The following is a 102380-nucleotide window of genomic DNA, read 5'->3' on the forward strand; positions in this document are numbered from 1 at the left end:
GAAGTTTCAGACGAAGCATGGTCCTGCTGACGCCTGAATTCAGGGCTTCCAGCCTCCAGGGCTGTGGGATAATAAGCTTGTGTTCTTCTGTGGTTGTTTGTTACAGCAGCCCTGGGAGACTAATACTGGTGCTGCCCACTTGTGTGAGCACAGTGACTGAAAGGAAAGCTCTTTCAGAAGTTCCCATCAACCACACGCTCTCCCTGAGCGGCCGTTTCTGCCTCTGTAAAAGGAGGCGAGTGCTTCCAACCCTGATGAGATGATGGCTGGAAAAGGGCCTTGTCAGCAGGGCAGTTCTGATGGGGTGGGGGAGGAGCTGTTAGATCCCCACGGCTGGGTGAGTCCTGGCACCTCTCCTGGCCTCAGTTTTCTCAAAGTGGAGCCGGAAGCCCTGCCCTCATGATGCCATTGCAGGAGAGATGAGAGGCGGGAGGGCTCTGATGGGTTAAGTTAGGGCTGCGTGCAAGATAGCTGAGAACGCACAGCGCCCTGAGGACTGCCGTTAAGTGGAGGTGAGAGTTTCTTTTGCACTGTTTTTTTTTTTAATGGTTTTATTTATTTTTAAACGGAGTATAGTTGCTTTACAATATGGTGTCCATTTCTGCTGTACAACAACATGAATCAGCTATATGTATACATATACCCCCTCCCTCTTGGGTCCCCCTCCCACCCCTGCCAATTCCACCCATCTATGTCACAACAGAGCACCCAGCTTAGCTCCCTGTGCTATAGAGCAGCTTCCCACCAGCTGTCTATTTTATACATGGTATCATATATATGTGGAGAAGGAAATGGCAACCCACTCCAGTGTTCTTGCCTGGAGAATCCCAGGGAGGGCAGAGCCTGGTGGGCTGCCATCCATGGGGTCGCACAGAATTGGACACGACTGAAGCGACTTAGCAGCAGCAGCAGCATATATATGTCATCCGACCCTCTCCCTCCCCTGCTGCGCCCACAAGTCTGTTTTCTACATCTGCATCTCTATTCCTGCCCTACAAATAGGTTCATCTGTACCATTTTGCTAGATTCCATATATGTGCGTTAATATATGATATTTGTTTTTCTCTTTCTGACTTCACTCTCTATGACAGAGTCTAGGTCCACCCCCGTCACTACCAAATGACCTCTTCTGCACTCTTCAGTCATTGGACAGCCTTTTGAACAAAGAAGGTGGTCTGGGCCCACCCAGGAGGAGCTCGCTGGCCCCCAGAGGAATAGGCATCTATTGGGAAAAGTAAGTTCCTACACCTGCACCCTAAAAGTGCAGGTGCCAGGGAGGGACAGAGGGAAAGAAGGAAGACTCCAGGTCGCATGGATGGGGCGTGGCTAGGTTCCCAAAAAGGATGATTTGAGTTATGGTTTACAAGGTGTCTGAACGAGAAGTGACATTTATGACTGTCGTCTCCTTTCTTCCTGGTCTCCCTTTTATCCACCTGTTGCCACAGAGAGGCATGCTGAGCCAAATCCAACATGGGCAATTCCACAAATGGAGGCACGTGAAACAACAAAACCCAAAACATCACGTTCAGAATACATTCTGAAGGTTACAGACCACTTCCAAATGCACTTGTGGTCACCACAATACCCAAAAAGGAAAGAGGTTATGATCCTGGCTCTGTAGATAAAAAAACAAGAGTCAGAAAAGTGAAGGAACTGCTCGGGGCCACTTGACTCTGGGTGCTCTTTTTCTCTTTTTTGTCCAGGAGGTGGGAGGTCAAGCCACATGGCTTGTGGGACCTTTCCCTGACTGGTTGGTGAAAGCAGAGTCTCAACCACTGGACTGTCAGGGAATTCCCTGCTTTGCTCTTCCCAGGATTCCTCATGCCTTCCTCCTGCCTCACTGGGTAACTGGGGGCCTGTGTATCTCCGGGAACACCCCACGGCTCACATCGCCCAACAGATGTGCTCTCAAAATCCTCCAAGGGCTCCAGGTGTCAGCCGGGTTGTCCAGCCCCTCCCCTCCACTTGTACCCACCTCGGCACCTGGGTGCAGCTTCTCTTCCTGCCTAGAATGCTTGTCCTAGGCACTAGTGCACACCCCTGTCCTTTCCAGGCTTTCCATTTCCTTGGGAGGCCCAAACCCAGTACAGAGTCCCAAGGTCCTGGTTCAAGTTCCAGCTCTGCTAACTCATTGCTGTGTGACACTGGGCAGGTCACTTCCCCTCTCTGGGCCTCCATTTCCTCACTTATGAAACAGGGGAGTTGAACCCAGTATTTCCTAAGTTCTTCATATGGTCTAAGTCTAAGCCTTCTGGCCCCTCTCCCCCTGCTCTGCTCTCCCTGAGTCTCACCATCCCCAAGAGCTTCTCATTCCTCCACATCCTTCTCCAAAGCGCTCCCATTTAATCATTCAGCTTAACGTTAATCTCCTTAAGAGCAGAGGTGGGTATTTGTGGCACGTGCTGACCAGGTGTTCTGCCAAGACATTCTGATTGATTAATCAGTAATCCACTGACCATGTCTCTTTACCTTAGTAAACTCTTTATCATTAATCTTCCCTCTTTAGTTTCCCAAGCTGCAAACCCAGAGGCCTGCAGTGACTGGGAGTCTGGTGGGTTACTGCCTCTCTATTCACCCTTCCTGCTGTCTGTGTATGACTGTGGGGTGGGTGCCTGTGCCTGCCGCAGTGTCTACAGGGTGGGGATGAGGCCAGCTGTAGGCTTCAAATGCCTCATAACCCATTCTGTCTCTGAAGCCCATCACTGCCATGGCCATCAAAAAAAAAAAAAAGACAGCACACACCCTTTGCCTTCCCCCCTTCAAAGAACTTCATATCTCATCTGGTCCCTTAATACCCTTTGTAAGGCAAAGCCAGGATTGTTTCCAAGGGACCTGTACGAGGCCACTCTGAATTCAGCAAAAGCTAGGACAGGCTCTTTTTTTTCATGTTTAAATTTTAAAAAAATTTTTTCCATTTATTTTTATTAGTTGGAGGTTAATTACTTTACAATATTGTAGTGGTTTTTGCTGTACATTGACATGGATCAGCCATGGATGTACATGTGTTCCCCATCCTGATCCCCCCTCCCGCCCAGGACTGACTCTTTGTCAAGCTCCGGTTTGCACAGGATGACTGCCTGCCTGGTTGTGCAGCCACATCACTTTCCCTTCAAGAACTTAAGTCTGAGAGGCCAGGTTAGTACACACACACACCCCCACTCACCCATCCCCTTACAAGGTATGTAGCTACAGGAAAAGCTAATAAGCCAGATGATCAATAGTGTGGTTGAGGATCCATAAAAAGGCCTTGGGCTTCCCGGGTAGTTCAGTTGGCAAAGTATCCACCTGCAGGAGACCTCAGTTCCATTCCTGGGTCAGGAAGTTCCCCTGAAGAAGGAAAAGACTACCCACTCCAGTATTCTTGGGCTTCCCTGGCGGTTCAGATGGTGAAGAATCTGCCTGCAGTACCAGAGACTTAGGTTCTATCCCTGGGTTGGAAGATCCCCTGGAGGAGGGCATGGCAACCCAGTCCAGTATTCTTTCCTGGAGAATCCCCAAGGACAGAGGAGCCTGGTGGGCTATAGCCCATGGGGTCGCAAAGAGTCCGACATGACCGAGCGACGAAGCACAAAAAAGGCCTTAGAGATCAACTGCAACCCACTCACCGTAAACTGAGACTCAGAAAGGACAGGATTTGCCCCAAGTTACAGAACTAAATGGAGGCTAGAGCCCAGGTCTCTGGACTCCAGGTCCAGTGCTCTTGCCGCTGCTTGCACAGCTAGCAAACATGGCAAAGAAGGGAGCAGAAGGAGCTCAGAGAGCGGGGGCCACAGGTGGGATGCTCCTCCACATTAGTCCGGGAGTTCAGAGTTCCTCTGGGAGGAGGAGGGCTGAGGCCGCAAGGGGCGGCAACCTCGGAGTAGCCAGGGAGTCTGGGTGGTGAAGGCGGTCATGGGGGTGGCCGGGGTGCGTGTTGTTTTTCTTTGCTCTATGTGTCCCTTTGACTATCACCGTGTCTGCTGAGTGGCAGAGGTCCAGGTGGAGCACCTTCCAGACCTGAGAAATGGGGGCCTGTGGAAAGGGTGAGGGTGGCAACGCCCCTCTCGCTGGGGCACTCCTCAGACAGCTGGGTGGAGCTGACCACCGGGTCCGCCAGCGGCCCAGAGCCCCTCCCACGGGGGAGAGGACACTGGTGGGGCGGGGCTGCGGGTGCCCGGGGGTTTTCTCCCTGTGCTCCACCCCATGCATTCTTCTGAAGGGCAGGCTCAGTGGCTCTGCCCTCCAGGAGGCCTCGGAGCTCTCAGGCCTCTGTTCCTAGAAGTGGAGGTGGGCGTGGAAGCTGCAGGGGAGAGGGGCCCATGGACCCCTCCAACTCCACCTGGGCGCCGGGCTTGGCTCGCACCTCAGGCTGGCGAGGGGCGGGGCGACCCCTGGGAGGTCGCGGAGTCGGACGTGGGTGGCTCGCTCTTAGGTGCAGGCCGGGAGATGCGAGCGGTGCCCCGCCTCGGCTCCGCCCCCGCCCGCCCGGCCCCGCCCCGCGCGGGCGGGGTGGGCGGGGCCCGCGGGGAGGCGCGCCGAGCGCCCGGCCAGGTGCAGCGAGCCGGCGTTCCAGCGGCACACGCGCCCGGGAGGAGTCCAGGTCTCCTCCTGCGAGTGCTGCGTCCCTGCGCCCTTTCTGCCGGATGCCCGGGACCCTCGGAGCCCAGGTAACCGAGGGCAGGACTGCCCCATGACGCGCGTCCTTCCGCCTCCCCGTCCACGCGCACCCCACTTCGGCCGCCGCCCCCTCGGGCTCCCTGGAGCCCGGCGGCGGCTCCCCAGGCGGCTCTTGGAAAGTTTACCCCGGGACGGCCCTGCACCCGGCGGCCGTGAAATGCAGCCTGTTTTGCCCCCACTGCTCCGCCCAGGAGCCCATGTGAAGGTGGGACGGCCGCTGCCCTGGCACAGGGTCCCGGCTAAGATCCGAGTGAAGTTTGCCTTCTAGCTTTTCCCGTCTCTGGCTCTTCTGAGCGTTTGCGTCCCGCCCCCTTGTTCCTCGATTCCTTAAGAAAAATATATATCCTTAGATGGGGAAGGCAGAGTTGGCGATTTCTTAAGGGATGTTTACGTTTGTGCTTCCCGCCTCCCCCGGCCAAGATGTATGATAGGAGACTCGGCTGAGCCCGACCGGGTGCGGGTGAGGGGGCAGCCCTCTGCCCTGTTGGGGTGGGGGTGGGGGTCACCGTCAGGGCCCTGAATAACCGAGTGCCCAGCCACGAGGAGTTCCGGGCTTCTATCTTGCCTCCCTCAGGCCACAGCCCTGCTGGGCATCCTCCACAGCCCCCCTCCCTCCGCTTCCCTCTCCACTCCCCTCCTCCCTCCCCGACTCCTCAAGATGATCAGTAAGGAGAGAGGGTGGGCAGAGGCAGGGATTAGAGCGAGCTCTATAACCCTTGACCATTTGAACAGAATGGGCTTCCTCTTGCTGAGGCTGCGAGGAGCGCTCAGCTGTGTTCGAGGAAGAGGGTAAAAGATGGTCCTAACTACGCAGAGGCAGAGAGAACAGGTGGAGGAGGTCAGAGGATCAGAGAGGAGCTAACAGCACTCACATGGGCACTTCCCTGAATTCACCCACCACCACCACCCCCGCCCCATTAACCAGTGAGGAAGTAGGTCTTTTTCCATTGTCAGATAGGCAAAAACGGAGGCTCCAAGAGGTTAAATAATTTGCTGGAGAAAAGTGGTGGACTTGGACCACAAACCACAGTCACATTGTTGGTTCTCTATTTTGCTGGGCCCCTGATCATCAAGGGTTCATTTCTTCTCTCCCTCTCTTGAGGTTCTTCCCCTGAAAGGGGTAGGAGCACACCTCCAAGAAGAATTAAAATCTTGTCGGGAAGCTCTTCCAAGAGAGGGCAAGCTCCTTGCTAAGCTACAAGGTCTGCAGGAGGCAGAGACCTGCTTTGTTCACAGCTGTAGCCCTGGTGGCGCTAGTGGTAAAGAACCCACCTGCCAGTGCAGGAGACAAGAAAGCGGGTTGGATCCCTGGATCGGGAAGATCCCCTGGAGGGGGGCATGGCAACCCACCGCAGTATTCTTGCCTGGAGAATCCCATGGACAGAGGAGTCTGGCAGGCTACAGTCCATGGGGTCACAAAGAGTCAGACACGACTAAAGTGACTTAGCATACACACATAGCCATAATACCTGGTGGTGCCCTACAAGAATGGAATGAATTAACCTGAAATAGCAAAGACTCTTTTCCAGCTGACGGATCTTCGCCCTTGTGGAACAGAAAGGGCATTCTGATAAGTCAGACCAGAAAGGTGTCCAATGCCATTCCTGAAGGCCCTTGAAATCTTTACCCAACTTGTTTTTTTTTTTTTTTTTTTTAAGCCAGTGAGCATGTCCTTAATCCCATCTGTCTTTCCAGACAGCTGGCCTTTCACTTTACCCTCCATCCACTTCTGGTTAGGCTAGGAGAAACAGCAGGTAGTCGGTTACATGTCCACCATGGCCTTGCTCTAGGTAGGAGGCAGAGGGCCTTTGGCCCATCTATACCAAAGTCTTACCCATTTCTCCAGGAAATCTTATTTGGAAATGCTAGTCTTCATTCCCTTCTTCCTCTCCTTACCATTCCATGGGACCACCATGGATTTAGGGAAAAGGACTCAATTTCTTCATCTGCAAAATGGGAACAATAGACTCTGCATGGTTTCATGCAAGAGTATGTAGTCCAAATGGCTCTGTAAGCTGCAAAGCAAACTGAGTGGTATTTCCTCATATGTTTGTCTGTTGGCCTGACCTCCTGAGGTGGGCTGTAAATTCCTTCCAGGAAGTGATCACACAACTTGATGTCCCTCTAAGAGCACTCCTCATAATGAGCACACAGTAGGTTCACATGAAGTACCTGTCAATCAAAAATAATCTCTAGAGGAAGAGAAATGACTAAAAATTGGTGAAAAATCACCCCTCTCTAGCCATGTAAGGAGAAGGGATACTCTACAACACAGGGGAGATTCTAGGAGGGACGGGAGGGGTCTGAGATCCAAGGCTGGCATCGAGTGGAAAGGCAGGGTGTAGCAGATTTTCTATGGCAGTGCCCTGAAGACATCTGAAGCTCTGCCAGGAACCCTATAACCTTGGATTCCTTAGCAGATGTGGTGTCTGCTTTGGCCTGAGAACAGACCAGAATACCCTGAGCTGGCCAGTTCTGCTGCTTGGGGAAGGCCACTGAGAGCATAGCTGGGATTCAAGGCCCTGCACTTTGCCTCCACCATCACCCTCACCCTTCACACACACACACACACCAGTGGTTCCTGCACTCATAGGCCCTGCCCGGCTTCCTACTGCCATTCCTGACTCTTAATGAGAACTCAGTGGAGTAAAAGCTTTAGACCCAGAATATCTCAGCTGGCATAAGCCTTAGATTTTACAGTCTTACACCTCTTCTGTGCTCTCCTTTCCACAGCACTATCACCATCTAATATCCTGTATGTTGTTTGTTGTTGTTCAGTCGCTAAGTCGTGTCTGACTCTTTGCGACCCCATGAACTGCAGCACCCCAGGCTTCCCTGTGCTTCACTATCTCCTGGAGTTTGCTAAAACTCATGTCCATTGAGTCAGTGCTGCCATCCCACCATCCCATCCTCTGTCACCCCCTTCTCCTCCTGCCCTCAGTCTTGCCCAACATCAGGGTCTTTTCCAAAGAGTCAGCTCTTTGTATTAGGTAGCCAAAGTATTGAAACTTCAGCACCTGTCCTTCCAGTGAATGTTCAGGTTTGATTTCCGTTAGGATTGACTGATTTGATATCCTGTATATTTCACCTTAAAAATCTTATCAGCTGTCTTCCCTGTTAGATTCCATGAGGGCAGGGCTTTCAGGCTATTTTATTCACTACTCTCCTTCAGGAGCGAGAGCAGTGCCTCATGTGCAGTAGGTGCTTATTTCACGTATGTTGAATAAATGAACACATCCAGGCCGCCCTTCCTCATTGTACAGCTGGGGAGACTGAGGCCCGGAGATGAGGAGTGACCTCTATTTCTTTTTAATTTTTTTTTATTGGAGTATAGTTGCTTTACACTGTTGTGTTTATTTCTACCATACAGCAAAGTGAATCAGTTATAGTCTTATATACATCCCCTCTTTTTTGGATTTCCTTCCCATTTAGGTCACCATGGAGCAGAGATCCCTGTACTATACAGTAGGTTTCTCAGTACTTATCTATTTTATACCAGTGTGTGTGCTAAGTCACTTCAGTCATGTCTGACTCTTTGTGACCCCATGGACTGTAGCCGGCCAGGCTCCTCTGTCCATGGGATTCTCCAGGCAAGAATACTGCAGTGGGTTGCCGTGCCCTCCTCCAGGAGATCTTCCCCACCCAGGCATCGAATCCCCATGTCTCCTGCATTGGCAGGCAGGTTCTTTACCACTAGTACCACCTGGAAAGCACATTTTATACATGTGGTATTTGTTTTTCTGACTTCACTCTGTATGATAGTCTCTAGGTTCATCCACATCTCTGCAGATGGCACAGTTGTGTTCCTTTTTATGGCTGAGTAGTGCTCCATTTTGCATATGTACCACATCTTCTTTATCCATTCCTCTGTTGATGGACAAGGAGTGACATCTTGAAGGCAGAGGTGGAGCTTTTCTTGGTTGGATTCGAGTCAGTTCTAAGCTGGGTCTCTGTCCCAGGCACCAGGTTGCTAGGGGTGCTTAGGAGCTGCCTCAGCAAGAACCTTCAGGCCAACTGCCTCCAGTTATTCAGGGGGGAGCTCCTAGCTGAATATATCACCATCCACATAGAGTGATTTGAGAGAGCCAGATGGGGAGCGCTCCCCATCAGACCCCCATTCCCAAAGAAACTGCTGCTCTCCAGAGATGGGCTATGCCTCTGTTAGTGGTGAAAACAGTGCCCTCTCCAGGCAACCTTTTCAAATCCCCCAGGGCCCTAGAGAACCCAAGAGGACCAAAGTCAAGTCCCCTGATGGCCCTGGGGAAAGAGATGAATCTTCCGATCTGCTGGGGGAAGGATCACAGACCAGTCTGAGAAGGTGCAACGAGACATGTGGGCCTGGAAGAGTAAGGACATTGTTCTGCTCAGGGCGCCTGGCTCCAAGGCCTCCCTTAGGAATCCCACGAGTGGTTTACTGGAGGCTCCAGGAGCTTGAATTTCCAGGATGCTGTGTCGGGACAAGCGGGTTGGAGAAGCCTGGGTGTGTGTGGGTGGGGGTGGGTAGAGTAGAAGCTGGAACTTTCTATGGGATAGAAAATATGGGAGATACATCCACACATTCACCAGCACTGAGCAATTTAAACCTCCCTTGCCCCGCATCATTCTTCCAGCCACTGTTGTTTCTGCAAAGGACTTTTGTCTGTGTTCTAAGGGAAAACTCAAGGCCATGTGGTGTTTATTGGAGGAAAAGACACTGATGGCAAGAAACCCTCCCAAAGAGGTTATTGCTGGAACAGGAGATGAGGTCCCTACCAGTGTCTCTCCTCTTCACACTCACTGGAAATGTAGACCCTGCCTTTTCTAACTGCAGGGCTGCATTTTTAGTCATAGTAATCAGCACTCATTGAATGCTAATTGGGTGCCAGACACAGTTCTAAGTGCTTGTCCTAGGGAATCCTTACAACAGCCATGAGGTTGAAACTGTATCATCTCCATTTTATAGATGAGGAAACAGCCTCAGCAAGGTGATATAACTTTGGCCAAGACGACAGTTGCAGGGAGAGGGGTAGCAGAGTTAGTCTGGCTCCAGACCCTGAAGGAGAAGGCAATGGCACCCCACTCCAGTACTCCTGCCTGGAAAATCCCATGGATGGAGGAGCCTGGTAGGCTGCAGTCCATGGGGTCGCGAAGAGTCGGACACGACTGAGTAACTTCACTTTCACTTTTCACTTTCATGCATTGGAGAAGGAAGTGGCAACCCACTCCAGTGTTCTTGCCTGGAGAATCCCAGGGACGGCGGAGCCTGGTGGGCTGCCATCTATGGGGTTGCACAGAGTCGGACACGACTGAAGCGCCTTAGCAGCAGCAGCAGACCCTGAAGCCCCAGCCTCCGTGCCATGCTATTGCAGTCAGCCACATAGGCCACACAGGCAGGACAGAGGGCTTGGAGGCCAGGATGGTGTGCGCGCACATGGAGACAAGGGGAGCAGATCCTGCACAGGCGCCCACGTTAGATCCATAGGGAATTTTAGCCTTTCCCCTGCTGTTGACCTCCAAGTCTTCTCCCATTAGCACTGTGATTTGCCAAATTAAGAGTTAGAGTTGATGTTGGGAGAGGGACTCCAGAAGTTGGGCCTTGAGGAATGTATGGGGGTTTACCAGCACACTGGGGAAACTGGGGAGGACTAGGGCAGGGCAGGCGGAGGGAACACTGCTGAAACTCTGTGAAGAAATGAGTCTGTAGTGGGGACCTCTCCTTCTGAGGCCACTCTAGTTCCCTCCCGCCATTCTTGTCCCTCAGCCACTCCTCATGGGCTCCCTGCCTGTGAGGAGGGCAGACCCTGACGTGAGACATAGCGCAGACACTCATGTTCCTTGCCTCCTCCTTATCACCACCGTCACTACAAGTCTGGTGACTTTCAGCAACAGTGGATGGAAAAGTTTGCCTGCTGTGACATGATGTGAGTCAGTCTTTCATGAATAACGGGGGTTTCATCATCAGTGCTGTTGGCTGGACCTACACCCTAGTGTCTGGTCTGTGGTGGGAGACACAGTATTGGCTTCTGGGGTAAAAGGACAAGGGTGACTCCAGGTGTTATTCTGCAGTGGCATCGAGGAGCTCACAGGTGTGAGAGAGATAATCATTTTTGGCAGCCAGAGAAAAAGCGTTCCCCCAAAGCAGCGATTCCAGGCGTGTTTTCCACCGTGCCCTGTCCTTTTACCCAGAGTTTATCTTACAGAGTTGCTCCCTCTTCCGGCCTTGACCCCAGGCCAGGACCACCCCAGAGAGCTCTGTGAGGACTTACACGGTAACTTTTACCTAAGCCTCACATGAGCATTTTGCCTGGGCATATTGTAGCCCCTGAAGACATTATTCCCCTTTGGTTTTGTGGGAGTCCTGTGGTCAGACCGGCCCTGGTGTGAGGCAGTGGAGCCTGCCGGAGGCACAGAGCCTGCCATCAAGAGTTGTCTAGATCTCAGGGTCCTGAGTCCCTACCTGGCCAGCTGGCCACCAGTCTTTGAGTCAGTCGCAGGACTCTTGGGAGCTGAAGGCTGGAGTGGCTGGTGGGGAACCCTGGAGATTCTAATTCTGACTTGATCTGACTCACAGTATGGTTTTGGCCCTGTCCCTCCCTGGGTCCCAGTTTCCTCATCTGTAGAAGAGACAGCTTGGCTGGGATCGGGGACTGTTGACACTGTGGACCAGATACTTCTGTGCTGCCAGGCTGTCCCGTGCTTTGACGGCAGCCGCTACCTTCTGGATGCTGGGGACCACCTCTCTCCCCTTTCTTGGTGAACACAAATGTCTCCAGATGTTGCCAATTGACCCCTGGCAGCAGAATCACCTCTAATTGAGAACCATGGGGTTAGATGATCTCTGAAGATCCTCCCAATGACCACCCTCAGGACCAGGAAGACACCTTTCTCTTTCAGCCCCGTTTTGGAAGTGAGAACTATGTGTGTGTGAGGAGCCCGTCTGTGGGGTCTCCAAGGGCTTATGGGGGCCGTGTGAGCTCTGAGAACAGGAAAGGCGCTGGGCCCGCTGGTCCTCTTGCTGGGTCTCTTTGCCTCCCAGACTTTGGGTTGCATAAGAAGGCGGGGGGGCGGGAGAAGCAGGCCTGTGGCCGGCCCAGGGACTAAGGTCAGCAGCCTTCCAGCCAGTGACTAATCATCTCTACATGCCCTGAGGAGTTGGCTCCTCCATGGTCCGCTTTCCTGCTGCCCTGGAAGGGGTCCCAGGAAGTGAATCAGCGGCCACCCGCCATGCAGAGGAGGGAAAGGCAGAACACGGGGTGTCAGACCCGAGGGCCACGTACTCTTACCCCAGCCCAGCCCTGGCTTTATTGTGTTTATTCCTCCTGAATTAGTTGTTTATTAACCGTCCATGGAAGCCCCTTCTGACCTTTTTGCTTCATGGAAGGGTGAAGATTTATCTTCTCTAGGAATGGGAGGAGTTTGTCAGTGAGTCTTAGTAGTAAATCACTGTTCTGAGGGCAACAGGCTGTGAAATTTGGGGTGGTGTGAACCCAGAATTATTGGTTTGGGTTATTCATTCTTCTGATTCTCACTGAAGGATGAGAGACTGCTCTGGATGCTGCAGAAGGAGCAGGGAGTCAGACACAGCCCTCTCCAGCAGAAGCCTTCGGTCTGGGAGGGCAAAGGTCAGTTGGTAATTGCAGTGCCCAGAGGAGGGTCTGGTCAGCTCCACCCAGGGGGTGAGGTAGGGAATCGGGGATGGTGGGTGGGGGGTGTGCCTGGGTTTGGGGAGGTAATGGTGGCGTGCAGGGGATTTCAACAGAAGAGCTTGGGGGTGTGAGTTTTGGTTTTTGCCTTTTTTGTGGGTGGTAAAATGTACACAACATACAACTTAATTTACCATTTTAATCATTTCAAAGCATGCAGTTCAGTGTCATTAAGGACATTCACATTGTTGTATAATCCTCCTCCTCATCCAACTCCAGAACTCTTTTCACTTTACAAAACCAAAACTCTGTGCCCGGGAAGCACTAGCCACCCTTTCCCCCCTCCCCTCTGCCTCTGGTAACCACCATGCTGCTTTCTGGGTACCTCATATAAATAGTCTTTTTTTTCTTTTTAGCAGAATCTTATAAGGGTTTCTGTGTCTGGCTTCTTTCACTTAGTATTGTGTTTTAAGGTTTATTAGTGTGGTATACATCAGATTTTCTTTACTTTTGAAAGTAGAATGAGATTCCAGGGTTCAATATACCACATTTTGTTTATCAAAGGGCATGGGTCGCTTCCACCTTTAGGCCCTTGTCAATACAGCTGCCATAAACATGTGTAGACAAATATCTCTTTGGGCCCCTGCTTTTAGTTCTTTGAGGTATGTCCCCAGAAGTGGAACTGCTGGATTCAACGGAAGTGGTACATTTCATTTTTTGAGGAACCACCATACCATTGAAGAAAAAGAGTTGGAACTAGATCTTAAGGATGAACATGGGCTCTTCAGGCATCTAAGGAGAGGAAGAGGAAGGGAGGGGGACGGGAAAGGGAAGACGGAGGGGCGGGGGGAGGGCCTGGACTGCGGCAGGAGACAAGAGGCACAGAGGTGTTTGTGCTTGGGGCTGGAGGCGGACTGCGGAGGGTGAAGGGTCTTGGACCAGGCAAGAAACTTGGGCTCCACGCTGTGGGCCGTGAGAAGCCCTGAAGGAGGTTTTAATCAGGAAATGATACAAGCCTGTTGTCATCTGAGATGGGCAGAGCTGAAAGTGATGTCATGCAGGGCCTGGCAGGGGGAGAGGCTTAAGGCAAGCACTGGATCCTGGTGTCTGAGTTGGGTGGAAGGAACGGGTGGGTGTGGGTGGGCTGCACAGGGCACCCAGTCTGTGCTGGGTGAGTAGTGGTGAGGCTGCCAGATGAACTTCACAGGAGGAGCGACCAGTTTGACAAGATGATGAGGGCATATTCGTTTGCTTGAAGGGGCCTGTGGAACCACCTGGGTGGAGACAGGATTTGAGGGGTGTGCAAAGCTACGCAGAGCTAGGTGCTGCCGCAAAGTGGCAGAAGCTGATCAGGGCAGGGAAAGGACTGCCATCAGGTGGCACAGAGGATCCCCTGAAGTTGGAGGCCAAGACACGTGGAGCGTGCCCTGCTCAGTACCGCCCATCCCTGCCCTGAGTATTTCGTATCTCTCCATATGTTTTCACTACCAAACTCAAGGCTCTGAGTTTGAGGCTGGGCATGGGAATTGGAGATATAGAGATAAACCCAAGCCAGTGACTTTAATTTATTTACTCATCTCATAAGGCTTAGAAGATGAAACTTGGCCAATACCTTTGCACAGGTAAATATTGACACGATTGTGATAGGTGCTCTTCAAGAGAAATGGAGCATGCTATGAAAATATGTCATGGGACGTGATTTAACCTGGGGCTGGGGCTCGCACATCTCCACTCCCAACATTCTGGATCAGATAACTCTTTGTTGTGGGGACCGTCTGGAGTGTTGTAGGATGTTTAGTAGCATCCCTGGCCTCTCCCCATATACCCCAACCCCAGTTGTGATCACCAAAAACATCTCTAGACCTTACCAAATGTACCCTGGAGAAAATCACCGTCACTTGAGAGTCGTTGGCCCAGGGACTAGGAAAGGTCTCTTGAGGAAGTGGTGTTAATCTGAGTTCTAGAAGATAGATAAGAATCAAGATAAAGCAGGGATGAGGAGTGGAGGAGAATATTCAAGGCAGAGGTAACTGGAATGCAGAGGCCCTGAGCTGGGAAGGCTTCCATTAGATGGACGGTAGTGGAGGAGGAGAAGAGTGGCCGGGTTCGAGGGATATACAGGCAAGGAAGCCATCCAGGTGTGGAGGATGAAACTGGCTGGAAGCTGATGAGTTACATTTGGGGCCTGTTGTGTGGGAAATCCCAGGGAGTCATCCAAATAGGGCCCTGAGCTCAGAAGAGAGGTCCAGCCAGAGATGCTTGTTTGGGAATGACATGCATGTAGATGACAAACTTAGACCTGGTAGACCAGGTACCCCAGGGGGATTGTGGACCGCAAAGAGCAGAGCAGAGAGGAGGGCCTAGAGGTGAGCTCCAGGGGTGCTGGCATTCAGAGACTGGGCCTGGGTGAGCTCCAGGGGTGCTGGCATTCAGAGACTGGGCCTGGGGAGGCAGCCCAGAGACTGAGCAGGGAACTGGGGAGTGGGGTGCTGGGGGAGCCCGAGGATGATGAAGGAGGGGGGACCTGGCCTGCAGTGAGTCACTGGAGCCTTCAGGGAAGGTGAGGGCTGGGACATGGCCACTGGATTTAGAGACCAGTGACTTGGTCAATCTGGGGTCACGGAGGAAGGGCCAGGAGGGGATGGGGACAGCTGGCAGACAGCCTTTTCCAAACGTGTCAGTAGAAGGTGAGGAGAGAGCATAGAAACCAGAAGGAAAGTGCAATAGGGAGGGTTTTGTTTGTTTATTGCATCTTGCGTGTTTTGCCCCCACACCCACCTTTTTTTTTTTTTTAGAAGAAAAATATACATGGTTCAAAATTCAAAAAGTGTAAAGATTTCACAGTGAAAAAGTCTCCACACCCATCTCTTTTGGCCTCCAGCGCCCTCTGCTCCTCAGAGACAACTCTACCAGCTTCTTACATATTCTTCCAGAGACATTTCATGCGCAGATCAGTAAGTGCATGTATGATCTTACCCCCAAAAGGTAGCAACACTGTATGCATTCTTCTGTCCCTTATTTGGTCTTTTTCCACTTAGCTTGCTCTCTGTTTTTTAAAAAACTTATTTCTTATTTATTTCTTATTTTTGGCTGCACTGGGTCTTTGATGCAGCGCATGAGCTTTCTCTAGTTGCAGTGAGTGGAGGCTCCTCATCGTTGTGGTGCATGGGCTTCTCATTGCGGTGGCTTCTCTTATTGTAAAGCACAGGCTTGAGGAGCTTGGGCTCAGTAGTTGTAGCTTGCAGGTTTAGTTATCCCCCAGCCTGAGGGACCTTCCTGGACCAGGGATTGAACCCGAGTTGGCAGGCAGATTCTTAGCCAGTACCACTATGGAAATCCTCCACTTAGCTCTTTTGAGAAGCTTCCAGATAAGTTCATGGAGAGCTTCTTCATTCTCCTTTACAGCTTCGTAATGTTCCATGACATGGATGGCATGTAGTTTAGTTAACAAATCTCCTGTTTGGGGACATCACAAACAATGTCCCTCTAAATATCCTTGTGCCTTAGTCATTTGCAGTGTTAGTGGATGCATGTGGGAAAAAGTCTCAGAAGTGGCATTGATGAGTCAGAAGCTTTGTGGTTTGTGTTTTGAAAGTTATCAGCAGATTGCTCTCCATAGAATTTATAAGAATGTTCGCTCTTATCGGTAGAACACAAGGATGCTCATTTTTCTATACCCTCCAACATAGTGTTACCAGCTTACTGATATTTGCCAATCTGGAAGACAAAGATAGTTTCTTGACGTCGTTTTAATTTGCATTTTTCTTGCTCTGAATAAGGCTGAACATGTTTTCATAGACGAGAGCCATGTGCATTTCCATTTCTAGGAGCTGTCTATTTGCATGTTTTACCCATTTTCTGTGAGGTTATTGGTCCTCTTCTCACTGAATTAGAGGTGATCTTTGTGTATTGGAGAAACTAGTCTTTTGTCCGGAATAAAAATGCAGGCATTCTGCCCCATTCTACACCCCCCTCCCCCCGCCCCCCCCCACACACACAGTTGATCAGGGCAGTTTTTTTGTTTTTGCTGCTATGTTTTCAGAATTATGATGTTCACTGGGGTGGGGGGCGGTCCCTGGCTCAGGGGTCCCTGAGGAAGTGCTGGAGTAGGTTCCACATTAGGACCAGGACCGGAAACACCTCTGCTGTGTAACAGGCAGAAGGGCAGGTGGGATGAGGGTGCTGGTGCCAGGAACTTGGTGGCAGCAAGTTTTGAGAGAGAAGGCAGGTATTTGAGTCCACTGAGGCATGGGATTGTGTTAACAAGGTGTCAGAAAGTTAAAGAACAGAACTACAGTATTAGCAAAGAGTGGATGAACAAATGCTGGAAACAGCTAGATGAGGGAAAGTGAGGGGATGGGTATTCTGTGTTCCCTTAGATAGTGTATTTTTCTGTTTGGCATGTGCTAATCAGTGGGCCGAGCTGATGGCCAACATGGTTATGTTTCCCCTGTGATCATACTCCATACTCTGAATCCCCTACTTATCTCACTCTCACACGCGCCATGTATTTCCCCTGCCCTAAACCAGCCCAGTGCCAGGTCCCAGGCAACTAGAGACAGCCCCGATGCCCCCACGTCTGCTGGAACTATTCAAACCAGCCAATCCTGAGCGGCTCTGCCTGCCTTTCCCATGGAAACCCGAGTAGAGGCTCTGGCGTTAGGCCTACCCCTCGCTCCTGCTTCTACCTCTTGACCAAAGCCTGGTGGTCCTGTGTGCTGTGCTGTGCCCCCATTCTCTTGGGAAATGTAAGTAAGGCATTCTTTCAGTGTCATTAGCCTCCCTATGTGCCATGCAGACACCTTCATAAATTAAAATCCTGTGGGTGCGGTTAAGACAAGAGGGACCCTTGGACAGGACAGAGCGTGAGGGCGAGTAAACTGCAGGTTCCAGTGAACCTGTAGAGCTGTCAGTGTGCGTGCTTAAATAAACAGGCTCTTGGTGTGGACTTCCTAGAGGAGGTGTCTCAAGATGAGGATAGCGTTTGTGGAAGGGCAGGAACCCAGACAGGGAGTCACAGGGAACCGTGTAGGTGCAGGTGGTTGGGGGGTGATCAGAACCGGGAGGCTGGAGGAAATGTACAGAGAAGGTGAACCTGACTGCATATGGGGAAGGAGGGAGCGATGGGGTCAAAGATACAGGCTGGGTCCTGTGGGTGCTTCTTGGAAGATGGTTTTTAAATTCCCAGGAGCAATCTGACTTTACGTTGATTCCCTCTGTGAGTCCAGGGTAGGGCTCTGGAGCTGATGAGGAAAGACCTGGAAATGACATGAGTCCAGCTCTGGCCTTTAGTGTCGGGTTAACAAGCACCTGTCCCTGGATGAAGTCAACTATCCGCCTTCGCTCCTGAGCCTTGCTACCACCACCTCCTGACACCGGCACCATCCTCCCGCCCTTCTGCCTGTTCCCCTGCAGAGGTGTACCCTCCTGTCCCTAGTCCCCCTGCCCTCTTGGTGCTTTCTGCCTCCCCCATGAAAGCCCCCTCATCCTTGCCAGAGCCTCCCTCCCCTGGGATCAGAAGCCCATCCGGTTCTTCCAGTGGCATTGGATTTGAGAGGAGAATTCTTGAAGACCAGAAAGGCTTTACAACATGGAGAAGAGAGAAATAATGGTAGAAGGATTAGCAATAGCACTGCTGTATTGGGGCTGGGGGCTGTAGTCCACAGTGTCTCAGATCACACAGTGTGTGTGTGTGTGCGTGTGCCCCGGGGGAGGATTTGCCTATTTCAGTCATGCTGGTCCACCTCCCAGACCTGTGCTATAAGTCAGTAAATCCACTGGAAGTTCACAGACACATGCTCACACTTGGCCATCACTCTAGCTACCTGGCGATTTTTCTCTTATTGTTGCCTCGAGAGTTATTGACCTTTTGAGAGTGGAATGTGTGGGGAAATAACCTCACATTCAGCTCGTGTTTACCTTGCTCCCTGAACTCTAACCTGGGCTGGGTGTCAGAGGTCCTACAAGTCTGTTGCATTTGTTCTGCTTCCCCAGCAAAGACACCATGTCCCCCTTCTCCAGAAGGCTCGATCGCCCCAGATACCAGTGCAGAGAATGAAGGGAAGCCAGCTGGGGTGTGGTTGGCAGAGACGACTTCTAGAAGCAGGAAGAGCTCAAGCAGACCATGGGTCTCCTCAAGGGGGAAGGAAGGGGCGGGAGCCCCACAAGACCAGCTGTCCCAGGGGAGCTTGTGCATCAGGCCCCCTGGGGTGCAGGAAGATGGTGATGGCTGCTTTGGGGGTGACAGGTGAGCTGTTGGCAAGGGATGGGGCAGGAGACAGGGAGCCCCTGTGGGTTCTATCAACAGTGTTTCAGCCTCTTTGACAGGCAGGGGAGCCTTGGGGGGCTGCTAGCTGGATGAACTGTGGCTTTGCACTTCTGTGAGGGATGATGAGGCTTTGAAAATGCTTCCAATTGGGCAGTTGTTGTCCCTTGAGTATCCTTCAGTGGCCCTCGGGGCAGAAAACAAGTGTTTGTTTCCCCAGATCAGGGCCCAGTAATGCTTCTCACTGGGGCCCTTTCTTATGACGGGCATTGCTGGGGAGCAGTGGCTCTGAGAAGGGCCCCAAGAAGGGAGGGCATCTGTTTCTGAAATATGGGGCATCAGCCGTTGAGTTCTTTGACGGTTTTGGTACGCATCCTCTCTAGAACCCGAGAGGTTTTCAATGATTTGAAACCATTTTTTTGAATGGTTTGGGGAAAAAAAAGTTGTAAATAATTTTTGAAAAAGGAAATTGTGTGAAGGAGGATGAAACATTTGGCTTAAACGTGAGGCTGGGGGAGGACTTGGGAGGAAGGGAAATTGGCTGTTGTCTTTGTCCCTCCTCCCTCTAGGACTGGTTTGCTTTAATCGTCACTGTCCTCCCAGAGACAGTTCTCTGAGTCCAGCAGATGCCCAATTGCTGGAATCTTGCTTCTAGGTTGTCCGTTAGCAAGACTGGAGGCTTCTGGGCTTGCCCTAAGACCAGCCTGCTGGATGACCTTGAGCAGGCCTCCTGACATCTCTGGGTCCTGGTTTTATACCTTGTTCTCTTCTGGAAGTATTAGTTTTGTCCTTTGGGGGTGTGTGTGTGTGTCCGCGTGTGCACTTGCTAAGTTGCCTCAGTCATAGCCAACTCTATGTGACCCCATGGACTATAGCTGGCCAGGCTCCTCTGTCCATGGGATTCTCCAGGCAAGAATACTGGAGTGGGTTGCCATGCCCTCCTTCAGAGGATCTTCCAGACCCTGGGATTGAACCTGTGTCTCTTACATCTCCATCTCTTACGCCTGCATTGGCAGGTGGGTTCTTTACCACTAATGCCTCTCTGGAAGCCCCTTGGGTACTTTATGGTCTCCTGTTAATGATCAAGTCTTTGCTTATCCCCCTCCAGATTTCCTTCAGGGCCTGAAAAGAACAGAAGGGGAGTCTGAAGAAGTGAAGTCCAGAGGTCAAGCTCTCAGGGGCCGCGAGCCGGGCGGCGGAGGGGGTGGGGGGGCGGTCAGGGGACATAGTCCCTGCGGTTCCTGGGCCTCCACCCTGCCAGCCTGGGTGTGCTGGGTGTGAACACCCTTCCTTGTGCAGAGGCCTCCGATTTGACTTTCAAAGAGAAAACACCCGTCCTGATAAAGCAGGCCTTGTTCCATTCAAGTTGGCGTTGTTCAGGCTCCTGGGCTCAGCTCCTGTGTCCTGCTGGTGTGGGGAGGACAGAGGCTGGGCAGGGTCTCTGGGGGGTTGATCAGAGCAGATGATCCCTGCTTTGGGAGGGCCCACGTGTTTTGCACACCTGGTGGGGTCCAGCGTGTGTTCGCGCTGGTCTCTGAGCGCCTCCTGGTGCCAGCGAGCCTCACCTCCTCAGCGTTCTCACTCTAGGATGTGGAGACTGAGGTGCAGATGGTTACATAGCTCGTGGGGTCACCTGGGCCTCCCAGGGCCACTCAGTCAGCTGTGACCAGGCCCCCTGACTCCTTGCCCAGTGCTCTCTCCCCACAAAGACAGGCCTTTGTTTATGATGGGCCTTTGTTTATGACGGGCCTAAACAGAGCTGGGTTCTCTGCCCGTGCTCCACCCCGCCTGCTCAGATGTCTCCCCCAGCTGACACACGTTACTGTGGAAATGAATTCTGTCTGTGCTGAAAGGAAGACTGGGACTTGGCATGAAAAGTTAGAGGGAAAAAAAATTCTTCCGATGATTCTGCTACTCCCGTGACACCTCTTCTCTCCCCCAAAGTATCAGCATGTTCCTTAGGGCCTGCTTTAAAGACTCAAAGAAGTGAATCTCTCATGGTGAGCTCTCTAGCCTCGCAGTGTGGAGGGCAGCCCCGACTGACACTGCACAGGTGACCGCCTTCTTACACAGATGCCAGCCCTGTGTGACGTTTCTAGGCCAAGAAATAGGAGCCCCATCTCCAGGCATGTTTCCGCCTCGATGATCCTTCCTGCTTCCCAGCACTCTGTGGGACACTGTGGGGACACGTGATGGGAAGAGGCATGTTAACCCTGGACATGATTTTTCCTTTCTCACTTTTCATTCAGTCTGCCTGAAGTGCAGGAGACCTGGGTTCAATCCCTGGGTCAGGAAGATCCCCTGGAGAAGGGAATGGCTACTCACTCCAGTATTCTTGCTTAGAGAATTCCATGGACAGAGGAACCTGGTGGGCTACAGTCCATGGGGTCGCAGAGAGTCAGACATGACTGGGTGACTTTCGCTTGCCCAGCTTTCCACCTCTGGGCAGAGTGCATCACTGTCCTCAATAACCAGAGGCTGTCGGGACTTTGGGGGCAGGTAGGGATGGCTGGGGTTGGCTGCAGCCAGAATCCACACCCACTGTCGCCGGCCCGGCCGGCTGATCCAGCACTACTTGCCTCTGGCAGGTCCTGCGGGTTCTAGGCCGGCCTCCAGACAGGGTGCAGGCCAGCCTGCAGCCTCGGGGGCCTCTGGCAACAGAGGTCAGGCAGGGCAAGGCTTAACTATTTACACCTTCCCAGCTCTGGCTGCACCTTCTTGGGGGCTGATTTGAAGGCACCTATTATTATTCTCTTTCTTTCTGGTATTTTGAATAATTCATTTTTCTCAGTCCTTAAAAAAAGAAACAACCCTGTGCTTAATAATACTAGAATAATGACCTTGTGTCACATTTTGCCACTGGGGCTCTTAATCTACTGCTGCATTCAAATATTGTGAAATGTGTTGCTTTTGACATTGGGATAGCAGGAAAAATAGTGTCCTTGTGAGGAGGAAGGAGGATCTGTTTTGTGGTTTCCCTTGTAGCCTGCGACAGCCCAGCCAGGAACATCGTCCATCATAATAATGTCATACAGGCAGGCGACTTTATGGACACTTACTGTGCATCTTGGCCTTAACGCCGGCTCTTGTTAATGCTTGAAACAGGCCAATGACATAGTCACTCTGAGAATTATAAAGGGCCTATGCAATGTAGGAGAGCCAAGTTTGATTGCTGGATCAGGAAGATCCTCTGGAGAAGGAATTCCCTAGGGGACTTTCTGATCCCTGCTTTAGTCTTCTTGCCTGGAAAATTCCACAGATAGAGGAGCCTGGTGGTTTACAGTCCATGGGGCCTGTAAGAGTTGGATACAACTGAGTGACTAACACACACACACACCTGGAGGCCGATTGTGAAAATTCTGTGGAGTGTAAAATGCCCATAAAGGTCTTGGAATAGACCAAGTGCTCAGTAAGTAGAATTTCAGATCAACATTGTCATCCCCATTTACAGAGGAGGAAAGTGGGGCCTAGAGAGACCTCAGGACTCCCCCTGACCCCAGGGCCCAGACTCTCTCATCACGGATGGGAATAATTGTGTATTACAGAGGTTTCTGCCATCTGAGCTTCTCACTGTCTGTGGGGCCACTTGTAAAGTCATGTGGGCCCTGAATGTTCTTCCCCTCCCCGCTGGGCCCCACGTCCTTCTCTGATACCCGATGTCCTCTAGTCTCCGTTGAAGGTCTGGGCACATGCCAGGCCCCTGCCGGGTGCATGTGTGACTTCCTCCTGCCAGTTATACCTCCCTGGCTGCCCATGACCATTTCACCCTTGACTGTGGGCTGTGTTCCCTGGGTAATAATTACATGAAATGGCTCACTTGCCAGTTCGATCAGTAAATAATTCCCCCCCAGTCCCAATGGGTGAAGCTCAGAGTTAATGATTGCCAAGGGAAGCTGCTCAGAATGCAAATCGTCTGAGGAGGGAGGCAGGAGGGAATGCTGAGCTCCATGACCCGGAGGAGGGGTGCACCCGGGGCTCCCTGTGCCCTGCCCCGCCCCCAGCTGTCCTCCCATCTCTTGTCTCTGAGTTCAGCAGCAGCAAGCCTCCCTGCTGTGGCCAGCCGGTTTCCCCACTCTGGGCCTTTGCTCGCAAGCTCCTCTCCTTTCCTCCCACTCTGCCAAAGCAAGTGCTCCCCCTCATTTGCGGTCCACCTCCAGTGCTGCCTCCCCCTGGGAGCCTTCTCTGACTGCTCCCGCATCCTTGCTCTGGGCTCGTTCTCAGGACTCCTTGGGCCACAGCACAGGTCTTTGCTGAGTGCTCCCCAACATGTCAGATGCAGTGCTTGGTTCTGGACACCCATCATGGAGCAAGGCGGGGTCAGACGCACTCCCGGAGCACCCATGCAGCTTGAAGTGCAGCAGGGAGGCCCAGAGGACCCAGGAACAGAGGGCAGGTCAGGGGCACTGGAGCCTGATGGAGTGGGGCTCGGGCGGACACTGAAGGCTGCAGTGGAATTTTCCAGGCAGACATACAGTGAGGGCAGAGGCGTCTCAGAGCAGAGGGACCAGTGTGTACAAAGTACAGAGTTATGATTTGGTAGTTGGATGATGTCTTAGTAGTGGAGGGGAGTCACCTAGGAATCACCCAGGTGGGTATGTCCAGGAGGCAGGCGGCCACTCGGAGAAGTCTGCCTCCCGCCCTCCGGGGCTCCCTCACAGTTTCAATACTGGGCATGTCTGGCTCTTCAGAAAGAAGGGGTTCTTCTCTGTGAGGGTGGCCATGCTTTCCTGCACCACCTGCTCACCGAGCGATGTGGATTCCAACCTAAACTCCTGCACTGTGCGGTGGATTCTGGGCCATGTGAAGGTGACCGATCTCAGAAGCTCAAGGCAGTTGCTTCCCCGCTGGGGCTTGATACTGGGAATGCCTCCCAGGTTCCCCTACTGGGCCATCTGATTGAAAAAGTGTGAGATGGACTGACCCAGTAGGTTCATGTGTTCACAGCCCCTGGGTTATTTGAGTGCACGGGTGAGTTTGGGACTCACCACTAGAGTGCTTATCCAGGCTCCTGCCTCTAACTTCACCCCCTCTCCAGAGTGAGCACCCCAGGCCCCACCTGGACATTTTCCCGTGGGGAGCTCAATGTGCATGGAATGGCCCTCCCTCGCTGGAGAACAGTGCCTCTGTGGCTTCAGCTGACACCTGCCTCCCAGAACCTACATCTCAGGGGGTAGGGGAGGGTGCCTTGGTTCTGCCCTCAGGGGCTGCATGCCCTCTTACAGGTTTCCAGGGCTGTCCCCTCCTCACCCCGAGTCCTCCCTGGGTCTCCCTGTTTTCCTTCCTCCTGTGATCTGGGCTCCGTCTCACAGGCTGACAGCCTTATCTCAGACTTCAAGTTTCTGATCAGATTAGCAGCCTAGAAGGAGAGTGCAGATAGGATCGTGCTGTACCCAGAAGCCTGACATTTCCTGTTGGGGTGAGGGGAGCCCCAGCAGTCAGGGCCTGGTTCACCTGCCATCAAGCCGGCAGGGACTCACCCTATTCCACCCTTGGAGGACAGACCTGCCTGCTGCACCCACCCTGGAAGCCAACAAGCTGTGTAGACCAGGCACCCCGGTCCTGATCCTCCAGGGCACGGTGGTGGACCAGCTTAGCTGTCACCTCGGCCTGGAATCAGCATTCTCACCCTGGCCGTGCTGTAGGGTCAGCTGGGCTCCTCCTCCTCTCCCTGGCCTTCGGAGGCTTGCTTAAGTGAGCAGTGGGTCCAGGCATCACTGTGTGATCAAACTCCCTGGGTAGTTTTAGGGCTTCTCAGCTGGCTCAGTTGTGAAGAATCTACCTGCCAATGCAGGAGACCTGGGTTTGTTCCCTGAGTCGGGAAGATCCCCTGGAGAAGGAGATGGCAACCCACTCCAGTATTCTTGCTTGGAGAATCCTATGAACAGAGGAGCCTGCAGTTCATGGGGTCGCAGAGTCAGACACGACTGAGCACGCATGCACACTCAGGTGGTTTTAAGATGTATCCAGAGCTGAGAACCGCTGGGCTAGATGCCTGACACCACCTGTCCAGCTCGACAGTGTGTGGAGATAGTTATACTTGAGTAAAACAGCTGAGGCCGTCTTAGTGTGCATATCACCTAATACTCAAGTATATCTTTGTATTTTATAAGAAGGTATTTAAAAATTTAAATCAGTAAAAGAAAATAATAATTTTAAAGACAAGAAATGTGTAATATTTTGGAACCTCAAGTAAATGTAAACATAAAAACAGACCCTGTCAGGTAACGAAAATGACATATTCAAAACATTGAAATCTGTATGCTTTAAAAACACAAAATCTAATCATGAGAAAATGGAAGATGAGCTATTACTTTATTCCTTTTAGAGCAGAATCTTAACATCAAAGTTGGCAGGCTCATTAGGTCACAAGTACCTTTTTCTGTAAAATTTTCTAGAACAAGTTTTCCTGACTCTCCCCTAGTTGAGGAATGGTAAGAAGATATATTTGTGAGATATCATCGAATATTTTCCGCTGACAAGGCCTTTTGGCTTTGTTTTCTGGGACTTTTCTTTATAAGGAGCCAGAGTTTTTGTTTCCAAAGCGTTTCCGGTTTATCCTTAAGTTCTTTAGTTTTATCTTGTTCAGATGGCAATTCTGACGCAACACTTCCTGTATCAGTTTCAAAACTGTCATGTTGATATTCCACATGTTAGGAAAGTCTGTGAACAGGGTAATAATTATTCTTGCAACAGCATTTTGCTTTGTCTGCTGCCATGCAACGTCTGAGTAGGACTCAAGATGTGTTTCACATTTCAGCAGGTTTTTTAAAAAATGTTGTAATTGTCTCCTTTTAAAAACATATAGATTTTGAGAGACTGATGTAAAGAACTTCCATGCCTGGCCTCAACAATGATCAACTCATGGCCAATCTTGTTTCACTTGCGCCCACACCCATCCACCCTGCTCCTGCCAGCTTCTCTTGAAACCAATTCAGACATCATCTCATCTCTCTGATTACTTCAGTGTATATCTCTAAGTTAAAGGGGCCCTGTAAAAAAATGTAACCGTCATACTATTATTACATCTTAATAATTGATAATTTCTTGTTATCATGAATTTCTTTTATCAGCATTCAGATTTCCCTAATTGTCACATGTATTTTTTTTTTTACAGTTGGTTTGAGATTTCAGATCTTAAAAATATTGAAATAAAAATTTTAGACCAAGTAAAATAGACCCTTTGGGCTTGGAAGGGCAGGATTCATGAAGAGAGCATACAACCACTGGGTGAAAGTTTCTAGGCAAATGGACCAGACCCTACTTCTAGGTTTCAGAGTGTGGTAGATGGGAGAGTTGTTCAGTTGTTCGGTAAACGTGTTCATTCCACAGGGACACTGTGCCCAGTTCTGGGCAGGAGACCTCAGACATGGTAGTGAACAAGCCAGGCTTGACCAGTCTTGACTCAGGGGAGCCAGAGCATTTCAGTGTGAGGTTTACAAAGGGATTGATACAACCCTTGCAGGTGATACTGGGGGTAGCCTGGAGTTATTGCTGGATTTCATCAAAAAGAAAGTGGAGGAAGGGGTGTCTCTCCCTGAGTAAACAGCAAGTGCAAAAACATGGGCGTGTGAAAGTCCAGCGCGTTCAAGGACAGGGATGGGTGGTGGGGCATCGGGGGTGTGTCAAGTCTGGTGAGAGGTGAGGCTGCTGCTGGCATGAGGATGTGTCTTATAAGTAGCGGGGTCCTCTGGGACCTTCCACAAGGGACCCCACAGTTTTGTTGTAGCAGCATAAAGTGTGGACTGTGAGTCAGGGAGCCTTGCACGAACTCTGTGGAGTTATTTGGATTTCCCGGCCCTTCCTGGGTTCCTGCCTCCGCTAGACTGGAGTCCCACTGGGACAGGCCTGTATCAACCTGGAACTCTATATACCTCCAGCAGTCAGCACACAGAGGAGATTCACTCTGTGTCTACTGCCCATGACCTTACTGTGCTCCCAGTGCAGGACACCCCTGCCCCCACCCTCTTCACCGCACCTGGAACAGAGGGAGCCCCCTTAGGCCTTCAACTTGGGGAAAGGCAGTGGCGTCTCCAAAATGTATGGTTTTGGAAACTGAACCCCAGTGCTGTGAATGGGGGGACACAAGGCGAGTGTTGCCCTGGGCCAGCAGGCAGGCTGATACTAGAGCTTCATATAAGAGCTTCTCAGCTGGGTAAGGAAATGCCAATGTGCACAACCCATGGGCTGGCCCACACAGCTAATTCCTCCAAGACTGGCCAACAGTTGGAGGATTCTTCATTTATTTCCTAATAGTATTATTGCTTTGGTTTTAAAAAAATGAATGAATGAATACGTAAATAGTAATACACATGCTCTAGTGTAATACACAAGCTCTAGTGTTATGGAAAAGTAGAAAGAAGAGAATAAAGCAGATCTCAAGAGGTAAACCCTACCGTCTAGAGAGAACCCCTGTGAACACTTTGAGGAACAGCCTTTCAAACACTTTTCTGTCCATAAATACAAGCAGTTAAATGGAACACAGTTTTATATAGATGCTGTTACAAGATTTATGCTGTTCCATAACCTGCTTTTTTCATTTAACAGCATGTCATGACACCGTTTCCTGTCCATAACTGTAGATCTGTAACAGTTTTATAGCCCACGGTACAATTTTACATGGATGTACCGTAACTTATGTAGACAGTTTTCTATTGCCAGAAATTTGGATTGTTTCCAATTTTTCTCTACAGAAATGCTAAAGAGTATCATTCAGCCCTTTTTTTTTTTAGATGTACAATAATTGCCTAGTGGTAAATATCTAGAATAGCTGGAACAAAGGAAAGGTTCCTTTCCCTGAGTCCTAAAGCCAAGCAGGGAGATCACCATGGCAACCCTGCCTCACTTGTGGCATGCCCATTAGCCTCAGCTCCAGCCAGGGAGGTGGGTCAGAGCTAAGCGGAAACCATCTGTTTTCAAGCAAAATTATAAACCAAGATGGAAGAAGCATGCAAGAACATTAATGCAAAATTGAGATGGTTTAGGATGCACTTGAATTCTTTAGTAGATGCCAGAGCTTTCATTCTCACAAGTCATCGATACTTTTCTTATCCTCGTTTAGCTGGTGTGTGTGCGCAGTTTCTCAGTTGTGTCATACTCTTGGAGACCCCGTGGTCACCAGGCTCCTCTGTCCATGGGATTTCCCAGGCAAGAATACCCCGGAGTGGGTTGCCATTTCCTTCTCCAGGGGATCTTCTCAACCCAGGGATCGAACCCCTATCTCTTGCATTGGCAGGCACATTCTTTACTGCTGAGCCACAAGGGAAGCCCTCATTTAGCTGATAAGAAAGTTCAAATTGAACAGATTAAGTAATCTCCCCAAGAACAGACATCAGATGATGAAGCCAGGGTTTGAAATTGGTCTGCATCCACTCCTCGTGATTCTCCTTGCCCGACCTAGGGTCACCAGCCACCCTGTCTCCTACCACCATCCCTGAGACTTCCAGTCCTGACTCCCAGCTCTCTGGTGCATCCACTCCCACCGCGTCAGACGGGGCCCACACTGAGTCTTCATCTGTTTCCAGGCTCCACCCCGGCCGCCTGCCACGGCACACCCTTGGCCACCTCCACACTGAGCTAGGGGGGCTCTCCCTCCCTCCCTGCCTCGGCTCCCAGTGTACCCTCAGCCTAGAGTGCCCGCTCCTCCGTGGCTAATGGGCTTCTTCAAGGCTGAGCTCAAGCTTTGTTTTTTCCAGAAGTCTTTCCTGCCTGCCCGGTGTGACGTGTCCTCTGTGTCCCTCTGGAAGCATCTGGCTCTCACTGCCATTTGGCCATCAGATGTGCTTTCTGTCGGTTCTCAGTGCCGGGCTCCTAATACCTGAGCTCATTGTCTCTCTCCATCGCCATATCCTCCCATAGCCTTGGACACAGAGTGGGTGTTCAGTAAGTGTGTGCTGAGGGAGCGAACAAGTGGCAAGGCATCTTCCTCTTCACTCTCCGTTTCTGCTCCCAGCCCCAGGGACGACTCTAACCCAAGCGGATTGTATGAGCACCCTGCCCACCAGGACTGCGCTCTGGCTCCCTGCCTCTCAACAGTTCCCCACCGCCGCCCCACAGCACCTGCTGCTAACCTCCGTCCTCCTTAAGCCCCAGTCACCTCTTTTCCTTCCCCTGCTTTGCCAGGGGAGCTGAGGTCCCTGGAGAATCATTTCCATCACCGCACCTGGCCCACCTCCCTCCACATCCCAACTTGGTCAGTTTTGCCCCATTAGTCCTAGGAACCCTTTTCTCATTCCTTGGGCTCCCCAGTCTGTGCTCCTCTCCCTTGAGAAACTTCAGGGACTTTGAAAGTCACCTCTCTCTGTCTCCTAAATTGACCTCTAGGCTTGACTTCTCCTCCAAAATGTGGTCACACTTTTAAATTACAATCTGTGCAAATCCAACTTGACCAAAAACAGCCCAGGTCTTCCTCTCTCTCTTCATGGGTGTCACCATTTCCCAGCCCTTGGGAGATGATGCTTTGAGACCCCTGTGATCAGAAACCTAACCTTTATCACCAGGTCCCCAAATGCAGAGCTCCTGACCAGGCCTGACTGGAACAAGGGGGTGTGACCCTCAGAGGCTTCCCTCGTTTTCCCCATGGAGAGGGGCAAGCAGCGGCTGCCGTGGGTGAATTTGGCCTAGGTCTGTAGATATTCAGATTTGTCAAGAGAAGCTGGAGTCCAGGTTTTTATGGGAGGTCCCTTGATCCTTTTTTTGGCTGCATCACATGGCATGTGGGATTTTAGTTCCCAGACCAGGGGTGGAACCAGTGCCCCCTGCAGTGGAAGCACAGACGAAGTCCCCAGAGAAGTCCCCCAGTTTTAGGTTTTTAGGGGAAAGTGTGCAGAAAGTAGAGTGTTCCCATTGCCCCTTCCCTCCCCTCACAGTTTCCCCTGTGATTAATATCTTGCATCAGTGTGGTACATCTGTTAGAACTGATGAACTACATTCACACATGATTAAACAACTGATGAACCATGTTCACACATGAGTAACGTCATTAATGTTAGGGTTCACTCTTTGTGTCGTATATTCTACCGGCCTTAAATAAGAACACACTGTCGTGTACTCATCACAGCAGTGTCAGGCTACTTAAGTCTGTTCTCCACGCTCTCCTCCCACCGCACCCCTCTGCACTGCCTCCACCTCACCCTGTGTGCCTGTTTTCTCACGTCTCTGGACTCATCGGCGCTCCCTGTCTCTGGTCATGGACAGTTTCCTGTCCCTCTCACCTCTCCGCCAGACTGTCAGCTCCTCGAGGCCCTCCGAGAAGGCTCAGACGTCTAAGGGGCTCCCAGCACCTGGGCAGGGGCTTGAATGCTTTGGGGACTCACTGAAGCCTGTGTCAGTGCTTGCTTATGGACCAGGTCTTGGGCTTCCACGAAAGATGCTTTGGGGGTAGTTAACAACAGGGAGATGGCAGGTGGCAAGGGGACAGAGACAAGGCAAATCTCAAGTTTCAGTGGCTTTGAGGAGTGGAGGAGAAGGGGTGTCCCAGTAAGTCTGAATGTATGTATTCGTCTTAAAATATTTCTTTCTTCATTTGGTGGCATTGGGTCTTCGTTGCGGCACTTGGGATCTTTGCTGCATCATGCAGGATCTTTCATTTCGCTATGGAAGCTCTCTAGTTATGGTGCTCAGGCTTCATTGCCCTGCAGCGTATGGGATCTTGGTTCCCCGACCAGGGATCAAACTTGTGTCCCCTGCGTGGCAAGGCGATTTCTTAACCGCTGGACCACGGGGGAGTCCCAGTCCAGTTTTAGAGAAGGGAGCGATGAGAACAGACCCGGCTCTGGGTGGTGTGATGCCTGACTCCTTAGCAGGAGTGAGTGGAGGTCTCCAGAGCCCTGGGTCACAGCCACCCCCTGAGGATGCCCCCTGCTACCCACGTCTTCCCTTCCCCTCTCGCCCAAGCATCTGCTTTCTGTGGGAAAGTGGATGAGCGAGCAAGTGTGGGGAAAAAGTTAGGAACACCTCCCTAGTGGGGCTGACCTTCCTCCTGATCCCCAGTCCCCGTGGTAGTCCGGGGCTCCCTCCTCCTGACACACCCAAGTCTGCCCTTAGTTAGGCAGAAGAGGACACTCACCTCACACTCTGCTGAAGGAGCCCAGAGCGGTGACTTCCTGTAACGTGCCTCTGGGCCTTTGCATGTGCTGTTCCTTCTCCTAGCCATGCCCTCTCTTCTGCAACGAATACGTGTCACCTTCTCTGCAAAGCTGACCGTAACTTTCCCCGCAAACCTGAGGGCACGCCCTTCCCGCAGATGCCACCATAGAACTGTTTCTGCCATCCACACAGTATCTAGCGCACTGGGTCCCCGGTTTGTGCGACCCCCTAGTTCTGTATAGTCCAAGCTATGGTTTTTCCCTGATGCTGGGAAAGATTGAGGGCAGAAGGAGAAGGGGGCAACAGAGGATGAGGTGCTTGGATGGCCTGTCAACTCAATGGTCATGAGTTTGAGCAGACTCAGAGAGACAGGGAAGGACAGGGAAGCCTGGCGTGCCGCCTCCATGGGGCCACGGAGGGCCGGACACGACCGAGCGGCAGAGTAACAACAGTTTGCTCTGCTTGTGGCTCCCCCAAGGCACAGCTTGTGGACCCCTTGTGTCCGGCTCTCTGGAGTGCCAGCCCCCCGCAGCCTCCCTCTGCGGGTAGTGGGTAGACACGTGAATGAGCGGACCACCTCTGAGCAGGACAGTCAGCGTTCTTTAATTGAGTCTCTTATATACAAACAGATCCAGGGCCTGTCTTCAAGGAATCTAATGGCGGCTGCCGAAACAACCACACCTAAAAGAATCAGAGAACGGTATAACCAAACTAGGTATAGTAATTGCCATTTACTGAGGCGCCTGCTTGATGTAAAGAGCCCATGCACATCGCTCTGCTTACTCCTCCCACCCCTCTTGAGCGAGGAATGGGACCGGCGCTGAGGTCAGGGGATATGACCCTGGGGTACTAACTAGTGAGCAGAGGGGCTGAGACTGCAGCCCAGGCCTGTCTGACTCCAAAGTCCATGATCCTCACCTGCTCACTGCGTCTGGAGGTGCTTAGGGAAGGGAGCGAGGGGCGGAGGGCGTACCTGGGGAGGACTTCTTCCTGGAGGAGGACTGCTGAGCGTGAAGATACTAGGGGGATACTCGGGGCGTGGAGAGACTCCGGGAGGGGCAAGGCCTGGGGCTGGGGCGGCCACCACTCCTGCCTGGGGCATTCCGGGTGTCCCACAGAGATAGCTGTTTCCGGCTGGGCCCCTGTAGCCCTCCCCCTGCCCCGGAGAGCTGCTGAGTCTGCCTGAGAACCGCACTTGCCACCTCTGTGGGGTGGGGCTGTGGGTGTGGACGGTCGCGGCCGGAGACTGCAGAGCCGGCTCCTCCGGAGGGGCCGCCCCACCCGGCCTGTGGGACCAGTTTCCAGGGGCAGGGACGGGTTTCTGAAAAGTACACTGCCCGCCTTCCCCTGACTGGTGGACGCACCCAGAGGACCCCGAGGGTCCCGCTGCTTCCCCCAGCTGGGAGTCCGCCCCTGGCCTGCCACTGCGGGGTGGCGGGGGGGCAGTGTCCTCTGGGCTCCATGTTCCCTGGGGGTCTGGCTTCACCCCAGGGGCTGGTGGCTCTGAACCTTCTTGGCTCACTGAAATTCTGTGGAAAGCCTTGGAATCCCTATCCCCAGCGCTTTACATACACACGTGTTCCTGTACACGCACACACACGCACTTTTACCTGTAAGTTTGTGAACTTCCTAAGGCCGGGGGATGTTCTTGGATCTCAGGTTAAACAGCACCATCCAGGAGCAGTTGCAGCTGATGGTCGTGCTCTCCTGAATGTGTGATATTTATAGTTAATAGCAGCAGCCTGGTGCTACTAATAGTGATAACATCACTAATCTTTACTTATAATTTGTAGTTAGGAAGTGTGTTCACACCCATGATCTCATTTTAGCTTCCCATAGCCCTGGCCTGGTGGGAATTAACAAGAGAGAGTCGGGGGAATTACTCAGTCCAGCCAAGGTCATGCCTCGGAAATGGCCAAGGGGAGTCTTGACCTCAGGGAGCTTCTCTAGTGGCTCAGATGCTAAAGAATCCGCCTGCAATGAGGGAGACCCGGGTTCAATCCCTGGGCTGGGAAGATCCCCTGGAGAAGCACCTGGCAACCCCCTCCAGTGTTCTTGCCCGAAGAATTCCATGAACAGAAGAGCCTGGTGGGGTCTGTGGAGTCGCAGAGTCAGAGACAGCAGAGCAATTAGCATGCAGGTACAGAGAATCGTCAAGTTCTACACCTTGAATATATGTAATTTTTAACTGCTAATTATGCCTCACTAAAACTAGAAACATAATTTTAAAAAGAAGATACCTTTTATGTTGTGGCCAAGTACACACATATGGTCATATGTAGCAAAACAAATATACATAACGCACATAACAAGTATCACAAAACAATACTTATCTGGATTCTATGCAATACACTGGTATTTTCTGTTCTGTTCTTTTGCAAACTATTCAGTTTTTAAATGCTAGTCATGACCCACCAAATTGACTTTGTGATCTGCTGACAGATTGTGAACTGCAGTTTGGAAAACACTGCATTAACAGACACAGTAATCGTGGTTTTAATTACTAGTGAGCTATCTGGAAATTATGTGTATTTTGCTGAGGTAGGTGTTTGACCCTGGCCTTGGACAGGCTGGAGTTCAGGCGCAAGTCATTCAGCTAAGGAGAGACCTACTCAGTCCTCTGGGTTCTTCTCTCCCTGTAAGGTTAAGGACTGGCAGTGGGACTGCTGGTCTTCCAGTCCTGTTGCCCATCTATTCATATATTCCCACTGTTCATTGCAGATCTCATTTCATCCTGACTGTGTCAAGCCACCACTAAGTGACCTCAGACAAGTCACTTCCTATGTGAGGTCTTCATCTATAGAATAGGAATAGGGGTGGGTTGAACTAGTCTTGCTTCTCAAAGAAAGAGGGATTTTGCAGCAGTAAGTGGTATGTGATTTATGTGTATATGTGTATATATGCGTGCTATCATCTGAATGTTTGCATCCCCTGCCCCAGAATTCATATGTTGACATCCTGTTGCCAGTCAGTGCCTTGGTATTAGGAGGTGGGCATTTGGGAGGTAATCAGGCAGAGCCTTCATGAATGGGATTAGTGCCCTTGTATAGCAGAGGCCCGGGAGACCCCCCTGGCCCTTCCTGCCATGTGAGGGCCCAGCAGGGAGTTGGCAGCCTGCAGCCCAAAAGAGAGCCTCCCCCAGGGTCCAGCCATACGGGTGCCTAGTCTTGAACTTCCAGCCTCTAGAACCTTTAGGAATAAATGTTTGTTGTTTATAAGCTACCCAATTTATGATGTTTTGTTATAGCAACCTGTAGGGGCTAAGACAGTGTATATCTATTTATGATTTATACTTTTTCTGGAAGATTTGGAGAAAATAGAATTTTATATTAATACAAGCATAGCTAACTTATGGCGCAAACTGTAAAACTCAGCAATGCCTTTTTAATATATACTTCTTTTTGTTGTGGTAAAATATATACTACATAAAATGTAGCATTTTAACGATGGTTAAGTGTATGATTCAGTAACATGCAGTGCATTCACAGTGTTGTTCAGTCATCATCGCTATCCATTTCTAGAACTCTTTCATCATCCCAAACAGAACTCTGTACCCAGTAAACAGAACTCCCCATCTCTTCCTCCCCCTAACCTCTGGCAACCACCATTCTACTTTCTCTCTGTATAGATGTGAGTTTGTACCTGATATAAGTGAAATCAACAACATTTGTCCTTTGGTGTCTGACTTACTTCCCTTAGCGTGCTCTCAAGGTTCAGCCACGTTGTTGTATGTGTCAGAATTTCATTCTTTTTTGAGGCTGAATAATATTCCATTGTATGTATATTCCATGTTTTGTTTACCCGTTCATCTGTTGATGGACAGTTGGATCATCTCCACCTTTTGGCTGTTGTGACAAACAATGTTATAAACATAGGTGTACATGCCTCTGTTAACTCCCTGCTTTCAATTCTTTTGGGTATATATATGAGGATTTTTCATACCATTCATGGGGTTCTCAAGGCAAGAATACTGAAGTGGTTTGCTGTTCCCTTTTCCAGTGGACCACGTTTTGTCCCTATTGCAAAATTCAGAGTTAAATTGAAGAAAGTAGGGAAAACCACTAGACCATTCAGGTATGACTTAAATCAAATCCCTTACGATTATACAGTGAAAGTGACAAATAGATTCAAGGGATTAGATCTGATAGAGTGCCTGAAGAACTATGGACAGAGGTTTGTGACTGTACAGGAGGCAGTGATCAAGACCATCCCCAAGAAAAAGAAATGCAAAAAGGCAAAATGGTTGTTGGAGGAGGCCTTACAAATAGCTGAGAAAAGAGGAGAAGCTGAAGGCAAAGGAGAAAAGGAAAGATATACCCATCTGAATGCAGAGTTCCAAAGAATAGCAAGGAGAGAGAAAAAAGCCTTCCTCAGTGATCAGTGCAAAGAAATAGAGGAAAACAATAGAATGAAGAAGACTAGAGATCTCTTCAAGAAAATCAGAGATACCAAGGGAACATTTTTGCAAAGATGGGCACAATAAAAGACAGAAACAGTATGGACCTAACAAAAGCTGAAGATATTAAGAAGAGGTTGCAAGAATACACAGAAGAGCTATACAAAAAAGATCTTAATGACCCAGATAACCACGATGCTGTTATCACTCACCTGAAGCCAAACATCCTGGAGTCCTAAGTCAAGTGGGCCTTAGGAAGCATCACTACAAACAAAGCTAGTGGAGGTGATGGAATTCCAGCTGAACTATTTCAAGTCCTAAAAGATGATGTTGTTAAAGTGCTACACTCAATATGCCAGCAAATTTGGAAAACTCAGCAGTGACCACAGGACTGGAAAAGGTCAGCTTTCATTCCAATCCTAAAGAAAGGCAATGCCAAAGAATGTTCAAGTACCGCACAATTGCACTCATCTCACATGCTAGCAAAGTAACGCTCAAAATTCTCCAAGCGAGGCTTCAACTGAACTGAGAACTTCCAGACGTTCAAGCTGGTTTTAGAAAAGGCAGAGGAACCAGAGATCAAATTGCCAACATCCGTTGGACCATAGAAAAAGCAAGAGAATTCCAGATAAGCATCTACTTCTGCTTGATTGATTATGCCAAAACCTTTGACTGTGTGGATCACAATAAACTGTGGACAATTCTGAAAGAGGTGGGAATACCAGACCACCTTACCTGCCTCCTGAGAAATCTGTGTGCAGGTCAAGAAGCAACAGTTAGAACCAGACATGGAACAAGAGACTGGTTCCAAGATGAAGCTCCAATACTTTGGCCACCTGATGCGAAGAGGTGACTCATTGGAAAAGACCCTGATGCTGGGAAAGATTAATGGCAGGAGGAGAAGGGGACGACAGATGATGAGATGGTTGGATGGCATCACAGACTCGATGGACACGAGTCTGAGCAAGCTACAGGAGTTGGTGATGGACAGGGAAGTCTGGCATGCTGCAGTCCATGGGGTCAAAGAGTCAGACACGACTGAGCCACTGAACTGAACTGAATCTCTTATCACTCATATTTTTTGCAAATATTTTTCTCTCATTCTGTGGGCTATCATTACTTTCTTGATAGTGTCCTTTGATGCTCAAAAGATTTTAATTTTCACGTCTGAAGGTGTCGTGGGGCTGCGCCTAGACTGCCTCGCATCCCCTTCCCCAAGTGCAAATTCAATCCTCTGTGGTAGTGAGCACCTTTGGTGATCCTCTGGCACAGTGATGGGATGCAAACGCTGGGCTCTTTTCTCTTTACCATGAAGGAAGTCTAGACAAGAGCCCTGGAGCAGGCACAGGATCAGAAGGGTGACTCAGACACTGCTCTTCTGTCCTCAGCCAGCTCAGGCCCCAAGCCTCACCAGCAGCTGGCCCTTAGCCAGCAGCTTCCTGCCATGACCATGAATGTGGGGCCTTACCTGGACCAACCTGTGTTCAGACACCTCAGAGGCCCGCCCAGCCTAGGACAGGCTGATGAGTGGGGAAAAGGTGACTCTGGTTCCCTCTCCAGGTACTCTGGACTGGTTTCCTCATGGTAACTGAACTCCTGCTATCAACCTCGCTTCTTTTGATCAATGAATGTGATCATGCATCCCGTGGTACTTTGGACAGATGACCTCTCTGAGCTTTCTGATCTCATTTTTCCAGTTTTTCTAAAAGCAAGCTATGGAGAAATCCCTACCAAATAGTGTTCTTTGCCTTTGCTCTGTATGCCCAATGAGAGAGTTTATGTTTTCCAACATGATATTTTTCAGAAAGGAGAGAATTTGGCCCATCCAGAGTTCTTCCTATTCGGAGTCCCTCTGTGCCTTTATTTTGAGCAGTGGATGGGCTGTTTGGGGGAAGACATGCTCACCTGAACCTTTCCCCAGCGGTGTTTGTTTGGGATCCTTTCAGAAGGCAGCTGACATACACGATCAATTTAAAAAAAGAGAGGGACAAAAAATGTAATGCAGATTGAGATTTATTCCCAGAAATCTGGTCTCCCATTTACAAGTACTAGTTTTGTTGTGAAGGAGCTTTTAATGGTCCCTGTAAAGCAGTAGTGGGTCTGGGGAGAGTAGCCGTGCAAAGTGACTAGGAGCGCCAATCACTTGTTTACCATCAATGTGTTCCATCAATTACTATGTGTACTTTAAAAAAAAATCCCATTAAAACAGCTCTGAAATCAGGATTCATTTCCAATCAGCTCTGTCTCATGATTATAGTTGGTGATTTTTGTGTGTGTGTTCTCTTAGTGGTATGCAAAATAGTGGTGTGGCTTCCAGCTGAGCACATCTGAAGTTCCTGGAAATACTGTCTCAGGCCCTCAGGAAATAGAGTCCTTTCGGGTCCTTGAGGGCTAGAGGGCCCCCAATCTCACCACCAGGTGGCGCAGCAGAGTAAGTGTGGCAGGCTGAGCCCTGTGTCCGCTCCGCGCCCACCCCTCACCCCTATACAGCTTCCAGCAAGCAGATTCATTACTGACTGGGCCACCACGGAAGCCCGCGAAACCATTAAGATGACCCATTTTATTAGCAGGTGAAGTCTCTGCAACTTCCCCACCGGGGGACTCTTATGCACCTTTCTTGACAGTTCGTGTGAGGCTGATGTGACAGTTGTCTGCTGCTCCGCGTCAGCTGAACTCATGGGTTCAAGCCCAGAATCCTCCTGAAAGGGCTCCTTTGGGCTCATTCAGAGGCGCAGCCACTCTGGGGCACCCTCTGCTCAGGCAGGAGGGGAGGTGCCGATGCAGCATTTCTCATCGGTGTACACATCTCTAATTCCACTCATTTTTCCAGTGAGACAGCATCCATCCGGCTAATTAGGAAACCCTCTGGTGTTGATCAAAAGTAACCCCAACTGAACCAAAGTTGTGGCCTCTGGAGTGTGAGCTTGTGGTTTGTCTTTCAAATGCTAATGAACCACAACGAGGGATATGGGGTAAAACTAACATTTTCACATCACACTGTGTGAAATGTTTGAAAGCAGTTTGTCATAGAGTATCATAATAGTCGATAAATACTTGTGACTTGGGGTACATTTTTAGCAAGAGCATTAAACACAACTTCAAAAAATATAGCTTTCTTCCTTTCTTTTCTTTTTTTAAAATTTTCAGCTGCATCCTGTGGAATGTGGGACTTTAGTTCCCCGACCAGGGATCAAACCCACACCCCATGTATTGGAAGGCAGAGTCTTAACCACTGGACTGCTAGGGAAGCCCCCAAAAATGTAGCTTTCAAATAACTTAGAGGGAAATGAGAATATTTTTCACTTTAACTGTGTTAGGTGACTCCAAAAAGTGTAAAATGAAGATCCTTTTGTCAAAGATGCATATGGAGATTATGAATACACTTATTTCTATGAACTAGAAGTGGAAAAACAATATTTTAAAATTAATGCTATGTTGGATATGGTAAGGGATTCTAAATAGGTATGTCTAACTAAATAAATTAATGTAATAAAGAGAGTGTGTACTCATTATCAGAGAAATGCAAATCAAAACCTCAATGAGGTACCATCTCACGCCAGTCAGAATGGCTGCTATCAAAAAGTCTACAAACAATAAATGCTGGAGAGGGTGAGGAGAAAAAGGAACCCGCTTACACTGTTGGTGGGAATGCAAACTAGTACAGCCACTATGGAGAACAGTGTGGAGATTCCTTAAAAAACTGGAAGATAGAACTGCCATACAACCCAGCAATCCCACTGCTGGGCATACACACCGAGGAAACCAGAATTGAAAGAGACACGTGTACCCCAGTGTTCATCGCAGCGCTGTTTACAATAGCCAGGACATGGAAGCAACCTAGATGTCCACTGACGGATGAATGGGTAAGAAAGCTGTGGTACATATACACAATGGAATATTGCTCAGCTATTAAAAAGAATGCATTTGAATCAGTTCTAATGAGGTGGATGAAATAAGTCAGAAAGAAAATCACCAATACAGTATATTAACGCATATATATGGAATTTAGAAAGATGGTGATGATGACTCTATATACAAGACAGCAAAAGAGACACAGATGTAAAGAACAGTCTTTTGAACTCTGTGGGAGAAGGCAAGGGTGGGATGATTTGAGAGAATAGCATTGGAACATGTATATTATCATATGAGAAATAGATCGCCAGTCCAGGTTCAATGCATAAGGCAGGGCGCTCAGGACTGGTGCACTGGGATGACCCTGAGGGGTGGGATGGGGAGGGAGGTGGGAGGGGGGCTCAGGATGGGGGACATGTGTACACCCATGGCTGATTCATGTCAATGTATGGCAAATCCAACACAATATTGTAATTAGCCTCCAATTAAAATAAATAAGAAAAGAAAACAAAACAAAGAATGGCAAAGAAAAAAATAAAATAAAGAGAGTGAGTACTAATTCATTTGCATCCCTAGAAGTTATCAGGCTTCCCTGGTGGCTCAGGTAGTAAAGAATCTGCCTGCAATATGGGAGACCCGGGGACCTGAGTCTGCCTGCAATATGGGAGACCCGGGGACCTGAGTCTGACTGCAATATGGGAGACCCGGGGACCTGAGTCTGCCTGCAATATGGGAGACCCGGGGACCTGAGTCTGCCTGCAATATGGGAGACCCAGGATTCAGTCCCTGGGTTGGATAGATCCCCTGGAGAAGGGAATGGCAACCCACTTCATTATTCTTGCCTGAAGAATTCCATGGACAGAGGAACCTGGTGGACTTTTTTTTTTTTTGGACTCTCATATGGGAAATAGGCCATCTGTTTATATTCAGCTACCTAATATGTAAACATATTCGGGAGGTGATGTTTTGCTGGCCATGTCCTTTCAGGCCTGGGATACGGTGCGTAGGCTAATGTTTACTGGCTGGGGGGCAGTGAGGGAGCGGGAGTGGGGAGACCAGGGATATGGATGGAGCACTAGCCTGAGACAGATAGTTAAACTGTTAGTTGCTCAGTGGCATCTGACTCTTTGCAACCCCATGGACTGTAGGCTGCCAGGCTCCTCTGTCCATGGAATTCTCCAGGCAAGAATACTGGAGTGGGTTGCCATTCCCTTCTCCAGGGGATCATTCTCTTCTCCAGGATCAAACCCCAGTCTCCTGCATTGCAGGCAGATTCTTTACTGTCTGAGCCACCAGGAAGCCCAAACTTGACTCTATTTAATCAAAATAAATTCTGTCTCTCTTTTTTATTTTATTTTTTGAAGGGCTTAGTTGACCCACAGCGTGAGGGACCTTAGTTTCCCAACCAGGGATCAAACCTGTGTTCCCTGCCTTGGAAGGCAGATTCTTAACCACTGGACCACAGTTGAGAGTCCCTCAGTTCTCCTTTTAAAAGGAAACTTATGCCTCTTAATGTTTTCTTCTCAAAGAGAGGACTTATGTTTCCACTATAATTTAGAAAAATTTCAGCTAAGACATCTTCTGGTTAAAATAGGGGAGAAGTCACTTCCTTGTTCTCCTAGTTACTGGTACAACCCCTAACCCAAAAAAAGTGGTCCCTAAAGTTCAAATTAGGGGCCCACAAAGTGCCGTTTCAAAGCCTCCAATTTCTATGCAGCCTGTAGCCTTCTCAGATCAAAGAACACAACTCCAGGAGCATCACCATCCCCACCCCAACCCTCCTCTATGTCCATCCTCACAAACCAGAAATCAAATGATAGCTCTATCTACTATCTGTGAGATCTTCTGCAAGCCCCCTCACTTTTCAACACCTTGGTTTTCCTGCCTGTAAAATAGAAAATTAATTTTCGTATCTGAAAATTAGTAACAGGAACAGGTGCTTATTGGACCTTTCCCTGAGGGCGGGCCCTTTGCATGGGTTCTCTCATTTAATCATAACCACCACACTAGGAAGAAAGTACCACTATTATTTCCATTTGACAGATGGGGAAGCCAAGGCACAAGGAGTTCTGTTGCTTGCCTGGAATTGCACAGGAAATGGCGAACTGGTCTTGGAAACGATGTGGCTTTAATCTAGTCCGGAGGCCCTGAACTGTTCTGCCTGGTGATATGAGACGGGGTGGTGAGGGTGAAAGAGACCAGATGGGTGGGCAAGGTGGCCAGCACAGGCCTGACGCAGAGTGGGTGGGAGGTCCTTCCTTCAAGGGTGACTTGTCCTGGTTAGTTGAGTGCGTATCTGTCTTATCTTTTTCTTTATGCATTTCTTGGAGACGAGGACAGTCTTTTCATCTTTATTTTTTCTGTACAATATAGGGATAGAATGGTATGGCGGATATCTATTTTCCTCCATGCTGTGTGTCACAAACCCATGCAATTTTTATTTCAGCTAAATTCTCATGTTTTCCCTCCAGCTACTGCAGCTTGCAGGGTGTAATCATCTTTACATTGAGCCCTTACTCTTATTCATTATGTGATTAAAATGCCAGACACCTTGGCTGAATGAAGAAGAGGATGAATCATATGCTACTTTGTATTGCCCTCCTATTGTATGTTTCGTTGGGCCAGTCTTCCTGGATGGTGTGTGCTGTGAGGGTGGGGACCATTTCTTTCCTTTTTCTTGCTCATGACATTGAAATTCAGGGAGAACCAGGAGACCAAGGTAGGCAGGTCCATGGAAACCCAGCCTGGGTCCCATGATTGCTGCGGGTTTTTGTGATATTCCCCTGGAAACTCAAGGTGAGACTGTGACCTCTCATCCTGCTGCCAGATGAATTAGTGGTGCATCTGGGAGTGAAAGTGACTTGGTAATTTAGATTGGAAATCCAGGAGAACCAAGACATGCCAGGTCCACTTACACAGGTGTTGCTCATTTGTTTGCAAAGTGTCAACTTTTCTTTTTTAACCTGGGCAAAATGTACCCAGGTAAAATGTAATGATTAAAAAAAAATTATTTTCTCTGTTATTTTGTCATTCAGAAATGTTCTGTAACTACTTTTTTAATGTGGTAAAATATACGAAACATAAAATTTATCACTTTTAAGTGCATTTTACATTTATAGTATTGAGCAACCATCACCACTACCCCTTTTTAGAACTTTTAATCCTCCCAAACAGAAACTCGGTACCCCCTTAAACAACAGCTCCGATTCCTCCCTCCCCACCAACCCCTTTTCTGTCTCTGTAAATTCACCTATGCCAGGTCCCTCATATAACTGGAATCATACAATATTTGGCCTTTTGAGACTGGCTTATTTCACCTAGTGTAATTTTTTCAAGTTTCATCCATTCATTAGAACTTCATTCCTTTTTAAAACTGAGTAATATTCTATTGCATGTTTAAATTGCATCTTGTTTATTTGCTAGTTTATCTATCCACGAGCTGATGGGTGCTTGGGTTGTTTCTGAAGCCACACTCCTTGGATGGGACTTGAACCCATGATCACTGATTTAGGAGGGGACTCAAACCCACTCTTTTAATTGAAACCACTTGCCTGGTGTCGGGGCTTATCAAGCTGAGGTTCTTTTGTCTCATTGCAAAAAGAATTCAGCATGAGGCAAAGCCGTAGGCAAAGAGTGACTTTATTAGTATAGGATGCTTGTAAGAGATACAAGTGGGCAGGCAAGGGAGCTCAGCCCCTAGAACAAAGAGAGCTATATCTTATAATCAGAGAGAAAGGAGGGGAGAAGACCACCTCCTTCCTCATTCTTGGGCAGACATCAAGGCTGACATCATTAATTCCTCCTTTGACCCTGTGTGGTCTAACCAGGACTGTGATGGCCCTATTAAATCGTATGTATATTAGCAGAAGGATGCTAGCATATACTAAAATATGGTAATTCATCTCAGGTTTTGGTGTAATGTCCCTTTCACCTAGTTTCTTTCCCCTTTCACATATTTTCCTCTCTTGACTACACTCAGAGGTTCTGCTCTTCAAGGACCATTAGCTCCCTGACTTCACATAGCAAGACTCAAACCCCGTATTGTCCTATATTTTAACTGTCAGGGTTTGTGGCTTGAGTGTGCCTGGATGCACTTGGATGCACCTGGTCTTCTTTCAAAGTAGTGTAGATTGTTGCTAGGTTACTGGATTCTTTTCTTGAGTGGTCATTAGCTTACAACAGTTTCCCAAACAGCCTTAAAATTCCCTCCTTGTCTTTAATCCCGTAGTGAGATTTCTAAACCAACTATTTAATTATTCTTCTCTATCCCTATCATTGCCCCCTTTTGACTGTGGTGAATAATTACTTACCCCAGTGTTTTGAATAAAAGCATATTTATGATGAAACATAACTACATTATATTTTGCTACATAGTTTCAGATAATAACACATAGAACATAAAGAACTATAATAAGGAGCAAAATTATAAACAAAGCCCAAAAGCAAAAGCACACCTTAGGCTCAAAGGGTGAACGACTTTGCATCATTAAAAAAGCATTTGCTGAAGGTCCAGGATGGGTCAAGCACACACCTGAGATTCCAGCCAGCCCGGGATCATCCTCCCCGGTTGGTAGGGGCTGGGTGAGTGCAGGGAAGACAAGGCCTCGGCAGGTAGCTCCACCTGCAGTCAGATGTGGCTGGTGCTACGAGAGAGGTAAGCCAGGTCTCCAGGCCTTTTGGAGCCAGGGACAGAACCCCTTGGGAGCTCTAAAGAGGTGGCAGATTTTGGCCCAATGATTATGGGAGTAGATGAGGCATTGACTATGGTAAATTCCTAGCTCTGCCCTTTCTTTTGCTGAACCCAGCTACTAATAGTACTTTTCAGTTTCTTGGGCCTTTTCCCTGGCTTTGCGTTCCTCTAGTTTACATTACTCACAGCTGTTAATCCTGCATGTAAACAGGCCTGTTGCTCTGATTCCAAGTGCCTTGGATTTGCCTGGCCTGGTCCTTTTGTGTGTCTCAGGGCAGCCCTGCTCCCATGAACCTTCTGGAAAAGCTGCCTCTCTTTGGAGGGCAGCGCTTGGTGGGTCAGACCTGGATCACACTGTCTGTCCGGGGTAGCACCTGAAGCAGGGAGAGTGAGCGGCCCCAAGCTCTCCCTAAGCTGTGTGGCCTTGGGGAGCTTGCGCTACGCCTCTGACCCTCTTGTATAACAGGAGGGCACTGGGTGACCTCCGTAGCCCTTTCCAGTGCTATAATTTTATGATTGCCCTATTGTGATTTAATTACCTTCCTCCATCACTCTCAGAGTGAATGACTCAGCAGTCTGTTTCTCTGTTGTTTTTAAGGAAGCCTGGTTATTTTGCCATCACAAGCACAGGTCTGTTCTGTAGTTAGACAGTCTTGACCCAGCTGGTGTTAGGCTGACACTCACTGGAGTTCTTCCCGCTGTCCTTTTGCAGTGAAGCAGCTCAGACCCGGCTGGCCAGAGGCGCCCGGAGCCATGTCAGAACTTTGAGCAAGTCCTGGTGACGGGGACCGGCTGTCACCCGCCGGTCTTCCAGCCCGGCTTCAAGATGCTGAGCCTGAAGCTGCCCAGGCTGCTCAACATGGAGCAGGTGCCCCAGGTATGTGCTCTCGCGCCGGTGGTTGAGGTCCAGGCGGAGACTGGGGCTTGGCCCATGCAGCCTGGCGACTGCTGTCTTCACCCACTCTTCTCTGTGTAGACCCGCCCTCTGCGAGGAGTCCCTCACGGATTCCCTTGGGGGATTCAAGCTTCCTGTTTCCCTCACCTGCACCAAACCTGAAAACGGAAGTGATCCTGAAATCTTCTTAAGTTGTAGCCCTTGCCTGTGACATCCTGTATTTTATCCTGAAACAGGGCCATCATTGAGACCACAGAGTCAGGCTGCAGAGATGAAGCCAGCAGCTCCCGGCCGAGGGGCAGCTTTTTAAGTATCCTCTCTCGTGGGTGCTTGGAAGCAGGCGAGGGGCAGAGTCACCTGAGTGTGGCTTTGCTCTGCTCAGTCTTGCAGGAGGCCTGAGCCAGGTGTGAGTTGAGGCAACAAGGGAGAGTCATTCACCTCTTTTGCCTGAGTGCGCAAGAGCAGCTACCCTGAAACTCCTGGGATGCAGCGATCGTCTGTGTGTTTAGTGAGACTTAGGTGAGGCCGTGAAGCCTGTGAGCTGTGGCCCGTGGGGCACCTCCTGCTGCCCTTGCAAAGTAATGTCATCTCACTACACCCTTGTTTTGGTGTCATATTTTCTTCCTTTAAAAAGAAATTTTTTTTTTTTTTTTTTGGCCATGAGGCATGTGGGATCTTAGTTCCCAAAACAGGGATTGAACCTGTGTCCCCTGCACAGAGTCTTAACCACTGGACCACCAGGGAAGTGTCCATATTTCTTTCCTTTTTGACTGAAAAAGAATGACTGTTGTTTCATGGTGAGACGTTTCACCTGAAAGATGTCACAGGGAAGGTGGGTGAGAGCTCCTTTCCACCCAGCTGACTTCTCAGCCCTTATGACTACCCCCCCCCAAAAAAAATCCCAAATAATCTTGGCACCATGAGTGGAAGGTTAAGAGGAGACAGACCATTAGACCTTCTCCCTAAAAGCCTGCAAAGCTAGGTGATGCCAGCAGGCACTGGGGTGAAATCAAAAGGATGTGGAGCTGTTGGAGGGTAGCATTGAGGATGCAGCAGGTAACAGACATGCTGGAAATGAGGCCGGGTCCCCACAGTGTGTCGAGCAGGGGTCCTGCCTCCGTTCTCACGAGGCTGTAGGCGTCTTCCTGGTGCGTTTCCCTGGCTGGTTCTACCCGCAGAGAACTAGTGGCTCTGATGAGTGGGGACAGAGTGATCCTTTGATTCATGCACTCGACATTGTTTTTGACTGCCTATTTACTATGTGCAAGGTGTTACTGTGTGTGGAGCCCGGAGAAGAACCACACGCAAAGCCTGCCCTTAAGGGACTCTGTGTTGTTGGGAAGATTTAAACTGTGCAGGAACACTTCCATGGCCAAGTGGGTTAGGGCGTATGCTCAGGGAGGGGCAGGTTTGTTCAGAGGAGGCGTTGCTCGCTTGCCGGAGGAGGGCATCAGGGAAGACTCCTTGAAAGGGATGAGCTGAAAGATGCATTTTGAGGATGGGTAGAATTTGGGAGGTGGGGAGCGCACTCCAGGTAGATGGAATGGTATGAGTGAAGACCTGGAGCTGGGAGACCGCGGGGCAGCTGTGGGGTTCTTGGGGCCGAGGTTATAGGTATCTTCTTGGATGTCTTCCTGGGAGTTTTGGTCAAGGCTGGGTTCAAGACTGTGCCCAGGAAAGAAATGCCAGAGAGAAAGTGTTCTCACTGGGAATCTTGGGTCACCTGCTGGGGGTTCTGAGGATAAGGACTCAGATGGCCCCTGAGGCTGAAGATGATGTGTCTTCTTTCCAGTTTTCCATAAATGATGGAGGTGACAGTTTTCTTTTTAGTACAGTGGCACTAGTCAGAGGCAGAGACCTATATCACGTCTCACATCTGTTTCCTTCAGAACTTTCCTTTGGCTCCCGCATCCACTACTGGGCTTCCTAGCATCATGTGCAAGGTTCATGCGGCCCCAGGGGAAGCACAGTGGCTCTGCCTGTCTGGAGGGTGGTTTTATTTGAGGATTTAGTTGGGGAGGAGGAGTGACATCTTAAACATATTCAGATGCAAGCATATTAAGGAGAAAATGCTTAATTTGCATGAATATTTAAAATAGGAGACTTCATAGAAATGTTAAGCTTACTTTTGGTGGGCTCTTTGGGTTTCAATACTTGGTCCGCAGAGTGACCTTAATCTTCCGACCTCAGTTTCTGCATCTGTAAAATGGGGTGGTGCTAGAATCTGCTTCCTAGGGTAGTGGTGAAGATTAAGTGAGGTAACCTCTGGGAAGTACCCAGCATGTGATAGGTCAGTAATGTTGGCTGTTACTATCAACTGTCCTGTGCCCTCTGCATTTGGAGGGGTGGAGTGTGTTGGGAGGAGGCACTGAGCCGCCTCTCCCATAGACTCCCTCCCCAGCTCCCTGCCTGGCATTCCCTGCCTGCCCCCTGTCCTCCTCCTCCACTGTTTTCCATCCACAAACCCGCTTCTCCAGCCACATTGGTGCTCTCTGTAGTCTCCCCACCGGATTGGGCTTTCACTTTCCTTGATCTCTGTCTGAAGAAGGGTTACTGCATCTCCTCCCCTCCATTTCATCCATCCTCCTTTCTGACTCCTCTGTGCAGCTCCTGATGCGCACCCTGCCCCCTTCGGCTGTGGGCTGACAGCTCTGCAGGCTGCTCTGTACAGACACCTCTCCCTTCGTATATTAGCCAGCTGTGTGGCCTAGGCCACTTCCCTACCCTCTGAGTTCACCCATCAGTGGGGGTGGGGCACCCACCTCTTGGCATCCTTTATTCCGGCACAGTCCTGCTAATGGCTTACTTACAGGAAAGGACAGTTCTCTCTTCCTGTAGAAGGTGTGACTCAGGTGCATGCCTCATAATTTCAAGTCTCCCTTGTGCCTAAAAACAGACCTAGGTACGTCAGGGAGCTCTGAAAGATGTGAACAAAGAGCTCAAAGAACAGAATAAATGTCTAGGTGTTGATTCCTATACAAACCCAACCTAGAGACAAACAGGGAGGTCTAGACTGCAAGTTCATGGGGAACACGGCATGACCCTTGGCCAGGAAACAAGAGTATTTTGTGTCATATTGAGGATCTTTTGTTAATGATAGCCCTGGCCCCCAGGCCACAGGTAAACTCACCACATTGTCCAGGAGGCCTAAATTTAGGGGCACAGGCAGGAGTGTTCCTGCGGTGCTGGCTGTAGAGAGGAAAGGCAAAGCTTTTCTCAGCCTTGCACTGTACTCTGCCATTTATGGTGGGAAATTGGACAAGACTCGTAATGCTAAGCCTCAGTTTCCTTGTCTATGAAATGGAGATAATATCTGTCTCACAGAGCTACTGTGAAGATCCAAGAAAAATGAAATAGAGTGTTGGGCTAATTATGAAGGAGCAGAAGCAGAGCCAGATCAGTGGTGCTGGGTAGGTGGGCTTGGGCACCCGGAAGCAAGAAGTCATCTCATAGCAACTGGTTTCTCCAGCCCAGGATTTCTCAAAGTGGGTGCCTGGATCACCACCATGGGAGTCAGAAGCTTTATTAAAGTGAATTGTGATTGCAGACATTTTTCTATTGTTCTTGATTTTAATCCAAAGAAATGCTTTCAGCATTTTGTTACTTAATGTTAGCTCTTTCGCTGGGTGTGTATATTTAAATAACCTTTATCATGTTAAAGATATTCCTTTCTATCCCTTGTTTCCTAGGATTTTTTCCCCCTCTAATCAGTAATAAATTCTTTTTTCTATCATATATCTTTTGAGATGGTCATATATGATTCATTTGAAAGTTGTTAATGTGGTCAATTTGACTTACTAACGTTAAACCAACATTGCCTTTAAATATTACTTGGTCATGATGGAGGATGTTTTTAATCTGTTGCTGCACTCAGCTAATATTTTTGACTGGATCCTTCAATCTATTTATTGAGTTGGCCTGTAATTTTTCCTTCTTACACTGCCCTTGCCTACACTGGGGATTAAGATGATGCTAACCACAGATGGGTTGGAGAGTGTTGCAGTTTTATTCTATAGAAGAAATTGTGTAATATTGGAATTATGCATTCCTGACTACTTGGTAGGATTTACCTCTAAAGCTGTTTGATCAGGGCCACCGTGTTGCTCACCTCAAGGGAGCATCCTTTATCTCTTACTCTATGTGACTGACACAGTGAAGCATGTAAGGGACAACTTGATGCCACAACTGAATTTTCTCTGTCAAAAGTTTGTTTATTTTTTTTTTTTTAATTTTTTTTCGAAAGTTTTTTTAAACAGTCTTGTTAAAATATAATTTATGGGGCTTCCTGGCGGCTCAGATGGTAAAGAATCTGCTTGCAACGTGGCAGACCCAGGTTCGATCCCTGGGTCAGGAAGATTCCCCTGGAGAAGGAAATGGCAACCCACCCCAGTGTTCTTGCCGTGAGAATCCCATGGACAGAGGAGCCCAGTCCGTGGGGTTGCAAAGACTTGGACATGACTGAGCGACTGGCACTACTACTATTGCCATAAAATACTCCCTTTAAGAGCACACAGGTCAGTGAGTTTTAATATGTGACACACACAAGGTATGCTGTCCAACACCATCATGACGATCAATTTTAGAATGTTTTCATCACCCTAGAAAGAAACTCTGTACCAATTAGCAGGCATTTCCCAAAGCCCCCACTCCTAGGCCTATGGCAACCACTAATTTAGTTTGTCTCTATGGATGTGCCTATTCTGGATATTTCATATAACTGGGATCATGCAGTAGGTGGCCTTCTGTGAATGCCTTCTTTCACTTAGCATAGTGTTTTCAAGGTTCATATGTGCTATAGCATGGATTAGTACTTTATTTGTTTTTATGGCTAAATAGTATTCCATTTACGGATATACCAATTTGTTTGTTCATTCATCAGTTGGTGAACACTTAACTTGTTCCAGCTTTTTTTTAGTTATTATGAGTAATGCTATGTACAAGTTATTTGTGTACAAGTTTTTGTGTGAATATATTTTCAATTCTCTAGGTACACACCTAGGAGTGGAATTGCTGGGCCAAATAATAAATCTAGGAGTAACTTTTATTTTTATTGTGGCAAAATATGCTTAACATAAAATTTACCATCTTAACTATTTTTAAGTGCACAGTTCATCTTATTTTGCAGCCATCACTACCATTTACCTCCACAATCCTTTTTATCTTGTAAAACTGGAACTCTATACCTGTTAAATAAGAACTCCCCGTTTTCCCCTAGCCAATCTCTGACAACTACCATTAATACTTTTTGTCTTTATGATTTGACTACTTTAAGTACTTCATAAAAGTGAAATTATATAGTATTTGCTTTTTTGTGACTGTCTAATTTATTTTACTGAGCATAATGTCTTCAAGTTTATCGATGCTATAGCATATATCAGAATTTCCTTCCTTTTGTACACTGTCCCTAAATTTAGATGACTGGTATTTTCTGTTTTTTTTTTTTTATAGTAGCCATCCTAACAAATATGAGGTGATATCTCACTGTAGTTTTGATTTGAATTTTCCTAAAGATTAGTGATATTGAGCCTCTTTTCATGTGCTAATTGGCCATTTGTATACATTCTTCAGAAAAATGTCTATTCAAGTCTTTGGCCACTGTTTAAGGTGGGTCATTTGTCCTTGTTGCTGAGTTGTATGAGTTCTGTTTTGAATACAAGTCCCTTATCAGATACATGGTTTGAAAATGTTTTCTACCATTCTGTGTGTTGCATTTTCATGTTATTCATGGTATCCCTGGAAACATAAAATTTAAAATTTAATATTATCTAATCCAACTTTCTCACTCTCCTTTTTCACTTTCATCAAGAGGCTCTTTAGTTCTTCCTCACTTTCTTCCATAAGGGTGGTGTCATCTGCATATCTGAGGTTATTGATATTTCTCCCTGCAATCTTGATTCCAGCTTGTGCTTCTTTCAGCCCCCCGTTTCTCATGATGTACTCTGCACATAAGTTAAATAAGCAGGGTGACAATATACAGCCTTGGCTTACTCCTTTTCCTCTATGGAACCAGTCTGTTGTTCCATGTCCGGTTCTAACTGTTGCTTCCTGACCTGCATACAGGTTTCTCAAGAGGCAGGTCAGGTGGTCTGGTATTCCCATCTCTTTCAGAATTTTCCACAGTTTATTGTGATCCACACAGTCAAAGGCTTTGGCATAGTCAATAAAGCAGAAATAGATGTTTTTCTGGAACTCTCTTGCTTTTTCAATGATCCAGTAAATGTTGGCAATTTGATCTCTGGTTCCTCTGCCTTTTCTAAAACCAGCTTGAACATCTGGAAGTTCACGGTTCACGTATTGCTGAAGCCTGACTTGGAGAATTTTAAGCATCACTTTAGAAGTGTGTGAGATGAGTGCAATTGTGCAATAGTTTGAGCATTCTTTGGCATTGCCTTTCTTTGAGATTGGAATGAAAACTGACCTTTTCCAGTCCTGTGGCCACTGCTGAGTTTTCCAAATTTGCTGGCATATTGAGTGCAGCACTTTCACAGCATCATCTTTTAGGATTTGAAATAGCTCAATTGAATTCCATCATCTCCACTAGCTTGTTTGTAGTGATGCTTCCTAAGACCCACTTGACTTCACATTCCAGGATGTCTGGCTCTAGATGAGTGATCACACCATTGTGATTATCTGGGTCGTGAAGATCTTTTTCGTACAGTTCTTCTGTGTATTCTTGCCACCTCTTCTTAATATCTTCTGCTTCTGTTAGTTCCCTGCCATTTCCATCCTTTATTGAGCCCATCTTTGCATGAAATGTTCCCTTGGTATCTCTAATTTTCTTGAAGAGATCTCTAGTCTTTCCCATTCTATTGTTTTTCTCTACTTCTTTGCATTGATCGGTGAAGAATACTTTCTTATCTCTCCTTGCTATTCTTTGGAACTCTGCATTCAAATGGGTATATCTTTCCTTTTCTCCTTTGCTTTTCATTTCCCTTCTTTCACAGCTATTTGTAAGGCCTCCTCAGACAGCCATTCTGCTGTTTTTCATTTCTTCTTCTTGGGGATGGTCTTGATTCCTGTCTCCTGTACAGTGTCACAAACCTCCATCCATATTTCATCAGGTACTCTATCAGATCTAGTCCCTTAAATCTATTTCTCACTTCCACTGTATAATCATAAGGGATTTGATTTAGGTCATACCTGAATGGTCTAGTGGTTTTCTCCACTTTCTTCAATTTAAGTCTGAATTTGGCAATAAGGAGTTCATGATCTGAACCACAGTCAGCTCCCAGTCTTGTCTTTGCTGACTGTATAGAGCTTCTCCATCTTTGGCTGCAAAGAATATAATCAATCTGATTTTGGTGTCGACAATGTGGTGATGTCCATGTGTAGAGTCTTCTGTTGTGTTGTTGAAACAGGGCGTTTGCTATGACCAGTGCATTCTCTTGGCAGAACTCTATTAGCCTTTGCCCTGCTTCATTCTGTACTCCAAGGGCAAAGCAGACGGTGATTGCAGCCATGAAATTAAAAGACGCTTACTCCTTGGAAGGAAAGTTATGACCAATCTAGACAGCATATTAAAAAACAGAGACATTACTTTGTCAACAAAGGTCTGTCTAGTCAAGGGTATGGTTTTTCCAGTGGTCATGTATGGATGTGAGAGTTGGACTATAAAGAAAACTGAGTGCTGAAGAATTGATGCTTTTGAACTGTGGTGTTGGAGAAGACTCTTGAGAGTCCCTTGGACTGCAAGGAGATCCAACCAGTCCATCCTAAAGAAGATCAGTCCTGGGTGTTCATTGGAAGGACTGATGTTGAAGCTGAAACTCCAGTACTTTGGCCACCTGATGCGAAGAGCTGACTCATTTGAAAAGACCCTGATGCTGGGAAAGATTGAAGGCACGAGGAGAAGGGGATGCCAGCGGATGAGATGGTTGGATGGCGTCACTGACACAATGGACATGGGTTTGGGTGGACTCCGGGAGTTGGTGATGGACAGGGAGGCCTGGCGTGCTGCGGTTCATGGGGTCGCAAAGAGTTGGACATGACTAAGAGACTGAACTGAACTGAAATGTTATTTTTCATCTGTTGCTTATGTTTTGGGTGTTATATCTAAAAAACATTTGATTTATCCAAGGTCATGAAGATTTACTCTTATACTTTGAAGAGTTTTATCCCTAAAATTTAGGTCTATGATCCATTTTGTGTGTGTGTGTGTGTTAGTTATTGTGCTTGCATACTAAATTGCTTCAGTCATGTCTGACTCTGTGATCCTATGGACTGTAGCCTGTCAGGCTCTTCTGTCCATAGGGATTCTCCAGTCAAGAATACTGGAGTAGGTTGCCATGCCCTCCTCCAGAGGATCTTCCCAACCCAGGAACTGAACCCTTGTCTCTTATGTCTGCACGTCTCCTGCATTGGCAGATGGGTTCTTTACCACTGGCGTTAGTTATTGTAGGTGGTATGAAATAGAGGTCCAGCTTTATTCTTTTTTTTTTTTTAGTATGGGATATCAAGCGGTCCCAACATCATTTGTTGGAAAGACTGTTCATTATTTCTTCAGGAATTATCTTAACACCTTTATTGAAAATTGATTGACTGTTAATGTGAAGGTTTATTTCTGGATTCTCAGTTTCCATTGATCTGTTTGTCTATTCTTACGTCAGTACCTCATTGTCTTGATTACTGTGCTTGGTGTGAGTTTTGAAATCAGGAGTATGAGTCCTTTAACTCTGATCTTCTTTTTCAAGGTTGTTTTGACTGTTCAGGGTCCCTTGCATTTCCTTATGAATTTTAGGATCTATTTGTCAATTTCTGCCAAAAAAAAATGCAACTGGGATTTTAGTAGGGGTTCCTTTGAATCTGTTGATCAATTTGGGAAGTATTACCATCTTAATATTATTAAGTAAATTAAATCCATGAACATGGGCTGCCCTTCCACTTGTTTAGGTATTAATTTCTTTCAGCAATGTTTTGTAGTTTTCAGTATGTAAATCTTGTACGATTAAAATGATTTGTTAAGTTTATGTCTAAGTATTTTGTTGTTTTTGATACTGTTGTAAGTGGAATTGTTTCGTTAAATTTATTTCAGATTTTCTTTGCTAGAATATAGAAGTGAAACCAAGTTTTGTATATATGATATCCTACGAGCTTGAATTAATTTATTAACAGTATTTACAGTTCTAAGAGTATTTTAGTGACTCCTTTAGAAATTCCTGTATGTAAAAATTATGTCATCTGCAAATGGAGATAGGTTTGCTTCTGCATTTTAATTTAGATGGTTTTTATTTCTTTTTCTTGTCTAGTTGACTTACCTAGACTCTCCACTACAATATTGAATAGAAGTGGTGAGAGCAGACATCCTGATGGTGGGAGGAAAGCATTCCATTATATGATAGCTCTGGGTTTCTCATAGATGGCCTTTTAGGTTTAAAGGAATTCTCTATTATTTTACTGAGTATTTTCTGATCACAAAAGGGTATTGGATCTTGTGAAATGCTTTTTCTATGTCAACTAACATGAATATGTGGTCTTTGTTTTCATGTTCTCTTCTTGGTTAATCTTGCCAGTTTGTCTTTTAAAAAAAATATTTGAAAAGAAGATGATTTGGGCTTGGTGGATTCTCTCTATAATGTACTTTATATCTCTAATGTCTGTTATTTTTATTATTTTCTTCCTACTTTGGGTTTGTTTTGCTATTATTGCTCTAACTTCTGAAGTTAATCACTCTACCTCATAAACAATTAAATATATATATATTTCTCCCTGAATATTGCTTTAACTGCAGTCCACGTATGCAGTTCTAATTAATTTCTAACTTCCATTTTGATTTCTTATGCAACTTATGCTTGCTTAAGCTATCCATAATTGAAATGTGTTAACATCTTCCACAGTGGTGTCATATTTGTGAATTACTCTATGTAGATAAGTCAATTTTTGCTTTATATATTTTGAGCCTGGGTTTTTTTAGGTCCATCTAAGTTCTTAATTTTATCTTCCTGGTGAAGTAAAGTTCTTATTATTTTTTAAAAGTGGTTCTCTTTATATCTAGCAATGCTTTTTGTCTTAGCATCTGTCTGATAGTCCTATAGTAACTCCAGCTTTATTGTTTTTGTTATGTGTCTGATTTATTTCTTTCCTTACCTTGACTAATAATATCTTTCTGTCCTTATATTTCAATTGTGTCTCATGTAAACGGTACACAGTTGGATTTTATCTTGCTTGACAATTTGTGTCATTTAAAGAGATGGTTTAGTCTGCTCATATTCATAATGGGTATTGAAATATTTTCATTTATTTTGATCATCTTATGTGCATTTGTCCTGTTTTCTCTGTTGTCCTCTCTTTCCTGCATTCTTTAAGTTTTACATTCTTTTCTTTTTTCCTTTTGAACATGCTCTTTTCCATTCCCTGTTTTATAATTAATAGGCTAGATATATTCTAATTTATCAGTTTAGTGGTTACTCCAGCTGTCTTTACATGGTATTATGTTTGTGGTCAATAAAGTGTTAACAGAGCAAAGGTTGATTTCTTGCTGACATTACACAGCTAAGTGGTCAGTGAGGAACTGTGAAGAATAAAATATTGGCCACCTTCTCGCTGCTCCGTCGGGAACATGTGGCCTCCTACATCACCACAGAAGGGGAAGAGGGAGAGATGTCTTAGGTTGGATTTCCCAGAAACAGGTTCTGCGGCAAAAGACCTGCATGTGGGAAATTTGTGAGGAACAATACTTAAGTAAGAGGGGGAAGCAGGCTTGGCTAGAAGAAGTTGCATCACAGGCCTCAGCTGATCCCCCAGGGAGCTCTGGAGTGGGGTTGGTCCTTCAGCATTGTCCCCAAGGAGAAAAGAAGGCGAGGACTTTGTATCCATCCTTAGCAGGGGGTGTGCTGCCCCTTAGCAGCCAGCATAATGTGGGCAATGTAGCAGTTTTCAGCCAAAAGCGATTTCCACTGGGAGATGAGTGGCTCAGTTCTTAAGATTGGAAGGGTTGCATCCCAAGTCCACCATGACAAGAAGGCATCATTCTTTAACTGCCCTGGCCTGGAATTAATTGTAACCAGATATAGTCAACATGGCCCCAACCAACGACAAGAAGCTCTGAGACGTGTAAGAAAGCACTTATGGTATTTGGTGAGCACCAACTCTCTTTACTGTGCCCCACTTCTTGGATCTGAGGACTAGTGGCTTTCAGCAATTCTAGACATTTACAGTCCTAGACATTTGACGCTTTTAAACTGTGGTGCTGGAGAAGACTCTTGAGAGTCTCTTGGACTTCAAGATCAATCAATCCTTAAGGAATTCAACCCTGAATATTTCATTGGAAGGACTGATGCTGAAGCTGAAGCTCCAATACTCTGGCCACCTATGCGGTGAGCCGACTCATTGGAAAAGCCCCTGATGCTGGGTAAGATTGAAAGCCAAAGGAGAAGGGGGTGGCAGAGGATGAAATGGTTAGATAGCATCACCTACTCAGTGGACATGAATTGGAGCAAACCCTGGGACATAGTGAAAGACAGGGTAGCCTGGTGTCCTGCAGTCTATGGGGTTGCAAAGAGTTGGACTTGACCTAGCGACTGAACAACAGCTATAGACATTTACCAATTATCTCTTCAAATATCACATCAGAATCATTGTATTTTCTCCTTCCAGAGAAATTTTTGCTATGTCTCTTATTTGCTTTTTTGCATCTTCTATTTCTTAATCTCTCTGACTGCATTCTGGGTAGTTTCTTTGAATGTACTTTCAGTTGGCTGATTTCCCTGTCAACTTGGTGTAGTATGCTATTTATCCTTTCAATGACTTTTTATTTCAGTTATTGTTTTTAATTTCTTAAAGTTGCATTATCTCCATTTCAAATCTGCTTGTTTATTGTTTATTTGTTTAGCTCTTTCTTTAGAAATACTTGAACATAATTATTTTATATTTCAGTATCTGTTCTTTCGTCTCTGATGTCTCCTGTTTTTGCTGTTTCTCATTCGTGGCATTTTGTTTCCAGGTGTGTGCATGCTTGCATTAAAATAGAAATCCTTCAGAGAGGATTTGCATTTGTTTTGTTACTTGCCTGCCTGAAGAAACTACAAAACTTTGATTTCTGTTTGTAACCATGGTAAGTTTTCCACTTGAGATTTCTTGGACCATGATGTTGGTATGGATTTGGACCATGAACCCCCTATGAAGATGAGCTGATGGTCCTGAATTCTTGGGAGAGATTTTTTTTTTTTTTTCAGAGAGACAACTTTTGTAACTGTCTCGTTCTGTCTGGTAGGATTTATTTTGCATTCACTTCTCTTCAGAGTCCTAGTTTTATTGATGCAGTCTCCTCTTAGGTTCCCTGCTTTTGATGGGTCTTGGATTTCATCTTTTATTTGCAAAGCTTGGCAGCAGAAACTCTGATGGTGAGAGCAGCTCACCTCATAGAGTTCCTGGCTTCCTTTGTTTGAGGGTTTTATGGCTTCCTTCCTTTTGTGCCATCTTGCTAATACACTTATCTAGTACATGATTCAGGCTTCATGTAGCATTTTAATTGTTTTCTTTGAAGGATCTTCATGACATCTAATCCACCATCCTACCAGAACCAGAAGTTCCCCAGCTATTCTTCCAGGCCCTTTCTGCATCACAAGGGTCCAGCAATCCCTTCCTTCTGAAAACTTTTATAACATCTAGCATATCCATGAAATGTTTGTAGCAATCCTTGACTCCACTAGGCTGGATGCAGTGAAGCATCCTGGGCTTTTCAATGTAACTAACAAGGGTTTGCATCTTGCTTCTGCTATTTCTTCTGACTTTGGAAATTCCATCTCATAGAACTTCACCTTCCTCATCTGTAAAATGGCCTTGACAGTTGCTACCTTTCAGTGCTCTCATGATGAACAAATAAAACTGCATTTTCTTCTGCCATGTGCTGGGTCTGAATCAGGAGAATAAATAAAGGTCACAGACTATATGTCTAATATATAAAAGTCAAAATGAAGCTCATAGTTACATAAATTCTACCTTGACAGACATACCTTCATAATGACAAAAAAACAACATGTAAAGCTGTGATTCCCAGGTGGTGCTAGTGGTAAGGAAACTGCCTGCCAGTGCAGGAGACCTAAAAGGTGCAGGTTCGATCCTTGGGTCAGGAAGATCCCCTGGAGGAGGACAGGGCAACTCATACCACTATTCTTGCCTGGAAAATCCATGGACAGAAGAGCCTAGCGGGCTACAGTCCATGGGGTTGCAAAGAGTTGGACACAACTGAAGCAACTTAGCACAATGCCAATAGAATGCCAAAGACAACTGAACTTAATCATTATTGTACATGTCTAGATATGATGTTGATGAATTAGTGATGTTTGGATGAGTATAATAGTGCATTAAAAAGCAGAGACATTACTTTGTCAACAAAGGTCCATCTAGCCAAGGCTATGGTTTTTCCAGTGGTCATGTATAGATGTGAAAGTTGGACTGTAAAGAAAGCTGAGTGCTAAAGAATTAATGCTTTTGAACTGTGGTGCTGGAGAAGACTCTTGAGAGTCCCTTGGACTGCAAGGAGATCCAACCAGTCCATCCTAAAGGAAATCAGTCTTGGATGTTCATTGGAAGGACTGATGTTGAAGTTGAAACTCCAATACTTTGGCCTGATGCAAAGGGCTGACTCATTTGAAAAGACCCTGATGCTGGGAAAGATTGAGGGCAGGAGGAGAAGGGGATGCCAGAGGATGAGATGGTTGGATGGCATCACTGACTCAATGGACATGGATTTGGGTGGACTTCGGGAGTGGGTGATGGATAGGGAGGCCTAGTGTGCTGCGGTTCATGGGGTCGCAAAGAGTCAGACATGACTGAGCAACTGAACTGAATACACGTAATTCATAAATTTACATGTCTATTCTATAAAATATATTTTTCTTGCCTTCATTTCAGCAAAATTATGAGATAACATTGTAATAAACATTATCACATAATTTGTGTTCTGTTAACAGTGATGCCAAATTAAACCATGACTCATGAATCACGGTTCTTAGATTTTTTTTTATTTTAATTAATTTCATTTGCGAGAAATTTCTGTTGAGTTTTTACTCAACTCTGCTGAGGCATAGGAACTAGAATTATCAAATAATATTCTTAAAGCCACCTTTAGAATCAGAAATTACGATAAATTTTGCATGTCAGTTTCAAACATTGTAATGCAGTTTCATATAATGATTATAACTGAGTGGTAGAATTATTAAATATTTTAATTTCATATGAATCATCATCTCTTATATTGCTGTTTTCACTCTTAAAATAGTATCTATATCTATATAGTAGTTACTTGATTTTTCTTTTTTTCAAGAAAAAGTTATTATAAAAAAACCTGAAAATAGTATCTTGCTCAGTTAACATTATACTTCAGTCAGCAATGTCCAGAAAAATAATTTCTGTGGGAATCAATTTCAGGATTGTTTGTGAATCTCCTATTTCATAGTCCACAGACGTTCTGTGTCCTTATTTGAATTTTATTTTATTGAAATATCATTTTTGCTGAATACTTCATGTATGGTTCCTTTAGAAAAGTTCTAGAGATATTTAAAATAATAAATATACATTTTTAATCCCTTTAAAAGTGAAATAACCAAACCTAGATTTTTTGGAGGCTTTTGCTAAACACATCCCATAGCAGATATCTATGGACAGCTCAGGTTCAAAACTAACGTCATTTCCCACCAAAGGTGGGATTTGCTGTATTTGAGGACCTTCTGTTGTTTCACTAATTACTTTGTCATCTTGCCTGAATTTTATCTAAGCATTTAATGACATTTATTTGGCATTCCCATTGTATGCATCAGAGTAGTTTATGGTCAGATTTGATATGTGTTTCAGCAAGATGTCCCGTATTGGGGAAGCTTCAGAGGATGTCATATATAATCTGAATTGTTTCAAAGAAAGGCTTCAGTTGTCCTAGTAAGAAATCGAAACCATGTGCTACCATCTCCAGTTCTAAGAATGTTTTTGGATTTGGGGACAAATTTGACCTTGTATTAGTTTTCTCTTGTCACCATAACAAATTACCACAAATCTGATAGCTTAAAAAGAGGATAGACTATCTTATAGTTCTGTCAGTTAGAAGTCTCACACGGGTGTCACTAGGCTAAAATCAAAGTGTCAGTGGAGGCTCGATGGGGAGAATCTGTTATCTTGCCTTTTCCAGCTTCTGGCGACCACCCACATTACTTGGCTCCCGGCCTACTTCCTCCATCTTCAAAGCCAGCAGTGTTGCAGTTGTCAACCATTCCTCCAGAGCCACATCTCCTTCTTTCCTCCACTTTTAAAGACCCTCATGATTACATTAGGCCTACCTGGATAGTCCAGATAATCTCCCTATTTTAAGGTCAGCTGATTAGCAATGTGAATGCCACCATGACCTTAACTCCCCTTTGCCATGTAACCTAACATATTTACAGGTTCTAGCAGTTAGGACATGGACATTCTTGAGAGGATATTGTTTTGCCTACTGCAGATTTTCCAGTCATGTTATCACAAGCTTGTCCATGGCAGATTTTTAAGTCAATGCCTAGAATTTGAAATTGGTTTTCTAGTTCTTAGATCAAAGACTGTATATTGTACTGATGGAATGTATCATTATACTGATATTATTATATATAGTATATGTTATTATACTGGCGAAATGCTCCACTGTTTCTGCTTCATCACTTCTTCTATAGATCAGCACTGTGTATTATGCCCATCATTCAGTGGGACTTCTCACCCTGGTACACCCTACCTGTGCTGAGTAACATTTACTTTTTAAGAACGTGCTATATGTCTTTGTTTTTTTCACTTTATTGTTCATTAAAGTATTAATGTCCTTTGACTCCTCCATCCAAGATACAATGATCATTTCTTTTCACTACTTTGTTTCCATCTTATATGTTTGGCCAGAAGAGATTTACCGTCATCTTATATACATACGGCATTGAATGTTTGGAAAGCATCTTTATTCCTGACTGAATACTGGACACGTTTTTTAAAGAACATTGCCCCAGTGTTCTAAATTGACCTTTACCTGTAATTGCCCCCAACAATGGCTGGCTATTGATTCAGTCTGTTTACAGTTCTAGTAATTGTGCGTGGGTTGTGTACCAGTGATGTTTTATGCTCTTTAGGTTGAGAACTTAAGTGTTTTCTTCTACCAGCACCAGCCACAGTCTATTCCGCATGAGACAGTGGCTTGGTGTCAGGCATCTTGCGGAACTCACTAAACGGCGGGTTATCCTTGACACGGCAGTCTGTGGCCTGCTTTCTTCCCTCCCCGTTCTCTCCAGGCCGCTGCCCACCAGCAGCTCACCAGGCTCCTCGCTGGTGTCTCACTGGCCCCCCCCTGACTTCTCATGCCCGTGTCTTTGGTTTCATCTCCACTTACCTAAAGGGCACCTCCTCTTGTGTGATGCACTGGATTCCAGGCAGGGAGGGGACAGCACAATGCTGAGCCGGGAGCTTGGGCTGGAGGCCAGAGATGGCGGCGAAGTCTGCATGCCCTGGGAGCGTGTGGGAACGCAGACGCCCCAGCCCCACCAACTGCCCGGCCGATCTCAGACACCTGCAGGAGGGCGGTGCAGAGGCGCTGGCTTAGAGACTTTGTCACCCCGCCTCACCACTCGCAGCTTGTCTTAGTCAGCTCCCGCTGCCGTAGAAAGTAGCACAGGCTGGGTGGCTTAAATTTCTGGCGAGCAGAAATTTATTTTCTCACAGTTCTGGAGGCTGGAAGTTCCAAATCAAGGTGCCAGCAGGGTTGGATTCTTCTGAGGTCCCTCTTTAGCTTGCAGAGGCCACCTCCCTGCGATGTCCCCCCTCGGTCATCCCTCTGCCTGCCCATCCCTGGGGTCTCCCCGCATGTCCAGATTTCCCCCTCTTGTGAGGGACACCAGTTAGATTAGAGTATCTCTCTTGTTTTGACTTTATCACCTCTTTTTTTCCCCTTAAAAAGTTTTTTTTTTTATTTTTAAGTGGAACAAAGATGAATATTTTTAATGATAAAAGGTAAAATTCACAAAGAAGATAGACATCATAAGTGATTAGACACCTAACAACAAAGAAACAGAGATGCATAAAGCAAACATCAGAAGAAATATAAGGGAAAAGAAAAAATATATATAGTCATAGTGAGACGTATTAATAGTTCTCTGAGAATATTTTATCAAGTGCAGAAAAAATAATAAGAATAGAAGCATCTTGAATGATGTCATTAATAATTTATATGTGATTTATATTTATATTAATTTTATATCCTATACAAATGTATTTAAAATTTTGTATCTCATACATTGTTACTAGATTTCCATAGGACATTAGAAAAACTGGCTAGAAGATAAACCTTACTAAGTTCCAAAAAGTAGAATTCTGGTTTTTTTGTGATTCAGTTATACATATACACATATATTATTTTGGAAAATACTTTCAATTATAGGTTATTACAAGATATTGACTATTGTTCCCTGTGCTATACAGTAAACCTTTGTAGCTTGTTGCATATCTATTTTTTAATTAGACATCTAGCATTCTATTCATACTAAGTCACACAAGTGAAATCAAAATGCCATAAATGTTTTAGTTAGGATAAAATTCTTAAGTTTTCTAAAAATATACATTATACTTACTTATATATAGGTATACAAAAGCTTTTCTACTATGCTTGATAAAGACTTGAGAAAGAACATCAAAAAAAAAGGAGATGGAGAAATCGGAAAACAAACTAAGTGAAATGGGAGACTGAATATGAAATAGGAAAAGTGAAACAAACTAGATAAAAGTAAGAGATTCTCATATAGTCCAGTTGTTTTTAAACATGGCTGCTCATTAGAAATATACCTGGAGCTTTGGAGGAAAAAAAACAATACCTGGGCATTTGTAGTTTTTAGAAAATTCCAAGATAATTCTGATATGCATCTGGATTTTAAAAAGTGATTGCAGGTTTTTCTATTAAATGATAGTTTTGGTGATACAGAATTCTGTTATTTTTCTGTTGAACAATCCTGATACAATGGTATTGAGTAATAGTTACATAATCACAATAGTAAAGGACGTTTATCAGTTTTTACAATCAATAGCCAGACATAAAATAAAAGATAATGATAATTGCAAGCCATAATGGAAACATGATTAACCTAACAATATAAAATAATTACATACACTTGGGAGGGTCAAGCAGAGTGATGTGGTAAGTGGAAGTGCATACATGCACATGTTTTCATCTGTTCAGCCAGTCCATGTCTTTTGGTTGGTGCATTTAATCCACTGACATTTAAGACAATTATCAGTATGTATGATCCTGTCACCCTGTTTGTTTAACCTATACCCTGAGCACATCATGAGAAATGCTGGGCTGGATGAGTTACAAGCTAGAGTCAAGATAGGCAGGAGAAACATCAACAACCTGAGATATGTGGATGATAGCACTCTAATGGCAGAAAGTGAAGAGGAACTAGAGAGCCTCTTCATGAGGGTGCAGAAGGAGAGTGAAAGAGCCAGCTTAAGACTAAATATTAAAAAAACTAAGATCATGGCATCCGGCCCCATTACTTCATGGCAAATAGAAGGGGAAAAGGTGGAAGTAGTGACAGATTTCCTCTTCTTGGGCTCTAAAATCACTGCAGATGGTGACTGCAGCCATGAAATCAGAAGACAATTGCTTCTTGGCAGGAAAGCTATGACAAACTCAGTGTGTTGAAAAGCAGAGACATTACTCTGCTGGCAAAGGTCTGTTTAGTCAAGGCTATGGTCTTCCCAGTGGTCATGTATGGTTGTGAGAGTGGACCATAAAGAAGGCACATGCCAAAGAATTGATGCCTTCGAACTATAGTGCTGGAGAAGACTCCTGAAAGTCCCTTGGACGGCAAGGAGATCAAACCTGTCAATCTTAATGAAGATCGACCTTGAATAATCACTGGAAGGACTGATGCTGAAGCTAAAGCTCCAGTATTTTGATCATCTGATGGGAACAGACTCATTGGAAAAGTCCCTGATGCTGGGAAAGATTGAGGGCAGAAGGAAAAGAGGGCATCAGAGGATGAGATGGCTGGATGGCATCTCTGATGCAACGAACATAAACTTGGGCAAGCTTTGGGAGATGGTGAGGGACAGAGAGGGCTGGTGTGCTGCAGTCCATGGGGTTGCAAAGAGCTGGACATGACTGGGTGACTCAACAACAGCAACGTGATCCTATTACTGTTTTCTTAATTGTTTTTGGGTATTTTCTATAGATGGGTCTTTTCCTTCTCTTGTTTTCTACCTAGAGAAGTTCCTTTAGCATTTGTTGTAAAGCTGGTTTGATGATGCTAAATTCTCGTATCTTTTGCTTACCTGGAAAGCTTTTGATCACCTCATAATCACCTCTTTTAAAACTATCCCCATGGGACTTCCATGGTGGTCCAGCAGTTAAGAGTCCGCCTTGCTATGCGGGGACACGGGTTTGATACCTGGTGGGGAGGGAACTAGATCCCACATGCCACAAATAAGTTTGTATTCTGCAACTAAGACCAGGTGCCGCCAAATAAATAAAAATAGATATATATTTAAAAACACTATCTCCAAATACAGTTACATTCTGAGGTGCTGGAGGTCAGAGCTTCAGTATATGAATTTTGTTTTTGCTGTTGCTCATTCACCCAGTTGTGTCTGCTTCTTTGCGACCCCATGGACTGCAGCACTCCAGGCCTCCCTGCCCCTCACCATCTCCTGACACTTGCTCAAGTTCGTATTCTTTGCATTGGAGATGCCATCCAGCCGTCTCATCCTCTGATGCCCTCTTCTCCTTCTGCCCTCAGTCTTTCCCAGCATCAGGGACTTTTCCAATGAGTCATCTGTTCCCATCAGATGACCAAAATACTGGAGCTTCAGCTTCAGCATCAGTCCTTCCAGTGACTATTCAGGGTCTATTTCCATTAAGATTGACTGGTTTGATCTCCTTGCCGTCCAAGGGACTTTCAGAAGTCTTCTCCAGCACCACAGTTCAAAGACATCAATTCTTTGGCATGCTGCCTTCTTTATAGTCCATCTATCATAACCGTACGTGACCACTGGGAAGACCATAGCCTTGACTATATGCACCTTTGTCGACAGAGTAATATTTCTGCTTTTCAACACTGTCTAGTGTTATGGGAGATAGAATTCAGAATAATGGCACCACTTTAAAGAGAAACAACTAAGGTTCAGAGAAGTGTGTGACTGTCCACAATCACACTGCAGGCTGAGAGGGGAAAGCTTCATCTCTAGTGAGTCCTCCAGAGTGGCAGGGAGGATCATGTGAAAGACCAGGACACAAAGTCTAATGTCTCAGCTTTGCCCCCACTAATTCTGGGATCTTGCATCAGTGCCTTCACCTCCCTGGACCTTAGTTTCCTTTTCTGTGAAATGGGGACAGGAAAAAACTGTCCCTCACTAGGCCGTGAGGATTCAGTGAGATCTAGACAGAAAATGCAGATTACTACAAAAAATGCAGGCCTGTGGCCTGATAACCCCACTCTGGCAGCTTCTCCGCTTTGCCATCAAAATCCACTCTTACTTACCGCTAGCCAGGTTCGATTATTTTCCCCAGGTGATTTGCAGTTTAATAACTGGAAACACCAAGAGTTTGAAATAGTCACAGTGGAATTTCAGGCATCAGCTGGCAGGCGCATGGGGCCTTTCTTGGAAGCCGAGTGTGTGGCAGGCACTAAGCAGAAAACCCACTGACGTACCCTTCCACCTGGCTGCCTGGGGGTTCTCGCTCCTAAATTATAGGCTGCACACAATTTGATTTCATTTCACTCTAAATTGGTTGGCCTGCAACCAGGGAGGCAAGGTGGAGTCGTATCAATTCTGCTGTGCAAATAAGCCAGCGTCTGGTAACTCGGGGCTGCCTAGAAATGAGGCCCATTTACAGAGCATTAAGGCAATGACTGTGGTTTGCCTTTTGGGGTCAAACTAGGCACGAATGCAAAATTGTTTTCAAATGTTTTGTTGTTCAGATTTATGTAGCATGTAAATCCTAGGGACTGAGGAGCCTTGTGGGCTACAGTCCATGGGCTCACAAGAGTTAGACGTGACTTACTGATATCTATTCTCTGAGGATCTACCCAATGCAAAGCGCTTTGCTGAGGCTGGAGCCAGACTATGGCAAGAACTTGTCTCCCTGTGCTTGGAGGGGTTCAGGGCTGAAGTGGACCTAACAGTGCCACCTAGTGGGCGGAAGGGCAAATTGGGGAGGCAGAGGCTGGTTGCTCGGTCGCTCAGTTGTGTCCAACTTTGAAACCCCATGGACTGCAACACACCAGGCTTACCTGTCCTTCACCATCTCCTGGAGTTTGCACAAACTCATGTCCATTGAGTCGGTGATGCCATCCAACCATCTCGTTCTCTGTCGTCCCCTTCTCTCAGTCTTTCCCAGCATTAGTGTCTTTTCCAATGAGCCAGATCTTTGCATCAGGTGGCCAAAGTATTGGAGCTTCAGCATCAGCCCTTCCAATGAGTATTTAGGACTGATTTCCTTTAGGATTGACTGGTTTTATCTCCTTGCAGTCCAAGGGACTCTCAAGAGTCTTCTCCAGCACTATAGTTCGAAAGCATCAGTTCTTTGACGCTCAGCCTTCTTTATGGTCCAACTCTTCCATCCGTACATGACTCCTGGAAAAACCATAGCTTTGACTATATGGACCTATGTCAGCAAAGTAATGTCTCTGCTTTTCAATACACTGTCTAGGTTTGTCACAGCTTTTCTTCCAAGGAGCAAGCATCTTTTAATTTCATGGCTGCAGTCACCATCTGCAGTGATTTTGGAGCCCAAGAAAATAAAGTCTCTCACTGTTTCCATTGTTTCCCTATCTATTTGCCATGAAGTAATGGGACCAGATGCCATGATCTTAGTTTTTTGACTGCTGAGTTTTAAGCCAGCTTTTACACTCTCCTCTTTCACCTTCATCAAGAGGCTCTTTAGTTCCTCTTTGCTTTCTGCCATAAGGGTGGTGTCATCTGCATATCTGAGGTTGTTGATATTTCTCCCAGCAATCTTGATTCCAGCTTATACTTTATCCAGCCTGGTATTTCGCATGATCTACTCTGCATACAAGGTAAAATAAGCAGGGTGACAATATATACAGCCTTGATGTACTCCTTTCCCAGTTTGGAACCAGTCTGTTGTTCCATGACCAGTTCTAACTGTTGCTTCTTGACCTGCATACAGGTTTCTCAGGAGGCAGGTAAGGTGGCCTGGTATCCTTATCTCTTTAAGAATTTTCCACAGTTTATTATGACCAGTCAAAGGCTTTAGCATGGTTAATAAAGCAGAAGTAGATGTTTTTCTGGAATTCTCTCACTTTTTCTATGATCCAGTGGATCATGCCAACAGATGTTGGCAATTTGATCTCTGGTTTCTCTGCCTTTTCTAAATCCAGCTTGAACATCTGGATGTTCTCGGTTCACATACTTGGTTCACATGAAGCCTAGCTTGAAGGATTTTGAGCATACCTTGCTAGCTTGTGAAATGAGTGCAATTGTGTAGTAGTTTGAATTTTCTTTGGCATTGCCCTTCTTTGCAATTGGAATGAAAAAGGACGTTTTCCAGTCCTGTGGCCACTGCTGAGTTTTCCAAATTTGCTGGCATATTGAGTGCAGCACTTTCACAGCATCATCTTTTAGGATTTGAAATTGCTCAGCTGGAATTCCATCACCTCCACTAGCTTTGTAGTGATGCTTCCTAAAGGCCCACTTGACTTCGCATTCCAGGATGTCTGGCTGTAGGTGAGTGATGACACCACTGTGATTATCTGGGTCATTAAGATCTTTTTCGTATAGTTCTTCTGTGTTTTCTTGCAACCTTTTCTTAATATCTTCTGCTTCTGTTAGGTCCATGCCATTTCTGTCCTTTATTGAGCCCATCTTTGCATGACATATTCCCTTGGTATCTCTTAATTTTCTTGAAGAGATCTCTAGTCTTTTCCATTCTATTGTTTCCCTCTATTTCTTCTCATCGTTCACTTAGGAAGGTTTTCTTGTCTCTCCTTGCTATTCTTTGGAACTCTGCATTCAGAAGGGCAGGTCACATGTTGTTGTTTTGTGACAGAGTGGCTCCCTTCCTTTCCTTTATTCATTTTGTATCCATCTGGACTTTTTTTTAAATTGAGATCTGCTTTAAATCCCACCCCTATGCTGTGGTTAATGGGCTTTTCATCCATGTATCGTATCAGGATAGCTGGTTAGAGGGAAGCACCTTTTTTCCTTTTCTTTTTTAAAAATTGCAGTGTGTTGTACTAATCTCTGCTATACAACAAAGTGACTCAGCTATACACATTTATGCATTTTTTGTATTCTTTTCCATTATGGTTTATCCCAGGAGATTATAGTTCTCTGTACTATACAGTAGGGCCTTGTTTATCCATTCTAAATTTAATAATCTGTAACCACCAACCCGATTCCCAGTCCATCCTTCTCCCCATCCCTTCCCCTTTGCAGCCGAAAGTCTGTTCTCCATGTCTGTGAGTCAGTTGTGTCATAGTTTAGATTGCACATATAAGTGACATCATATGGTATTTGTTTTTCTCTTTCTGACTTTTCACTTAGTATGATAATCTCTAGTTATGGTGTTGTTTTGTTCTTTCTTACAGCTGAGTAATATTCCATTGTGTGTATGTACCATATCTTCTTTACCTCCTCTCCATTCATCTGCCAATGGACATGTAGGTTGTTTCCATGTTTTGGCTTTTGTGAGTAGTGGGAAGCAGGTTCTTTTAATCTGGGCCTAACACTAGGCTTGCTGTAAGGCATCTTCCCCAGGTCTGGGGCCAGATGCTTAAATGTGGTCAAGTTGTCCAGTGTGTGAATTTCCCAGCCCCTCTGTTTGTCTCTGGCTTTTGACTCTGTCAGCATCCTCTCTGGCCTCCTAGAATGCAGGGTCCAAAGAGAGAAGGCCAATACTGTACCCTGAGTCACTGTGGACAAAGTGTAGCTGACTCCCCTCTGGGTCTCGTATCCACTGTCCCGCTATAACCATCACTGTGTCTAAGCTGTCCTGCAGACCTGCCTCGCTTCCTCCTGTGAGCCATGCCCACATGCCTGAGGTTCCGCAGGCCCCTTGTCGTAAGACCTCCTACTGAATGAGATCTGCTACACTTACTTATATGAAGAAGTGAATAATGAGTATCAGGTGCTCCTTTCTAGAGCCCTTGTATTTCAACAAGCGGCCAATGCTTTAATAATAAAAAACTTTTTTTTTAAGGAAGATAGCAAGAAACATAAGAAGTAGAATGATAGACCTATAGTTTCTGCTGGGGGCTTTCCACATGCCCACCAAGCAGGTGCCATCCTCACATGGATCAAAGGCTGAAGGCCACTGGCCCGTTTGCCTCCTTGTCAGCGTGGACATCACCAGGTGGCCACCACCAAAATCAGACTGATTATATTCTTTGCAGCCAAAGATGGAGAAGCTCTATACAGTCAGCAAAAACAAGACTGGGAGCTGACTGTGGCTCAGATCATGAATTCCTTATTGCCAAATTCAGACTTAAACTGAAGAAAGTAGGGAAAACCACTACACCATTCAGGTATGACCTAAATCAAATCCCTTATGACTATACAGTGGAAGTGAGAAATAGATTTAAGGGACTAGATCTGATAGACAGAGAGCCTGATGAACTATGGACGGAGGTTCGTGACATTGTACAGGAGACAGGGATCAAGACCATCCCCAAGAAAAAGAAATGCAAAAGAGCAAAATGGCTGTCTGAGGAGGCCTTACAGATAGCTGTGAAAAGAAGAGACATGAAAAGCAAAGGAGAAAAGGAAAGATATTCCCATCTGAATGCAGAGTTGCAAAGAATAGCAAGGAGAGATAAGAAAGCATTCCTCACTGATCAATGCAAAGAAATAGAAGTAAACAATAGAATGGGAAAGACTAGAGATCTCTTCAAGAAAATCAGAGACAGCAAGGGAACATTTCATGCAAAGATGGTCTCAATAAAGGACAGAAATGGTAGGGACCTGACAGAAGCAGAAGATATTAAGAAGAGGTGGCAAGAATACACAGAAGAACTGTACAAAAAAATCTTCACGACCCAGATAATCACAATGGTGTGATCACTCATCTAGAGCCAGACATCCTGGAATGTGAAGTCAAGTGGGCCTTTAAGCATCACTACGAAGAAAGCCAGTGGAGTTGATGGAATTCCAGTTGAGCTATTTCAAATCCTAAAAGATGATGCTGTGAAAGTGCTGCACTCAATATGCCAGCAAATTTGGAAAACTCAGCAGTGGCCACAGGACTGGAAAAGGTCAGTTTTTATTCCAATCCCAAAGAAAGGCAATGCCAAAGAATGCTCAAACTACCACACAATTGTACTCATCTCACACGCTAGTAAAGTAATGCTCAAAATTCTTCAAGCCAGGCTTCAGCAATACGTGAACCATGAACTTCCAGATGTTCAAGCTGGTTTTAGAAAAGGCAGAGGAACCAGAGATCAAAGTGCCAACATCTGCTGGATCATCGAAAAAGCAAGAGAGTTCCAGAAAAACATCTATTTCTGCTTTATTGACTATGCCAAAGCCTTTGACTGTATGGATCACAATAAACTGTGGAAAATTCTGAAAGAGATGGGAATACCAGACCACCTGACCTGCCTCTTGAGAAATCTGTATGTAGGTCAGGAAGCAACAGTTAGAACTGGACATGGAACAACAGACTGGTTCCAAATAGGAAAAGGAGTCCATCAAAGCTGTATATTGTCACCCCACTTATTTAACTTATATGCAGAGTACATTATGAGAAACGCTGGGCTGGATGAAGCACAAGCTGGAATCAAGATTGCCGGGAGAGATATCAATAACCTCAGATATGCAGATGACGCCACCCTTGTGGCAGAAAGTGAAGAGGAACTAAAAAGCCTCTTGATGAAAGTGAAAGAGGGGAGTGAAAACGTTGGCTTAAAGCTGAACATTCAAAAAACTAAGATCATGGCATCTGGTCCCATCACTTCATGGCAAATAGATGGGTAAACAGTGGCAGACTTTATTTTCTTGGGCTCCAAAATCACTGCAGATGGTGACTACAGCCATGAAATTAAAAGATGCTTACTCCTTGGAAGGAAAGTTATGACCAACCTAGACAGCATATTAAAAAGCAGAGACATTACTAGCAAAGGTCCATCTCGTCAAGGCTATGGTTTTTCCAGTAGTCATGTATGGATGTGAGAGTTGGACTATAAAGAAAGCTGAGCGCCGAAGAATTGATGCTTTTGAACTGTGGTTTGGAGAAGACTCTTGAGAGTCTTGTGGATTGCAAGGAGATCCAACCAGTCCATCCTAAAGGAGATCAGACCTGAGTGTTCATTGAAAGGACTGATGTTGAAGCTGAAACTCCAATACTTTAGCCACCTGATGTGAAAAGCTAACTCATTTGAAAAGACCCTGATGCTGGGAAAGATTGAAGGCAGGAGGAGAAGGGGACGACAGAGGATGAGATGGTTGGATGGCATCACCGACTCAATGCACATGAGTTTGAGTAGACTCCGGGAGCTGGTGATGGACAGGGAGACCTGGCGTGCTGTGGTCCATGGGTTCATGAAGAGTCGAACACGACTGAGCGACTGAACTGAACTGAACTGAACAGCAGCCCTGGTGGGCAGACTGCTGCAAGCTGAGACTCCTGCTGCCCATTAGAGAAGGCTGTCCACTGTAATCTGGGAGTGTCATCAGAAACCATGGTGAATCAAAACCTAAAATTTTTTTATTTTAGCTAATCAAAAAATTAGCTAAAACCCAAACCTAATTCAAACAGTATTTCTTCACTGGACCTTGAACCAACTTTGTTCTTCCTCTCCCCCTAGTTGACCAGTTTCACCCAGAATTGAACCAAGATGGGAATGCCCTCACCATCTGGTAAGCTGATGTCACCCATTTCATAGATGAGGACACTGAACTCTGAGAGCCGTGGCCCAGCTTAAAGTCATTTAGCACCTCACTGGCCCAGATTCGACTCTTTGCCCTGCTTTCTGCAGTCATCCAAGAGACCACTTGACTCAGAATCTCAAGAGGTAGCAGAGGTTATGATACACTGTTTTTTCTTGTATTTTTGAAATTCTTTATTATTTTTTAAATCATTTTGAAAAATAGAAGTATGGTTGATTTACAGTGTTGTGTTTCAGCTGTATAGCAAATTGTATAAGCAAGTATAAAGTGAAGGCATGCACTTTGTTATACACCTGAAACATACATCTGTATTTACATACATATGTATTCTTTTCCATATTCTTTTCCATTATAGGTCATTACAAATATTGTATATTTTTGAATCAAGTTTCTCTCTTAAACTAAGAAGTTGGTAACCAGAATGGGAAATGAATGTCTAGGTTGGAATTCTCCCAGCCTTCCATTCCTCCCACAGCCCTAGAAAACCAGATGGAAACCTTTAAAATTTATCATGACTCGATTTACATTGGTTCAGTTCAGTTGCTCAGTCATGTTCGACTCTTTGTGACCCCATGAACTGCAGCATGCTAGGCCTCCCTGTCCATCACCAACTTCCAGAGTCTACTCAAACTCATGTCCATTGAGTCGGTGATGCCATCCAACCATCTCATCCTCTGTCATCCCCTTCTCCTCCCGTCTTCAATCTTTCCCAGCATCAGGGTCTTGTCAAATGAGTCAATTCTTCACATCAGGTGACCAGAGTATTGGAGTTTCAGCTTCAGCATCAATCCTTCCAATGAATATTCAGGACTGATTTCCTTTAGGGTGGACTGGTTGGATATCCTTGCAGTCCAAGGGACTCTCAGGAGTCTTCTCCAGCACCACAGTTCAAAAGCAGCAACTCTTCGGTGCTAAGCTTTCTTTATAGTCCAACTATCACATCTATACATGACTACTGGAAAAACTATAGCCTCGACTAGACAGACCTTTGTTGGCAAAGTAATGTCTCTGCTTTTTAATATACTGTCTAGGTTGGTCATATAAGCAATTTACATTACATAAATTTATTGTCATTATTATTTGTCTCAATTAATCTACTCATTTTTATTTACCTTTCAAAGATTATAGCAACATTCAGCTAAATCAATGGTTCTTAACTAGGGGAGGTTTTGCCCCAGGGAACATGGCAACTTTGGGAGACATTTTTGGTTGTCACAGCTTGGAAGGGGGGCATGGTGGGTGCTATTGGCATCTTTTAGGGAGAGGCCACAGATACTACTAACAATGCATAGGATAGCCCCCCCAACAACAAAGAATTGGCCCCAAATGTCAGCATTGTCAAGACCCAGAAACCCTGATCTGATCAAACCCCTGATCTGATAACGCAAATCCTGCTACTTCAACAAATGAAGCTCTTTCCTTTTCCATGTTCCTCCCAGCCTCCATCCCACCATGTGTACTTAAATGTCTGTAGTTCTAACCATCATGGTAGGAATACAGTCGACATTCCACTTTTGTTTCACTTACTGTTACATCCTGAGCTTTTGTTCCTCATGCCTCCTCATCTCCACAATTACCGACTGTATTTCTTTTTAATTAATTTGTTTACTTATTTTGGGCTTCATCAGGTCTTAGTTGCGGCACACAAGCTTCTTTCTAGTTGTGGCGCTGGCTCTAGAGCAGTGGGCTCTGTAGTTGCAGAACATGGGCTTAGTTGCACCGCACAGTATGGTGGTAAAGAACTCAGCTGCCAGTGCAGGAGACATAAGAGACGCGGGTTTGATCCCTGGTTCAGGAAGATCCCCTGGAGGAGAGCTTGGTAACCCACTCCAGTATTCTTACCTGGAGAATGCCATGGACAGAGGATCCTGGTGGGCTACGGTTCGTAGCGTCGCAGAGTCGGACACAACTGAATGAGCATGCATGTGGGATCTTAGTTCCCTGACCAGGAATTGAACTCACCTCCCCTACATTGGAAGATGGATTGTGAGCTAATAGACTGCCAGGTAGAGCTTCATAGTTACCGTTTTAAATGGCTGTAACGCAGTCCTCCAAGCAGCTTGACACCCCATATTTTATCTGACCAGTCCAAGTTTCTCATCTGGGGTGAGGTGGTTGCCAAGAGCCTTGCCAGATGGGCTGCCTGAGGTGGGGGGTGTCTGTGTGGGCCTTCTCCTCCACCTGCAGCCCAGGCTGATGCCATCATAGTCTTCATCAAAAGGCCTTTGTGAAGCGCTCTGGTGAATATACCTTGGGCCCCGGGGGGATCTCCTGCAGAGATCATCCTACCAGCCCCTGACATGCAGGGCTTATTGGCTCAGACAGGCAGCATATATGTCAACCATCTGAAGACCGGGCTGTAGGCCCCAGGCAGAGGGTGCAAAACCAGATTCTTAAGCAACATTCATGACAGAAGTAAGTGCCTCTGGGAATGGACAGATAGGCTGGATTCCCAGAGGAAGTCAGGGTCTTGAATCCGCTCCTCCAGCTGACTGCAGGCTCCTGGGAGGACACGAGATTTTAGAAGCCATGGGAAGGAAGCGGGAAGCAGCGTGACAGATCAAGGACTCGGGGTCAGGTGTTCCAGGCTCCAGTGGACAAGTACACAGCCTGGGAGAAAGGCGGATGCTACCAGAGACGTTCCCCTGAGACCTTCTGGCCACCCTCTTGTGTAACCTCAGCGTCCCTTTTTCTTCCCCCTACAGGTGTTCCATGAGCAGGGCATCCTCTTCGGCTACCGACATCCACAGAGTTCCGCCACTGCCTGCCTCCTCAGCCTTTTTCAAATGACCAATGAGACCCTCAACATCTGGACGCACTTGCTGCCCTTCTGGTACCTCCCGGCCCACTTGTCCAGCTGTCTCATGCAGAGCCTGGGAACCGGGGCTTCATTAAACACAGCTGGGATGGGGCAAGCTGAGGTTCCATGCTGGAATGTGGGGGACTCCCCCCGTGGTGCATGGGTGTGGAGCCGGGGGGTGTGGGTGAGCTCTAGGGCATGGATTACTGTAGAATTTGAGGGGCTCCTGCAGCTCCCCAGTTTTCCCTGCTCCCTGCTCCAGGGCCTGATTTGAGAGCATTGTCTTATTCAGTCTTGGAGGCTGTCTGAGTCTTCTAGAAGCCCTGGCTAGCACTCCCTACCTTGACCTCTCTGGGCTTTGCATGTTCCCATCTGCGGAGCAGGAGCGAGAGTCTGCACTTTTCCCAGGGTTGCCCCGAGGGTTATCAGAGGAGATGTGGGAAAAGGCATTGGGCACAGAGCTATGGATGCTTATGGTCATTCTGGGACCACAGCCGCTATGAGGCACTTGGTCAGGCAGCACTTGAATGGAGCCAGCCAAGAGAATGAATGCTCTGGCAAGTGCATGCACACAGGTGGGAACTGCCAGGGAGGTGAGGAGGGACCTGGCTTAGAAAGATGGGGTCCAAAGACCAGCTTCGCACACCCAGTGCCTGGGCATAGCGAGTGGCGGGTAGAGATGGGATCATAGTATGTGAGAGTTGGAAGGACCTCGGAGGTCACACAGGCCACCGGCCCCCTCACACCACCACCAGCTGACACAGATGCGGCCCAGGGAAGGGCGTGGCTTGCTTATATCTCATGGCAAGTTCTAGCACAGGCTAGTTTCTGGACTTCCCTCTTCCGATTGTATTGAGGACCAGAGGGAGTAGGAGGGACCCCAGGGTGTGCTGCAGGCGGAGAGGGGCCCGAGGAAGGAGACCTGCTCAGCCAGCAGTCAGACCTGGGCCAAAATGTGCAGAAGGCTGCTTGTGCCAGATGCATCAAGGGCAGAGAAGAGAGAGCCCAGGCTTACTGTGGGATGGGACCACCTGCAAAGAAGCCCTAGGGCCTTCAGCCTGGCCAGGAAGGCAGCAAGGTCTGCTCAGGGAGGCTCTTTGTCGTATTAAATTGAAGTAAACCTAGATAAGGGCTTCCCTGGAGGCTCAGTGTAAAATCTGCTCGCCAATGTAGGAAACACTGGTTTGATCCCTGGGTCGGGATGATCTCCTGGAATAGGAAATGGCAACCCACTCCAGTATTCTTGCCTGGGAAATCCCATCATGGACAGAGTAGCCTGGCGGCTACAGTCCATGGGGTCACACAGAGTTGGACACAACTGAAGCAACTAAACGACAACAAAATTTAAGTAAAAAGTCTAAATGCTGATACACTGTAGCACTGCAGAAGGGAATAGAGTTGTCTTCCTGCAACCCCTCTTGTCCTCACTGGAGTGGCTGGGGTGACCTGCTCTTTGTAATCCTCCCAGGACGCTTTTCTAGAGACTCGAGCATCTGTGACGTGTGTGTGCACCCAGCACCTGCTTCCCTCCTCCCTCTGCTCCTCCATTGCTTCTGCCTCGAGATCTCTGTCTGACTCTGGCTTTTGTACAGCTGTGCGGCGTTCCATTTTCTGGATAAACGACAGGTGACTTAGGCTGTTTGGAAGTCTGTGTTGCTACAAAGTACCAGCCTGGCCATCCCTGTTGGTGGGGCTTGCGTTGCTGCATGCACATGCCTTTGTAGTCATTCTACAGCTGAGCCACGCTGGCCAGAGCGCCCCACTGGGCCCGACGCCCCTGCACCACCAGGGCCCTGAGAGCACAGCACGGAGCAGCAGGAAGGGCTTGGGAGAGCAGGAGAAAGATGCCCCAGGGCCGTAGGACTCGGGAATAATCCCAAGATGGTAAAAGGATACGTTTTGAAGAACAGCAGAGGGAACAGATCACAAGCGTGGGCACAGATCACAAGTGTTGCAAGAGGATTGAGCGATGTTCCCGCGGTTCCCCATGAAGAGCTTTTAGTCCCTTCCCTGGGGGAGTTGTGGGAAAGGGACCTGACTCTCTAGGAGTGGTTCCTGGAAGCGAACAGCTTCTGCAGGAAAGACCCCCTCACTTGGGTTATGGGTTGGGCAGACCTGACGTGGATCTATGCTGTGTTTCTGTAAGAGACGAATCTGGAGGTCTAGGCTTGGCTGAGACGGAGCCTTGGGACCAGGCCCCTCCGAAGAAGAGATGGTGATATTAGTGGAAGAATAGCATAGAAGAGGGGGTAGAAAATAGTCCTGTTGCCTTCTAGACTTTCCAGAAAGAGGGGTTGTTTCTCTTTGAGGGGTCTTCCCACAAGGGGAGCCTGACCAACCATGGAGAGAATGACAAGGCCAAAGTTGGATCCTATGAGGAATGGCTGAATGCACTGAGGTTCTTTAATGTGAAGTTCAGAGAGGTGGGGAGGGATTATGAAGACAGTGGTGAGATATTTGATGGGTTTGTTGTCTGTGGTGCTGATAGGGAGAACTAAGACTGATCCAGTGGAGAGAAATTCCAGGGAGACAGATGGTAGCTCAGTGAAACTTTCAAACACTCAGAACTGTCTTGAAAGGTGGTGAGCTCCCCATCCCTGGAAGCATGCAAGCCAAAAGTGGAGAGTCACTTGGGCAAGAAGCTGTAAGAGGGATCTGTCACCACATGCAGAGTACGCAGACTGGACCATTGCCCTTCCTGTCTATGTCCAAACAGTAAGGACCCCACTCACTCTTCCTTGCTCCTGGTATGTCATCAAAGTGAGACCATGTAGGGGCTGGTCATCCCAGGGGAAGGGAAGGCAGGCGAGAGTCAGGTGAAGGCGGTAGGAGGAACCCTCACCCCAAAGGTTGAGAGTGCACCCCTGTGTTCCAGGTTCTTCTCGTGGAGGTTTGTGAGCACCCTGCAAGCGACGGACATCCTGAACGACAGCTACTCCTGGCCTCTGCTAGTGTACATGGGCGCCAGCTGCTTGTTCCCCCTGGCGTCCAGCTGTGCACACACCTTCAGCTCCATGTCCAGAAACGCCCGCCACATATGCTACTTCCTGGACTATGGCGCCGTCAACCTCTTCAGCCTGGGTGCGTGAGGCCCTGCTCTCGCCTCTGGCCCCCGAGACCGAGCCACCTGCCCCTTCCCCTGGGAGCTGGGCTCACTGCGAGGCTCTGCTGAGCTTGCAGAAGGGTCACTGCCATGCCCGGGCCCCTGCCCGGGTGTCTGATGAGGGTTTTAAAAGAAACTTGTCCAGAGGTGTGCTGGCAAACACTGAACCACCGGCTCCCTGGGGGCAGAAGTCCCAGTCTGTGGTGAGGGCTGTATGGTGTATGTACTCCCGCCATGGCCGGCTTCCAGCCACCCACCCTGACAGCAGGGCCCTGAGCTGTGGAATACCGTTACACCCGTGCTATAGATGAGAACAGGAAAGGTCAGTTACCCAGGTTGCGCAGCTTGTAAATGGCAGAGCCAGGGCCTGGGAGCCTCAGGGCCCCTGCCTGTGGCTTCCTCAAGTCCCCGGGCCTGGATCCACCTCCCTGGAGCTCCTTCAGTGATTCCCTCATTTCCACTCCTCACTGGGAAGAGCTCCCTAGGGACAGTTCATGCATCTTCCTCATCTGGTTTTCCGGTCCTTAGCTGAGAGTCTGACTTGGGGGGATGCTCAGTAAACCTGAGAGGAAGGTCTAGTCAGTTGAGAGAGGCTGGGGGTCCCCCTGGGGCTCCCTTGCCTGCAGCCACCTCTCCTCCTCCCTGACCCCGTGGAAACCCCCAACCCCTGGAGGGTGGCGTTTGCTCAGCTTCCTCGCTGGTGTCCCACTGTTCCCCTCCCACTCAGCCCTCCCGTGCATGTGCGCTTTGACTAGGCTCTGGCCATTTTAATTCCCTGCTTAAAATCCTTTGGTGGCCCCCATTGCCTGAAAGGGGATGTACACTTTCATTGGTCTGGCACCCAGCGCTGTGTCCTGCTCCTGTTCCTGGGAAAGCCCCCTCTGCCCCCCAGCACCTGTCGGAACCTCCAAAGGGCCAGCGCCTTTGCTGCGTGCACACCCATCCTCAGCACCCACCTCACCCTGCCACCTGGAGGCTTTCATCGGCTTTGCTTCCCACTGCAGTTCTGGCAGGCGCTGGGGCTCCCTCGCTCATGTCACCCATGGGACTTGGCCCCAGCCAGTATATACAGACCGCGCGCCTCTGGGGCCACGTGGGAGCCTCCCCACAGTATCAGGCTAAGAGAAGGGTCTGTCTGTCCTCCTGCGGGCCGTTCCCAGCTGGCATCGCACAGGCGACCTGCAGGAGTGGGAGTGCTGTCCCAGGTGGTGGTGATCCTTGGCCCTTACTGCCTGTGGGACCCTGGGCACATCCCCCAGCTTCCCTAGATCTCAACAAATAGGATCAAAGGCAGAGGCTGAACTTGCGTGGCTTGAGGCCTGCTGCAGCTTTGAACTTGGATTCCAAGTTCTCTCTATCTTTGGATAACAGGTGACCTTAGACCCGACCTTAGGCGCTAGGCTGACAGATCTGTGGCTGCCTCTCCCAGAGGGACCTCGGCCTGGAGAGGCCTCAGGTCCAGACCCCTGGACACACCCGCCCGCTTTGAAAAGGACAGTGCTGGCCCCTGTTCTTTCGAATAAAAGCTGCAGCAGGCAGGGTCTAGAAGGTCCTTCGGTAACCCTTCCCTCACAAACTCCGAAGCCTAAAACCACACAAAACGCCGAGGCTAGCCCCTCGTGCTCGGTTTCTTAGCTGGCCTGGCCTGCAGCCCCCTGATGTGACAGCCCCCCTTCAGCAAGGGCTCTCCCTCCCTGCACCATCTGCCCCACACCGCTGATTATTCCACAAGGAACACCCGTATCGTCATCTCAGGGCAAAGCCGAGCACACTGGGGTGTCATCGGGGACCACAGCATGTGGCTAAAAGCAGGGACTGTTGCTGCACTGCCTGTGTTTGAAGCTTGGCTTTGCTGCTTTCTAGCTGTGTGCCCCTGGCTGGGTTACCAAACCTCTCTGTGCCTCTGTTTCCTCATCTGTAAAATGAGCATCAGTTAAGGACTGATGTCCGAGGGTGGCTGTAAAGATTATGCGAGTTAATACCTCTCAAGCCCTTGGAGCAGCACTGGGCTCCCAGAACAGTTCTCAGGGTGGGATCCGGGTGGGCAGGGAAGGGAGACGGGGACCTATAGGTTGGGGGGGGGGTGATGGCATAGCTAGGGTGGGGTGCAGGACGGCTCAGGGTCTGTGGGGGTGATGGGGGCTCAGCCAGATGCAGGGCGGGGTGGTCTTCCCAGGGAGTCCAGACAGTGGTGAGGCCTGGCTTCTTGCCCAAGGCGGGTTTTGCTCCCCCAGGCTGTGCCATCGCCTACTCGGCCTATGTTTTCCCGGACACGCTGGTGAGCACCACCTTCCATGACTACTACCTGACCCTGGCCGTGCTGAACACCATCGTTAGCATCTGGCTCTCCTGCTATTCCAGGTACCCGGCTGCTCTGCCACAGGGGGCGTGGGGTGAGGGGCGGGTGGCGGTGGAGCACGGGGCTCCCCGGACTGTCGGAGGGGACAGCGGAAGAGGTGCTGGGGAGCCTGCGGCTCAGTTCCACTCGGACTTCCAGGGGCTGGGTGGGGCCAGCTTCACAGGCACACGGCCTGTGCTGTGCTCAGGGCTCCATGATCGAGAAGGCGTCACACTTGTCTCGTGCCCTGCTGTTGTTGTTTTGAAACACTTAATGATTTTTGAACAAGGGGGTCGCGTACTTTCCTTCTGCCCTGCAAATGATATAGCTGGCCCTGTTGCTGAACTAGTCACTTACTATCCTTGAGCCTCAGCTTGCTCATCTATAAAATGGGCTCAAGGGAGTTCCCTGGCAGTTCACTGGTTAAAACTTGGCACTTTCACTTCTGTGGATTGGGCTCAATTCCTGGTTGCGGAACTAAGATCCTACAAGTCATGTGGCTTTGGCCAAAAAGAAAAAGAAAAATAGGGTCAACACAGCTACCCTGTGAGATGGATGTAATATATCCAGAACACTTGGCACAAGCCTGGCCCAGAGGAGGCACTCCATAAACGGGTGGTCGGCTAGTAGGAACTGAGAGGGGCCTGCCTCTAGCCACAGGCACACCTCAGAGATACTGCAAAGATATCAACTTCACACTAGGCAAGTCATTGAACTTTCTGGTTTCCCAGTGCATATAAAAGTTATATTTACACTATAGTCTATTAAGTATGCAATAGCATTATGTCTAAAGAAACAATGTACACATCTTAATTTAAAAATACGCTATTGCTAAAAAATGCTATCATCTGTCAACACGGAGTTACCACAAACCTTCAATTTGCAAAAGCCACAATAAAGCAAAGTGCAATACAACAAGATATGCATGTGTGTGATGCATAGATGATATTCAAACATCTGACACATCCCCAGGGGAAGCCTGATGGCCATGAGTCATGCCCAGTTCACTGGCTCGAATTCTTTTTTTTTTCCTTTCACTCAAGGAAGCTCACTGGGATGTGAGTACAAGGGGCATTTTTTAGGATAACTACTCTAGATTATTCTTGGTAAAAAACAAAGTACCCAAAATGACTTAGGAAGCCTCTCAAACGATGGTGTTTTGGGGTAACGTTCCTGTGTAGTGGTGCCAGGTTCTGGGGGCCGTCCACGGTGGGTTAGCAAGAGCGCCAAGGAAGGCTGGCGGTCCTGACCATCCATGCCGCTAGCCCGTGTCTTTCGTGAGCTGTGGCCTTGTAGCATTCTTATTTCTGGCAGCCATAGCTCTTCTCTCCCCAGGAGAAAACCGCAGGGGTTGGAGTGGCGAGGTATGCTTCTGAAACTTCCCCACAATGATTTTGGCTCCAGCTTTCTTTGGGGGACACTGGGTTTTGTGGGACCCAGAGGTAGGCAGATTTTCCAAATTTGACAAGCTGCTTTTCTTGAAAAGTCAAAGAGGAGAGCCTTAAATAGCATCAGGAATGCTTGCCCCAACTTGCCTTCCCCTCACCTGTCCTGAGGCAGGTGGGCAGCGTGGAGCTGCTTTCCATGGGGGTGAGTCTCGTTTGCTGGCTCAGTCTCAAGCCTGGGTTTTGTGTTGCTTCACCTCGTGGGAAGGCCTGGGGTGTGAGTGGGGGTAAACCCCTCTCTGGGGGAATATGGAGATGAGCGCGGCTCAGTCCTTGTCCTCACAGAGTGCCCCATGCAGTATAAGCAGCAGACTGCAGACCTCCAAAATGTCTAGATTGAGTCAACATTTCCTTTAAAGGCCAGAGGAAAAGGCTTTTTTTTTTTAAAGCATGTAGCATTACAGAATATAACATAAGCAAATAATGGTAATACAAAACGATGCCTACTTGGATAGCCAGAGTTCTGTGAAGCAGTCTTAGAATCGAGCATTGAGGAAGGTTGAACACTTTAGCTGGAGAAGAGGGAAGGGCATTTTGGGCAGAGCCTAGAGCCTGAACAAGGGTGAGGGCCTGGCGAGGATGGGCCAGCGCTGGGAGACAGCAGGGAGCTTCAGAGTTGCCAGAGCCTGTGCAGCTGCCAGGGGAGGGGGATAGAGGCTGGAAGAGCGAGCCAGAGATGGGGGGTCGGAGGCTCCTCGTGTGTCCTCCAGAGGACTGGCCTTGTGCTCAGGAAGGACAGAACACTTCCTAGGAAGACAGTTCTGTGGGCTCAGCTACCGTGCCCTGTGGGACTCAGTGGGGGCTCGGGGAACAGGAAGGGGGAAAGAAGCAAATGCCACATGCTTGGAGCCAAGGGTGGAGTGGGCCGTCCCCCTGGGGGCCCGTCCCGCTTCCTTCGCATCTTGTCCTCGCTCCTTCCCGTGTGCTGGCGGATCCTGCTCTTATAAGACCTGCCCCCTTTGTTTTCATTCTCTGTCTTCGTCTAGTTTTCATTCTCTGTCTTCGTCTTCGGTGTCTGAGGAGGAGGGCTCACGCTTGCGTGGGGAGAGACTTGGCCCTGATTAACTGCAGGGGAAGCCGTGGGGGCAGGCAAGGGCCGTCTGGAGGCCCAGCTTCACAGACTTGCTGTGTGGCCTTGGGCCAGTAATGGCCCTTAAGCAGGGGCCCCTGAGACGAAGTCCCCTGGGTTCCTTCTGTTTAGGCATCTATGATGCCAGCTTCAGTGACTTTTCCAAGGTTTCTCTCCTTGCCTTCTCCCCTGCATCCCCTAGGCCCACCCCTGCCTCGCCCTCCTGCTGCGTCAGTCTGCGCTATGGCTAGGAGCCCAAGAACCACCTCTTTTCCTGAGCACAAAAGGAGACCCTGGAGCTCAGGAGTTGTGCTTTAGTTATCCGCATGCTTCCCAGAGTAGTGTGGTCCGAATGGCCTTCATTCCCACATGATACATGTCCTTTAGGTAAATTCTGCATAGAGCTGGGAGCGTTCCAGGTGGCTCAGTGGTAAAGAATCCACCTGCAGTGCAGGAGATGCAGGTGTGATCCCTGGATCAGGAAAATCCCCTGGAGAAGGGAATAACAACCCACTCCAGTATTCTTGTCTGGAGAATCCCATGGACAGAGGGGCCTGGCAGGCTACAGTCCATGGGGGCGCATAGCGTCGGACACGACTTAGCAACTAAACAACAATCATGGAATTTAGTTTAAAGGAACACATTCCAGAAAACTGCCTTCTTGTTCTGTAGTGTTTACAGGGGAAATGACAGAACATATGACCTCTCTGTGGTTCTTGGAGCCAGGTAGGTGTGACAGAGACCCTGCCTGCTCTTGCCTACTGACCACCTGCAAGCCCAGGAAGCATCACCACCTGCTCAGGAATGGTAGTTACACGTGTTTCCTGTACATCACGAGTCTCTGTGGGTACTTTTTCGTTCATCCATCCGGAGCATCCAGCAGTTGGATTTTTAGACACATACGCGCTCTGTGGAACACCTTGTGGTCAGTGCTGTGAGGGAGAGATGGGTTTTCGTCCCTGGTGGAATGTGAGCTGTGCTATGAGAGCCATGCCTCTGCAGTGGTGCTGCGGCAGCTCAGAGCGGCATGGGGCAGGCCTGGAAGGGTTTGGAGGTCAGAGCCGGAGACGGGAGGCTTAGCAGACAGCGCTTCCCAGACACATCCGGAGGTCAGAGGGCTCAGCCAGATGAAAGACTGCTGCTGGGGCCAAGGGTCAGCACGTGGAAATGTCCACATTCCTGTTATGTCATCCACACAACAACAAAACAGCCGTAATACCACCCCCCTCCCCCACTTTGCACGCACACACACACACACACACACACACACACACACAGCAATAGAATGATGTTTCCAAAGGCCCACTTGTTTCAAGCATGGTTCTGGAATTCACTTGTACGTCTGTCCAGCTTTGTTGCAACAGGATTTATTGGGTTTTAGAGTAGACTGGTATTGTATCAGTGCTTTCTTGGTGGAGGATTCTCCCGAAATCCAGTGTTTCCTGCCCACCTGATTCTAGGCAGAGGAGGCCTGACTCCCTGACTCCCAGCCCTGGGGGGACAGGCATTGCTGTACCAGGCGAGGCTTTGGAGACGTGGTGCGCTTTGGAGAATGCCTTGGCTCCTTCTCCTCCCTCTCGGAGTCTCTGGCTGTGGCGACACCCTGTGGCCTGACTTGGAATTGCACTTTGGTGGTGGGAGGCCCACCGTCTTTGTGGCTGCTGGCCCTTCTGCCTCTTGTTCTCTGCTGCTCTCTTCTGTTCTGCTTTTTCTCCTTTTTCCCTCTGTAGACTCGGCTTGGCAGCTGGAGAGGCTGGTTCGTTTGCCCTTGGGGAAGTACTTTATCAGGCCGGGCGCCATGTCTCAAGTCGCAGGAAGTCCATGTTTTGGGGGATGGCCCTCACCAACCACAGCCAGCTTTCTTCCTGTGTAAGTGGCCGCAGAGAGAGCGTGCTTTAAGAGCAAGTCTCTTTGCACCCAGAGGTGATAGGCGGTGGCAGAGCGTGGGGAGGGAGGGAGCAGGCTTGCGTGGTCGGGCAGGGTTGGCCAGTGTAGACTGAGAAGGCCCTCCGAAATATGGGCTCTGAGTCTTGGAGCAGTGGAAGTGTGTTCCGTTCGCCTCCTGGGGCAGAGGGGTGTCCGTAAGAGCAGAGACTGGGGAGTGTTCTGAGACCTGCCCAAGGGGACAGAGTGGGAAGCCGACCAGAAGGCCTGGGTGTAAATCCTCACTTTGCCTCCTATTAGCTCAGCTGATTTTAGGCAAATCACCCAGAACTTGTCTGTTCCCTCCTGTTTCTATTTCTTGTGGCTACAAGATGGGGAGAGGGAGAGGATGGCTCCTACAACACACATAAAAAAAGTGCTGCTATTTCATGAGTGTTACTCTGTGCTCTGCACAGCTGTAAGCTCCTAGTGAGCGTCATTTGATTAAACCCTTGCAACAAGCCCATAAGGGTTTCTGTAGTCATCCCCGTGGTATACATGAGGATTCTGGGGCACACGAGGGTTACATCACACGCTGGCTGAGATGGTCACAAAGGTCAGGGACTGGACCAGACTCAGGGTGTCCAAGACAAACACTGTTGCCAGATCGTGACCCTGTGCAGCCTCGCCAATCCCAGGGTTTGTGGTTTCCTCCAAGGCTGGGGTTCTGTTCTGGGGGATGATGAGTGGAGGTCCCTTATTTCTCCTCCTCCTCCTTGAGCTTCTCTTCCTTCTCTGCCCAGTGTCCACAGGGTCAGAAAAGAAGAAGGGACATGCCCTTGGGCTTGAGTGAAGTTGAAGCTCATCTCTGGAGGTTATGGGGTTTCTTGGGGCCCATGGTGAACAGGGGTTCCCAGGCTGGGCTGCCGAGCAGGTGTCCACATCCTCAGGCACACTTCTGAGCGGATGCTGGGGTTGGAGAGCTGAGCAGACCCAGCCCCACCCTTGAGGAGGGTTCCCTGACCACCCTGGAGGCAGATGGGGGTGTCTCTGCCATATTCTATGCCAGAGGAGGTGGGCACAGTGGAGCTCATAGTCAGGTGACTGCACTGGTTCATAGAGGATGTGAAGATTCTGCTGGGTGGGGTGGACCTGGGCTGGGGGAGCAGCAGACCCTGTTTGGTAGAGAAAGGGTGGGCGAGTGGGCTGGGACAGGGCACCTGGGGAGCAGAGGTAAGGAGCAGACCCCACCTGCAGCAGAGTATGATGAGAGGCAGGACTGTCGAGAAGGGCTGGAGGGCCCCAGTGCCCCTGTCCTCTAACAGACGGCCCCATAACAGCCACCTTACAAGCCTCAACTCCCTGGTTCTGCAGATCACCTTTGCAGGGGGGAGGCTCTGGCCTCACAGTCCTGTGGGTACCCAGGGAGAACCCAGCCCCCCAGTACGATATGGTACTGAAGCGGGTGCCTGCCCTGCCACCCGGCCCAGCCTGGGAGTGTGAGCGCTCCCTTGCCTGAGCCCCACTTCAGGGCTGTGGTTTTGTGCGGAGCCTCTCCTCCAGCTCCCTTGCCCCCCCAGTGTCTAGCCTGCCATCTGTGGTCCCCATCTCCCCGCACCCTCAGCTGCTGCCCACTCCGCAGGCTCGGCCCAAGCCAGCTGAAGCCCCATGGTGTTCCATCCCAAAGCACCTGCCCGTCTGGCGACTTCTGCACCCCTCATTTTAATGCTGGCTTCCTCTGTCTTTGAACCAGAGGCAGGTGGGGGTGGTGATGAAAGAGAGAAGGAAGGACCATGCTTACTCAGTTTCCCCAGCCTGGTATTCCTGTGTGTGTTATTAAATATTCCAGAAATCTCTTGTCATTAAACACCTAATTGTACCCAGGGCTTTTGCAGGGTGATCACCTGGTGACTCTGACTACTTAAGCATCTCACCCTTCGCAGAGGTGCTGGCCCCAGGAGCCTGTGCGTTTGAGCCCGCCCACGCCCCACAGTCTCCCACTCCTAGTGGCTGCTGGTTTGACCTCTGGAGGCTCTTTTCAGCAGTTAGATAACTTGGCCCTTGAAGGGTTTTTGCTTCATGCTTCCTCCCTGATTTTGGATACCATTGCTTCTTATGGTGCCGGAGATGGTGCCTCCAAACTCTTTTCACATCTGAGATGGAGCCCTTCCCCTGGGGGGTGGGGGAGAAGTGGAGAGGGCTGGTGGAGACGCTGCTGGCCGAGGGAGGAGTTTGCGCACAAGTGGTTGTTTCTGTGGGTTACTCGGCCTTGGTTATTTTTAGTGTGTGTGTGTGTTATTGACTGAAACTCCTTTTCATTCTCATTTCTCGCCCGTTTCCTTTCCTGATTTAGGTTTTTTGAGATACAGAAGCCTGGGCTCTGCAAGATGCTTCGTGTCCTGGCCTTTGCTTTCCCCTACACCTGGGACTCCCTTCCCATCTTATTCAGGGTAAGGGCCCTGCTCCAACCCCTCTCTGTCTGTTGGCAACACCCGGGAATCAATTGTGTCCTGAGCTCTGGGGGTCAGACGCTGTCCTGGTCACAGTAGAACACGTGGGCGTAGAGCCCCGCCTGCTCCCTTAATGGCACTCGCAGACTAGTAGACGGCATGAACACAGAGGCCCTGACGGACATAGGCAGCCACCGCCTACCAGGGGCGCTAGGTAGGTGGCTCTAGGAGATGCGTCAGTGGCCAGGGCTACCTGGAGGCTCAGGAGCAATCTCGGAGGGCTGGGCAGGGGAGGCAGCCCTGGGGTTTAGTAGAGTGAGCAGGAGAGTGGGCTCTGGAGGCAAATCTCTAATATTCACTCACTGCAAGACTTCGGGCAAGTTTTCTACCATCTTTGTGTCTTGACTTCCCTCCATCCGTAAAATGGCCTGGTAATAACACCTCCTTGTGTCAGGCTATGGGGAGGATTACATGAGATAATGTGTACAGTGCTAGCTGGTGGTGAGAGTCCCATAAATGCATTGTTATATATTATCATCAATTAACATAGAAGTAGGGGTGAAGGAAAGCGTATGACTGAAGGTCTTAAAGGATAGATGGGAATTAGATGGAGAACACGCAGGAAGAGGGTGTAGGAGGGAAGACAAGAAGAGGGAAAGTTCACGTACTCCCAGATGGCCATGCGTTCACTGGCTCACTGGCTGTGTGACATTAAGCAATGAACATAACCTCTCTGAGCCTCAGTTTCCTTATCTTTAAATGAGGCTGACACCCCCTCCTTCACAGGGGGGTAGAGGAGGGGTCATCAAATAAGCAGAGCTGATGGGCTCAGCAGTTCCGGGCCCAGGCCCCGTGGGTGGAGGCAGTGTAAGAGTCTGATGCCTGAGGCCAGGATGGCAGCGCCCAGGGCTGAAGGAGAGGGTCGTGCTGGCTCCACCAGCTGAGGCACTGAGGCTGTGCTCCATGCTCAGCCCGTGTGGGTCTGGGGAGACCCAGAGAGGGGGATGCAGCCCACTCCCTTGAATCCTTCCTCGAGGACACAGACCACACCCAGGAAACCAGCGCAAAGAGAACCAGCCAGCCCCACAGGCTGCCAGAGCAGACAGCACAGGCTCGCGTTAGGGTGAGTCCTGGATGCTCCTGGCACTCAGCCGCATCAGGCGCTGGGCAGTGGGGAGGAGAGGTCTGACCCTGCACGGTGCTGTGGCTGAGTCCACAGGCTCTGCAGATCAGCCTGACTTTACTAATTAGTGGTTGGCAAGTCACCCTCCAGCCCAGTTACTCTCATCTGCAAAATTGGGGAAATGGAGTCTGCCCTGTGGTCGCTGCTGAGGCTGGGTGAAATGATGCACGTAGGAGGCCTGGCCTAGTGCCTTCCGGAGGTGGTGGCTGCCGCTAGTTTTAACAATCGTACAAAAACCATACCAAACTCCAGACCAGGGTAATGTCCGCAATGAATAGGTTTTGATGACTCAGAAGGCCTTCCAGGAATTCCTAGGCCTTAAAACCTTAATTAAGAGCATCAGTTCAAGGGATGTGCTGGTTAAAAGTGAGTTCAGGTGTGAATGGGCCATTTTTTTAACCATACTTAACATTTTAGCCACGCAGGTGGGGGTGGGGCAGGGTAGTGATATATCTAGCAAGATTTTTTTTTTTCTTTCCTTTTCTCTCCTGTTGTTTTCCTTTCCTTCCTTCCTTTCTCCATTTTTTGTAACTAAATAACCCAAAGGCTCTCATGAGCATGCAGGAGGTTAAAATACACTTACCTTAGGTCTCAGTTGCTCACACCCAGAACAGGAAGCCTGCTCACACAGACCCTGTGAGGTCCCTTTCCAAGCACAGATGCCGGGAGGGAACGGCCTTGGGGCAGAGTCCAATCATGTGTGTGGGGAGGTCTACAGACCTCCTCTCAAGACCTGATGTTTCTTTCTTTCTTTAAGCTTTTCATTTTACCTTGGAGTATAGTTGATTTGCAATGTTGTGTTAGTTTCAGGCGTCCAGTAAAGTGATTCAGTGATAAACAGGTATCTATTCTTTTGCAAACTCTTTTCCCATTTAGATTATTACAGTATGTTGAGCAGAGTTCCCTGTGCTATACTGTAGGTTCTTACAGGTTATCTGTTTTAAGGCTTGACGTTTCTTCAAATACCTGCAGGTATTCTTGTTCCCCGGGGAAAGTGCGGAGAACGAAGCCACCTTGTACCACCAGAAGCACATGGCCATGACCCTCCTGGCCTCTTTCTTCTACTCTGCGAATCTGCCAGAGCGCCTGGCCCCTGGACGCTTCGACTACATCGGTGAGCGCGTGGGGGCCCCGCTGCCCAGGGGGCGTTCCCATCCCTGACAAGGGGAGGCGGGGGCAGGGTGAGAAGCAAAGCCTCAGGAAGTTCTCCAGGCCCAGGCCAAGGTGAGCGAAATTGCCAGGAGACAGAGGCCAGGATGTACACAGACCGTGGATGCCCAGGGAGGGTGGTGGGGGATGGAGAGAAGGTGGGTCTAGGATTCTAAAGCATTTCTGGCGGGTATGGGGACAGGAGAGTCCTATTATTACCTTGAACGGGAAATCCCATTATTAAGTGACCATGGAAGGCAGCTGTAAAGAGGAAGAGGGAAGACAGTGTGCAGAAGGCTCTGAGGGTATCAGCCGGCGGAGGGCAGTGCCAAGGAGAGGAAAGAGAGTCTCACTCAGGCGGGTGTGATGGTGCCAGGAATCGTGGTAGAGCAATGCCTCCCAGCCTCAGCAGTTCCCAGTCTGGACGAGTAGTCTCAGCCTCACCTGGGAACGTGCGGCTCTCAGCCCCCACCCCCCGAGACATCCCACTGGGGTGGGCCCAGCACTCTCTCAGAAGCCGAGTGATTCTCCAGGGGAGCCTGAACATGCTCAAGCCAGAGAAGCCAAGTGGTGAAGAGGAGGCGTCCGAGCTCCAGGGGTTTATAGCTGCTGGCAGAGTTCCTTCCTCTCTGTCGAGGGACGTGGGTAGCGCTGTGGAACGTGTCTCCTCCACCCTGGCTCTGGGACTGGCTGGAGGAGGGAGCCTTGCCCATTTCTGGTGAGGCTGAGGGCTCCTGGGGTGAGAGCTCCTTGGATACGCCACCATGGAGATCTAAGTCCTCACCCCCAGGTGGCGAGCAGGAACCTCGGTTCTCTCCAGGCCCATTTTGTCCATGAGTTTCCATCTTATACCCAAGAAACGTGGCCACATTTTGCTTTGACAAGAGTTTCATCTCCTTTATTCCTTCTCCTCTGCCAGAAGGGATCACAATGAGCAAAGTGGTTAGAGGGAAGATTTCAAAAAAGGAGGGAGATGAGAGGGCCAGGGGATTGGAACCTGCCCAAGGAGCCTGCCCAGCATGTCCACCTCCCTAAGCCCCAGCCCAGCCGGAGGAAATAGAGCTGATTATATACAAAGTCTGGGGTCGGCAGGAAAAACAAATAGACACTGAGCCTTATTTTGCCGACTCTGGCTTCTTAATGACATTTTATTTGCTCACCTCTATCCTGTCCTTTTGGGCCTAGAGCAGAAAGACACTCCACTGGGAGGATATGGCAGAGATGGCAGATAACGACAACATCTTAAACAAGGGCTTTGGAAAGATCTCTGTCCTTAAATAACAGAGTCAGCCAGATTTTGAGCTTCCTCCCCAGTGCCCACAGGAAGCTCCTCCCTATTCCTGCCAGACGGGAGTGTTGACATCACTTTTCCCGCTGCAGGCCCGTTTCACATCTGTCCAGTGCTCTTGGCTCTTCTGTCTTTTTGTCTCCTGCCCTAATGGAGACGGGTTGATGCCTCAATTGGTGAGCACAGCTGGTCACTTCCTACTGCTTGGCCCTGTGTTCTCTGACAGTACAGTTTTCAGCTGGATAAGGAACCACTTCTGCCGCAAAACACACAGATTTGGAAAGTGTACACAGCCTAGTGGTATGGCTTGAGTGAAGGAGGTGTGGCCCCTCCAGTCACAGTATCCAGAGGTTAGAAGCCCAAGATCAAGGGTTGGCAGGGTTGGTTTCTTCCAAGTCCTCTCTCCTTGGCTTGCCAGAGGCCATCTCCATTTCTTTTCACCTGATCTCTCCTCTGTGTACGTGTACATCCTAATCTCCTCTTCTTATAAAGATACCAGAGTGGGTCCCATGCTAGTGACCTTGTTTTAACTTAATTGTCTTTTAAAAACCCTATCTCCAGATACGGTCACGTTCTCAGGTACTGGGAGTTAAGACTTTCAACATGTGAATTTGGGAGGGGGAGGTACAATTCAGCCCATGAAACATGCGGTCTTCTCATCTTACTCCTGGTTTCTGTGGACTGTCCCCCGAGGCAACCCAGCCCTGGGCAATGGACTCCTTTTCTCACCAGCTACCAAGGCAGTACCCCCTGTGTACTGCAGCCTCCGTCCACTGGGCTCCCACCCTCTGGGGATGCATACGTGCTGACCGGGGTCCTGTGCGATATCAGAGAGGAAGAGCCCCTCATTGTGTCTGGGATTAACCAGCAGTAGGGAGAGGAGCATCTCATAAGTGGCCAACAGGAAGTCTGGCTGGCTTCCCCTCTGGTATTGAAGTCAGAATCACATCTGACTGGTGACAGCTCTCAAGAGGTAAACTTCAGAACTTTCTCATGTGAAAAATAGGACTGGTGGATAAGTTGTTTTAAAAATGGATTTGGTTTTCTCTGATGGCCTTTTTATTTTTCTCATAAGATATTTAAAAAATAAAAACTTGAAAGTATATATCACATATGGGCTTCCCAGGTGGTGCTAGTGGTAAAGAATACACCTGCCAATGCGGGAGACACAGGAGTCATGGGTTTGATCCCTAAGTTGAGAAGATCCCCTGGAGGAGGGCATGGAAACCCACTCCATTATTCTTGCCTGGAAAATTCCATGGACAGAGGAGCCTGGCAGACTGCAGTCCATGGGGTCGCAAAGAGTCAGACACAACTGAGCGACTGAGCGCGTGCGTTATACATAACATAATACCCTAATTTCAAGTGTACAATTCAATCTTTTTTTTTTTTTTTAGCAAATTTACCACATTGTGTAACCATCACCATATATGAGTTTTAGAACATTTTCGTCACTCCAGTAAGATCCTTCCTACCCATGTACTGTTAATTCCAACTCCTACCCCCTATCCAAGACAACAACTAGTCTATTTTCTGTCTCTATGGATTTGCCTTTTCCAGAGAGTGGGTATCTTGTATCTAGCTTCTTTTATGCCACAGAGTGTTTTTAGCACACAAGCCATAGGGTGTTGTCAGTATCCATTCCTTTCTCATCGTTGATTTTGGTGGCCTTTTGTGTATTTGCTTTAGGTCACAGTCACCAGCTGTTTCATGTGTGTGTGATCCTGGCCACGCACATGCAGATGGAAGCCATCCTTCTGGACAAGACTCTGAGGAAGGAGTGGCTCCTGGCCCACTGCAGGCCCCTGTTGTTCGCCCAGATAGCCGGAGCCATACTTCTATGCCTCATCTTCAGCCTCAGCAACATAGTTTATTTCTCATCTGCTCTGTATCGGATTCCCGAGCCGGAATTACATAAAAAGGAAACCTGATTCACACCATAAGCTTTTCGTACCAACTGTCAGCATTAAGCTACAACATCCTAACTACCATAAGCAGTGGCATGGTCCCAGTTTACAATGGCCTAAAATATTTATAATGCTTGATATCTTGGCATTTTTGAGCAGGTTCAAGTCAATGAGGTATTTAACTGGGGACATTTCTCTAGATGTGCATTGGATTCTGTAAGTACTATTTTAAAAGGGGGACGTGGGTTCAAGTCAGTCCTCATTCATGCAAATTATTATTTCATTTAGCTTTTAATTTATTTAAAGTGTGCTCTCCAATTCTATTTAAACAGCTGGATTAGGCATACCACCCGTAGAGCTGTACTGTTAAATAGTTGGATTAAGCTTTACTACCCTTGAAGTATTACTCTTGGAAAATGGAACACGCTTCATCTGATGAGATTCATGTGGCAAAGCCTCTCCTGCCACAGTGGAAGAGGATGAGCTGGGAACCTGAGAAAGCAGAGATTGAGTCTGTGGGAGCTGTGGGGACTGGGAAGGCATTCCAGAATGAAGAAACCTGGTTTGGGGAGGGGCCTTCTTCCTTTCCCCACCTAGTGAAGGGAATGAATTGAAAGAGCCATTTTCTTCCCACAAGTTCATTCTGCTTCACCATGCAAGGTTCCCATGTCATTATGGACTTGGATTTTGTTAAAAGTTCACAGCCTGTGGCTGGGTGTCAGATGTTCTGTTTTGCTCTGTTTTCTTGTCGCCAGTTTGATGCTGTGAAGTATTATGCAGCACAGGTAAAGTGTGTTACCCAGAGGGCACTGACTGAGTTAATCCCAATCGGTTGTACTCATCTATCACCTTTTAACCAATGACATCACACTATTTGGAGAGGTTATACATTTAATGTTGCTTCAGCATTTCATATGTGCTGCAGAATTTAATGTTCATGTGCAGAGGATACTAAAGACTTTGCCAAAGGGATGGAAACACTTGGTGAGCTTATGATAAATGTAGATCCTCCAGGCGAATCAGGAGATGCTGCCTTACTAGTTTAAAATGTTGGTTTCCTGCAGAAGGTCTGTACTGGAACAAGTTCCCCAGGTGATTGTCAGGAGGGCCATGGGCCAAACTTGCAGAAATGTTGGTGTCACGGATTCCAGGATGCACAGGGCCCATCTGCTGTGTTTTGATTGGTTTGACTTTCAGCAGCTCACAACCTAAGGCTGTGTCCTCTGCTTTCTACTGTGGGGAGTACTAAAACACTGAATATTTTCTCATCTGTCGCATTACTCCTTAAAAGTTCAGTATTTCATGGTGTTTTCATAGAGTACAGAAATGCTGATGCAAAACAGCTTTTAACAGAGGCCCAGCACTCCCTGACATGCACTTGCTAACGACTTAAGGGGCCATCCATCACAATGCAGGACCCTCTTCTGCTGACTCAGGAACACCCCAGTTTCTTAGAACACTGCCTCTATGGTTAACTGGCCCAGACATTTGAATGAGTTTGTAAATAGCTCATCAACTAATCCTCTGAAGACAAGTAGCAATTTATATCGGATATGAGTGGTCAACAAATATGATTTCATTAGTTTTATTGTCTGTTTACTTCCTCTGGGGAAGGTAGACTGATAAAATTATATAGGCTGGTAAATTTTTGGTACATTAATTGCAAGCTGCATGACAAAATTTGTCTTTTTGGCAAGAGCTTGACACTACTACTGGAATTTTACTCTACCAGGGGTTCTGGGCTTCCATTTCATCCTAATGTAACTTCAGTTTTATGGTGGACAGAGGTACTAAGTTTACGTACTCCATTTTAGTAATGCCAAAGGCATGAAGGCTTCTTAATTCTCTTGTTTATATAAAGTAACATAAGGTTCTTCGTTTAGCTCAGAAGTAGTTGAAAGATCACAGGTGACTAATTTGAAGGACTTTTAGAATATTTAATCTTTGGTTACATTGCTTTTTCAGCATGCTTAATAATGAAAATGAAATGTTAAATCAACAAAATAAGGCCAAGTGTTTCATAATATTTTTATACATTTGGTAAACGTAGTCCCATTGTATACCTTTGGACAGTGTTACAATTAAATTTTATAACAGTTTGCAGTACACTGATTTGGAAACTTCTAATGTTGAATGAGAATGTGTTCAAATATATTCATTATCATTAAGTGTTATGAAGTCTAATGTGAATATAGTTTTGCTAAGCCATTCCAGAAATTAAAAAGATTGGCAGTGGGTCAGTTGAAAACCTCACTGGGAGGATATCTTTTAATGTGTATATGTATACTCAGTTGTGTCCAACTCTTTGCAACCCATGGACTGTAACCTGCCAGGCTCCTCTCCATGCAATTTTCCAGGCAAGAATACTGGAGTGGGTTGCCATTTCCTTCTCCAGGGGATCTTCCCAACCCAGGAATGAACCCAGGTCTTTTGTGGCTCCTACATTGGCAGGTGGGTTCTTTACCACTGAGCCACTTTGGAAGCCTTGTCTTTTAAGGTAGCAGTTCTCTCTCTCTTTTTTTTTTTTTAACATCTCAGTACCCTTTGTAGATATACCATATTCCCACTGGTAGCGATTGCTCACCAAGGCCCTGTCTCCTAAGGGGAGAGGGGGAGCAGACTCCTAAAGGGATGTACCTCTTCCCCCTCCCTTGGCTTAAGAAATACTACTCTAAAATGTACCAATCATTTTCATTGTGATAAAACTCAGGTATGCTTGAATGAGACCATTTAGTCACTTGCCTCTTCCTTCAGTCGCAAATGGAGAGTTTAATTTTCCCTGTGCAGTCTTTGGAGAGGAACTCTCCTTCTTTCCTAAAGACATGAATTTGTCAGACTTCCCTGATGGTCCAGTGGTTGAGAATCCACTGCTAATGCAGGAGACACAGTGTGATCTTTGGTCCAGGGAGATCCCAGATGCCTCAGAGCAATTAAGCCTGAGCCTGAGCTCTAGAGCCCAGGAGTTGCAACTGCTGAACTTCTGAGCCTGAGTGCCCTGGAGTCCTTGCTCCACAATGCGGAACCACTGCGATGAGAAGCCTGCGCATCACAACTGGAGAGGAGCCCGCACGCAGCAACAAAGATGCAGTGCGGCCCCAAATAAATAAAATATACTTTAAAAAGAGACAAGAATAGGTCCTTGTTGATTAGAACTAGAAGTGGGATGTTTAGAAGGCTTTTGAATACAAAGTGATTTAGATATTTGGTCTGCAGCAATCTTTCTCACAGTGTTTTTGTAGAAGGAACTCAGTTCCCAGGAGATAGTCTGAGGAAGGCAGAATGCTGTTCTGGAAAAGAATCTTTTGTCAGGTGTGTCAGAGAAACCTTTCATTGCCATCTGCTTTGTCCTGAATTTGGTTTGGCCATGGTATCCTTTATATATGAAACACCTGTTAACCCTGTATATCAGCACTTTGTTACATATTGTTGAATGCCAGCCTCTGATTTTCTAGTCGACAATCCATTATGAATGAAAAGGCAGAGACCTATTTCCAGACTCAGAAATGTTCTTCCACCTTATACTAATGTCTGGTTTTCTTAAACTATATGGTAGGAAAAATAAAATTTATTTATTATAGTAAAGTCCTGTTTCTCCTTTGACTTGGTTATGTTTCACCTACTATGCTGAAAACATACTCACTCATCATGAAAAATAGATTCCTGTATATGTATAGATTGTGAAATCATTCAGTGAATGTTTATTTAGTGCCTGGTATATCTAAAACAAACAGTGTCCTAAGAGTTGGGGATATAGAAGTGAAGAAAACCCAAACTGTCCTCCCCTCATGGAGATGATACACTGGGCAGCCAGTAGGACAAGAGATATCGATAAATTCAGATAATGCTAAGTGCTGGTGGTTTAGATGGTAAAGAATCCACATCCAATGTGGGAGACCTGGGCTCAATCCCTGGGTTGGGAAGATCCCCTGGAAGAGGGCATGGCAACCCATTCCAGTATTGTTGCCTGGTGAGTCCCCGTGGACAGAGAAGCCTGGTGGGATACAGTCCATGGGGTTGCAAAGAGTCGACTGAGTGATTAAGACATCAGGAAAATAAGCCTGGGGACTTCCCTGGTGGTCTAATGATTTAGACTCCACGTTTCCACTGCAGGGGTTTGATCCCTGGTCCTGGGAACTAAGATCCTGTTCCTACTTGGTGTGGCCAAAAAAAAAAAAAAGAAGCCTGGTGAGGGAATAGAGAGGGGTGGGGTGAGCCAGCTGAGATTGGATAACCAGTCTGATAAACCGACATTTGAGGAGAAACTTGATAGAGCACTAGACCATTCAGGTATGACCTAAATCAAATCCTTTATGATTATACAGTGGAAGAGACACATAGATTCAAGGGATTCGATCTGATAGTTAGAGCACCTGAAGAACTATGAATGGAGGTTCCTAACATTGTACAGGACTCGGTGATCAAAACTGTCCTCAAGAAGAAGAAATGCCAACAGACACAGTGGTTGTCTGAGGAGACCTTACAAATTGCTGAGAAAAGAAAGAGAAATGAAAGGTAAAGGAGAAAAAGAAAGATACATCCATCTGAATGCAGAGTTCCAAGGAGAGATACAAAAGCCTTCCTAAATGACCAAAGAAATAGAGAAAATAATAGAATGGGAAAGACTAGAGATCTCTTTGAGAAAATTGGAGATACCAAGGGAATATTTCATGCAAAGATGGGCACAATAAAGTATAGAAACAGTATGGACCTAACAGAACACAAGATGATAAGAAAAGGTGGCAAGTATACACAGAAGAACTGTACAAAAAAGATCTTCATGACCCAGATGACCACGATGGTGTGATCACTCACCTAGAACCAGACATCCTGGAGTGTGAAGTCAAGTGGGCCTTAGGAAGCATCACTACGAACAAAGCTGGTGGAGGCTAGTGGAGGTGATGGAATTCCAGTTGAGCTATTTCAAATCCTAAAAGATGATGCTGTGAAAGTGCTGCACTCAATATGCCAGCAGATTTGGAAAACTCTGCAGTGGCCCCAGGGCTGGAAACAGTCAGTTTTCATTCCCAAAGAAAGGCAATGCCAAAGAATGTCCAAACTACTGCACAATTGCACTTACCTCACATGCTAGCAAAGTAATGCTCAAAAATTTCCAAGCCAGGCTTCAACAGTCTATGAACCAAGAACTTCCTGATGTTCAAGCTGGATTTAGAAAAGGCAGAGGAACCAGAGATCAAATTGCCAACATCTGTTGGCTCATAGAAAAAGCAAGGGAATTCCAGAAGAACATCTGCTTCATTGACTACGCTAAAGCCTTTGACCGTATGGGTCACAAAACACTGTGGAAAATGCTTCGAGAGATGGGACTAGCAGACCACCTTACCTGCCTCCTGAGAAATCTGTATGCAGGTCAAGAAGCAACAGTTGGAACCAGACATGGAACACTGGTGTTAGTCACTCACTCACTCATTTGTGTCCGACTTTTTGCAACCCCATGAATTGTAGCCCACCAGGCTCCTCTGTCCATGGGATTCTCCAGGCAAGAATACTGGAGTGGGTCACCATGCCTTCCTCCAGGGGATCTTCCAAACCCAGGGATTGAACCCAGGTCTTCTGTGTTGCAAGAAAGATTCTTTACTGTCTGAGCTATAGGGAAGTCCTGGAAGTCCTAACACTGGACTGGTTCCAAATTGGGAAAGGAGTAGAAGGCTAGGAGAAGGAAGTGGCAACCCATTCCAGTAATCTTGCCTGGAAAACCCCATGGACAGAGGAGCCTGGCAGACTACAGTCTGTGGGGTCGCAGGAGTCAGACATGACTTAGTGACTAAACCATCCACCACTACAAAGTGAATATATGCCTAAAGATAATGTCTGAAAAGGATATTTGCCATATACTATTTTGGAGAAGGAAATGGCAACCCATTCCAGTACTCTTGCCTGGAAAATCCAGTGGCGGAAGAGCCTGGTAGACTACAGTCCATGGGGTCTCGAAGAGTCAGACACAACTGAGAGACTTAACTTTCACTTCACTTTCATGCATTGGAGAAGGAAATAGCAACCCACGCCAGTATTCTTGCCTGGAGAATCCCAGGGACAGAGGAGCCTTGTGGGCTGCTGTCTATGGGGTTGCACAGAGTCGGACACAACTGAAGCAACTTAGCAGCAGCAATAGCAGGATAAGGCTATATATTGTCACCTTGCTTATTTAATTTATATGCAGAGTACATCATGTGAAGTGCTGGACTGGATGAAGCACAAGCTGGAATCATAATTGCCGGAAGAAATATCAGTAGCCTCAGATATGCAGATGACACCACCCTTATGGCAGAAAGCAAAGAGGAACTAAATAGCCTCTTGATGAAAATGAAAGAGGAGACTGGAAAAGCTGGCTTAAAACTCAACAGTCAAAAAACTAAGATCATGTCATCTGGTCCCATCACCTCAAGGCAAGTAGATGGTGAAACAATGGAAACAGTGGCAGACTGTTTTCTTGGGCTCTAAAATCACTGCAGATGGTGCTGCAGCCATGAAATTAAAAGGCATTTGCTCCTTGGAAGAAAAGCTATGACCAGCCTAGACAGCATATTAATAACTTTGCTGACATAGGTCCATGTAGCCAAAGCTATGGCTTTTTCAGTGGTCATGTATGGATGTGAGAGCTGGATCTCAAAGAAAGCTGAGCACTGAAGAATTGATGCTTTTGAACTGTGGTATTGGAGAAGACTCTTAAGTCCCTTGGAGAGCAAGAAGATCAAACCAGTTAATCCTAAAGAAAATGAGTCCTGAATACTCACTGGAAGGACTGATGCTAAAGCTCAGGCTCCAATACTCTGGCCACCTGATGGGAAGACTGACTCATTGGAAAAGACCCTGATGCTGGGAAAGATTGCAAGCAGGAGGAGAAGGGGACAACAGAGGACAAGATGGTTGAATGGCATCACCAACTCAATGGACATGAGTTTGAGCAAGGTCCGGGAGTTGGTGATGACAGGGAAGCCTGGCGTGTTTCAGTCCATGGGGTCGCAAAGAGCTGGACTGATGACTGAGCAACTAAACTCAACTGAATTTAATGGACTAAGGACTAACCTGGTAGCTCAGACGGTATAGAATCTACCTGCAATGCAGGAGACCAGAGTTTGATCCCTGGTCAGGAAGATCCCCTGGAGAAGGGAATGGCAACCCACTCCAGTTTTCCTGCCTGGGAAAGCCATGGTCAGAGCAGCCTGGCGGGCTACAGTCTATGGGATGGCAGACTAGGACAGGACTTAGCAACTAACACTTCACTTCTTTGATGGGCTTTAAGACGGCTACAGTCTATGGGATGGCAGACTAGGACAGGACTTAGCAACTAACACTTCACTTCTTTGATGGGCTTTAAGACGCCGACTTTGCCAGCAGGTGGGGGAAAGGATTTCAAGTCTAGAGAACTGTAAGTGCAAAGGCCCTAAGGCCAGAAGGTGTTTGTCTTTTTAGCAGGATAGAAAACCAGGCCACTCATTCCTGAGATAACTCCAGAAGACATTGGCAAGGCTTGACTTGAATTCTGAAATTTCTCCTGAATGTTCCTCCTGGGAGATTGCCCAAGGGACTTTCCAATGGCCCCTTGGTATTTGTACAAATTCTTTAACTCTGTAATAAATGTTCTTCAACAAATAGCTGTCACACTCATTCTCTCCATGTCAGGAAACAGGTTTCTAAATCTCACTTTATGTTTTGCCTCCTCCAGAGTGTGGAACCACTAACCTCAAAGATAATTTAATCTAGCCTTAAAAAAATATGTTTGATGATGTAAAATACACATTTCCAGAGCCCAGATGCACTATGCAGAAGACCCAGAGTGCGTGCTGGAGGTGAGCAAGGTTCTGGAGTTTTGAAATTTTTATCAAAAGTCCTAGTGGTTTTTAATACTATAAGAGAGTTTAAGCAGCGCTGATATAGTCCAACCATCCCCCCTCTTTTGGACATAATTTCATACTTTAGAAACATGTTGCCAAATAGTAAAAAGAATTCCTCGGTAGTTTTCACTCCCCCCCCTTTTGGTATTTATATTACTCTCTAACAGTGAGAAACTTGACTCCCCTTATCTGCAATGTATTTAATGTCATTTCAGAACTGCTAATCCATGTCTTCAAAAAGGCCAACTAATTAGAATTCAGTGTTTCAAGTTCTTTTTGTCTTGAGCCGGAGGGCATATACTGTAGTCTAAATAGTCCAACTTGGGTAAGTGATAGCTCCCTTTCTGTGTGAGTATATTATTCATTTGAGATATGATTCTGCTCAGATCATCTGTGTTTTTTGTATTAATATTACACCCTCCCCCAAGTTTGTTGACTTTATTGTTTTTTGAGTAGGTAAGACATTAACATCTGATCATTCGTTTTACAGATGGGCTGGGGATGTGAGATTATGTTGTCAAGGCCACTGAAACCTTGGGTGTGCTGTGTGTTGGGTGCTCAGGGCACCTGGTCTCCACCTTACACCTTTCATCAAACACTCCAGGCTTTGGTATTTTCTGGTACTTACTGGTTACTAGGTTACCACAGCTGGACTTGTTTAGCTGGGAGCTTGGATTAATTATGGTTTCAAGTCTCTGTAGTATCAACCCCTTTTCAGTGATTTACATAAGACCCTCCCAGTCCAGTATGGCAGTTTCTTATCAAGTTAAACTTATATTGAACACAGGACCAGCAATCCTACCCAAGAGAAATGAAAATATCTATGTGTACATAAATAACTTTTACACAAATTATTATGTCAGTTTCATTCATAATTGCCAAAAAGTGGAAACAGCTTAAATGTTCATCAGCCAGCGAATGGGTAGATTGTCATACAATGGAATACTAATCAGCAATAAAAAGGGAAAATATTCCTGATAGATGCAACACATGGATGAATCTCAAAAAGGTTATGTTGAGTTAAAGAAGAGACATTCTGGAAAAGACAGAAATCTAAGGAAAGAAATCAGAAAAGTGGTTGCCAAGGACTGGGAATAGGGAAAGGTGATTGCAGAGGGGCAGCACAAGGAATTTTTGGTGTGATGGGAATGTTATACATTTGACTGTGCCAGTCATTACAGGATGGTGTATGTCAAATATATAGATGGCACAAATAAAAAGGTGAATTTTATTATTATGTGTAAAGTATACTGCAATAAACCTGACCTTCTAAATGTTATTTATTTATCTTTATTTTTGGCTGTGCGGGCTCTTCGTTGCCACGCTTGGGCTTTCTCTAGCTGTGGTGCATGGGCTTCTCCTTGTGGTGGCTTCTCTTGTTGGTGAGCACAGCCTCTGCGGCGTGTGGGCTCAGCAGTTGCAGCTCCCGAGCTCTAAAGCACAGACTCAAGAGCTGTTGCCCAGGGCTTCGTTGCTCTGCAGCATGTGGGATCTTCCCAGGTCTGGGATCGAACCCGTGTCTCCTGCAATGCCAGGAGGATTCTTTACCACTGAGCCACTAGAGAAGCCCAAACCTGATCTTTGAAAAAGCCTCCCACTTCTACCCTCTAGCCTTCTTCTCCCGAACTCCTCCGCTGCTTGGCTCTGTAATTCTAGGGGGAAACGCAAATCTTTAACCAGCTATGGGGAGTGCTTGACCATTTCTGAACAGAGGAATAAGATAATGAATTGGCATTAAAACATTGTCAGTGAACTTTGATAAGAATATAAATGAGTGAGAAAGAAGAAACTGGCCTGAAGAAAAGCTAGGGGTGATAAATTATAATTGGGTCTTCCATGGGATGTTCTGTGAAGGGATGGGCTCATTCATTCCTTCAAACACATGTGGAGCATCTTCATTGCTGGGCACGGGGGACACGATTGTGTCGTCTAGTCAGGATGTGGGGATAAGCTGGGGGTGGTGGTTTAGTTGCTCAGTTGTGTCTGACTCTTTGCAACCCTATGGACTGCAGTCCTCCAGGCTCCTCTGTCCACGGGATTCTCCAGGCAAGGACACTGGAGTAGGTTGCAATTTCCTCCTCCAGGGGATTTTCCTGACCCTGGGATTGAACCTGTGTCTCTTGTATTTGCAGGTGGATTCTTTACCGCTGGGGGAGTAGCAATCACAAATTGGGATGTGAGCTCTGAAGCAAATCCGAGGGAATGACTTGGAGGTGGTGTGCAGAGGACTATGGGTAGAGAGCAGGGATCCAGCATCCAGAGCAGGGTCGTGGGCAGAAGATCTGCTGAGAACTGAGGGTCAGGAGGCGTTGTCAGAGGAAGGGAGGGAGGAGGGCTTGGCAGCAGAGGGAAAGCTGTGTGATGAGCCCAGTGTGTTCAGGGCACAGAAGGTCATCATGGCTGGAGGGAGGCAAGGGGAAATGATAGGTGATGAGCCTGGAGAGGAAGAACCCCAGGGCCTGTTGAGGGTGTCCAGCAGTGGGAACTACTGTAGTACTACAAGTAGGGAAATGATCAGATCTGACATGATCAGATCTGTGATTAGTGGTGAGCTGGCTGCAAAATGGAACCAGGGTTGAAAGACGGCAGCAGGGAAGTCTGTTAGGATACTGTTTCAGTCATCCAGACAAGAGA

At 47.5% G+C, this 102380-nt stretch overlaps 1 protein-coding gene across 7 annotated transcripts; it reads left to right on the top strand.

The window, feature by feature from the left end:
• The first annotated feature begins 1120 nt into the window (after positions 1–1120).
• PAQR5 (progestin and adipoQ receptor family member 5) lies at positions 1121–95475 on the top strand. Of its 7 annotated transcripts, none has more exons than XM_070468717.1 (9): positions 1121–1234; positions 44278–44442; positions 74004–74131; positions 76974–77179; positions 79436–79562; positions 86270–86366; positions 87403–87489; positions 88522–88663; positions 91676–95475. In XM_070468717.1, the coding sequence occupies exons 2-9, from the start codon at positions 44392–44394 to the stop codon at positions 91915–91917; spliced, it is 1080 nt and encodes a 359-aa protein (XP_070324818.1). In that variant the 5' UTR covers positions 1121–1234; positions 44278–44391; the 3' UTR covers positions 91918–95475. The 7 variants fall into 7 exon arrangements, 6 of the variants coding, with proteins under 6 accessions (XP_070324818.1, XP_070324817.1, XP_070324816.1 ...); XM_070468716.1 differs by lacking the exon at positions 1121–1234 and adding an exon at positions 4547–4646; XR_011488157.1 differs by lacking the exon at positions 1121–1234 and adding an exon at positions 18234–18525 and having other exon boundaries at positions 87338–87489; positions 91676–91765.
• Positions 95476–102380: the final 6905 nt, after the last annotated feature.

Source organism: Odocoileus virginianus, chromosome 6, assembly GCF_023699985.2.
Source record: "Odocoileus virginianus isolate 20LAN1187 ecotype Illinois chromosome 6, Ovbor_1.2, whole genome shotgun sequence".
Lineage (NCBI taxonomy): Eukaryota > Metazoa > Chordata > Mammalia > Artiodactyla > Cervidae > Odocoileus > Odocoileus virginianus.

What these genes read in the sequence shown, in the direction of transcription:
- PAQR5 (XM_070468717.1), top strand. Translation starts at nt 44,392, where the DNA reads ATGCTGAGCCTGAAGCTGCCCAGGCTGCTCAACATGGAGCAGGTGCCC. An exon ending in CGTCAACCTCTTCAGCCTGG is followed by an intron (nt 77,180 to 79,435) that starts GTGCGTGAGGCC and finishes TTGCTCCCCCAG; the next exon opens with GCTGTGCCATCGCCTACTCG. An exon ending in CAGCACAGGCTCGCGTTAGG is followed by an intron (nt 87,490 to 88,521) that starts GTGAGTCCTGGA and finishes AAATACCTGCAG; the next exon opens with GTATTCTTGTTCCCCGGGGA.